At 44.4% G+C, this 144,179-nt stretch overlaps 1 protein-coding gene across 1 annotated transcript; it reads left to right on the top strand.

The window, feature by feature from the left end:
- The first annotated feature begins 23,654 nt into the window (after positions 1–23,654).
- LOC141273770 (protein ELYS-like) lies at positions 23,655–135,823 on the top strand. The gene is made up of 34 exons (XM_073686107.1): positions 23,655–23,816; positions 29,580–29,709; positions 30,196–30,449; positions 30,531–30,711; positions 35,175–35,382; positions 39,576–39,689; positions 39,832–39,913; positions 41,074–41,224; positions 52,707–52,839; positions 52,920–53,098; positions 54,263–54,324; positions 61,886–62,014; positions 62,091–62,181; positions 62,284–62,373; positions 66,262–66,402; positions 67,041–67,145; positions 68,898–68,991; positions 69,919–70,036; positions 73,587–73,643; positions 73,912–74,058; positions 80,241–80,428; positions 80,565–80,709; positions 90,435–90,566; positions 91,756–91,885; positions 94,219–94,366; positions 108,070–108,171; positions 108,360–108,561; positions 108,754–108,954; positions 109,165–109,546; positions 116,728–116,897; positions 119,462–120,908; positions 128,850–128,989; positions 129,083–129,189; positions 135,406–135,823. Exons 1-34 carry the CDS (start codon positions 23,805–23,807, stop codon positions 135,584–135,586), a joined length of 6,153 nt encoding a protein of 2,050 aa, XP_073542208.1. The 5' UTR covers positions 23,655–23,804; the 3' UTR covers positions 135,587–135,823.
- Positions 135,824–144,179: the final 8,356 nt, after the last annotated feature.

Genomic DNA, 144,179 nt, shown 5'->3' with positions numbered 1-144,179 from the left:
GCATGGGGCATTATATAGGGGGGATGTGACTTCCTGCATGGGGCATTATATGCGGGGGATGTGACATCCTGCATTGGGTATTATATGGGGGAGAGGTGACATCCTGCATGGGACATTATATGGGGGGAGAGGTGACATCCTGCATGGGGCATTATATGGGGGGAGAGGTCACATCCTGCATGGGGCATTATATGGGGGGAGAGGTCACATCCTACATGGGGCATTATATGGGGGAGAGGTGACATCCTGCATGGGGCATTATATATGGGGGATGTGACTTCCTGCATGGGGTATTATATACGGGGGATGTGACTTCCTGCATGGGGCATTATATGCGGGGGATGTGACATCCTGCATTGGGAATTATATAGGGGGGATGTGACTTCCTGCATTGGGCATTATAAAGGAGGGTCGGGAGACATATGCTAGAATACCTGATGCGTTAGAATCGGGCCACCATCTAGTTTATAAATACTGAGCAAGAGTCTTGGCATTTGGAAGTACCGGTAATGCAACAAAGTGAACCATTTTACTGAACCTATCTACAACCACCAAAACCACAGTCTTGCCTGCAGATACCGGTAGGTCAGTAATAAAATCCATGGACAAGTGTGTCCATGACCTGCTAGTAATAGGTAGTGGAAGAGTACCAGACGGACGGGTATGCAATACTTTAGAAGGCACGCAAATACTACAAGCAGACACAAGTTCAACCACATCCTGATGAAACCCCAGCCATGAAAAACGACGAGAAAGGAGGTCCCCAGTTGCCTTACCACCTGGATAACCAGCAAGCACAGAGTTGTGATGTTTCCTAATTATTTTACGGTGCAGATTAGATGATACAAATAACCTCCCCAAGGGGCAGGAGGCAGGGGCGTCCCCCTGAGCCTCCAACACCTCACCCTCCAGTTCAGGGTACAATGCCGAAATGATTACCCCCTTCTGCAAAATCAGGGCAGGGTTATCAGGGTCACCACCACCAGGGAAGCTCCGAGACAAAGCATCAGCCTTGACGTTTTTGACCCCTGGACGGAAAGTGACAACAAAATTGAACCTAGTAAAAAACAGGGACCATCTGGCTTGCCCAGGGTTGAGACGTTTAGCCGATTGAAGATATGACAGGTTCTTATGGTTTATGATAACAGTAATACGATGGACAGCCCCCTCCAACTAATGTCGCCATTCTTCGAAAATCAATTTGATCGTCAAAATCTCCCTATTACCCACGTCATAATTTCTCTCAGCCAAAGATAATTTCTTGGAAAAGAAAGCGCATGGATGCCATTTACCAGGGGACGGACCCTGAGACAATACAGCCCCAACCACCGACCTCCAACGCATCAACTTCCACGATAAAAGACTGAGAAACATCAGGTTGACTGAGTATAGGTGCAGTGGTAAAACAACTCTTTAAGGAGAAAAAAGCCTGCAGGGCGGTATCCAACTATTTCGGAAAAACAGACCCTTCCTTATCATATCAGTGAGGGGTTTCACAATTACCAAATAATTTTGGATACATTTCCAGTAAAAATTAGTAAAGCCCAGAAAACGCTGTAAAGACTTCAGGTTCTCGGGCCGGTACCAATCAAGGACTGCACGGATCTTCTCCGGATCTATCCGAAAACCCGAACATGACAACAGGTACCCCAAAAACACATTTTTCTAGTTTGGAATATAGTTTGTTATCCCTTAATATCTGAAACACCTGTTTAGCATGCTCCTGATGTGTCTCAAAATCAGGTGAGTAAACCAAAATATCATCCAGATAGACGACCACAAACCTGCCCACCAAATGATGGAAAATATAATTTATGATATGTTGGAACACTGCAGGTACATTGGTCAAACCGAAAGGCATAACCAGATTCTCGAAATGCCCCTCAGGGGTATTGAAAAATGTTTTTAATTCATCCCCTTCTCTGATTCTAACCCGATTGTAGGCTCCCCTTAAATCTAACTTGGAGAACACCTTAGCTCCCACAACCTGGCTGAACAAATCTGGAATCAGAGCAAGAGGGTATGGATCTAGGATGGTAATTTGATTCAATTCCCGGAAATCTAAACAGGGACGTAGACCCCCATCTTTCTTCTTCACGAAGAAGAACCCTGCCGCCACGGGCAAAGATGAGGGTCTGATATGTCCCTTCTTCAAACTTTGCAAAATGAAATCCTTCACGGCTTGTCTCTTAGAACCAGAAAGATTATACAGTCTGGACTTTGGTAGTTTAGCTCCAGGGGTCAGGTTAATAGGACAGTTATATGCACATTGAAGAGGCAAATCCTGACATCCCTTCTCAGAAAAGATGTCCTCAAAACCAGACAAAAATGCAGGTAACGTCTCTGTAGAGACTGTAGAAAGGGAAATGTTTAACCCCTTTACCCCAGAGGGTTGTTTGCACGTTAATGACTAGGCCAATTTTTACAATTCTGACCACTGTCACTTTATGAGGTAATAACTAGAGATGAGCGGTGTTCAACTCGAACTGTTCGCCAATCTCAAATTCGAGCTGTTTTGGGCGGTGTTCGAGCCGGTCGGCGAACACGAACGATTTGAAAAAAATTCGGCTGTTCGAGGTTATGTTCGATAACTGTTCGTGCACCAAAATCTTAACTGGATTTTTTCTCAGTAATGCTGAAAATTAATGTTAATACGCAGTTTGAGTGTACAGCGGGGCGGGGGGAGGGGCAGGGGATGGATCTCTGCAGGAATAATGAAGATCTCTATTTTTTTTTCTCTTTCCCGCATTTACAGTGGGGAGGTGCAGTCTGTCAGCCTATCAGCAGCGCACACACGGAGCGAACTGCTTTTTTTTACACAAGCAAGGGCATGTGTCATTGGCAGTGTATGTCACATGTCCTTGCCCTATAAGACCCAGCCATTTTCCCTGTCGCCACCTTTTTCTCACTGCTGCAGCTGCGTGTTAGACGTCACCGCTGTTGCTGTGTGCGCTATACTTTGTTAATTTCAAGCCAATTTTCGCACAAATCTACAGATAGCTTGGGAGTAGGGAAGAGTTGTGATTGCAGTCCTTTTAAGGACTAGGTTACATCATTTCCTATGACTTTTATCAGGCAGGTCTGTGCTCTTAAATAGATAGGTTGGGAGTAAAGACTAATTGTAATTGCAGTCCTTTTCAGGGCTAGGTTACATCAGTTCCTATCACTTTTTGCCAGGCAGGTCTGTGCCAGTGCTGTGCAAGTTTTTTTCACAGCATTTGGCTAAATCTAGCAAAGCAAATCCTTTTTGGCCTATAGCAGAGTGTGTTAGTCAGTGGAGTAGCCTATCTGTGTTGCAAGCTACACCACCTGTGTATAGAATACAAATTTTTTTACTGCACCTAGTGAAGTAAAACCTTTTGGGCATAGCATCATTCTATTACTCCATCTATACTAACCTCCATCAGGTTGGAAATTCAATATAATTTTTTCCTGCATCGAGCTCTGAAAAAATATTTAGGCTTCTAGCAGTGTGTGGGACTTATTCTATTAGTGCATCTATACTGACCTCCATCAGGTTGCAAATTCAATATAATTTTTTTCTGCACCTAGCTCTGAAAAAAATATTTCAGCTTGTAGCAGTGTGTGGGACTTGTTCTATTAGTCCATCTATACTGACCTCCATCAGGTTGCAAATTCAATATAATTTTTTCTGCACTTAGCTCTGAAAAAAATATTTCAGCTTGTAGCAGTGTGTGGGACTTGTTCTATTAGTCCATCTATACTGACCTCCATCAGGTTGCAAATTCAATATAATTTTTTTCTGCATCTAGCTCTGAAAAAATATTTCAGCTTGTAGCAGTGTGTGGGACTTGTTCTATTAGTCCATCTATACTAACCTCCATCAGGTTGCAAATTCAATATAATATTTTTCTGCATCTAGCTCTGAAAAAATATTTGGGCTTCTAGCAGTGTGTGGGACTTGTTCTATTAGTCCTTCTATACTGACCTCCATCAGGTTGCAAATTCAATGTAATTTTTTTCTACATCTAGCTCTGAAAAAATATTTCGGCTTCTAGCAGTGTGTGGGACTTGTTCTATTAGTCCATCTATATTGACCTCCATCAGGTTGCAAATTCAATATAATTTTTTTCTGCATCTAGCTCTGAAAAAATATTTCGGCTTCTAGCAGTGTGTGGGACTTGTTCTATTAGTCCATCTATACTGACCTCCATCAGGTTGCAAATTCAATATAATTTTTTTCTGCATCTAGCTCTAAAAAAATATTTCAGCTTGTGTAACGGGTCTGGGAGGCGGAACCTCTGAGCTACTATACAAGGGGGCGGTCCTTGTAAGGGAGTGGGTGGCGACCAGGGAAGACGGGCAGGCAGTCACAGCAGGTGACCGGGACAGTCTCTGGGTGAACGGGCTGGAGGTCACGGCAAGTGACCGGGGTAGTCTCTGGATGAACGGGCAGGGGGTCACGGCAAGTGACCGGGGCAGTCTCTGGATGAACGGGCAGGAGGACACGGCAAGTGACCGGGGCAGTCTCTGGGTAAAGGGTAGGTACGACCTGTGATAGCTGAGCCTCCAGGTAGGCTAGCAGGCAGATGGTAGATGTGTGCTCCCAGGTGAGCAAGCGAGAGTCACTGGATAAACGGGTGGTCACAGCATGTGACGGCGGAGCCTCCAGGTAGGTCAACAGACAGGCAGCAGATGAGCGCTCCCAGGTGAGCGGGCAGGAGTCTCTGGAATGGCAGGTGGTCACAGCACGTGACGGCGGAGCCTCCAGGTAGGCCAACAGACAGGCAGCAGATGAGCGCTCCCAGGTGAGCGGGCAGGAGTCTCTGGAATGGCAGGTGGTCACAGCACGTGACGGCGGAGCCTCCAGGTAGGCTAGCAGGCAGGTAGCAGATGTGCGCTCCCAGGTGAGCGGGCAGGAGTCTCTGGAATGGCAGGTGGTCACAGCACGTGACGGCGGAGCCTCCAGGTAGGCTAGCAGGCAGGTAGCAGATGTGCGCTCCCAGGTGAGCGGGCAAGCTGGTCCATAGACAGACTGACAGGAGTAGGAAGGCAGACCGTCGGACCTCAGGCTAGCAAGCAGGTAGGAGGAATGTCAGGCAGGAAACAGACAGCAAACTGGCAGGTTTCTGGCAGGTAACTGGCAGGTAACTGGCAACGGGACCTGAGGGCTGAAGCAGAGTAGTGAACAGTGCAACAACATTGCTCGGGCACCTCCATTTTGGAGGAGGTGCCTTATATATGGTGAAGTCCTCCGGCCATTGGCCGGGGACTCCTTAGGACGGCGCGCGCGGCCCCTTTAAGAGGGAGGGAGCGTGCGCACCCTAAGCACAGTGGCCGGGAAGGAGCGCGCGCTGCCAGCAGAGCGGGAGGAGGACGCCGGGCTCGGAGCAGAGGGGTGAGGGGAACAGCGTCCCTGCCTAGCAGAGGGCAGGGACGCCGGCGCTACAGCTTGTAGCAGTGTGTGGGACTTGTTCTATTAGTCCATCTATACTAACCTCCATCAGGTTGCAAATTCAATCTAATTTTTTTCTGCATCTAGCTCTGAAAAAATATTTAGGCTTCTAGCAGTGTGTGGGACTTGTTCTATTAGTCCATCTATACTAACCTCCATCAGGTTGCAAATTCAATCTAATTTTTTTCTGCATCTAGCTCTGAAAAAATATTTAGGCTTCTAGCAGTGTGCGGGACTTGTTCTATTAGTCCATCTATACTGACCTCCATCAGGTTGCAAATTCAATATAATTTTTTTCTGCATCTAGCTCTGAAAAAATATTTAGGCTTCTAGCAGTGTGTGGGACTTATTCTATTAGTCCATCTATACTAACCTTTATCAGGCTGCAAATTCAATATAATTTCTTTCTGCATCTAGGTCTGAAAAAATATTTAGGCTTCTAGCAGTGTGTGGGACTTGTTCTATTAGTCCATCTATACTGACCTCCATCAGGTTGCAAATTCAATATAATTTTTATCTGCATCTAACCCAGCCAATACTTTTGGGCTAATACCACAGTTTGGCCACTCAGCTCTGCTCGGTTCCCATCCATTGCTTTTTGTGCAAACAACTCCAGAGTTGTGAATTAGTTAACCACCAAAATGAGTGGAAAAAGGCCTGCTGCTGGTGGAAAGGGGAATAGGCGTGTTGGGAAAGGAAAAAAAGGTTGTGTCCGTGGGGTAGGTGTTAAAGCAACAGTAACATCTGCAGATGAAAGACCAATGCGGCCTAGCCGGCCGGGCTAACCACCGTCTGCCACATCTTGTGCATCCGCGGCCTCTTCATCCTCTGTGACTGGGGGGACAGCGGTCACATCTGTTTTGGGACGCAGACCTGCCACCTGTTTACCCGCAACAGCCAGCGTGATTGGCAGGTCATCATTTTCTTTGGAGGTGGAAACACCAGCTGGTGTTGAGCGCTGTCCGACATCGATAGCACCACCTTTGGATCAAGGCAACCTAACATGTCCGCCTGCATCTTCCTCACAGACCGGCAGTTTGCCGGGGACACCCTTCTCAACCCCGTCTAAGCACAACAGCCAGCCCTCGGTCCCTCAGATATGGACAAGTAAAAGACCATTTCCTCCTAGCCATGAGAAAGCTAAGAGGTTGAATTTCACCATCTGCAAGCTCTTGGCTACAGAAATGCTGCCTTTCCGCCTGGTAGAGACAGAGGATTTTCGAGACCTTATGTCCTTCGCAGTGCCCCAGTACCAGATGCCCAGTCGGCACTACTTCTCAAAGAATGGTGTGCCTGCGCTCCACCAGCATGTCGCACACAACATCACCGCTTCTTTGAGAAACTCTGTGTGACAGGGTGCATTTCACCACAGACACTTGGACGAGTAGGCATGGGCAGGGGCGTTACATGTCGCTGACTGGGCACTGGGTATCTATGGTGACAGCAGGACAAGGGGCTGCTGTCCTAGTCTTGCCGTCCCCACGAGTTGTGCGTCAATCCTATTTATCTCAAAGTTCCTCCACTGCTTCTGCCTCCTCAACCTCCTCTCGGTCCTCCACCTGCACCCAAAGCCTGTCTGGTCATGCCACAAGCTTTCTAACTGCGCAGAAGGGCTCAACGTCATCAGGCGGTTTTTACTTTGAAATGTCTGGCAAATGTGAGTCACACAGCTGAGGAGTTGTGGTCAGCTCTGGAGAACCAGTTTCATGAATGGTTGTCTCCACTGGACCTGAAACCAGGGAAGGCCGTGTGCGACAATGCTGCAAACCTGGGTGCGGCCCTTCGCCGGGGCAATGTCACACACGTGCCTTGTATGGCTCACGTGTTGAACCTGGTTGTCCAGCAATTTTTAGCCCACTATCCCGGACTAGATGGCCTTCTGCAGAGGGCACGGTCGCTGTGTGCTCACTTCCCCCGTTCGCATCCCGCAGCTCAGCGACTTACATCTCTACAGAAGTCGTTGGGCCTGCCACTTCACCGGCTAAAATGCGATGTGCCTACCCGGTGGAATTCAACTCTGCACATGTTGCAGCGACTGTGGCAGCACCGACAAGCCCTGGTGCAATACGTTCTGACGTATAGCCTGGGCCAACGAGATCCAGAGGTGGGGCAAATCACGCTGGAGGAGTGGTCTCAGATCAGGGACCTATGCACTCTTCTGCACAGTTTTGAAATGGCGACGAAGATGTTTAGTGCTGACGATGCCATTATCAGCATGACTATTCCGGTGATTTACATGCTGGAGCACATGTTAAACAGAATTCGGAGTCAGGTGGTGCGACAAGAGGAGGTGGAGGAAGTAGAGGAGGAGGAGTTGTATGCGGAAGGGCTAACATCTGCAAGGTCCAGACGGTCGGCAGCACCAAGGCGGCAGGCATGTGAGGGTAAGGGAGATGGTTTTATCAGGGCGCATGGTAGCAGCCAAACTAGTGAGGAAGGTGCAGGAGCCCAGGAAGGAGTGGAGGACGAACTGGCGATGGGCATGGAAGACTCATCAGATGAGGGAGACCTTGATCACATTTCTGTTGTGCGAGGGTGGGACGAGAGGACAGAGGATGGAAGCATGATTGTTACCTCGCCACCAACACAACAGGGACTTGGTGCTCCTGGATGCGCAAGACACATGAGTGCCTTCTTGCTGCACTATCTGCAACATGACCCTCGAATTGTGAGAATTAGAAATAATCCTGACTACTGGGTTGCCACACTGTTAGATCCCCGGTACAAAAGTAAATTTGCAGAAATTATTCCTGCCATAGAAAGGGATGCACGCATGCAGGAGTATCAGCAGAGACTGTTGCAGAATCTTACATGTGCTTTTCCACAAAACACCAGTGGTGCACATAGTGAATCTCACAGTTCCAACTTGCCAACCGTGGGACCGTCAAGTGTTCAGCACTCAAACCGTAACAGAAACACAGTATCTGCTGGTAAAATCAATTTTGCGGAATCATTTCACCACTTTTTTAGCCCATCCTTTGCAAGGCCACAGGAGACAAGAAGTCTGACACATAGTCAATGCCTAGAGACGATGGTACAGGAAAATCTCCAAGTAAACATTGAAGCCATGACTGTGTCACTGGACCCTTGCTCTTTTTAGGCTTCCAATCTGGATAAATGGCCGGAGCTCGCCACTTACGCCTTGGAGATCTTGTCATGCCCTGCAGCCAGCCCTCTGTCTGAACGTGTGTTCAGCGCTGCTGGTGGTGTGCTGACAGATAAGCGCACGCGGCTCTCCACTGATAATGTAAACAGACTCACGTTCATAAAGATGAACAAATCATGGATCCGAAATGACTTTTCTACCCCTGTGTCATCCTGGGGAGAGTAAAAGCTTGATGATTTGTTAAAATCACCTCACCAACCGTTTTAAGCTTTAAAATTACTAATCACGTTTATCTGTATCTTGGCTGGAAAATAATTTGAGCCTTGTAGCAGTGTGCAGTACTGATTCTATTAGGCCATCTATACTAAACTCTACCAGATTTAAAATTACTAATCATGTTTATCTGTATCTTGGCTGGAAAATAATTTGGGCTTTGTAGCAGTTTGCAGTACTCATTCTATTAGGCCATCTATACTAAGCTCCACCAGCTTTCAAATTAATAATAATTTTTAGCTGCATCTAGCCCGGAAAATTATTTTGAGTCTCCTAGATGCGCAAGACACCTGAGTGCCTTCTTGCTGCACTACCTGCAACATGACCCTCAGATTGTCAGAATTCGAAGTAATCCTGACTACTGGGTTGCCACACTCTTAGATCCACCACACTCTTCGATCAACCTTTTCATTTTAATAAAGAACAAAAAAATGGTAATTTTTGAAATTATAAGCATTAGCAGGTTATTAGAAACTGAAATCAAACAGTTTTCAACTCAAAACTTTATTCTAGGTGATGTTACATTTGCACATAGGACCCCTTGTTCGAAAGGAGCTTCTGAACTCTCTCGTCCATTGAATTTGTCAGGTTTTGGATGGTTTCTGCTTCAATTGTTTTGCATGAGGACAGAATACCCTCCCAGAGCTGTTGCTTAGATGTGAACTGCCTCCTGCCATCATAGACACTCCTTTTGATGATGCTCCAGAGGTTCTGAATGGGGTTGAGGTCAGGGAGCATGGGGGTCACACCATAAGTTTGTCCCCTTTTATGCCCATATCAGCCAGAGATGCAGATGTGTTATGTGCAGCATGAGACGGTGCATTATCATGCATGAAAATGATCTTGCTGCGGAATACACGGTTCTTCTTCTTGAACCATGGCAGGAAGTGCTGTTTGAGAAACTCCACATACATTATGGAGTTCATCTTTACCCCTTCAGGGATCCTAAAGGGGCCGACAATCTCTCTCCCCATAATTCCAGCCCAAAACATTACTCCACCTCCTCCTTGTTGGCGCTGTAGCCGTGCTTGCGTGGGGTGTCCATCAACCAGCCATCCTCCACTCCATCCATCTGGACCATCAAGCGTTGCACGGCACTCATCGGTGAACAAAACAGTTTTGAAGTCAGTCTTCATGTATTGTTTGGCCCACTGGAGCCATTTCTGCTTGTGTGCAGTGGATAGAGGAGGTCGACAGGATGGCTTACGCAGAGCTGCAAACCTCTGAAGGACTCTGCATTTTGTTGTTCGGGGGACGTTGGAGGCACCAGCAGCTTCAAAAACTTGTCTGCTGCTATGACAAGGCTTTTTTGCCGATGCTCTTTTAACCTGACGTAATTGCCTGGAGGAAAGAGTCCTCAATTTTCCCTTATCAGCACGCACACGTGTGTACTGTGAATCAGCTACATACTTCTTGATTGTGTGATGATCAGGATGAAGTGTCTTGGCAATGTTGATTGTAGTCATGCCTTGACCTAAACACTCCACAATTTGTTGCTTCTCAGCAGCCGACACATCCTTTTTCTTTCCCATTTTGGCAGAAAATGTAGGCTGCTTAATAATGTGGGACAGCCTTCTTAAGTAGTCTTGCCTTTCATTGGACACACCTGCCAAACTAATTAGCACAGGTGTCTGCAATTGCTTACAGTGATATAAAGAGCCCTGACACACATCACCATCAATTAGCTTAACTGACAAACAAATTCTTCCCTTATCACTCCTAAACACTTTTTGCATAATAATTTGGAACACAGTGTACATGTGCTTTTCCACAAAACACCAGTGGTTCACGTAGTGAATCTTACAGGTCTAACTTGCCAACCATGGTCTGTATGGAGTTGTACAATGAAGGGCCCAAAATTAAGATAACATAGACGGGAGAGGTCTCTATGAATAGGAATTCCTAAGTATTTGATACCCTGTGAGGGCCAGGCAAAGGGAAAGTTGGACTGGATGGAATCCTGAATGGATTTGGGGAGGGAGACATCGAGGGCCTCAGACTTCGCTGCATTGATTTTAAAATTTGACCATGTAACAAAGTGATCTATTTCAGCCATAACAGCAGGGATGGATATATGTGATTGAGTGATATATACTAGGACATCATCAGCAAATGCAGAGCACTTGTACTCTGTGCCTCCCACCTCAATCCACCTAATATTGGGGTTATGGCGAATTGATGAGAGCAGGTGCTCCGTCACTAGGATGTATAAGAGAGGGGACAGAGGACATCCCTGCCTTGTCCCATTGGTGATTATGAAAGGTGATGAAAATGTTCCATTTATATTCAGCCTAGGTGACGTATTGCGATACAGGGCCGTGATTTCGCCTAGAAAAGGGTCCCCTAGACCCCTACCCCAAGCTTTTTAAGGGAATAATATATGGCGTGCCAGGAGACTCCATGAAGTGCTTTGTCAGCATCCAACAAAAGTGTCTAATTACAAATTTTTAACTGCATCTAGCCCAGGAAATACTTTGTGCCTAGTAGCAGTGTCTGCTAGTCAGCGGATTATCCCAGCTGTTAAGCAAGCTACACCACCTGTAGTTTGGACACTTAATTTTTTCAAAGGAAATGGTTCGAGCCCCAGGGACACTCAGTGAAGAGCATCGGGGAGACACCCCAAGGCACAGGGGCTGGGACTGGCGGTAGGACGCCTTGTGGTGGACCGCCGAGCTCGATCCTTATAAAAGCTTTTTAACTGCAGCAGCTTTAGTGGACGCTACTGGAGCTTGAATTACGCGGCTGCTGGCATGAGACTTGCCCTTCAATAGATCCTTGTAAAAGGATTTAAAGTGTATTCATTCAAATTAGAGAGACAATTTAAATTAAAAAGCTTAGACCTGCCTCCACCACAGGGGGACTCGCTCGACCCACCAGCGGACAGGCACCAGTATTGGGAGAGGCGGGCTGTCTGTCAGGGTCCACCGCAGCTCTGGCACAAACCCGGCGACACGGAGGTCGCACGGGCAGGAACGGACTGGCCATGTCGGCTTCGCACTTTTTTGGTTTTAGAAGGGCATGACATGCCTATATGTGTCTCCCCCTCCTTTTACTCCTCCACCTCTTTTCTTTTCGCATGACTATATGTACTTGTCACTTTTCCATGTGTTAGTTGTGTCTTCTGAGCAGTTTGTCAGCTTTTGGACACCTTTGAAGGTGTTTTCTATGTATTTCTATTTGCTTTTGTTTGCCTGCCATTGGTTTTAACGGTGTTCGAAGGTGTTCGATGAACAGTTCGGCGAACATACGGGTGTTCGATGAACCGAACCGAACTCGAACACTACGGGGTGGCTGAACACTAGTAATAACTCTGGAACGCATCAACGGATCCCCCTGATTCTGACATTGTTTTTTCGTGACATATTGTACTTCATGATAGTGGTAAAATTTATTCGATATGACTTGCGTTTATTTGTGAAAAAAACGGAAATTTGGCAAAAATTTTGAAAATTTTGCTATTTTCAAAATTTTTATTTTCATGCCCTTAAAGGGGTTGTCCAGTGCTTTTAAAATATGCCAATGTGTTTTAATGATAAATAGAAGCTTCTTTCTAATTACCTCCTGGCCGCTCACAGGCAGCATGTGACCCACCGCTAATGTCACGTCAAGTGAGGCGTGACTCAGCGCTGGGGTCACCGCGGTGGCTGCTGGGTTGTGGGCGGGGTTATTCCCCGCATCACATCCAGCATCCACAGCGCGCTTTCCCAATGAATGGGCATAGGGAGAGCATGCAGTGGATGCAGGGTGTGACGCGCAGGGTAACCCCGCCCACAACTGAGCAGCCACCGGTGGTGCACGGAAGAGGGACCCTCAGCTGCAGCCTGTACTTGTCGTGACGTCAGAGAATGTTAGAGCCGGCTGCAGCCGGGGGTCACGTGCTGCCTGTGAGCGGCCACCAATAGCGCTGCTCACCGGCAGAAACAGCACCAGGAGGTAATTGCAAAGAAGCTTCTATTTATCATTAAAACACATTGACATTTTTTTAAAAGTACTGGACAACCTCTTTAAATCAGAGAGATATGTCACACAAAATAGTTAATAAATAACATTAACCACATGTCTACTTTACATCAGCACAATTTTTGGAACCAAAATGTCTTTTTGTTTGGGAGTTATAAAGGTTAAAAATTGACCAGCGATTTCTCATTTTTACAACAAAATTTATAAAACCATTTTTTTTAGGGATCACACCACATTTAAAGTCACTTTGAGGGGTCTATGTGACAGAAAATAAACACCATTATAAAAACTGCACCCCTCAAGGTGCTCAAAACCACATTCAAGAAGTCTATTAACCCTTCACGTGCTTCACAGCAATTGAACAAATGAACATTTAACTTTTTTTCACTAAAATTTTAATTTAGACCCCAATTTTTTTATTTTCACAAGGGTAGAGAAACTGAACTCCAAAATTGGGCAATTTCTCCTCAGTACGCGGATACCCCATATGTGGGGGAAAGCCATTGTTTGGGCAACGGCAGGGCTCGCAATGGAAGGAGGGAGCACCCTTTGACGTTTTCAACGCAAAGCTCGCTGGAATTGACAGCGGATGCCATGTCGCGTTTGGAGAGCCCCTGATGTGCCTAAACAGTGGAAACCCCCCACGAGTGACCCCATTTTAGAAACTAGACCCCTTAAGGAACAAATTTAGATGTGTGGTGAGCACTTTGTACCCCCAAGTGTTTCGTAAAAGTTCATGACGTTGAGACGTGAAAAAAAAAACATTTTTTTCCACAAAAACAATCTTTTAGCCACAATTTTTTGGGTAACAGAAGAAATTGGACCCCAAAAGTTGTTTTGTAATTTCTCCTGAGTACGCTGATACCTCATATGTGGGGGAAAGCCATGGTTTGGGCACACGGAAGGGCTCGGAAGGGAAGGAGTGACAATTTGGAATGAAGACTTTGATGGAATGGTCTGTGGGTGTCATGTCGCATTTGCAGAGTCCCTGAACTGCCTAAACAGTGCAAATGCCCAAAGAGTGCCCCCTTTTTGGAAACTAGAACCCCAATGAATTTATCTAGATGTGTGGTGAGCACCTTGAACCCCCAGGTGTTCACAGAAAATTATAACGTTGACTTGTGAAAATAAAAAAATAAAACATTTTTTCCACAAAAATGTTAAAAAAATATGTTCACAAGGGTAACAGGAGAAACTGGACCTCAAAATCTGTTGTGCAATTTCTCCTGAGTACGCTGATATCCTATGTATTGGAGAAAACGACTGTTTGGGCACATGTCAGAGCTCGGAAGGGAAGGAATGACGCTTTGGAATGCAGACTTCGATGGAATGGGCTGCGACATGTCACATTTTCAGAGCCCCTGATGTGCCTAAACAGTGGAAATGCCCAACAAGTGCCCCCTTTTTGGAACCGATACTTGATTTGTGAATTATATAATGTAGTGTCATACGTCAGTTGTGTAGGACAACCTGACAAACACTACACAACTGATGTAGGACAACCTGACAAACACTACGTCAGTTGTGTAGTGCTCGACAAATTGTCATACATCAGAAATTAATTTAGTAGTGCATGGAAGTATGGCACCTTCTGAAGCATTCTTTCATGCACAGGCCAGGTTTGTCGGGGCAGGTGTCACATTGATAAATGGCATCCTTGCATATTCCCCTTTTGTAACACACTCGGCACTTCTTTTGTGACTTACCTTTTTTTCCGCTGTGAGGGACCTCCCCCGAGAAATGCTGGCCTGGTACAATTCGAGGTCCTTCAGTTCTGGAAGTACTGGGGCCCGCTCCGTCACCACTGCCAAATATCAGGGCCTTGATTACTACCTCCTGGAAGTAAAGGTACGACGTAGAAGTTTGGCCTGCATATCGTGTACGATTGCACAGCCAACTTCTTGTACCACACCTTGGTCTTTCTCAAAGCACTGTACGGCTGGAGGACTTGATCAGAGAGATCAACTCCCCCCATGTACTTATTGTACCCCACTACACAGTCTGGTTTTACGACCTGTGTAGTGGAACCTTGTACAGTGCTGAGGGTGCTGCCATCACCATGTATGGTGGTCAAGAGAAGGACATCCCTCATGTCTTTGTACTTGACCACAAGCAGGTGGTAGCTACATTGGGCTCTGCTCTCACCCCTTCTGAGCAGCTGCCCAATTAGCGTCTTTGGGAGGCCTCTCTGATTTTTGCGGACAGTACCGCAGGCTGCGGTACGTCGCGCATAGAGGGACTTGAAGAGAGGGACACTGGTATAAAAATTATCCACGTACAGGTGATAACCTTTATCCAGCAGTGGGTGCACCAAATCCCACACAATTTTCCCACTCACTCCCAGAACAGGGGAGCATTCAGGGAGTTCAATCCGGGAGTCCTTCCCTTGGTAACAGTTGGGGTGGGAAGACTATCCAGGACATAGCAAGGGATTATTTCACAATGAACCGACCCCACCCTCAGTTTTACATTATGTACAATCTGAGTTAATGCTTTCTGTGCAAATGGCGCTGAGTCGATGGTGAAGATGGGAATAGGTTTAGCTAAAGTACAGCAAACAAACCCATGAGTTCTCACAAACTCAGCATCAACCATGCTGACTCCAGGTCCATTGTCTACAAACACAGAAATGTTCTCAGTCTTGCTCTCTAGCACTACCTTTGCTGTCAGGACAAACCGGGAACTGCAGGTTGACGATAAATGCACCCCTTGATTATCCAACTCCAGACTACCAAGGGTTAATCGAGTTTTATTTTGCTTAGGAATCGAGGGACAGGCCCCAATAAAATGTCTATTTTTTCCACACAAAAAAAAGCACGCCCTTTGTTTTCCGGATCTCAGGGGAAACGTACGATGTAGAGGCACTCCCTAACTGCATGGGTTCTTTCACCTCCACCAGTACTGGTTCACCCCCAGACCGCTCCCCCGACAAAGGGGCATTACCCCGAAAAGAGGGCTCCGGAGAAGGTGGTCTCACCCACCTATCCTGAAGGCGTCTATCAACTAGTATAGCCAAAGACATGGCAGCCTCCAAGGACTCTGGGGTTTCATACACTGCCAAGGCATCTTTCAACCTTTCAGTGAGGCCCTGACAGAATTGGCTTCTAAGAGCTGGGTCATTCCATCAGTTGCCCATCTGTGGAATTCGGGGCTATACGTCTCCACTGTCCGATTTCCCTGCTGAAGGCAACGAAGCATGGACTCAGCCAAGAGATTCGGTCAGGATCATTATAGATGAGGGCTAGAGCCCCCCCAAAAAAACATCCACTGACTGGAGACAAAAGAACCCTGCGGCAAAGAGAAAGCCCAGGATTGAGGATCTCCTAGCAACAGTGAGATCACAATCCCCACTCGCTGCTCCTCTTCTCCAGAGGAGTAAGGACGAAGTTTAAAATACAATTTGCAAGCTTCCTTCCACAAAAAATTGTCCCTACCTCCTGAAAACCCGTCCGGGAGGGAAACCTTGGGTTCAAGCTGGACCGGCCTACCCGCATAGACCCCAACATTAGGGACCCGCAGCCGCTGTTGCTGCTGCTGAACTTGAAAGCAGAGGTCAGTCACCTCCAGAGACCGCCTGTGCAGCTGCTCTGCCAGCATTGCAACTGGATCCATGAACCAAGGGAGAGAAAAAAAAACACACCCAAAGAAAAGAGAGGCAGGAGAGGTATTGGTTAAAAAGAAAAACTTTTATTGATACGAACAAGTGAAGTACTTAAAATATTATTATTTTAGGAAGCAGTCTAAAATAGTGATATATAGTGATATCACGGGATTGGAAACGTAAATAACATTAGATAAAATTCAGTATTAAAATGAATAAATAAATAAATATATGCTTTATAGTTCCTCAGCGTCTTGGAGTGCTCGATTGGACTAGATGGTTTTGGGGGGCGGAGGTTCGAATATCTGGTGGGAAAAATAAGAGGTGTATTGGTTAGATATTTTGGTAGTTAATGGGGTATTGGTTCGTTTCTATTTTTTTTTTTACCTACTGTGCTTGGTTGGTAGGTCCTTTTAGTAGGTAAGGTCACTTGTTGGCTGTGAGCTGTAGTGAGATGCCTAGGGTAGAGAACAGAAAAAATGCTAGAATCGTAGGGGTAGGTTTATTCAGTTATCAGTGGTTGACCTGTCTGTGAGTTAGCGGTGAATTACCTGCTATTGATGCGGCAATCAGCAGGCTGTAGGAGCGGTTGTGCGGCTGGCTTTCCTGGACTATGATCCTGTTGAATGGGGTTCTTCCCGAGGTTTGTCTAGGAGAGACGAATGGGATAATACCCAATGAGTAGAGAGAATGAGAGATACTTGGTTACCTGGTAGGTGGACTATATGAGGTACCAGAGAGAGTCCAGTCGTTGTGTAGAGGTGGGGTCCATTGAGGTTGGTTGGGACCAGGTTATCCTTGTTATATGGATACAGCAGGGGGTTCTGGCTGCTTGTTCGAAGTATGTCTAGGGGAGAAAATAGGATATTTTACTGATTAGGTTCTCTGATACAGTATACAGTCGGTTTAGTAGGGTCCCTTCAATTACCTGTTAGGATGATTAAGGGGGTGTCCAGAGATATCTCAGAGTAGAAGGGGGATATTGGTAGTGGTCCCCGTTGGGTGGATGCAGCAGGAGGCTCTGGCTGTATGGTCTTCATGATGCTCTCTGCACTTGAAACAGAACCCTGAGACTATCACAGAGCAGGTGCATTTATACGGAGACTGGATTACACACATGTGGATTCTATTTATCATTACCAGTCATTTAGGACAACAATGGATCATTCAGAAATCCTCACTGAACTTCTGGAGTGAGTTTGCTGCACTGAAAGTAAAGGGGCCGAATAATATTGCACGCCCCACTTTTCAGTTTATAATTTTTTAAAAAAATGTTAAATATCCAATAAATTTCATTCCACTTCACGATTGTGTCCCACTTGTTGTTGATTCTTCCCCAAATAAATAGAATTTGATATCTTTATGTTTGAAGCCAGAAATGTGGCAAAAGGTAGAAAAGTCAAAAGGCCAAATACTTTCACAATGCACTGTAGGTTCCACACCTATCGCCGAGCAGGAACCTAAGCCCTGAATGTCCGTAGAGCTTGGCCCTAGATAGGGAGGGGACATGGTGAGAACTAGTCAAGCCCCACTACAAACTAAAGACAACAAGGTAAACAAATGGGATACACTTAGCTTAAGCAGACACTAGAGAGATAACGCCAACTGTTCTCCAAGGGCACCGGAGAAGAAACTAGCCGACTGCTAGTGCTCCAAGACTACACAGAGGTTCAGAGAACTATCACCGGTGACTCTCTGGAAAAACTGAGACTTTTTATCTACCCAGCAAGGGTGTGTCAATCAGCAGCAGAAGGTGGAGGTCGATGCTGGGTCCTAAAGGAAGAAGGTTATAACCATATAACAGAGATGAGGAAATCAAGAAGGCGTCTGCAATGCCAAGCGCAGTAACCTTCTACAGCCGGCTCCAGAGTAACTGTCTGTCACATCTGACACACCCGTGACATAATCAAAGTTTTATCTCCTGTTGATTATCATTGCTGTGACTAGCTGGCGCCCGGGCTCTCGTCCACCCTCTTCTGTGATAATCAGCTGCCTATAGAATTAGTACATATAGAGCCTGGTGTGGGTGGGGTTAGCCTTCTCAGCTTTGCTGTACTGCTAAATCTAAAAGCTCTGATTGAGTCAGAATGGCTGCACCCAGTAATCTAAGTGGTACATTGTTGGATTCAGGGTTTCCTTCTCTACACTACGCTGCTCTCAGATGAGGTAGAAAAAACCTGCTGACAGATTCCCTTTAAAAACAAAATAAAAATGTAGCAATCAGGAGAGCTGTGAATTTTTTTTTGCATCTTTTTTTTGTGATATATGGGGCATCGTTTTTATGCATATTTGTATGAATACTTTCCAAACATAAAATATAGGTGGATGACATTGGTGGGAAAATAATGGATAATGTCTGCTTTTCACATTTTTGTTATATGACTGCAAATATATAAATTAAAATTTAATATCAGACACGGGTTTTTTTTCAACAAGGGTGGGGCTAAAACAGCAATTTGGATTCTCAGCGTCTTTTTTTATTTACCATGCTATACAATATACTATCTTATTGCAGTATATTGTTATTTATTATATTATTCGGCATTCAGTGTAATATTATTCATCAGGCATTAGAGGTTAGACATCTACTCTTCATGAGTATGTCGGGCATTGTATACATCTGGCTGTTTAATCACGTGGTCTTGTGATTATTCGTAGGCAATCCCTTCTTTCTTTTTATTTCTATCTTTCCTGAGGACAGGCCATATAATGTTAGAGGGGCTTCCACACAGGGAGCACAAGCCACCACACAACCTATGTCAGCTCCCGTACATACCAGGCTCCTCACGGCATGTCACTGTCCGCAAAGAGAAATGTTACCCCTTGGATTCCAGTCACACACCCCTCACTCAGCCAAACCAGATCTCACACTTTGCACTGATGAGGGGCAGTAGCCCGAAACACAGTGTCTGCAAACTAAGGTTCTGGTTTGGCTTTTATCCTAAGTCATGTGACAAGGCTTGTTAAAGGTCGATATTGACTTTTAGGATTGCTGCTTCCTGTAGGTGGCGCTAGAGTTCTAGGCCTCTTCCAGCTGATCTGACAGGCGCAGCTCACTTCGTTTCATTTCTCTATTTTCAGTGGTTTGTCTGGGAAACACCCTCCTCCCAGTACCTTCCTAACTTTAAAGGCTGTGTGAAGCCTGAGACGCCTCTTGTGCTGCAGAGCTTCAGGAGATCAGATATCAGTGTTTTGGCTTCTCAGGCTCATTGCCCCTGAATGCGTCACACCTTTGACGGTTAGTATTTGCTGTTTTTATTCATCTCAATTGTTTTTTTAGCTTGTTTTATGAATAGCTGGTGCTAAATTTGTGGATTTGCCATAGAAGGTTTTGTTAGAAATAAGCGTGTGCTTCTCAGGCACATTGCGCCCTAACACATATTTTCTCTCTTGCTTCAGCTTTTCTTCTGAAATGACGAGGAGAATATTTGACTTGTCAAATGCCCTTCATGTTGAGCAAGTGCAAAATATACTGCTTGATGATGATGATGAGACAGACCCCTTACAGCTAGAAGATTTAGGGGAAGAAAGTGACATTGATTCAGAAGATGATGTGGAAGAATGTCCAGATGTGTCTGATGCAGATCAAGATGGAGAGAGTGAGGAGGATGCTCAAGACATAGAAACATATTATTTGGGCAAAGATAAAACAACTAAATGGATAAAAAAGCCCCCCCTAAACGTTCTCGCACACGCTCGCATAACATTTTGAGCCACCTTCCTGCTGTCATAGGAACTGCAAGGAATGCTAAAAATGAAATGGAATGCTGGAACTGTTTATTCACTGATGACATTCTGGTCACAATTGTGACATATACAAATCAGTACATGGACACCATAGGGGACAGTTTCATTAGAAAGCGAGATGTCAGCCCTATTGATGTAATTGAACTGAGGGCGTTTATTGGTTTGCTATATCTTGCAGGCGCCTATAGGGCAAACAGACAGAGTTTGGAGGAGCTCTGGGGTAGAGATGGGGATGGCATTGAGAAATTTTCCTTGGTAATGAACATAAAGAGATTAAAAATTATAATGAGGTGTCTTCGTTTTGACGACAGAAGTACCAGAACTGAGCGAAAAAAATATGACCGGCTTGCTGCGATTCGTGAGATATTTGAAAAATTTGTGCAAACCTGTCAAAAAAGTTATTGTCTAGGTGAAAATGTCACTATTGATGAAATGCTCCCGGGATTTTGTGGTAGATGTGGCTTTCGGCAATATATCCCATCTAAACCAAACAAATATGGGCTACATTTTTTTTCCCTTGCTGACTCCAGGATTACTTCTACCTACAATATGGAAGTTTATGCGGGGAAACAGCCAGCAGGTCCATATTGTGTAAGCAACACACCGAGTGAGGTGGTAAAGCGAATGGCTGAGCCTTTGTAGGGTTCGGGGAGAAATATAACTGCACATAACTGGTTTACTGATGTGGATTTGATTGATTTTTGAAATCCAAAAAAATATCATATGTGGGTACTGTGCGAAAAAATAAAACACAATTGCCGCCACAGTTTATCAATGTGAAAGGGAGAGAACAAAACCACAGTATGTCTGGATTTAGTGATGGCAAAGTTTTAGTGTCTTATGTCCCACGCAAGAACAAAAATGTTATTCTTGTATCCTCGCTTCATGATGATGTTGCTGCGATCGATCCTCGGTCTGAAGCACAAAATAAGCCGGAAATGATAACGTTTTACAACGAAACCAAGGGTGGTGTAGCCCCTGCAGATCAGATGTGTGCTACTTTCAGCGTGTGCAGAAATGTCAGGCTGGCCAATGGTCATTTATTTCACTATGCGAAATGTGGCAGGAATAAATTCTCAAGTTATTTACATAGGAAACCAGCTGGGATCACAGCGTAGAAGACTCTATCTAAAAACATTGGCTCATGAACTGGTCATTGCAGAGCTTCACAGAAGAAGGGTGACAACAATTGGAATACCCTCTAGCATGCAAATGCGGCAGAGAAGACTTCCCACAGAACAGGAACGCGAAGAATCACCAGCTCCCCCAGCACCCAAAAGACCGAGATGCAACACCTGCACTGTAGAGACAGGACTCCGGAGACCCTCAAATTCTGCATGGAAAAAGTGCCAAAATGCTATTAGCCTGTCTGATGCAGAAATGCTCTGCAAATCCCGCGCAATGCTCTGCCAGTGCACTGCTACAGGTGACCCGCTAACACCTGACAGGGACTGACTTTCAGGACTGGACTATTTCACCAACCTTACAATTTATTTTCCTTCTCTACATTTTAGGTTTACTAATAGATTTTGAAGAAAACTGTCGGGTTTTTTGCAAGTAGCATAATGTGAGCACTTTGAAGCATATGACTTTTCACGTTAGTAAACATTTATTTCCAGCTGATTATGTGACATTTTAAAAAGAGGAAAATAGAGCCAAGTTCCTAGCCTGTGCCTGACAGGGGCAATGCCCCTAAACTCGTTATGACACCTATTGCCCCTGACGGAGGGTTAAAGGGCAATGTGCACCTATGTCGTTCAAAACACAAAATCCCACTATGGCTGGGTGCCCACGTAGCGTCTTTCAAGCGTTTATGCTGCGGAATTTCCGCAGTGGAAACGCTTGTTAAACGCTAGGTAATCCGCACCCCATGGTCCCCAAGGGGATTCCGCATGTTCTATGCACATTCTGTGGATTTTTCCGCAGCGTTTATGCTGCGTACAAAAATCCGCAGCATGTCATTTAATTTTGCCGAAGCGCAGCGGAACTCCCGCCATTGACTTGCATTGAGACGCATAGAAACCGCGACTGTACATTTTTACAAGCGGCTTCTATGCGTTTCTATGTGCGGATGGTACCCAGTTCTGGAGGAGAGAAGACTCTCATCCAGACCTGGGTACCATTGTACCTGTAAAAAAAGAATAAAATAACAAATAAAGTTTATATTCACCTTTCCGAAGGTTTCTCTCTGAAAGCCGGCATCGCTTGAGGACCTGCGGTGACGTCACAGTCATGTGACCGCAGGCCCTTCACCGCTCTGTCTCGCGATATGCCGGCATCCAGGAGCCAGACAGGAAGCAGCGCTGCAGCACACGCCGGGGCATCGGGGGTGAGTATAGCTTTATTTGTTTTAATTTTTACGGTCACACTGTATAAGGCTATGTGCCCACGATGCAGAAATGAAGCAGAAAATTTCTGCAGCATTTCTGCATGTCCCTGGCAGAAAAAAATGCATGCAGATTGTGCATGCGTTTTTCCTGCAGAATACATGCGGATTCACATGCGTTTCCGCATGCAGATTGACAAGCACTTTCCAGGCGATAGCATCACTTGGAAAGTGCTTGACAACTAGGTCACACTATATAAATCCATGCAAACAGCATGGATTTATACAGTGTGAACCGTAAAAATTAAAACAAATAAAGCTATACTCACCCCCGATGCCCCGGCGTGGCTGCAGCGCTGCTTCCTGTCTGGTTCCCGGCTGCCGGCATATCGCGAGACAGAGCGGTGAAGGGCCTGCGGTCACATGACTGTGACATCACCGCAGGTCCTCAAGCGATGCCGGCATTCAGAGAGAAGACGCCGGACAGGTGAGTATAACTTTATTTGTTATTTTATTCTTTTTTTACAGGTACAATGGTACCCAGGTCTGGATGAGAGTCTCCTCTCCTCCAGAACTGGGTACCATAGAGATGCATAGAGACGCATAGAATCCGCTTGTAAAAATGTACAGTCGCGGTTTCTGTGCGTCTCAATGCAAGTCAATGGCGGGAGTTCCGCTGCGCTTCCGCAAAATTAATTGACATGCTGCGGATTTTTGTACGCAGCATAAACGCTGCGGAAAAATCCGCAGCATGTGCATAGAACATGCGGAATCCCCTTGGGGACCATGGGGTGCGGATTACCTAGCGTTTAACAAGCGTTTCCACTGCGGAAATTCCGCAGCATAAACGCTTGAAAAACGCTATGTGGGCACGCAGCCTTAATCCATGCCGTTTGCATGGATTTATATAGTGTGACCTAGTTGTCAAGCACTTTCCAAGTGATGCTATCGCCTGGAAAGTGCTTGTCAATCTGCATGCGGAAACGCATGTGGATCCGCATGTATTCTGCAGGGAAAACGCATGCACAATCTGCATGCGTTTTTTCTGCCAGGGAGATGCAGAAATGCTGCAGAAATTTTCTGCTTCATTTCTGCATCGTGGGCACATAGCCTATAACTGAGAAGTGTGACGTAACGTGACGGGAACACGCAATCTGTGACGTCCGCAAAAGGGAACCGCCCCTAAACACAAACCAACCAATGACAGAACAGAACTCACGCCCCTTTGTTACGGCGCACGCACGGCTCTGTGACGTACTCAGTGGGAAGGAAGAGGAACCGGTGGCGCTTGGTGATCAGAGATGGTGGCCGTGATGATCCCGCAGGCCTGCTCGCAGTGTGACGCTGGGGAGAGAAGCTGAGCCCGGCGACTGCGATGGTCTTCACGGTGAGCAGACGGAACATCGTGCCCGCTTTATCGTGCGTGTCACTGCCTGGAAAAAGAGCGGAGCCTGACTGGCCGTGTAGGCAGCGTGCGCGCTGCTGGCCGGGGCCGTGCACTGGCTCAGTCATGGCAGGCTGCTCACTGCGAGGTCTGCTCTCCAGACGGGAAAGACCACAGTGAAAGCTGTCACATCTCCCCGGCCACGGGGGTCCCGGACTCTGCATTCTATATCCGCCCTGTAGGGGGAGTGCCAGACACCACCGCTATGAGTGCAGAGCTGGCATCACCCGCTGCTGACTGTCCTGTACATGGGGCCATTGCCCTGACTGACAGCACCGCGTACTCTACTGACTGACAGCACCGCGTACTCTACTGACTGACAGCACCGCGTACTCTACTGACTGACAGCACCGCGTACTCTACTGACTGACAGCACCGCGTACTCTACTGACTGACAGCACCGCGTACCCTACTGACTGACAGCACCGCGTACCCTACTGACTGACAGCACCGCGTACCCTACTGACTGACAGCACCGCGTACCCTACTGACTGACAGCACCGCGTACCCTACTGACTGACAGCACCGCGTACCCTACTGACTGACAGCACCGCGTACCCTACTGACTGACAGCACCGCGTCCCCTACTGACTGACGGCACCGCGTACCCTACTGACTGACGGCACCGCGTACTCTACTGACTGACGGCACCGCGTACCCTACTGACTGACAGCACCGCGTACCCTACTGACTGACAGCACCGCGTACCCTACTGACTGACAGCACCGCGTACCCTACTGACTGACAGCACCGCGTACCCTACTGACTGACAGCACCGCGTCCCCTACTGACTGACGGCACCGCGTACCCTACTGACTGACGGCACCGCGTCCCCTACTGACTGACGGCACCGCGTCCCCTACTGACTGACAGCACCGCGTACCCTACTGACTGACAGCACCGCGTACCCTACTGACTGACAGCACCGCGTACCCTACTGACTGACAGCACCGCGTACCCTACTGACTGACAGCACCGCGTACCCTACTGACTGACAGCACCGCGTACCCTACTGACTGACAGCGCCGCGTACCCTACTGACTGACAGCGCCGCGTACCCTACTGACTGACAGCGCCGCGTACCCTACTGACTGACAGCGCCGCGTACCCTACTGACTGACAGCGCCGCGTACCCTACTGACTGACAGCGCCGCGTACCCTACTGACTGACAGCGCCGCGTACCCTACTGACTGACAGCGCCGCGTACCCTACTGACTGACAGCGCCGCGTACTCTACTGACTGACAGCGCCGCGTCCTCTACTGACTGACAGCGCCGCGTCCTCTACTGACTGACAGCGCCGCGTACCCTACTGACTGACAGCGCCGCGTCCCCTACTGACTGACAGCGCCGCGTCCCCTACTGACTGACAGCGCCGCGTCCCCTACTGACTGACAGCGCCGCGTCCCCTACTGACTGACAGCGCCGCGTCCCCTACTGACTGACAGCGCCGCGTCCCCTACTGACTGACAGCGCCGCGTCCCCTACTGACTGACAGCGCCGCGTCCCCTACTGACTGACAGCGCCGCGTCCCCTACTGACTGACAGCGCCGCGTCCCCTACTGACTGACAGCGCCGCGTCCCCTACTGACTGACAGCGCCGCGTCCCCTACCGACTGACAGCGCCGCGTCCCCTACCGACTGACAGCGCCGCGTCCCCTACCGACTGACAGCGCCGCGTCCCCTACCGACTGACAGCGCCGCGTCCCCTACCGACTGACAGCGCCGCGTCCCCTACCGACTGACAGCGCCGCGTCCCCTACCGACTGACAGCGCCGCGTCCCCTACCGACTGACAGCGCCGCGTCCCCTACCGACTGACAGCGCCGCGTCCCCTACCGACTGACAGCGCCGCGTCCCCTACCGACTGACAGCACCGCTATGAGTGCAGGGCTGGCATCACCCGCTGCTGACTGTCCTGTACATGGGGCCATTGCCCTGACTGACGGCACCGCGTCCCCTGCCGACTGACGGCACCGCGTCCCCTGCCGACTGACGGCACCGCGTCCCCTGCCGACTGACGGCACCGCGTCCCCTGCCGACTGACGGCACCGCGTCCCCTGCCGACTGACGGCACCGCGTCCCCTGCCGACTGACGGCACCGCGTCCCCTGCCGACTGACGGCACCGCGTCCCCTGCCGACTGACGGCACCGCGTGCTCATCATTGTGGCAGGTAGTGATGGCTGTAGTAGCCTCCTGCCTGGACATTACTGCCATCATTTATTTGACTGTGATTGACAGCGATTATTTCACTGCCTGACTGACCTTAGTCGGTGCGGATCCATGAGGTTTTGCACATACTGCGGACACTAGCCAGACCTACCTGTGGGGCGATTGAATTCATAAGTTTGCAGTAACATATGAGGTATTACTGATAAACCCGTTCACAGTGGCCCCCGAGGTGGGTATGGGTTTTTGTCACATGTGGCAGCACATCGTGGGACTTTACCCTTAGGAACAGACTTGCATGTACCGAATTCTAAAACTCGGCATCTTCTCTGAAGAATTACTGTAGTTGTTTTTCTTTATAAATTCACCAACACCTGATTATTTCATTGTCTGCGCTACATGTAAAGAATTCCATTCTTTAAGGAAGAATTTGGAGCAGATCTGTTTCAAAATCCTCCAGAAATAAACTTTGTAAACCTAGCCATTCATTCTGTGCATCATGTAATCAGCTAGAACTAGTACCACTTCTGCCTTCTGTAATAACTTATCATCTCATACACTATTCTCATCAGTGACCAAATAGATTATCAGTTTACAGAGTCTGAATGGTCATCATCTTTATTGTAGCTGGCTAACTGGAGCTGTGTAGCCATCATCATTACTATGATAGGAGTTTGTTTCTACCTTTTGGAAAAGGTTACATTAGACTCATTATGCAGCATGGTCTGGTGACTGAAATGGTGACCTCCATTAGATAACATGGTACTTCTCAGCAATGGTCATAAGATCACATAACTTAACTGAGGAGAAAATAGCCTTCATTTTATAGATTTTTTAAGTAGTCTGGGACCCTTGCCATTGGAATGGTCATGTCTGTGGAGCTGAAAGAAATGGCCAGAGTGCTGTACTCTAGTCCGTGAATGGAGAAGCAATGGGCATGCTCTTCCTTCTAACTCCTCCTCCCTGACATTGTGTAGTGAGAAGGAATGGTGGATTCCCCATCATCTCTAGATTGTTAGTAGTAGCTGTGCTGTGACTCCAAAAGCTGTAATCCTTACAGGTGGCTGAATATCTGTCATACGTGTCAAACTCTGTCCTGTGGGCGAAATCTGGCCCTCAGGGTGATTTTATTTGGCCCGTGACATCAGAACCACCACCCCTATGTGGGCCCCATTATACTGTGTGGAGGACTATGTGGGCCCCATTATACTGTGTGGAGGACTATGTGGGCCCCATTATACTGTGTGGAGGACTATGTGGGCCCCATTATACTGTACGGAGGACTGTGTGGGCCCCATTATACTGTACGGAGGACTGTGTGGGCCCCATTATACTGTACGGAGGACTGTGTGGGCCCCATTATACTGTACGGAGGACTGTGTGGGCCCCATTATACTGTACGGAGGACTGTGTGGGCCCCATTATACTGTACGGAGGACTGTGTGGGCCCCATTATACTGTACGGAGGACTGTGTGGGCCCCATTATACTGTACGGAGGACTGTGTGGGCCCCATTATACTGTACGGAGGACTGTGTGGGCCCCATTATACTGTACGGAGGACTGTGTGGGCCCCATTATACTGTACGGAGGACTGTGTGGGCCCCATTATACTGTACGGAGGACTGTGTGGGCCCCATTATACTGTACGGAGGACTGTGTGGGCCCCATTATACTGTACGGAGGACTGTGTGGGCCCCATTATACTGTACGGAGGACTGTGTGGGCCCCATTATACTGTACGGAGGACTGTGTGGGCCCCATTATACTGTACGGAGGACTGTGTGGGCCCCATTATACTGTACGGAGGACTGTGTGGGCCCCATTATACTGTACGGAGGACTGTGTGGGCCCCATTATACTGTACGGAGGACTGTGTGGGCCCCATTATACTGTACGGAGGACTGTGTGGGCCCCATTATACTGTACGGAGGACTGTGTGGGCCCCATTATACTGTACGGAGGACTGTGTGGGCCCCATTATACTGTACGGAGGACTGTGTGGGCCCCATTATACTGTACGGAGGACTGTGTGGGCCCCATTATACTGTACGGAGGACTGTGTGGGCCCCATTATACTGTACGGAGGACTGTGTGGGCCCCATTATACTGTACGGAGGACTGTGTGGGCCCCATTATACTGTACGGAGGACTGTGTGGGCCCCATATTGTATACTGGTTGGCCTGCGACATTGTCCACGTTTTTCATTTTGGCCCTCTGTGTGTTTGACGTCTCTGATCTATGTTGTAATGTACAGGATCTCCATAAATTGATGAAATAGCACATTACTGATGGGAGACACGGTCCAGTATTCTGAGTTCAGCTGCTGCACCTGGCAGAAGAATGTGGCTTGTGCCCCCCCCGCAGCGCTGCAGGGAGTTTCAGATTTGCATTTTCTTTCTCCCTTTTAAAAGAAATGTTGTACCTAGTAATGGAAAGTAAGACCGCCGGATTCAGAGATGACAGAGATTTAGGAAAACTGGTGCAATGGAATAATTGCTATAGCAATTAGTTTGCTTCCTTAATTATCATATGGGCTTCTGAGAAATTGAGAGAAACCAAGAACAAGAAAAATACCCAAATAACTGAAAGTAGATGTATAAATCGCACAGTGCAAGAATAATAATAAATAATAAAGGGTATTTAGTTAACATAATTTTGATCAAAATAATGTGAAAGCCATCCCGCCACTTCACGGCAACCCTTATGGGACAGTCCTAACTCTAATATTAAAAACCTTACCATTTGTCATTTCTGAGAAATTGAGTCTGATTGCTAAGATCAAGTGCGCAGGTTTTCAGAATTCGCCCTTTATGCCTATTCGGCAAAGATTTTTGTAAAATCAAAATTGTATCCAGTTATAATCATGGCTAAAGGTCAACGAAGCCTTGAATAGGTGGCATATGTAAAGACTTTTCCTTAAGTTTGTAACACTGTATATTTTGCATGTACTGCAAATACACCAAGCGTATGGACAAAATAAATCCATAGGTTGTTACCAAGTTTGTTGTCTTGGCCTCAGGGCTGTGGAGTTGCAGTTGGTATAAAATGGACCGATTCCTAAAATATATAATAAATTGGGTACAGTAGTACAATGCAGGATGTGCTGTAAATGTTTTCATAAGAATTTGGGAAAGTTGTGAAATGTCCTATAAATGTCTGTTCTGTTCCTGATGTAAAGGTCTCTGCTTAGGTGAGATAAATCTGTGCTGCACTTTATGTACACGCTCAGCAGTGAGGCCGTGCTGTGAAGACGGACATCAAGGGGGCGAAGGTTTGGCTTACTGACTCCACAGCCCTGCTTGGCATACGTTCAGTGGGTATATGGTGACTATACCTTTCAGTGCAAAGTGGCCCATTATGGGAAATAATCTAGCATTTTTCTATTGGCCATGTAAGCACCTGTATTGTGTATGGGTGCATATGACTGGAGTGTCCTTTCTGTGCTTATATATATATATATATATATACTGGTGTAATATTACTGTGTTTTCATTTACTTTGTTTAATTTCAAATTCTTGTTTTTCCTCTGAAAGAAAAATAAGATGCCGAATCTTGAGGCCCAAGTAACTAGCAGCTTGCTGCAATTTCCGGAGATCACAATAGAAGCTCTCCAGGAGGATGAAATTAACCTGGAATCTGTCTTGCGTGCAAAGTTTACCCCAGGTAAGAGATATGTAACATCTAATAGAACGATGGTCTGTTTGCTCATTATTTTACCAAATGAATGGTAAAGGTTTTTTTTTCCAGTCTTCTTTAATCTTTTCTGATAAGTGATGATTGTTAGATTGGTGGGGTAAAAGTAGGACTAAAGTGGAGTTCATACAAGCGTATCTTGTGGTCGTATACGGGCTGCATCGCCTGACCTCGTGGCCGGCTTCCCAACCTTAGCTTACAGCCTCGGGTCTGAAGCGGTACGTTTTGGACCTTGTGCTTCATATACGGACTGTGAAATACAGTTGTGCGAGCCCTGCCTTACACCGATCTAACAGTTATCCCCTATACTATGCAGCTAACTCTCTGTTGTGGGGGCATATGCCCAGTGTTTCTTGTAAAAACTGATATCTTTAATCTGTTTTTACAAATATGAAGTTATAGGCTCAGAAAAGGTTGGCAGTGCATGTGTGTAATTTATTTCTCTTTTCTGTAAAGGGAGAGCTGGGCTTGCTTGGCTCGCATGTGGACCCCAGCTTGAAGTTACCAATTCAGTAACGGGTGAAAGACTTTCTGCATACTGTTTTAGCTCAGTGACTGAGAGACCTCCCACTGTTGTCGCTGTCAAAGAGTTTTCATGGCAGAAGAAGACAGGACTTCTTGTGGGTCTGCTTGAAGCAGAAGGCAGTGTTCTTTGCTTGTATGATGTCGGCATTTCAAAAGTTGTTAAAGCAGTGGCGCTCCCTGGCTCGGTAAGCACTTCTAAACTTGATTGATTTGCTCGATCCTTTTTGGGAAACTGTTATAATTTATATATTTTCTTGTGCTTTCAGGTAACGGCTGTTGAACCCTTAGTGAATGATGGCGGAGCCAATGCAAGTACTCAGCATTTACACCAGAGTCTAAGATGGTTCTTTGGCGTGGCAGCTGTGGTTACAGATGTTGGGCATGTTCTTCTTATTGATCTATGTTTAGATGATATCTCTTGCAATCAAGATGAGTTGGAAGCGTCAGGTATTTTTCTTAATAAATCAGGATTTTTAAAATGTATTTTAACAAAACTAAATCAAGTTGTGTTAAAGGGGTGACCACATTTTAGTAATTGATGGCATATTACTAGGATTTGTCAGCACACAATAAACACAAGGGGTCTGACCTCTAGAGCACCCAACAATCCTAGGAATAACATTTCCCTTCTGAACATTGGTGTGAGGCCACCTGCTGCGGCACTTCTTCATTCAAGTGGATGGGGCTCTTTGCCTTTCCCAGCACAGTTCAGATATCACGACCACCTTTGTGCAGAAAAAAAATTAAGAGCCTGAAATGCGCCCCCCCCCCACCCAAATTGGTTTGGGGCCCCAGAGATGAAGTGATGGCATATCACATATCAGCATTATGCTATTTACTTGATTTGGAATTCCCTTTATGATTTCACAAAACAACATAATGCCATTAACCTCTTTAGTGCCTTTGCGATATACTGTCTGTATTCATTCCTCGTGGTTTTTAAGATGTCTGCTTGCTGTCCTTTATTAGTAATATTCATTGTTTGCTTCTGGTGGATAAACATTTTGCACTGGTCATGTGATGGGCACATAGCTACAGCGCTGTGTACACACGTGCTTCTCACTAAATTACAATATCATCAAAAATTGTATTTCAGTTCTTCAATACAAAAAGTGAAACTCATATATTATATAGAGTCATTACAAACAGTGATCTATTTCAAGTGTTTATTTCTGTTAATGTTGATGATTATGGCCTCCAGCCAATGAAAGCACAAAAGTCATTATCTCAGTAAATTAGAATTAAAAAACACCTGCAAAGGCTTCCTAAGCATTTAAAAAGGTCCCTTTAGTCTGTTTCAGTAGGCTCCACAATCATGGGGAAGACTGCTGACTTGACAGATGTCCAGAAGGCAGTCATTGACACACTCCACAAGGAGGGTAAGCCACATAAGGTCATTGCTAAGGAAGCTGGCTGTTCAGAGTGCTGTATCAAAGCATATTAATGGAAAGTTGAGCAGAAGGAAAAAGTGTGGTAGGAAAAGGTGCACAAGCAACCGAGATAACCACAGCCTTGAAAGGATTGCTAAGAAAAGGCCGTTCAAAAAAATAGGGGGAGATTCACATGGAGTGGACTGCTGCTGGAGTCATTGCTTCAAGAGCTGCCACCGCACGGACGTATCCAGGACATGGGCTACAAGTGTCACATTCCTTGTGTCAAGCCACTTATGACCAATAGACAATGCCAGAAGAGTCTTACCTGGGCAAGGAGAAAAAGACCTGGACTGATGCTCAGTGGTCCAAGGTGGTGTTTTCAGATGAAAGTAAATTTTGCATTTCATTTGGAAATCAAGGTCTGAGAGTCTGTAGGAAGAGTGGAGAGGCCACAATCCAAGCTGCTGGAGGTCTAGTGTGAGGTTTCCACAATCAGTGATGGTTTGGGGAGCCATGTCATCTGCTGGTGTAGGTCCACTGTGTTTTATCAAGACCAAAGTCAGCGCAGCCGTCTACCAGGACATTTTACAGCACTTCATGCTTCCCTCTGCGGACAAGTTTTTTGGAGATGGAAATTTCATTCTTCAGCAGGACTTGGCACCTGTCCACACTGCCAAAAGTACCAATACCTGGTTTAAAAGCCATAGTATGACTGTGCTTGATTGGCCAGCAAACTCGCCCGACCTTAACCCCATAGAGAATTTATGGGGTATTGTCAAGAGGAAGATGAGAGACACCAGACCCAACAATGCAGACGAGCTGAAGGCTGCTATCAAAGCAACCTGGACTTCCATAACACCTCAGCAGTGCCACAGGCTGATCGCCTCCATGCCACGCCACATTGATGCAGTAATTGATGCAAAAGGAGCCCTGACCAAGTACTGAGTGCATTTACTGAACATGCATTTCAATAGGCCAACATTTCGGATTTTATTTCATTTTTCAAGCTGTTATAAAGTATTCTAATATACTGAGATACTGACTTTTGTGTTTTCATTGGCTGTAAGTCATAATCATCAACATTAACAGAAATAAACACTTGAAATAGATCACTCTGTGTGTAATGACTCTATATAATAGATCACTCTGTCTGTAATGACTCTATATAATAGATCCCTCTGTCTGTAATGACTCTATATAATAGATCACTCTGTTTGTAATGACTCTATATAATCACTCTGTTTGTAATGACTCTATATAATAGATCACTCTGTTTGTAATGACTCTATATAATAGATCACTCTGTTTGTAATGACTCTATATAATCACTCTGTTTGTAATGACTCTATATAATAGATCACTCTGTTTGTAATGACTCTATATAATAGATCACTCTGTGTGTAATGACTCTAATAGATCACTCTGTGTGTAATGACTCTATATAATAGATCACTCTGTGTGTAATGACTCTAATAGATCACTCTGTGTGTAATGACTCTATATAATAGATCACTCTGTGTGTAATGACTCTATATAATCACTCTGTGTGTAATGACTCTATATAATAGATCACTCTGTGTGTAATGACTCTAATAGATCACTCTGTGTGTAATGACTCTATATAATAGATCCCTCTGTGTGTAATGACTCTATATAATAGATCACTCTGTGTGTAATGACTCTATATAATAGATCACTCTGTGTGTAATGACTCTATATAATAGATCCCTCTGTGTGTAATGACTCTATATAATATATAAGTTTCACTTTCTGTATTGAAGAACTGAAATAAATTAACTTTTTGATGATATTCTAATTTTGTGAGAAGCACCTGTAGTTATGAGCTATGCCCGTATGTGTCTTGTATTACAAAGACTGACTTTCACTAGGCAAATTAAAGGTTTCTATTCAATTACATCAAATGGAGGTATTGAAAACTGTAGAGAATTAATGTAGAAAGTCTATTAAAATATTGTATAACTTGTATTTAAAGAAACCGTAATATATTTAAGGGAAGAAGTAAATTTAATCTAGTGTAAAACAGTAAAGAGAGGCGAGGGATTTGCTGCAGTGGTATCTTTCATTTACACATTATAGCACTTGCTCACTTAGTTTGGGAATTAGTCAGACATCAGCATAGAGAAGACCCAAAATGGATAGGACAGACTGCACGATGTAAAATGTGTCAAATATTCCTATTGTTTTTCTACCCTCCGCTCCTCCCTCCTGTCCTTATATTTGTTGCAGGATCTGTCTTTTGGTAGGACATAATGAGACTTGGTGTAAGGAGAAGCACAAATCAAGATGGTGCAGGGAGGTGGCGAGGGTGGACTTCGGTTTTGCTTCAGTTTGGGCATTTTAAAACGTCCAGAACAAAATGGGTATCTAGGAGCGGGCTTTACTCCAATGTTCTTAATACGGACAGACCTTTTTCAGATTCCCAATTGTTATTCAAAACTCCTTTTAAGTGGTCACTGATTCTATAACCAACGCTGAAATCAATACTACAAACCGCTCATCGCTTTTTGCATGTTTAACTTGCTGCCTCCTGATAAAGTGGCTGAAGAGCTGACTAAAATGTAGTTTTTTTTATTTTCCCTTTTAACAAACGTTCTGCGGCTGTTGGTATTATTCCCCTGTACCTGGGATAGGTTGTGTTGGATGTAATGACATGACAGCGTAGCTCTTCTCCTAGGGGTTTTCCAGGGGGTTCCTGGCCCTTGTAATGACTGTAAATGCTGGAAGTGAGATCTGAGAGTGATGAGATTTTTTTTTCCAAAACTCGCCATTCCCTCTGAAAAAAAAAAAACAGCTAAAATGTGTTTTATATCACCTTACTGCTGGTTGTACTGCTGTATTATAGCCATGCTACTTTTCTCTGTGTTCTGCATAGGGGCAGGAGAGCAGGAGCCCCTCATGTCTGTATAGGAGACATCATAGCTAGTCTTTACTTAACAACTTATTCCACTGAAAATCAGAGAGGAAATGTAACAAATGTTTGTTTCTCATGTACAAACACAACAGCTTATGTAATTACAGGCAAATAGACTTAAAGGGGTTGTCCACTACTGGGACAACCCCTTAAACGAAATGTTCGGCCCCCCAATAAAAAAACCCCTATATTCACATCCCGTGCCGGCTCCGTTCCAGCGGTGTCAGCACTCGCGGTCCCGGGTCTGTGATGCGGTGGAATGACCTGTGATGCCCGGCGCCCAATCAGTGCTGGTGTCAGTCTGCGCCTTCGTACAAACTGAACATGGAGGATCCCAGATTTCTTCTTCATGTTTAGTTTGTCTGAAGGCCGGGACTCTGACGCCAGCAGTGATTGGGCGCCGGGCATCACAGGTCATTCCACCGCATCACAGACCCGGGACCGCGAGTGCTGACACCGCTGGAATGGAGCCGGCATGGGAGGCGAGTACAAGTTGTTTTTTTTTGTTTGTTTTTTTTATCAGGGCTGAACGTTTAGTTTTAAGAAGGTGTTAGTGACAACCCCTTTTAATGTTGAAATGCTTGTTTCTGTCAATTTATTTATAGACCTTGAAGTCATTAGTGGGATACCTGCAGAAATCCCTAAACTCCGAAAAGCGGCTAATCGAGAGAGACGACACATAGGTCTTCAGCTGCTTGCACCTTCTGGAGCCATGGTCACCACAGTCAGCTATATAGCTAGAACTAATCACCTGGCTGTAGGATTCTCTGATGGATACCTCTCTTTATGGAACATGAAAACTTTAAGACGAGAGTAAGTAAAGTTTTGTTTATTTTTCTATATTCAAATGCATTACTTCATTCTTAGATACATTTCAAGATTTTCCCTCACGTGGCTGTATTAAGCTTGTTTTATTAGGGAAAATTGGTATTTTTTCTGGCCACACATTATTGTACATAGTAATTTAATATATAACTTTGATTAAAATGTGTGTATATAATGATTTTTTTCAAAGCTACTGCATATACTCGTGTATAAGCTGACTTTTTCAGCACATTTTTTTTTATGCTGAAAAAAAAAAAACCCTCGGCTTATACTCGAGTATATACTTACATTCTGGCTGTGGGGTGGGAGAGGTTGCGGCGGAAGAGCGGTGCACAGGCAGTAGCCGGCTGCTGCAGCTACCATGTGTGCCTGCTGCTAAAGAAAATTAATATTCACTCTTCTCCACGCCCATGGGGGTGGAGAGGAGTGAATACTCATTTTCTTTAATAGCGCACACTGTCAGTCGCAGCCACTGGCTCCGTTATCCTCTGTGCATGCTATTGGAGCACACCGTATCGCTGAGCTGCTGCGACTGACACTGCGCTATTAAAGAAAATGAATATTCACTCCACTCCACGCCCATAGTCCCGGCGTGGAGAGAAGTGAATATCCCGGCAGCTCACCTCAGCGTCTGAGGGCGCATGGCAGTGGCGTCATGCGCTCATCAGCTGCTGGAAGAACAGGACGCAGCACTGGAGCAGAGGGAAGGTGAGTAGAAGTGTTATTTTTTTTCATGTGTGCATTGATGGGGGGCCATGCATACCAGGATTGGGGATGAGGATGATATGCACACCAGGATGGGGAAATTTACCAGTAGCTGCTGCATTTCCCACCCTAGGCTTATATCCAAGTAAATACATTTTCCCAGTTTTTTGTGGTAAACTTCAAGACTTATATATATATATATATATATATTTTTTTTTATTCTGTCCAAGTTGCATTGAAAGCCAATGGGAGGTGGGAAATGCTTAACCCCTTTACCCCCGAAGCTTGTTTGAACGTTAATCACCAGCGCAATTTTTACAACTCTGACCAGTCTCCCTTTCATGCAATAACTCTGGAACGCTTCAACGGATCCCACTGATTCTGAGATTTGTTTTTTTTCATGACATATTGCAATTTGTGATAGTGGTAACATTTATTTGATATGATTTACGTTTATTTGTGAAAAAATTCGAAATTTGGCGATAACTTAGAAAATTTTGCAATTTTCAAACTTTGAATTTTTATGCCCTTAAATCAGAGAGATGTGTCACACAAAATAGTTAATACATAACATTTCCCACATGTCTACTTTACATCAGCACAATTTTAAAACCAACATTTTTCTTTGTTAGAAGGGTTAAAAGTTGACCAGTGTTTTCTCATTTTTACAACAAAATTTACAAAACTATTTGTTTAGGGACCACATCACATTTGAAGTGACCTTGAGGGGCCTTTATGACAGAAAATACCCAAAAGGGACACCATTCTAAACATTGTACCCCTCAAGGTGCTCAAAACCACATTCAATAGATTTATTAACCCTTCAGGTGCTTCACAGGAATTGTTGGAATGTGGAAGAAAACACTGAACATTCTACTTTAGACCCAATTTTTTTTTTTTCATTTTTGCAAGCGTAACAGGATAAAATGGATCCCAAAGTTTGTTGTGCACTTTCTCCTGAGCACGCAGATACCCCAAATGTGAGGGAAAACCACTGTTTAGGGGCATGGTGGGGCTCGGAAGGGAAGGGGCCCTGACTTGGCTATTTGAATGTAAAATTTTATTTTTACACCAGGACACACCGGAAGCAGAATACTACTGTCAACATTGTTCCTTGCTCGTGCTGATGCATCGGCATGGGATAATGATGAGGGCAGCATTGATCACCCAACGCTTGGGAACAGCGTTAACTTTACCACTGATTCCCAGGTGCCAGTTCGTGTGCTCCTGATGCGGCACACAGTTGCCACACGTATGTCACACAGGTACACACGGACACGGTTATCTCCGGTACCAGTATTTCCTTTACCGGAAATATCAAGACGCGTGAAACCGGCCTTACTCTGGACTCAGTCTGGCCTCTGTTTAGCTGTGTCCTGTTTTTCAGTCGTTAACAAAACTGTGCCCGACGGCACTTTTATGCACGCCTAATAAAAAGACTGACAATGTTGGATCACAGGCCAGACGGCGTCCACGGTGCCTCCATCTGCCTCATTACAGGGAATCTTCCGCTGGGGGTTCCTTCTGAATCGTATACTTACATGGAAGCCCTAGCGTAAGCGCTCAGCACAGAGCGCAGGATAAATGTGAGCCGAGCCATACTGCGATCTTTGGGAGGCAGAATGAACAAAGCAGCAGATGAAGAATTGTTTTAATTTTTTACGCCGTTCCTCATGCGGTGTGAGTGATTAGATCGGGTTTTTATGTTTGGTAGCTGTCACACACTAAAAAACATTTTTGTTTTTTTGCATCACTATATTTTGAGAGCTATAAGTTTTCCATATTTTAGCCGACAGTCATGTGACCCCTGACGAAGCTGCTAGTGGGCAGCGATACGCGTGGGTGACCACAACAGGTATACTAACTTTGACCTCTTAATAGCGCATACAGTTATTATATTACACTCTGTATACTTTTGAACTCTATGAGTGCCTGCATAGTAGATGGTTTATGATTAACATTATGATCAGGATGTTTAGGCGATATTATTAGATGTCCTCCTCTCTTTTGATTGATCCTATTTATGCATCTTGTATTGTATCAATATTCTATATACTACTGCACTTTATAGTCATTCACTATTGAACCTTATGATCATGTACTTTTCTATCTTGGGCTATTTATGACTTTCTTTATGGTCACTATGACACATGTCTTGAATGATGACTGATTTTTCTATTCTAGTTAACCTGTTGGTGCATGTGTGGGATATTACGCCCTCACATGGTTTTGCTTTCCTTTTTTAAATGCTTTTAATGTTTTTTGTGTGGTCTAATGTCTTTTTGTCAAACTTCTGTTCAATAAAATGTTATATATTTTTGTAATACAAATATTTGGGTGCCTGGCTCTTTGTACCTGTGGCTCTTTCTCCTTCTTTCCACACCATGGCAATGATGTCACTGGGTCTCCGATTCAAGAGCAGAGCGGCATTTGTTTTTCTGCTCGCTCGCTAAATGTTGCGATCGCAGCATTTAAGGGGTTAAAGTGCTGGGAGCGGTGCGGACACTGCTCCTGGCTCTGGGTTCCAGGTATCAGCTGGCACCCGCCGGCAACCGCGGCTGCACAACTTGTGTGGGCGCGATCGCCGAGAAGTAATAATACTTACCTGGTCCATAAGGTCCAGGGCACAGGGACGTATTATTACGCACAATGTTAGAAAGGGGTTAAAAAATCTGAACATTTTAATGTAATGATTTTGAGAATTTGGAAAAACCAGAATGAGCACCAAAAATGATTTTCACTGCAGGCGCTATGTAGAGCACTTTGATATTTTGCTACAGACTCAATCAAACATCGGACCACAATGATTAAAGCGAACCTGTCAGCAGGATTTAGCCCTTTAAATTAAAGGCATGGCGATAATAGCACTGTGGTGCTGATTACTGATACCTGATGTGAAGGGATCCGCTCAGTGGCTGTTGAATACTCACCTTTATGACGTTTTCAGAGAATGACGTCTTGTGTGCGTCAGAGGCGGTGCATATGCAGTGATGGCTGCGTTGTGGAATTTTATAAAGTATGCGAGTCCCTGAATAATCTGTTACCTGCTCCAGAAATAGAGGAGTCTGGTGTGGAGGGGTGGAGAACCAGAAGACGACCCAGCCCCCACGCCCTGTCCTGAAGCACAAGACACCATTTTATGAAAACTTTATAAGATGAGTAATCAGCAGCCACTGAGCGCATCCCTTCACACCAGGTATCATATTAATCAGCATCGCCGTGCTATTATGGCCATGCCTTTAGTTTATAGGACTAAAATCTGCTGGCAGGTTCTCTTTAACCGGTGTGAAACGTGCTTGCCGGCGCTTAGTGTGGTGGGCTGCATCATGTTTGTACAGGCCGGATATCCAGAAGCCGTGATGTGTTATTATAGCAGCTCTGCATGCAGTTATCATCTGGGATAAATCATAATTGTATGTCGCTTTGTGTAGGACATTTTAATGACTTAATGTGTATATATATATATTTTTTTTCAGATACCATGTTCAAATTGAAGGGGGCAGAGTTCCTGTTTTCTCCGTCACTTTTCAAGAACCTGAGAATGACCCCCGAAACTGCTGTTACCTTTGGGCTGTTCAAACAAGTCAAAGGTAATTGTTAAAATCCAATTACTAACATTGCATCCTTTCCCCAAATTATTTTACATTTCAAAATTAAGAGTTCTGTATTTTGTCATTTCTTTAGCTCTCCAGTTATGTTCTCATCATAACCTTTTAATCTTTTCTACTATAGTGGTAGAGATTTAAGCTTTCATTTGCTGCAGTTGGCTTTTGGGGACAGAAAACGTTTATCATCAGGACAAATTATGTATGAGGTAAGATGTCTGTATATTTTTATTCTGTATGGTTTGTAATGTAAAGGGGGCATTCTCAAGTTGTCTGTAGAGCACCTCACAGCTCTGAACCCTCCTTACTTCCTTGGTGAGTGCTCCTCCTCGAGTGACACTTCTGGTCAGGAGCTTTGTTTTATTACAACATTCACACTGTCATTGTTTGTTCTGTTACCACTTTATTTACATTATGGATGTATACACATTTGACTGCTTTAGGATCTTCACCCACCTCCAGCTGGTGGTCACTGTTCACTTTCCACTACATCTCTCCTGTGTCCCTTGCTGTCTTTGGTTATGTTTAAGTCCTTGCATATATTGTGTAGGGATTCATGCTCGGCAGTAGACTGCTTTTACACAGGCACTGGATTTTATTTTTTAAAGAAAACAAAACCATAAACACAAAATCCCTAGCCTTGTCCAGGCACTAACTGAACAAAATAGACCTTGGCTACTCATACACGACTCAGCTAGTCCAAGTTTGGTCAAACAAAACTGCTATTGTCCAAAGCAACCACTCATATTTGCAGTTTGGCGCACATGGCCTGTGCAGTCTCTTCTCAGAGTGGAATTCTGGCTTGTCTCTCTCTAACATCTCCAACACAACCCACTCTGCTTAGTCTTCCCCAGCTGACTGACTAAGGTGAACACCTAGCCTGGCTATATGCAGAGAAATCCAGGTGCACTTAATCAGAATCTGTAGGGCTAAGTTTTAACCCTTTGCACCATCTGCCAAAACAGAGCCTATAGGGCTTCAAATTGATTCAAATGTGAGGCTTGATGAGCTGCCACTAGATTCACACTGCCTGAATTACAGACGGCATGAAACATCGTGGTTGTACGATTACAGCCGTGTACACTTTTCACTGGAACCCCGCAGCATTTCAGAGAAAAATTTGTTTGAAAAGCCAGCCATGGACTATAGAAATAGACCTGACAAATCCGGCATGGTCCTTGGCTCACTTGTTCCTGCCCGCTCCAGTTGATTGATTTTGACAGGTCTCCTCCTATGTACACACACATGGTACAGACCTGTCAACCACCTGGAGTGGGGCAGGGAGAGGCTAGACTAGGTATATCTATTCCTATAATATAAATCTATCTATCTATATGTCAATTATTCTTTCTTTATTTTTTTTTTACAGAACTTGGAATACTGTGAGGAAAGGTATAACCTGGATCTTTCAGCAAATACCCTATTTTTAAGAGGTCAAACAAACAGCATGAAGTTACTGGGCTGTCAGACTATAGAAAAATTCCATGCTCATAGCGAAAGAGAAGACTGTCTCCATGATGGTTTGTTTTTCTGTATTTTTCTCTTTCATGTCTTTTATTATGTTTGCAAGGCATATACAGAAACTGATCTGAAATGTGACTATGTAGAGTACAACAAAGTCTTATCTCATACATCATTGTTAATCAGAAGCCGACTAGATTAAGTTTCTTCAAATGTAAAATATTTGGACCATCCTTGGAAAATCCCTTTAACCCCTTAATTTTGGGGTCTTTAGGACAAATATATATTTTATTCATCACATTTTTTGAAGATATAGCTGAATGAGGGCTTGTCTTTTGTGGAATGAATTGTATTTATAGGTGGAAATAGAAAAAATTACAAATGTATGTATATATGTGTATGTATGTGTGTATATAAAACACACATATATACATACACTTTGCATTGTTCACCATGCAGCTTCGCATAAATGTTGATATCATTATAGTAATCAGAGATATGGAATGTTTTTCAAAGGATATATATATATTTTTTACACTACAATATTAGTACCCTAAGGGAACTTGAACATAAAATCTCATGATCATATTGTTAACGCACATCGCTACAGTGGATTACCTAATTTATCCCCGTCAACCTATCAAACCCCGACTCTGGCAGTATCTGTTAAACTGTACTGTATGGCAGACCAAAAGGCCATTTTCGGGCTCTTGGTTGCCATAGTCCATTGGCACCGCTGCGCACATTAGAGGTGCTGATGATGGTCTGACAAAGGGAGCGCTCTTTTTTTTTTTGGTCAGATTCTTTGTGTGCTGTTGTCACTATCGGCATATCAGATTGAACTGCTAAACCTGGTGAGAACACATCAGAATCCTGGCTGTGTATATCAATTGAGCTCCTGCTGCTCCGATGCAGAGGCTGTACCGTACAGATCCCTCAAGCAGTGCACAAAGTGACCTGATCATGACGGTTTTATACATCAGTTTGCGTTAAGGAGAGAATGTTTTCAATCCCCAGAAGTACTTTTTTCTACATAATTGAATCTACAGTTAGGTCCATATATATTTGGACAGAGACGACATTTTTCTAATTTTGGTTCTAGACATTACCACAATGAATTTTAAACAAAACAATTCTGATGCAGTTGAAGTTCAGACTTTCAGCTTTCATTTGAGGGTATCCACATTAAAATTGGATGAAGGGTTTAGGAGTTTCAGCTCCTTAACATGTGCCACCCTGTTTTTAAAGGGACCAAAAGTAATTGGACAATTGACTCCAAGGCTATTTCATGGACAGGTGTGGGCAATCCCTTCGTTATGTCATTCTCAATTAAGCAGATAAAAGGCCTGGAGTTGATTTGAGGTGTAGTGCTTGCATTTGGAAGGTTTTGCTGTGAAGTAAACATGCGGTCAAAGGTGCTCTCCATGCCATCCTTAAGCTGCAAAAACAGGAAAAAGAAACATCCAAGAAATTGCTACAATATTAGGAGTGGCAAAATCGACAGTTTGGTACATCCTGAGAAAGAAAGAAAGCACTGGTGAACTCATCAATGCAAAAAGACCTGGGCGCCCACGGAAGACAACAGTGGTGGATGATCTTAGAATAATCTCCATGGTGAAGAGAAACCCCTTCACAACAGCCAACCAAGTGAACAACACTCTCCAGGAGGTAGGCGTATCAATATCCAAATCTACCATAAAGAGAAGACTGCATGAAAGTAAATACAGAGGGTTCACTGCACGGTGCAAGCCACTCATAAGCATCAAGAATAAAAAGGCTAGACTGGACTTTGCTAAAAACATCTAAAAAAGCCAGCACAGTTCTGGAAGAACATTCTTTGGACAGATGAAACCAAGATCAACCTCTACCAGAATGATGGAAAGAGAAAAGTATGGTGAAGGCGTGGTACAGCTCATGATCCAAAGCATACCGCATCATCTGTAAAACACGGCGGAGGCAGTGTGATGGCTTGGGCATGCATGGCTGCCAGTGGCACTTTGTCACTAGTGTTTATTGATGATGTGACACAGGACAGAAGTAGCCGAATGAATTCTGATGTATTCAGAGCCATACTGTGTGCTCAGATCCAGCCAAATGCAGCCGAACTGATTGGTCGTCGTTTCATACTACAGATGGACAATGACCCAAAACATAAAGCCAAAGCAACCAAGGAGTTTATTAAAGCAAAGAAGTGGAATATTCTTGAATGGCCAAGTCAGTCACCTGAACTCAACCCAATTGAGCATGCATTTCACTGGTTAAAGACTAAACTTCAGATAGAAAGGCCCACAAACAAACAGCAACTGAAAACCACCGGAGTGAAGGCCTGGCAGAGCATCAAAAAGGAGGAAACACAGCGTCTGGTGATGTCCATGAGTTCAAGACTTCAGGCAGTCATTGCCAACAAAGGGTTTTCAACCAAGTACTAGAAATGAACATTTTATTTACAATTATTTAATCTGTCCAATTACTTTTGGTCCCTTTAAAAACAGGGTGGCACATGTTAAGGAGCTGAAACTCCTAAACCCTTCATCCAATTTTAATGTGGACACCCTCAAATGAAAGCTGAAAGTCTGAACTTCAACTGCATCTGAATTGTTTTGTTTAAAATTCATTGTGGTAATGTCTAGAACCAAAATTAGAAAAAATGTTGTCTCTGTCCAAATATATATATGGACCTAACTGTAAGTAACTATATTCCGCAAAAGCATGAAAAAAAAATCTAAATGTTTAAACCTTTTCTGCTGTTTAGTAGATTTACTCTTTCAGAGCACTAGATGCTGTGCATTAGATGAAATTAAAGGGGGTGACCACTGCTGGACAACCTCTTAAAGGGAAACTGTCACCCCCTGGGACTTTTCAGACCTCTAATATGGGCATACAGGTGATAGAAATGTAAATCTATACATACCTGTATGCCTCATATTAGAGGTCTGGTTGGTTTGAAATGTCTTTTTATTCAATCTGTTTACTGATCCTTGGGGGACGGGAAGAAATCCCCGCCTACTTTATGAATTACAATGTCCCCCACACCCACTCCCTTGCCCTGTGACATGCAGTCTCGTCTTCCAAGTCCCGCTCATGCTCACATCACCTTTAACACAAGGCGCACTTTTTTTTTCTCCTAGCTATGTGACTCCCTGGCGTCTGCTCACAAGATCACTGCTGGAAACATAACCGGGAGAAAAAAGTGTGACTCGTGTTAAAGGGAATCTGTGGCCCCCCCGGGTGATATCATACCACTACTATGGCCATACAGGTTATAGAAAAGTAAGGCTATGTGCCCACGATGCAGAAATGCATGCGGATTTTACATGCGTTTTTCCCGCCAGGTAGAAGCATTGTCAAGCGTTTTTGCATGCATTTCTACATGCGGGTTATTAAGCGCTTTTCAAAGCGATTTTAGCATCACTTGGAAAGTGCTTGACAACTTGGTCACACTATATAAATCCATGCAACCAGCATATATAGTGTGACCAAGTAATAGTTAAAAAGGAAAATAAAAATAAATGAATAAAATAAGAATGGTGAAAAGTAAAAAATAAAGATTGTACTTGCCTTCCGATGGCCCGTGGTCTTCTTCTCTGATGTGTCCAGTTTCCCCTGTGTCTCGTGGTGGTGTGAAGGACCTGCGATGACGTCATTGAGTCATGTGACAGGTCACGCGACCGCCGACGTCAGTGGTCGCGTGACCTGTCTCATGACTCAATTACGTCATGTCAGGTCCTCACACCACCGCGAGCCGCCCAACACACCGCACGCATCGCTGAGGAGACCGGGAGGACATCAGAAGGTAAGTATAATCTTTATTTTTTTATTTTAAATTCTTTTTTTTTACAGGTACCATTTTACTATTACGCTGCGTGTCCGCAAAATTAATGGACATGCTGCGTATTTTTCCGCATTGATAATCCGCAGCGGAAATTTCCGCACAGCACATGCGGATTATCATTGGGGATCATGGGGCACATATTACCAAGCGTTTTTTAAGCGTTTTCGCTGCGGAAATTCCACGGCAAAAGCTCTTGAAAAACGCATAGTGGGCACGCAGCCTTAATCTATACATACCTGCATGGCCCATAGCTGAGGTCTGATTGCAGAGAAAAGCACTTTAATTAATTATTTTTTCCACAGGCTTGAAGCAAACCCCGCTTATGTGCTTATTATTCCCCTAAATCCCCGCCTCTCTGCTTAATTATCATATCCCCCCACTCCCCTGCATGTCACAGGACCCTGTGTGGTGCACTGTGCTCCCCGACTTCCGGGCATGCGCAGAGGGCCGCTCACATAGAGCGCGCTTTGCTTCATCCCGGCCTCGACTCTCCGTGCACTGTGCTGCAGGGCTCTATTGCGCAGGCGCCGGGAGTCACCGTCACTTTCCGGCACCTGCGCAATAGAAACCTGCAGCGCAGAGCACAGGTAGACGGGCCTGGATGAAGCAAAGCGCGCTCTATGTGAGCGGCCCTCTGCGCATGCCCGGAAGTCAGGGAGCACAGTGCACGTCACAGGGTCTGTCACAGGGCCCTGTGACGTGCAGGGGAGGGGGGATATGATAATTAAGCAGAGAGGCGGGGATTTGAAGGAATAATAAGCACACAGGCGGGGATTGCTAGGCGTCTCCCGGACACCAAGCCTATGGAAAAAAGAAATGATTAAAGTCCTTTATGCCCAGAGGTCTGATATCGCCCAGGGGGGTGACACATTCCCTTTAAAGGTGAGGTGAGCGTGCGCGGGACCTGGAAGATGAGACTGCACGTCACATGCAGGGGAGTGGGGTTGGGTAACATTGTAATTCACAAAGTAGGCAGGGATTTCTTCACCCCAAGCATCAGTATACGGATTGAATAAAAAGACATTTTAAATCAACTAGACCTCTACTCTGGGCCATAGCGGTAGGTATTCATTTACATTTCTATCACCTGTATGCCAATATTAGAGGTCAGATAAGGGCCAGGGGGTGACAGATTCCCTTTAATAATGGACCAAGTTGCTATCTAAATTAATAATGGTGAAAAAAAGCAATATGATGTTGCTCTTCTGTTTTTAGCCTTCTGTTCCCCGCTTGTCTCTTAACATACAAATATCCCATAATTGCTGCCGTGGTCATGTGACATTTGTTCATGCCAGGAGATCGGCAGAGTACACAGGGCTGAGGGCAAAGGTGCAACGCCGACAGATTGGTAAATCCAACATGGTAAGCTAAACCTCCGACTCCACAGCACGGCCTCACTACTGAGCGTGTACATAAAGTGCAGCACAGATTTATCTCAACTAAAAGCCCAGATCCTTAGATCAGGAATAGAAAAGACATTTATAGGACATTTCATAACTTTCCCAAATTCTTAGGAAAACATTTACAGCACATCCTGCATTATACTACTGTACCCAATTTATTATATATTTTCAGAGTCGGTCCATTTTATACCGACTCCACCTAATTGGAGACAGACTCCACAGCCCTGGTTACATTTATTAAATCAGTAAGGTGACTGAGGTTGAGACGTCAGTGGAGTAGCTGTATAGAGCTACTATATATGCATATGTGCTAATCAAACTGCCCTGCAGTTACGCAATGTGGCACTTAGCAGTGGTATTTTTGTGCCAGACATCCATATAACTGATTTGTGAGCTACAGTGTATAGTTTGATGGATAGATATATTTGTGTGTGTATGTATATAAATTAACACATGTGGAATTATATACTTAACAAAAAAGTGTGAAACAACTGAAAATATGTCTTATATTCTAGGTTCTTCAAAGTAGCCACCTTTTGCTTTGATGACTGCTTTGCACACTCTTGGCATTCTCTTGATGAGCTTCAAGAGGTAGTCACCGGAAATGGTCTTCCAACAATCTTGAAGGAGTTCCCAGAGATGCTTAGCACTTGTTGGCCCTTTTGCCTTCACTCTGCGGTCCAGCTCACCCCAAACCATCTCGATTGGGTTCAGGTCTGGTGAATGTGGAGGCCAGGTCATCTGGCGTAGCACCCCATCACTCTCCCTTCTTGGTCAAATAGCCCTTACACAGCCTGGAGGTGTGTTTGGGGTCATTGTCCTGTTGACAAAATAAATGATTGTCCAACTAAATGCAAACCGGATGGAATAGCATGCCGCTGCAAGATGCTGTGGTAGCCATGCTGGTTCAGTATGCCTTCAATTTTGAATAAATCCCCAACAGTGTCACCAGCAAATCACCCCCACACCGTCACACCACCTCCATGCTTCACGGTGGGAACCAGGCATGTAGAGTCCATTCGTTCACCTTTTCTGCGTCGCACAAAGACACGGTGGTTGGAACCAAAGATCTCAAATTTGGACTCCTCAGACCAAGCACAGATTTCCACTGGTCTAATGTCCATTCCTTGTGTTCTTTAGCCCAAACAAGTCTCTTCTGCTTGTTGCCTGTCCTTAGCAGTGGTTTCCTAGCAGCTATTTTACTATGAAGGCCTGCTGCACAAAGTCTCCTCTTAACAGTTGTTGAAGAGATGTATCTGCTGCTAGAACTCTGTGTGGCATTGACCTGGTCTCTAATCTGAGCTGCTGTTAACATGCGATTTCTGAGGCTGGTGACTCAGATAAACTGATCCTCAGAAGCAGAGGTGACTCTTGGTCTTCCTTTACTGGGGCAGTCCTCATGTGAGCCAGTTTCTTTGTAGCGCTTGATGGTTTTTGCAACTGCACTTGGGGACACTTTCAAAGTTTTCCCAATTTTTCGCACTGACTGACCTTCATTTCTTAAAGTAATGATGGCCACTCGTTTTTCTTCGCTGCTTTTTTCTTGCCATAATACAAATTCTAATAGTCTATTCAGTAGGACTATCAGCTGTGTATCCACCAGACTTCTGCACAACACAACTGATGGTCCCAACCCCATTAATAAGGCAAGAAATCCCACTTATTAAACCTGACAGGGCACACCTGTGAATTGAAAACCATTTCCGGTGACTACCTCTTGAAGCTCATCAAGAGAATGCCAAGAGTGTGCAAAGCAGTCATCAAAGCAAAAGGTGGCTACTTTGAAGAACCTAGAATATAAGACATATTTTCAGTTGTTTCACACTTTTTTGTTAAGTATATAATTCCACATGTGTTAATTCATAGTTTTGATGCCTTCAGTGTGAATGTACAATTTTCATAGTCATGAAAATACATAAAAATCATTAAATGAGAAGGTGTGTCCAAACGTTTGGTCTGTACTGTATATATAATATATGTATGTGTGTATGTATATATATATCAATATCTCTATCCATATGTATATTTGTCACAGGGCCCTGTGATGTGCAGGGGAGGGGGGGATATGATAACTAAACAGAGGCGGGGATTTAGGGGAATAATAAGCACATAGGCAGGGATTTCTTGACATTCTACAGGAACGGGGAAGGAGACAGTAGGTTGGGGGTGGTTGCAGTAGCTTTGGTGTTGAGGTTGCAGCAAGCAAGGTCATGGCAGGCTGTAAGCTTGTTTGAAGAGATGGGTTTTCAGGTTCCGTCTGAAGGATCCAAATGTGGAGGCTAATCAGACGTGTTGAGGCACAGAATTCCATAGGATGGGGAGAAATCTTGGAGGCGATTGGGTGAGGAACGAATTAGTATGTAGGAGAGGAGGTGGCCTTTGGAGGACTGGAGATTACGTGAGGAAATATATCGGGAGATTAGTTCAGAGATGTACAGAGAGGAAAGGTTATGGATGGCTTTGTAGGTCAGTGTTTGTAGTTTGAACTGGATATTCTGCGCAATTGGGGGCCAGTGAAGAGATTTGCAAAGGGGGGTAGCGGAGGAGTAACGATGCGAGAGATGAACCAGTCACGCAGCAGAGTTGAGGATGGACTGGAGGGGTGTGAGAGTGGTAGCAGGTAGGCCACAGAGGAGCATGCTGTTGTTGTCGAGGCGGGATATGATGAGGGCATGCACAACCAGTTTAGTAGATGGAGGGATTCTGGAAATTTTTGAGCTGCAGGCAACAAGAGGTGGCGAGAGCTTGGATATGGGGTTTGAAGGACAGGGAAGATTCAAGGGTTACTCCGAGGCAGCGGATTGCCGGTACTGGGGAAAGTGTGGCGTCATTTATTGTGATAGAAATATCAGGTGGGGAAGATACGCAAGATGGGGGAAAGATGAGTTCAGTTTTGTCCACATTGAGCTTTAGGAAGCAAGAGGAGAAAAGGAGGATATGGCTGATAGACATGCTGGAATTCTGGACAGCAGAGCGGTGACATCTGTGCCAGAGAGGTAGATCTGGGTGTCATCAGCGTACAAATGGTATTGGAAGCAGTGAGATTTTGAGCTGTCCCAGGCCAAGGGTATAGATTGAGAAGCGTAGTGGTCCTAGGACAGAGCCTTGAGAGACTCCCAGAGTGGGGGCGGGATGAGGAGGTAGCGTGGGAGATGCTAAATGTGCGGTTAAAAAGGTATGAGGAGATCCAAGATAGGGCAAGTTTTTGATGCCAAAGGAAGAGAGGATCTGTAGTAGGACTGGCAGTGGTCTACTGTGTCAAAGGCTGAGGACAGGTCAAGAAGGAGAACAGAATTGTCAGATTTGGCTGTAAGTAATTAGTAATTTTGGTAAGGGCAGTTTCGGTGGAATGGTGTGGGTGGAAGCCAGATTGTTAGTTGTCGAAGAGGGTTAGATGAGAAGTGAGAGGAAAGTTCAGCGTGAACGTGTTGCACAAGGCTTTTGGAGGCAAATGGGAGCAACGATATAGGGCGGTAGCTAGACAAGGCGGTTGGGTCGAGGGATGGCTTTTTGAGGATGGGCATGATTGTGGAATGCATGAAGGCAGCGGGGAAGGTACCAGAAGTTAGTGATTGGCTGAAGAGATGGGTAAGGGATGGGATGAGTGTGGGGAATGAGTGTCGAGGGCGACCGAGTCAATAGCTGATGTGAGAATGGCATTGTAGAAAGCAGTGGCGTTGACGGTGTCGTGCAGTGAGGATATGGATATCAGTGGTAGAATAGTCAGAGAGTGTACGAGTGTCTAGATGTGCAAGGTTTCTGCGGGGGTGTGCTAGTTGCTGGGCATGGGTGGCAGGTGAGGAGAACTGGGATGAGAGAGTATATGGTGGTCAGATAAAGGTAAGGGGGAGGTTTTGAGGTTAGATCGGGAGCAGAGTCGGATGAAGGTGAGGTCTAGTGTGTGTCCGTCTGTGTGGGTAGCTCAGGAGGACGAAGTCCAAAGGATGAAGTAAGCGACAGGAGTTTAGATGCTGTTGACTGGCGAATGTCAGTGGGGATGTTGAAATCACCCATGTTGATTGTGGGAATGTCAGCAGAGAGAAAGTAAAGAAGCCAAGAGGAGAATTGGTCAATAAAGGCAGTGACCGGGCTCTCAGGTCGGTATGACAGCCACTTGGAGGGAGAGTAGATGCGGACAGAGTGGACTTCAAAAGAAGGGAGGGTAGAGGTGGGATAGGGATAAAGGTGTAGTTGGTAGAAAGGAAAAGACCTACTCCTCCACCATGTCTGTTACCAGGGCGAGGAGTGTGGGTGAAGTGGAGCCCACTATAACACAGCGCAGCAGGGGAGACAGTGTTGGCGTGTGTCAACCATGTCTCTGTGATGCCCAGGAAGGAGAGATGGGCCTCTCTGAGAGGTAAAGAGGTCGTGGACAAAATAGAGCTTGTTGCAGACAGAGTGGGCGTTCCAAAGTGCTCCAGAGAGAGGGAGCAGGGGGGTGGGCGTTAGGGGCGCGGGTTTTATTTGGGAGAGGTTGCGGTAGTTTGCAGTTGGTTGGAAGCGATAGGAGGAGGAATTGGTGGGAGTTGGGAATTATGGGGCTCCAGGATTGGGAGAAGGAGAGTGTCCGGCTTGTTTTATGTTTATAGATAGATCTGATGTTGAGGAGCAGGTGTGCAGATGAGGTCAGGTGAGGGGGTAAGCGGGAAGGAGAGATTATTATTTGGTTAGAGAGTGCTGGGGTTTGGGGGATAGCGAAGGAGAGTAAGGATTAGTGGTGCAAAGACAGCAAGGGCGTATGTAAGCATAATGAAGGTTTAAGTGTGAATGAGAGAGAGAAACTAAGCACAATTAGTAAATAGTTACTCCTACCTTCTGGCCTATTTCCGGCTTATTTCAGATTAAGACCCTTAAGCACGACCCTTCAGAGCCAGACCCATCTTTATCTAGAAGTTTCATCTCTACCCAATGTGGGTTTGTGTTTTTTTTTTTATTTATTGGGATTCGCCCTTTTATGATTCAGAATAAGATGTTTAGATTTTTTCCAACCGCTTCAATTAAGTGCTTATGACCTGCTATTAAAGGGAATCTGACATCTGATACTTGCTGCCCAATCTGAGGGTGGCATGATTCAGGCAGTGGCTGAGATCAGTTAGTGGATTGGGCATGAAGTGTCAGATGTCAGGTTCACTGTAAAGCGCTTGCACGTACTGTGTGTGTTCGGCTACTGCTGCTAGACTGCATTTGTGGCCGGTTCCTTTGGCAATAAGCTGTAAACAATAAAAAAAGAAAATTTTTAAGTAACCTGTCGCCATGAAAATGCAGTCCTATCTGCAGGCATCATGTTATTGAGGAGGAGGAGGAACAGATTAGATTGATATATAGTTTTGTGGAAAAAAAAAAATTCAGTATAAGCTGTTTTCATCACCTAAATCTGTTCTTTCTGAGACTTTCAGTCCAGTGGGCAGTCCTGTCAATGATTGACATCTATCACTGTAAGTACACTTGTACAGAGAAAGTTGTCAATCACTGATAGGACCGCCAACTGGACAGAAAATCTCAAAAGGCAGAGGTTTGTGATGAAAATACGGGTTATACGGACCTTTTTTTCAGTAAACTATAGATCAATCTAATTTGATTTTCCTTCTCAATAACATGATGCCTGCAGATAGGACTGCATTTTCATGGTGACAGGTTCCCTTTAATATCAGGAGAACAGATGCAAATTTTAATGAAAAGTAACTGCAACAGTGATTATGTATTTTATCAAATGCAACATATGTAATATTTTATGTAAGATTCACTTCTACGTCATTAAAAACACATGCAATAGAACATCTAAATAGGTTTTGTGATACTAACACACAAGGTTTCCAATCCAGTTAAAATGTATTACTTTTATACTGCAGTTAAAAGGATTGTTCACCACTCGGGGAAACCCCCTCCTCAATCCCTATGTTTTCCCCTTGTAAAATAATACATATACTCACCTCTGTTGCCGGTGCTGTTCCCGAGGTGTCGACATGGGGTCTCCCAGGGCTCGCATAACATTGTCATACGATCCTTGCGGCCAATCAGCGCTTGCTTCACTCTGCCCTATGGGTGTTATTTTACTGTGCCAAACAAGGATTGAGATGGGGTTGTCCAAGTAGTGGACAACCCATTTAAAGACGGTGTCTGTCTGAAAATGCAGTACCTTATATGCATGTACTTTGTGGAGTTTTAAAATCTTCTAATAAAAATTGTGACCTGCAGGTTAAAACTTATTTCAAGATTTGTCAATGAAATGGAAAGCCCTCTAGGGTATTATTATAGACTGCAAATAATGTTTTTGTACATATTTCTAGCAATATGATTTCTTTTCAGTTACATCGCCTGATACCAGCGTGTCAATATTTAGCTGGCAAGTTAATACGTATGGACAAAATAAGCCTTCAATTTACATGGGAGTGTTTGATATAAATCGTTGGTATCAAGCACAGATGCCGGATTCGTTAAGGTAAGATTTTTTTTTTGTGGGAGAGGAGAGTAATGGCATTCCTTTCATTGTATACTCCAATTATTTTCTTTCTCTCACAGGCCTGGTCAGTTTCTTAGAAACTGTTCATATGTTGCATTTTGGTCTCTTGAAGCCTTGACAAACATGACTGATGACACCATCTTTGATGTTCTTGTACATGAACGTAGTTTGAGTAGAGGTGTTCCGCCTGCATATCCACCACCAGAACAGTTCTACTTTCCAAGCACCTATAATTTTGGTAATGATTATTTTTAATTATTATTGATGGCCTTGAATAGTAAATTAATTTATATATATTTTTTCCTATATAAATTAGACCTATTTTAATATAATAATGTTTATGTACCCCTCCTGCTACAGTTTGACCCTGTGATAGTACTTGCTCTGGCATTATTTCGGCACCCTGATTTTGTGCCATTATTAGTCATTGTTCGCTTCTGGGATTTGAACTGAAAGCTGTCTAGAAGCCAGTGCAGTAGCCATTGAGCTATACACTGAATAAATCTAGGCGTTCTATTAGGTTATATGATTTTCAGTGCAAACCAGTCTGCAACTCATTGGGACTTTCGCACATACCTCCTCCAAGCCAAATATAAATGATGTGTGACTTTGATATGTGATTCTGATATCTGACTTTCTTCAAACATCAGAATCACAGTGACTTTTAGACACCTCGGGTATTTTCATGGTTGATCTCATAAGCCAAGAAAAACTTCTTTCATCAATTGAGTGAATAGCTCAATGGTAAGTGCACTGGCTTCTGGACAAAGTTTTGGGTTCAAGTCCCAGCGAATAGTGACTTTTTTTTTATCACATGTCAGTCAGTTCTCAGACAAGGTATTTAGCCTCAAACTGGCATAATTCTGATGTTTGACTTTGATGTCTGATCATGTCCTAAAATGGACACTGTAAGTTGATTCCCTGTCATAAACAGGTACAGTGTTCCACCTCACCCATCTCCTCCTCACCCTTTCAGCAGCAATAATGTGCCATCTGTCCATTCCACATCTCATCCCTATATATCACCAAGAACAAATGCCACTTCTCCATCCCACCTGTCATCAGGAATGATGCACCCCTTGTCTGTCCCTCTCCCGTCCTCACCTGTGATCAGTAGGAATGATGTGCCATCTCTCCATCCCACGCCTTATTAGCAGGACACACAGTGCATTGTGAAAGTATTTGGCCCCCTTGAACTTTTCTACCTTTTGCCACATTTCTGGCTTCAAACATGAAGATATAAAATTCTAATTTTTTGGGGAAGAACCAACAACCAGTGGAACACAATCATGAAGTGGAACGAAATTTCTTGGATATTTTAAACTTTTTAAAAAAATTAAAAACTAATTTAGGTTTAATGAGTTTTCTGACGATATTTTTTTTGTTTTCTGTCATATTGAAGATGCTACTTGCTTGTTGAATTCCGGAGTTATCCACATCACATGCACTGGCTTTCATAAAGAGGTAAAAGAACAATTAAATCTTTCCTATCTAAAATTGACAAATTTGCTTGAGATTTTTATTTATTGAAAATTATAATTTTTTTCTTTAAAAGGAATCTGTCAGCATGTTTTTGCTATGTAAATTAAGGACAGCATGACGGAGATAAAGCACTAAACTCAATGGTGTCATATGTCCACGCTGTGTGGTGGTGTTACACTTTAATCACCTTGATTAACATTGCTGTGAGGATCCGGCAGGCCGGCAATCGTCCAACTCAGCCCCCTTCTGTGATAAGCACCTCACTGTCTGTAGAGAGCCTGGTGTGGGCAGGGGCAGCTTTCTCATCTCTGCTGCATTGCTAAACCTAAAAATTGTGTCCCTACTACTGCGCCCAGTAATCAAAGTGGTACATCGTTGGATTCAGGGTCTCTTTGCCTACATCATGCTGCTTAGAGGAGGTAGCAATAATCTGCTGAGAGATTCCCTTTGATCATTAAATCTTCTTAGAACAGTTTATATACAGTAGATGCACTTTGTTTTTGCAACACTTTTCACCTACTCAAATGAATGGGAAAAATAATGTTTTACATACATACGTACATACACCATACATACGTACGTACGTACGTACGTACGTACATACATACACCATACATACATACATACACCATACATACATACATACACCATGCATGCATACATACATACATACATACATACATACAACAAAATGCACGGTTGTACGCAGTGTTTTTTTTTCCAACGCTTTGTTTTGGGGCAGAAGCATTTGCAGCAAAAATGCAATGTCTGAACATTTGTTTCTGCTTGTCAATGGAAATCATTAAAGTGAACCTGTCACAAGGTTTGTCCCATATAAGATATGGCCACCACCGTTCAGCCCTGATATACAGCATTCTATAATGCAGGGTATATGCCCCCAAGCCGGCCTGCAAGACAATAAAAAGATGTTTTATTATACTTCCCTGCGTGGCGGTCGAGTCTGGTCCGAGGGGTGTCGCCCGTCCTTGTCCAGCGTCGTTGTCCTCCTTGCTTTGTGTGGATGACTCGTCCTGTACGTCATCCACAGATTCTCCCGGCATCGTGCTCCTACACAGGCATACTTCTCTGTCCTGATGAGGGCAGAGTACAGTAGTGCAGTGCGCATGCGCCTGGGCTCTTTGACCTGTTCTGGCACATGCACTGCAGTACTTTGCTCTGCCCTCGACAGGGCAGAGAAGTAGGCGTGCACAGGAGCGCAATGGCAGGGGACTGTATAGATGACATACGGGACGCGTCATCCACGCAAAGCAAGGAGGAGGATGACATCGCAAGAAGGGAGGCACCGAACCAAGACGAGCGACACCCCTCCACAAATTTTCCAGTGATCAGGACCTCCTGATGTCAGGCTCGAGAGGATCGGGATTCTTCGCATTCCTCTTTCCTTTTGCCGTGGTCCGGAGGCCGACATCTTGCTGATCAAGGGGTCCCTCAGCCTGTCCGGTTGAGCCAATGCTCCCGAGGAAAACTGCTTCCCCCTCGGGGGGCTCTCAGTTCACGCTGCTCAAGCCCTGCGTGCAACTCCTATGCGTCCTGAAGATTGAATTTGCAGCACTTCCGGTTATAAAGGTAGCGACATGCAGACCTCTAGTGCCCGGTGAGCGTTCCACCGTGGAACGCACTGCTTCTTTTTTTTTTTTTTTTTTTAAATGGTGCCAAATCCTAAATTTAAGGTGAAATGCCTTTTTGATGATTCTGATGGAAAACAGGTGTGATAATACTATTTAAGTATTGTTAGAGGGGAGCTGAGGTTACCAGTGCATCCAGAATGACCGCTATGGAAGGACAAACCACTGGTCGCTCTGATACACCTGCTGAACCACCAGTACAAGTTAGTTATCTGGGGATTACTCCCTTTCTGTTTCACTCACTGATTCCATCTGTCTTCGTTAGTATTTTTATTCTATGATCCCTTGTTCTTATAGGACAAGGTGATCCCTGAAATATCTGTGATGCCTTTGGCCACTAAGAAAAGAGGGAAATGATTTTCCATCTGTAACACAAAGCTACCGGATACATATGGGAAACAATTATGCACTGACTGTATTGCCAAGGTGGTTAAGGAGGAACATTCCTCTTTTATGACTGATATAAGCACCATAATGTGGGAAGAATCTAGTTCTGAGGAGGAAGAATTGTCAGGTTACTCTGATCCTGAACAAGAGGAAAGAGAAGGATCTATCTCCGTTTCCCCAAAGGATAAAAATAAATCTTTTTTCCTGGGAAGATACTGATGTACTTCTATCAGCCGTGAGAAACACCATGAAAGTCGAGGACACTCACCAGCCCTCCCCGGTACAGGATAAAACGATCGAGGTTTGAGAAGCCGTATGAACAGAGTATTCCCCGTTAATAATCATATTAAAGCCATGATACTAGAGGAGTGGAAAGACATGAAAAATGCACTAATTTATTCCCAGAAGTTTCAAATCACGTCTACCGTTTGAACCAGAGGCAATTAAAATTATGGAAACAAATCACTAAAATTGATATCCCGATAGCCAGAGTAGAGAAGAAAGCATCCACCCTATTTGAGAACTCATCATGTTTGAAAGACCCTATGGACAGGAAAGCAGACTGTCTTCTCAAAAAGACCTGGGAGACCTCTGCTACAATAATAAAAGCTTAAATAGCAGCTACCTCGGTAGCAAGGTACATGAATATATAGTTAAAGCAATCAGAAGGTCATCTGAGGAAGAAGACTTCCAGAGATGAGGTCCTAGAATCCATTTCATTACTAAAAATGGCAATGGGATTTATGGCTGACTCCTCAGCCGAGTCAATTAGATTTGCCGCAAGGAATGGGGCACTTTCCACCATGGCTAGGCGAGCAATATGGCTAAAAACTTGGTCAGGTGATAGCCATTCAAAGAACAAACTGTGTTCCATCCCCTTTTCTGGCCTTTGAGTATTCGGTCCAGTTCTGGACGATATGGTATAAAAAGCCTCAGAGGAAAAAAAGGGGTTTCCAGAAGAAAAACCTAAAGTATCATCCTTTCTGAGGCCTCGTTCCTATCAAAGACCAGAATATACTGGGAAGATGGAGCTACCCGAAGGGAGGTAATAGAAGGAATATCTTTGCCAGTGCAGGAAATGGCACGTGTAGACAATGATGCGAAGAGAGTAGTTGGGAGACTCCAATACTTAAAGCATGGACAGAAGTATCCAACAATCCATGGATACTCCAATCAATTGCAGAGGGATGCAGAAGAGCTTTCGTAGGGAAGATTCCACCTATCTACGCAGTCCCCGCAGGTCTCCAGAAAGCTAATGACGGATGTGGAAAAATTGGTGGATTCAGAGTAGTAATACCAGTGCCAGAAGCAGAATGGCTTGTGGAATACTATTCAAACCTATTTTCAATAAAAAAAAAAAAACGGGGGGGGCGATTTATAAATATAAATTCTCTAAACATGTCAGTGGCATACAATAAATTCAAGATGGAGTCGATAAGATCATCTATTCCACTAATAAAACATGATGATGTGTACGATAGATCTATTATCATGTACCCATTCACCCTCACAGTCAAAAATATCTAAGATTTGCACTGAAAAAGGGGGAGAACATTCTGCATTATCAGTTCAGATGCCTCCTATTTGGTCTATCCTCAGCCCCACGTATCTTCACCAAACTAGTGGCAGAAGTTATGGCTTTCCTGAGAGAGCAGGGAGTATTAATTGTCCAGTATTTGGACGATTTCCTATTAATTGCAGAGTCACCCCAGCGACTAAAAGCCAGTATAAGGGTATGTGCACACGATGCAGAAATGCTCAGGATTTTTTCCTGAGCGTTTCTGCATCTCTCTGGCAGGAAAAAACGCATGCGGATTGTACATGCGGTTTCCTGCCAGGGACATGCGGAAATGAAGCGGTCTTCACTTTCATTTCCGCATGCGGGTTGACAAGCGCTTCCCAAGCGATTTTAGCATCACTTGGAAAGTGCTTGTCAACTTTCCACTATATAAATCCATGCAACCGGCATGGATTTATATAGTGTGTGAATGTCAAAAAATAAAAAATAAATCTATACTTTACCCTCTGATGGCCCCCGGTGTCCTGCTTCATCGGTCCCGGCTGCCGGCAGTGAAGACTTTAGGACCTTCCGACGTCAGCGTCACGTGACCCGTCACATGACTCTGACGTCAGCGAAGGTCCTTCATTCAACTGCGAAGTGCCCGGGAAGCCAGCAGGACGCAGCACGGGCCGTCAGAAGGTGAGAATATATATATTTTTTATTTTATTCTTTTTTTTTTAATGGTACCTGGGTCTGGATGAGAGTCCTCTCATCCACACCCGGGTACCATCCGCACATTAGACCGCATGAAAAGCGCATCAACATATACAGTGATGCGGATTCCATGCGGTCTAATGCAAGTCAATGGCGGCAAAAGAGCAGCGTTTCCGCAAAATTAATTGACATGCTGCGGATTTTTGACCGCAGCGTTTACGCTGCGGAAAAATCCGCATCATGGGCACAGCACATGCGGATTTCCATTGGGGAAGATTGCTGCCCTTCTACCATGCGTTTTTCATGCGTTTCCGCAACTGCAAAAACGCCGCGGAAACGCATGAAAAACGCATCGTGTGAACTCAGCCTAACTTCAACCGTCTTGATTATAAAAAAAAAATCTGGGATGGATTGTAAACTGGAAGAAATCAGATCTTATACCAGGAAGAAGAAGAAACATCTTCCTAGGAATCCTCCTAGACTCAAAACTAAAAATATCCCTTTTACCAGTCATAAAAACAAACTTAGAGACAGAGTCCTCGCTTTCGGAAGGAAATCACAAATCTCCATCTGGGAAAGCATGAAAATTTTAGGATTAATGACAGCTTCTATACCCAGAGTTCAGTGGAGCCAATTCCACTCGAGACAACTACATCAGATTCTAACAACCTGAAACAGGAAGATGGACGGTCTAGACAAGAAAATAAGCTTGTCTGTGATAACCAGGAAGTCATTAACATGGTGGACTTCCAGGGCCAACCTACGGAAGGGGATTATGTGGAAGTTGTCTCCATTTGTAACAGTCACCACCGACGCAAGCAACAGTGGCTGGTGGGGTCCATATAAACGATCAGTACCTACAAGGTACCTGGTAGGGGCGAAACCTTCCCAGATCATCAAACCTCAACTCCAGGCAGTCTGGGAAACATTAAAAAGATGTCGGGCAGACCTAAAGAACCAATACATCAGAATCCTGTCAGACAATATCACAACAGTGGCCTTTCTCAGACATTAAGGGGAATCAAGACATCACCATCTGCAAGATTTAGCAGGAAAGATTTTTTAGTGGGTAGAAGAAACAGTACTATCAGTAAGTGCAATACACCTGAAGGGGTCTCAGAACTCCGTGACAGATTTCCTGTCGGGAAACAGCGCAACAGTCAGAATGGGAACTAAAGTGGGAAGAATTCCATCGCATAATACATCGATGGGATACTCAGTGGTATCTGTTCATCACAAGGAAAAACGCACAAACAGCCAAATTCTTCTTCCTCGATCCAAAAGACAGGCCAACAGGGGTAGATGCTTTGTCCCAGAAATGGGACATGGACTTGGCATATGCCTTTCCTCACTTGCTCTTAATTCCAGCAGTGCTAAGGAAGATACTGGAAGACCAAGCCAAGGTAATAGTAATATTACCCTTTTTGGCCCAGGAGAAGCTGGTTTCCTTTACTGAAAAAATGTCCCTAAAAGATCCAATCGTTCTTCCAGAGAGACTGGATCTGCTGATCCAGGGGCTGATATACCATCCCAACGTAAAGTTCCTCCAACCTGCATCCTGAGAGGCAGATCTTGAGATCTAAAGATCGTTCAGATTCCGTCAAATCAACTATGCAAAATAGTAGAAAGCCAGTAACATCAGCAATATACACGAAAATCTGTGGAAAAAATTGTGCACAGTATCAAGAAACTGACAGATTTCTAGTCCTAACATTCTAAATATACTAGAGATTCTACAGACTGGATTTCATAAAGGCCTAAGAGCTAGCACCCTAAAAGTGCAAATTGCAGCCTGTGGAGACACTGGGTCTTTCATGGGCATAATACTACTCAGACAACACAGGGTGAGAGTAAAACAGTGTGGCAATACTTTATTAAACCACCAATAACACCAAGGCGGATGGGAGAAATACAAGCATCGTCAACGATCCATACCTAAGGCTCTAGACGACTGCATTACCGTCAGGCTAGATCCAGCTTTTTTTTTACCAAAAGTAGTAACTTTTCATATGAGCAAGGAAATAGTCTTACCCTCTTTTTGCCAAGGCCATAAAAATAATCAAGAACTGACTTCACTCCCTGGATGTCAGGAGAGTAGTCCTCCATTACTTGGAGACAACAAAGGACTGGCGAGTAGACCCTAACCTGTTCGTACAGTTTGCAGGCAAAAACCAGGGGAAAAAGACATCAAAAACAGTGCTGGCAAGGTGGGTTAGGTCAGTGAGAAGTCTGACCTGTTCGTCTGAAGGAAGATCCTCTCCGGATAACATCAGGGCCCATTTGGCTAAAGCAGTAGCCACATCACGGGCAGAACGAGCAGGGGCCTCGGTGGACCAGATTTGCAGAGCTGCAACATGGACAAGCCTGAACATCTTTTGCAGACACTATAAACTGGACATTCTATCAGGCCAAAAAATGGCCTTCAGAAGAAAGTCCTCAAAGTAGTTGTCCCACCCTGAATGTATACTCTGGTATTCTCCTGATGGTGATGTCAGGAGGGACATTCTGGAAAGTAGGCATTAGTCCACCGGTAATAGGTTTTCCAGGAGTCCATCATGACAGCACCTATTACATTCCCTCCCTAACATTCCAGTCTGCGTCTGTGAAGGTAACATAGATAGAAGGAAACTAAATAAAATAGAGTGCGTCCGTCATGGTGTGGTACTTGGAAATTACTGGGGTTTGGGTGGAGGGAGAGCCTTTTATCCTCTTGTGTGTTCCTGTCCCTATCAAGGATACGAAGGACGACCTCCTGATAGGTTTTCCAGGAGTCCATCATGACAACACTATTACCGGTAGGACTAATGCCTACTTGTCTTGCAGGCTGAGTTAGGGGCATGTATACAGCATTGTTATACTGCTGTATATCAGGGCTGGAAGGTGGTGGTCTTACCTCATATGGTAAAAACCTGTTGACAGGGTCCCTATAATGAGTAACTAAACCTTCACTCTAAGTCTGGTGTAAAAAGCCTTGAAAAGTCGCAACATTTTTGTACAACACGAGGCTGCTCAAAAATTTAGCAACTTTTGTCATTTTCACACCCAAATCTACCAGCTACAAAAGGTTGGAGAGACGGAGTTTGGCAACCCCCCCCCCGTTTGTAAAATTTATGATGAGCTTATGGTGTTCCATCAAGACAAGCGTGAAAAACGCCCGTCTTAATGAATTGGTGCTTTTAATGCTTCATGTAGATTCATTTCCAATATAAAGTGATGGTGAACTCTAGGTATATACTTAGTTACAATGTTGGTTGTCCTAGCGGTGAAGATATCATACTGCATTATTTGTTTTAAGACTCTGCACTACTTAAAGAATATTGGATCATCTTTGAATGAAGAGATTGCAGATGGTTATACCAGATGCTTAGTAGCTGGTCTCCTGTCTCCAAGCCTTGCTGATGTTCAGCCTTCCAGCCTGACTCGGGTAAGCTCCCCTTACTGCCATGTTGTATTTCACTTCCTATAAAATTCAGCCTTTACAGCTTTTATCTGATATCTAGGAAGAACAGCTACAAGCTGTGTTATCAGCTGCCATTGAAACTAGCTCTATCAGTCTTTTAACTCGTTGTATCAAGCAATGGATTGTAGAAGGTAAGTGTAAACAACAAAAAATGTATTCACATTTCTATTTGTGCAAAATACACTATTTTGACTTTTCTCACCTGGTTCTGACTTGTGTAATTCACTTTGAAGAGAAACCCAGGTCAGCTCCAAACCTTCGCTTTGTGCTTGAATGGACGTGGGATAAAGTGGTCCTTACGAAAACCAATTTTGACAGAATTGGTAAGTTTTTGTATTGTTTTTTTGTAAGTATATACTGTACATGAGGTAATGGCTCTTATATATATGTCAATGGTAGTGTCCCTGCCTTTAATGTGAGATCGCATGCTGAGCTCTCATCTTTCCCTGCACTTGATGGCTGATTTAATCAGCCATCAAGTGCCTCCGCAGATGCAGCGGTTCTCCACCCGCGGCTGTTAACCTGTTAAATCCCGCCGACAATCGCTGATAGTGGGATTTAACACTTGCCCACCACAAGCATGTCATGTGATCGCGAGGTGCCAATGGGTTGCCATGACAGCCAGGGGTCTGCTGACCCACGTGCCTGACAGTGTGAATATCCTGTGACCATTGTCTCGTGGCCATCACTCATAGGAGAATCATCATTTCCGCAATACATGCTGGAGCACTGCAAAAAAATGCAATAAGAGGCAATCAAAGCATCGCGTCTAACCCAAAATGGTATCAATGAAAACATCAGCCCAGAGCGCAAAAATAAGCCAACACCCAGCCCCAGATCCCGAAAAATGAAGAAAACATTACAAGTCTCTGAAAATGGCGACAAGTGATATTATTTTTGTTTTTTTTAAAAAAAAATTTCCAGTTTAGGAAAAAAAAAAAACCTGCATGTTTGGTAGCTGCGTACTTGTATTGATCTGGGGAATCATATTGCTAGGTCAGTTTTACAATATATAGGGAACATGGTAAATAAAAAAAACAATTGTGGAATTGTACTTTTTTTTTGCAGTTTCTCCGTATTTGCAATTTTTGACTCGTTTTCCAGTACACTTTGTGGTAGAATGGTGTCATTAAAAAGTACAAGGATGCATGATGGGATTAGATACACCAGTCTGGGGCGTATTGCGCATGATTGAATTGGATACACAGGTCTGGGGTGTACTGTGCATGATAGGATTAGATACACCGGAGTGGGATGTATTGTGCATGATGGGATTGGATGCATGACTGTGGGGCGTATTGCGCGTGATGGGATTGGATACACCGGTCTGGGGTGTATTGTGCATGATTAGATTAGATACACCGGTCTGGAGCGTATCTCACATTTTGTTGCTCACTGTCAGTGATACTGACAAGTAGACTGTCACCGAGGATGGCCGGCAGCTCCGATTCTGTTAGTTGGTGCTGCTCGCTGTATCATAAGCTGGAGATAGATATGTGACCCTTTTGCCATAGAAGTGGACGGAGCGGGGTCACGCTTGCCACCACTGCTGCCATAGAAGTGGACGGAGCGGGGTCTTGTATTACACCACTGCTCCCTTAGAAATGTGTGAACCTGCTCCATCCACTTCTATATGAGCAATGGTGTAATGTGTGACCCTGCTCTATTTACTTGTATGGGAGCAGTAATATAGTGAATGGAGCAGGGTCACACATTAAACCACTGCTCCTATAGAAGCGGACGGAGCACGGTCACACATTACACCTCTACTCCCTTAGAAATGTGTACCCCTGCTCTGTCCACATCTATGGGAGCAGTGGTGTAATAGAATGGATAAATGTCCTGTAAATATATAATTTCACAAGCTCTCTACATATAATAAACTTACACCCTTTAGTGCCTTTCGTTTGGCACTAAAGGGTGTTTACCCTAATAAATGAAGAAAACGACGTGGGGTTCCTCTTATTATTGGTAACCAGCCAAGGTAAAGCAGGCAGCTGCGTGCTGATATTATCAGCCTGGGAAGGTTCCTGGTTATTGGGCCCTTCCCAGCCTAAAAATACCAGCCCACAGCCGCCCTAAAAGTGTTGCATCACATTAGATGCGCCAATTATAGTGGTTTGCCCAGCTCTTCCCGACTGCCCTGGTGCGGTGGCAATCAGGGTTATGGTAGTTGAGTTTGACAGCTGTGATTTGTCAAAAATCACATCTGGCATCAAGCCCTGGTGTTAGTAATGGAGACGTGTCTATCAGACACCCCCACTACTAACCCAGAAAGACAAAAACACAGACAGAGAAGTACATTTAAATTGAAAAAAACATTCCCCGGCACTTTCTCTGGTTCACCAATCTATTTTGGGGTGGTGGGGGGGGACTCCATGCTGGTCCGCTGTAGTCCAGGGAATCCTCCGTAGTCCACAAATGGAAACCTGAAGAAAATAAAGAGAGAAATAGACAAGACATTGGCCCTCGTTCACCAATTTATTTAAAAAAAAAGTTCCCATGCAGGTCCGACGTAGTCCATGGCAACGCTCCATAGGCTGTAGCAGCAGCCACTCCAGGTCCCCATGTGCTCCACGAGACCCGGCGGCTGTGATGAGCGGTGATGTAACTACACCGCTCATCAGTGACATAGTGCTCCATACAGTATAATGGCCCCATATAATAATAATAAGCTTTATATAGCGCCAACATATTCCGCAGCGCTTTACAATTCAGAGGGACATATACAACAGTCATAAGTAACATGGTTAAAGATAATACAATAATTAAAGCAAAAATAATGACGACCCTGCTCGTAAGAGCTTACAATCTACAATGAGGTGTGGGTAACACAAAGTACAGGGGCTTATTTACAATAATGGTCCATTTAGTGCTCCATACAGTATAATGGCCCCACATAGTGCCCCTCCCTACGGGGTGATGTCCCCACATAGTGCCCCTCCATCCTGGTGTAAATGGCCCCCATCTATACAATGCATATAGAAAAAAAACACGTGTTTACCTTCCCTGTGCGCCCATGCAGCACGGCTTCCTGTTCTGTGTGTTTTGATCAGAGCACAACAGCTTGATGATCTCCCTGCTGTGCTCTGAGCAGGTTGACAGGAAGCACAGCATGTGTATGTGTGTATGTACACACATACACACACACACTCTCACTCTCACACACACTCTCACTCTCACACACACTCTCACTCTCACACACACTCTCACTCTCACACACACTCTCACTCTCACACACACTCTCACTCACGCACACACACACACACACGCACACACACACACACACACACACACACACACACTTCTCAAAAAAATAAAGGGAACACTTAAAGAACAGAATATAACGCCAAGTAAATCAAACTTCTGTGAAATCAAACTGTCCACTTATGAAGCCACACTGATTGACAATCAATTTCACATGCTGTTGTGCAAATGGAATAGACAATAGATGGAAATTATTGCCAATTATCAAGACACACTCAATAAAGGAGTGGTTCTGCAGGTGGGGACCACAGACCACATCTCAGTACCAATGCTTTCTGGCTGATGTTTTGGTCACTTTTGAATGTTGGTTGTGCTTTCACACTCATTGTAGCATGAGACGTACTCTATAACCCACAGAAGTTGCTCAGGTAGTGCAGCTCATCCAGGATGGCACATCAATACGAGCTGTGGCAAGAAGGTTTGCTGTGTCTGTCAGTGTAGTGGCCAGAGGCTGGAGGCGCTACCAGGAGACAGGCCAGTACACCAGGAGACGTGGAGGGAGCCGTAGGAGGGCAACAACCCAGCAGCAAGACCGCTACCTCCGCCTTTGTGCAAGAAGGGACAGGAGGAGCACTGCCAGAGCCCTGCAAAATGACCTCCAGCAGGCCACAAATGTGCATGTGTCTGCACAAACGGTCAGAAACCAACTCCATGAGGGTGGTATGAGGGCCCGACATGCACAGATGGGGGTTGTGCTCACAGCCCAACACCGTGCAGGACGCTTGGCATTTGCCACAGAACACCAGGATTAGCAAAGTGGCCACTGGCGCCCTGTGCTCTTCACAGATGAAAGCAGGTTCACACTGAGCACATATGACAAAGCTGTGATATTTCTATTGTATCAAACTAAGCCCGTGTGTGATCGTAGTGCAGAACTGGAATAAGCCTTCTATGGTAAACATTCATAAGGCCGATCATCAGCTAACGTGTTCTCTCTCCCGCAGGTGCTCAGCTTTTTGATGGTTCATGCCATTTCATTGATTCTCAGACACTCCAGTCTCTACACCACTGTCAGCTCCGCCTCAGTAACCTTACAATTGTCTTGAACTGTTTTAGGAAAGAGGCCAAAGAGCTTACAAAACAAGGTACACAAAGGTCTACCTAACGCATCTGTGTTTTGTTTTTCTTTGTTTTTTCATAACAACTCTAATTATAATAATATAAACAAGCTAGAATTTTAAGTTTGCCTATCATTACGAAATCTAAAACTTATAAAAACTATCGACGGATGAAACAAATGGGAATTTGTTCGGTTTTGAGAGCAGTGACCACTCAGCAGTGAGTGTCTGTTGCTGGATTTGCAAGTGGAGTCAGAGGCCGGGCAGTCACAGCTGAAGTGCTACAAGTGCTGAGCTGCCACCATCCTTTCAGATCCAAACTTCTTACATGTCAGCAGGTTTCTCAATCAGTATCAACATTTGAATTAGTTTGTGATTAGGACAAAATGCTAAGAACCCTACAAAAACGTAACTTTTTCTACATAGACCCTTTCCCTCACCATGGGGTGCATTTCATTGAGTTTTTCTAGTACCCAGAAGTTAAGGAAATCAAGTTGACAATTATTCTTCTTGGCTTCTACCCAGTCTAATGCAGTTTTCATTTGTCAGCGGATTTTTGCCCTAGGCAGTATCATCAAATAAGTAATGTGTATCAAATACAGCAAAATATTTTAACGTGTTTCCTACATTATTTGACTTAAACATTTCCTATTTTCCTTCATTAGGATTAGTTAACTTAACCAATAAGCTTTCAGTGACCAAGCTCTTAAGTCACTATGCCTCTGTAGTCCTTTGGTTTTGTCGTTGTGGTCTTCTGCCAGATAACCCAGGTAAGGGCTTGCTCCCACTTGCTGTTCAATCCAATAAAAAAATCAGATTGCACTCACCCCAATGTTACCCTATGGTGTAGCTCACATCTGCGATTATTTTCTCATGCGAAAACGATTGTACCCGAGAATTGGATTGTACACGCCCATTTAAGTCTATGGGTGCGTGTGAAACATCACACTGCACTTGGATATCACCCGAGTGCAGTGCGATTCCCGCCGGCAACAGGAGATGGAGAAATGACTTTCTCCGTCCCCTCTCCAGCTGTGCTGCGATCCCCTCATGCGAGAGAATCCGGGCACTGACACTCAGCTCACGCTCCCAGCAGAGCAGGAGCCCACACTCATTAGCATTTCTGATGCCATAAGCTAGTGGGACCCCGGCATAAACCTTCAGGGCAGAAAACATCTCCAATGCACAGCCTTTTTGGGTCCGAGAACAACATGGTCTGATCGAACCAACTCCATGGCCTGCAATAGTACTAAAGACTTACCTTCTGAGACATTTACTTTATATTGAAAGTATGTGCCATAAATAACAACTAGTTGCTGGATCAATTTATAGAGCTCCCACTCGTGAGGAAAATAGAGGTACCATTCTAATTGGTTTGCTGACCAGAAAGTAAGAGACCATGCATTCAGCTCTATACATTGTAGTATACAGTACAGACCAAAAGTTTGGACACACCTTCTCATTTAAAGATTTTTCCGTATTTTCATGACTATGAAAATTGTACATTCACACTGAAGGCATCAAAACTATGAATTAACACATGTGGAATTATATACTTAACAAAAAAGTGTGAAACAACTGAAAATATGTCTTATATTCTAGGTTCTTCAAAGTAGCCACCTTTTGCTTTGATGACTGCTTTGCACACTCTTGACATTCTCTTGATGAGCTTCAAGAGGTAGTCACCGGAAATGGTCTTCCAACAATCTTGAAGGAGTTCCCAGAGATGCTTAGCACTTGTTGGTCCTTTTGCCTTCACTCTGCAGTCCAGCTCACCCCAAACCATCTCGATTGGGTTCAGGTCTGGTGACTGTGGAGGCCAGGTCATCTGGCGTAGCACCCCATCACTCTCCTTCTTGGTCAAATAACCCTTACACAGCCTGGAGATGTGTTTGGGGTCATTGTCCTGTTGATGCCTTCAGTGTGAATGGACAATTTTCATAGTCATGAAAATACAGAAAAATCTTTCAATGAGAAGGTGTGTCCAAACTTTTTGTCTGTACTGTGTGTAGGACACTGAAACAGTCGAGTGTTTCCCTTCTCCCATCATCTACAATGCATATAAGGGCCATTCACGCATGTGACATTTCTTCATCTGATCTTCTCCTTTCTGTGCTACAGGAATCAGGATTCGCACATTCTGCCACAATACGGCTCCCCCAGAAATGACCCCACAGCACACCATAATTACCTTCCCTTTCAGTGCTATGCCTCGCTGGTCTTCTCCATGACATATAAAATACATATGACCAAGCACATGGTTGAGGGCACACTGAAGGGTATCCTGGGCCACAGATTATGCACTTTTGATCTAGAGCAAGAATTTTTTTTTTAATTAGCCAATGGCCTTGTTGGATAGGTCATCAAATTTGTTGTGACCGAACAACCCCCTTAACTAATAAATGTTTTGCTGCAATTGTCACGATTTTCTTGACCAAAACAAAATGAATGTACTTTTTGTTTTTCATTTTGCTATATACTTGTGTTTATTCTCCCTTTTTTTTCCTTGTTCATTCGGTCAGATGGAGCCGTGCAGTTGACCAGGCCATACTACAATTATCAACTGGTTCAGCACTACTATGCTGAGCGTCGGAAAAAGTTGGAGCATTTGTCTAGGTAGTGAAAATGTTGCTCTGTTTTCTGTAATACGGACTTCAGTTCCCTACCACTTTTTCTAGTCAGTTTGTCAGAAATCCCTATTGGAGCTCATTCAGACGTCCATAAAAACTGTCTGAGATGGAACTGCAATGCACATTCTGGCCACTGCTCTCCAGACTCGAGAGTGACCGGCTCATAGAAATACATGAAGCTGTCACGCTTGGGTCTGGAGACCCGCAGCCAGTCTGTGCATTAGCGTCTGTGCTTAGACGTCTGAATAAGCCCTTTGCTGATGGTGGTTTTTTTTTTTTTTCCCTTGACACAAAATTGAAAAATCTAAAGGAAAGAGTCTTGCTCCTTTTATTGGATTTATTCCCCAAAAATTGCATGCTAGGTAACACATTCATCCTTCTCCATCACCCCATTTCTGCTGCATGAAAGTGCACACATTTTAGTTGGAGCAAAGAGCTTTTGGTGTAAATGCCATCATTGGGACCGGATTGGATTAGGTTCTTCTGTATAGATCAGAGGCTGTTAATTGCTGTCCGACCTACATGTTACTTTGTGCTGCTGGAAAGCCACAATTACAAGGTTTTAGAAGCGCTGGAGTGTCCAGGTCTGACCGTATATAAATGACTCTGGGCTGAATACTTATTGACAACATCCAAATCTGAGACTGTTAAGGGGGAGAAAAAAAGTAACATTTAATTAAATATAAGAAAGCATTTTAAATTTGTAAATGTATATGGCCATGATAACAGATGAATAAAACTTCTCAGACATTTTCGGAAGGCAGAGATTACAAAATTAAAAAATTGTTCTGAAGGCCAAACGTGACCCTTACCTTTAAGGAGTTATACAAACTGATTAATAATATTGCGCAACATTTTTTTTATTGCTTTTAGGGGTATAAAGGTAACACTTTTTATGTTTCCTATGTTACAGAGGTAAATGGAATTCTACCTTGATGATCGATAACCTGATTTCTCGGCTTGGAGAAAGAGTTGAGCATTTATGGAAGAGAGACGGTGGCTCAGGCAAATATCCACCTGCTACCTTGCATGTAAGAAAAACCAATAAGGCAATCTTATGTTTATGCCATAACTGTTTAGTACTGTTTCCAATCACTTCAAACCCATTTAACTATACATCACAGGCCAAGTTCTTTCTCTTCCAAAGTGTTAATGCTAATTGGGTGCTGAAGTGGAACTTACAACTGAACCTCATTGAAATGCATGTTCAGTGTAAAACAGCATGGAAAGTATCTGATCTGTTTCTGCTGTGGACTCTTCATTATGATCAGTAAAGGTTCTGGTGTGTGGTCCTCTTTAAGCGTTTGAAAACATTTTCATACCATCTTTTTATCGATTACTTCAATAAATTCTTGGATGTTAGAAGCTGGAACATTTTTCCCTCCTTTTTTCCATTGCAGTTTTAGACCTTTATACTTTATCCGGTAGCTTTAACAAAAGTTATTGGATATATCGCTACTATTTCAAATGTCTGCCTCTGAAGTTGATGTAAAGTTCCTAATGCTTAGCGGGCAACAGAAGGTTGTCCAGCAACTCAATGAAATAACTTTTATTCCTCATCCATCTCCGCCGGTCATCGATCCACCAAGGCTGATGCTGCAGTGGAGTGCTATTGAGCCCCTAATCCGTAGAGGTTCCTGAAGGGTTTAGCCTGTGGACTTCCAAAAAAAATTGGAAGGATGAGTATTATAACCCACCCTCCCCCAAATCGCACTGTTGCCTACTGAATTGCTCCTCCAAACCTCTGCCTTAGGGGCTTCCTCCTGGGTTTGTTTGGGGATTGTCTCCTTTTTATTTCCTAATTTTCAAAATCTAATTTGTAGTGCTATATCATAAAACTATTTTATCTCGCTCTCCCTGCTCGGGATAATCTGAGGCTTGACTTTTTGTTGTCAATGGGCACTTTTCACGCTGTTTGTGGGACGGTCACTTTTTTTTTTTACTGGCTTTCAGTCCTGGGCTTCTCCTTTGCCTCCATCTGTTCTTCCTGTTCGTCTACACCTCCTTTCTACAGCTCCAGCCACCTTTCTGCTGCCAACATAATTTTGGGACGCAGTTCTGTGATTTTACAGCTCTTGAACCTCTCCCTGGTACTTTTAGGCGTCGTCCTGGTCCTTTTTAATTTTTTTCTATGTGCCATGTCCTTTTCCAAGGGAGAACTTATTTTAGGAAGCTTTCCCCCTGTTGCACTGGTCACCTATTTTGTTTGTTTGCTCTGTGACAAATGTTTATCATGTGGTCAGTGAGGCTGCCTTAACGCTTCGCCTACTCACAACCCCTTAGATTCCCCTAAAGAACTGAGCAGCATGTGCCAGATCTTTGACTTTGGCTCAAAGTAACCTGGCCACCCTCTCCCAGTCCACAGTTGATTTCTCTAGATCGCTTGCTAGCCCAACTTGCGTGTCAATGTTTTCTTTCCTAAGTCGAGTAATTCTGCCCTGTCTCACATAGAAATTGAGGCGCATACTTCCCTATGCACAGATGCTTTCACAAGACATAGGATTTCTTCCCACACATCCTCTGGCATTCCTCGGACAGTGCCACCGCGGATGAGATTGCGTCTGCCCCTGCCCAGTCTGATTCTCCAGGGGTTACCTCTGAGTGATTCTGAGTCTGAGCAGAATACTAAGCTAGCCTCTGCATTGCATGACCTTTGCTGGGCAATGAGGGCCACCCTCGAAGGCAAGTAAGTAGTGTCCTCCTCTCCTTCCCAAAAAGTAGTTTCCTTCCGTCAAGTCCGGCAACCATTCTCTTATCCAACCATGAAGAATTGGTGATTCTCTTACCAAAGAATGGCCGTACGGACTGACTCGTGCCTTTCCCCAGGAGGTTTGAGGTAATTTTCTCCTTGCAGAGTAATTAGTTGTCAAATTTTCTATACCTCCCTCTGTTGAAGCCCAGGTAGCTAGTGTCTAGAGCCACTACCTTGCTCTTCTCTCATTCAGTATCCCTCAGATAAAAGTTCAGGACTCTAAAAAGTGGCAGCAAGTTGATGTCATGCTTCTGTGGCGTGTCTCGTATTTCTTTACAAAAGGTGTGATTTCTTGTGGCAATAACCTCCATTGATAGCGTGCCTGAGCACACTTCCCTTTCCTGCGGGGCTCTCTTATTTTGTTCCCTATGAGGACAAGCTGTTCTTGTTCTCTGTGCTACATTGTTTTCCAAAAGTTGATCAAGTCATTCCCCATTAATGATAACATTGTTCTCCCCTCCTTGTGCCTATCCTCCTGCTGGTCCCTGTGAGTGTTTTCTCTCTGTCTAGGTATGGTCAGAGCCATTAGGGCCTATCTTTCTTATGGAAATCTTCCAGAGATCCAATTCTCTTTTTGTGATCCCTGATGGGTCACACTAGGCTTGTCAACCTCCAAGACAACCATTCCCATATTGATCAGTTTCACTATTATGCAAGCTAACAAGACCAAGGGTAAATCTCCACTGTTCAAGATTACTGCTGATTCCACAAGGTTGGTCGGAGCCTCCTGGGCAGTCTGGTTGGCTGCTATCTGGCCTCTGTCCACACTTTTTGTAAAATTTTACAAGATTTACACTATGGCTTCTGCCAACTTGTGATATATGGTGCTGCAGTCTGGTATGCGGTTTGTTATTTGTTGTTTTTCCCCAACCATTGGGCGTTCTCTGGGATGCTCACGGTCCTGTAACTCGCAATTATAGAATTGTGAAAATTGCATTTTTCTTACTGTAAAATCCCTTTCTCATTGAATATACTGGGTCACATTGCTGTTGTCTTCCCATTTTTCAGTACTTTATATGATATGTTGAACATCTTTTTTGATTTTTTTTCTTATTCTTTCAATATAGTAGTATGAAAAATTAAAAAAAAAAAGTAAAGCTGAAACTTACAAATGTTTAATTTCTTCATAATAGTCCTATGCTACTTTTATCTCCCTAAAGCATCTCTCTCAACTAGTTTTAACCGGACAGCCCCTTTATCACTTATTTGCAGTATGGGTGATGACTTGCTAATCGGTTGGTGTCTGGGTGTTGGGACCCACACCAACGTGGAACTTTCATTCCCAAAGAGGAACATTTATCCCCGATTAGAAATGGAGCATCATATCGGATGTCTGAACCCCTCCCGAGATGGCTGCCCCTATAATCATGCACAGAAAATATGATAGTCATACAACTTAACTCGGAAGAAGAATGATATACGATATGGTATTATTTACCCCTTCACAACATCTGCCATATATGTACGGCACTTAGGGTAGTGCATTCCCGCAAACTGCTGTTCATGTACGCCGCTGCGAGGTCCTGTCACTGCGCTGAATCACGATGGCTGCTGTCTCTTACAGCTGACCATCCCTGCACGTTGTCAGTTGTCATTCCAGTAACTTGGGTATCTATGGTTATGATAAATCATATAGTGAGTTAGTTGCTAGTGGTATTATCCATGGATGCACATGAGGTAAGCGACATAGTGAATCTGAAGAACTATACTTAATTTTTAATTGGAGGTATTTGCTAATATTATAACTACTGCTTGATCTTTGAGATGGGAATACCCCTTTTTAACTTTTTTCGTTCTTGCTAACTGATCTTTAACACTGTGTGTTGCAGGCACTTCTAGACGTGTATCTACTAGAAGATACAGATGAAATAAACAAACACACAATTGTATCCTTTTTCCGTTTACCAGATGACCTAAAACAAAAAGGTCTCATGATTTCCACCATATTTGTGATTTATGCCAGACAAAGGCGTATGGTTTAGTGGAAAAGGCCTGGCTTAAAGTGCAACACTGTGGGCCAAAAGTTCACCAATTTCTTTCACAAATTAAGCTAGAGTTCTCTTGTCTAAACCAAAACATATAGTTTTGTGCAAAACATTTATAATTATTTACAAGACTATGTATTGCAAATAACCTTAACCACTTGTATACCAGATGGTCTATTTTTTGTTGGATGTCATGTACTCGTTCTCAGATAAGCCGGATTCTTCCATAGAATCATTTCCCGCAGCTTTTTCCATCCCTTGTGGTCTAATAAAACTTACTCAAGGCTTTTGGCTTCTGGATCACAATGATTATCAGGTATTGTTTTTACTGTTTACTTGTATTTTTAATTATTATAGTACCCTTAAGGTTGTGTAGATATCTGGGCTGGTAATATCATCCTGGTAATTCTACTGAACTCAACCGGTTCAGTAAAAATACCTTTTCACTTTGCTTTATAAAGAAGAAACCCCTTCAGAAATGCTGACATGTAGCTGATCTGGCTCTAATAGAAAACGGGGAATTTAGAGTTTTGTCCTTCCACACAATCCATACCATTTTACTTCAGATACACACTTCATTTACAGGGGTTGTCCACTACCGACAAACCCTTAACTCCATTCCCCCTAGAAATGAAAAGTAATGTATATTAGTCTTCCGCAACGGTTGGCAGTCAAGCGAGATAGGCGCTGCTATTCCTGGCAGGTGACATTGTTGTTTCACATGACTGCCGCAGCAAATCCGCAGCGTATTGACTGCAGCCTTTACTATTTTGTCAGAGCAGACGTCTGCGATTCTTGTCTTGTGTCCACATCAACCTGTCACCCGCTGGGAACTACAGCATCGTCATTGCTCAAGGCGCTGCGGCAATTGAATATACAGTGTGTGTCTATGTATATATAGTCTATAATTGATATTATGTATGTTAAAGGGTTTGGGACTTTAATATTGATTCACAATCTTTAGGATAGGTCACCAGTTTCCAATCAGTGGGGGTGAGACTCTCCACACCCCCACTTATCAGCTCTTCCAGTTGCCACTGGCAGCCAGACGTACTCAGTTGTGAAGCGGAATTACACAGTCCGACAACTGCACAGTAGTCTCTTCCGTGTACTGTACAGGCGGCAAATGTGTAGTACCAGGTTGTGGCCACTTTACAGTTGATGGCGCTGTGCAGCTCCACAGCTGACACTTAAAGCATCTGATTGGTGGGGGGGGGTTAAATGTCACACCCCCAGCATTCAGATATTGATGACCTATCGTAACGATAATCCGTCACTAGCAAAGTCCCAGACAACTGCTTTTAAGGATTTTATTACTCATTTCTCTGAGCTGCCGGCTTCTGCACATCTTTAAGGTAACCTGTCACCTCCAAAAAAATATGCTATTTATCTGCATATATAGTGGTAATCTGCAGGTAAGTGGCTATGGAATCATGTCTGGAAAGCTTACTGGAGAAAGGGATGAAAAAAAGTTAATTTTCCAGAATTGGGACATGAATTCACATCCTAGGAAGGGGTCCGCATGTGTGGAGGGGATTTAGGAGCTGAGCGTCTTCCACACTTGGCTAATGCTGGCTGTAAGACATAGCTGACATCAGTCTCTAACAGCCGCTGCCGGAGCGAAGTTTCCGTTGCGATGGTTACCAATTTAAACACTGCTGCCAATCTGGTGGGGACCGATTAGTTACTATGACAGCCGGTGGTATGCTGAAGATTCTGTCATTGTCCTCTTAATACCACGATCTCAACTACAGTGGGGAAAAAAAGTATTTAGTCAGCCACCAATTGTGCAAGTTCTCCCACTTAAAAAGATGCGAGAGGCCTGTAATTGTCATCATAGGTAGACCTCAACTATGAGAGACAAAATGAGAAAACAAATCCTGAAAATCACATTCTGATTTGGAAAGAATTTTTTTTTTAAATATTGGTGGAAAATAAATATTTGGTCAATAACAAAAGTTCATCTCAATACTTTGTTATATATCCTTTGTTGGCAATGACAGAGGTCAAACATTTTCTGTAAGTCTTCACAAGGTTGGCACACACTGTTGCTGGTATGTTGGCCCATTCCTCCATGCAGATCTCCTCTAGAGCAGTGATGTTTTGGGGATGTCGCTGGGCAACACGGACATTCAACTCCCTCCAAAGCTTTTCTATAGGGTTTAGATCTGGAGACTGGCTAGGCCACTCCAGGACCTTGAAATGCTTCTTACGAAGAAACTTCTTCGTTGCCCTGGCGGTGTGCTTAGTATCATTGTCATGCTGAAAGACCCAGCCACGTTTCATCTTCAATGCCTTTGCTGATGGAAAAGGTTTGCACTCAAAATCTCATGATACTTGGCCCCATTCATTCTTTCATGTACACGGAACAGTCGTCCTGGTCCCTTGGCAGAGAAACAGCCCCAAAGCATGACTTTGCCACCCCCATGCTTCACAGTAGGTATGGTGTTCTTTGGATGCAACTCCACATTCTTTCTCCTCCAAACACGCTGAGTTGTGCTTCTACCAAACAGTTCTACTTTGGTTTCATATGACCATATGACATTCTCCCAATACTCTTCTGGATCATCCAAATGCTCTCTAGCAAACTTCAGACGGGCCCGGACATGTAATGGCTTATGCAGGGGGACACGTCTGGCACTTCAGGATCTGAGTCCCTGGTGGCGTAGTGTGTTACTGATGGTAGCCTGTAAAGTTGGTCCCAGCTATCTGCAGGTCATTCACTAGGTCCCCCCGTGTGGTTCTGGGATTTTTGCTCACCATTCTGGAGATCATTTTAACCCCACGGGGTGAGATCTTGTGTGGAGCCCCAGATGGAGGGAGAATATCCGTGGTCTTTGTATGTGTTCCATTTTCTGATTATTGCTCCCACAGTTGATTTCTTCACACCAAGCTGCTTGCCTATTGCAGATTAAGTCTTGCCAGCCTAGTGCAGGGCTACAATTTTGTTTCTGGTGTCCTTCGCCAGCTCTTTAGTCTTCACCGTAGTGAAGTTTGGAGTGTGACTGTTTGAGGTTATGGACAGGTGTCTTTTATAATGATAACAAGTTCAAACAGGAGCCAGTACTACAGGTAATGAGTGGAGGACAGAGGAGCCTCTTAAAGAAGAAGTTACAGGTCTGTGAGAGCCAGAAATCTTGCTTGTTTGTAATTGACAAATACTTATTTTCCACCAAAATTTTTTAAAAAACTTCTTTCCGAATCAGACAATGTGATTTTCAGGATTTGTTTTGTCATTTTGTCTCTCATAGTTGAGGTCGACCTATGATGTCAATTACAGGCCTCTCATCTTATTAAGTGGGAGAACTTGCACAATTGGTGACTAAATACTTTTTCCCCACTGTATATACTGCATTACTGTATGTGCTATAAACGATCACCGGTTTCACAAAAATGTGAATAAAAAGTTTTTAGAAGTTGAATAAATTAAAATCGCCCCCTTTTCCTCAGTTTAAAAATAAAGGAACAAAAACATTTGTTGTTGCTGCATTCATAAAAGTACAGTCCATTAAAATACGTAACGAATTAACCCATTAGTGAACTCCATAAAAAAAAAAAAGCTAGAATTTCATTTTTTTGGGTCACCTCACCAACCTGGAAAAAAGTAATTAATAAGCAAACCGTGCATTATATGTACACAAAATTGGTTTCAATAAAAATGTCAGGATAGCACACAAGAGTCTAGGAAAATGGCAACACAAAATAATGTTTTGCTTTCTAAGACCACTTAGAGGACCGGTCACCAAATTTTCCATGTTCAACTGGATATAATAATGGTTGCAGAGCAGTATAAAATGGTTTTTTTTTTGTGTGTTTTTTCCTTTTTTTTTCTTAAATTTTACCCCTAATGAGTTATCACAGAGATGTCACTGGTGACGTATGGTTCTTACACCTGTATGATGCTGACCAATCCATAAGCCGGCAGCAACATAGCAAACACGCCCCACCATAGCGTAGAGCAGGTTTGTCAGTGAGTAGGATGTAATCCCGTTTATATCTGCAGTGCGATCAGTGATTAGAAAAGAGCTGACAGAAGGGTTTATGGGACACATTTAAAGGGAACCGGTCACCCCCCCCCCCCCCGGTGATATCAGACCTCTACTATGGGCATGCAGGTGATAGAAAAGTAACTCTATACTACCTGTATGGCCCATAGTAGAGGTCTGATGGGAACCTGTCACCCCCCCCCGGTGATATGAGACCTCTACTATGGGCATGCAGGTGATAGAAAAGTAACTCTATACTACCTGTATGGCCATAGTAGAGGTCTGATGGGAATCTGTCCCCCCCCGGTGATATCAGACCTCTACTATGGGCATGCAGGTGATAGAAAAGTAACTCTATACTACCTGTATGGCCCATAGTAGAGGTCTGATGGGAACCTGTCACCCCCCCGGTGATATGAGACCTCTACTATGGCCATACAGGGTATAGAAAAGTAACTCCATACTACCTGTATGGCCCATAGTAGAGGTCTGATGGGAACCTGTCACCCCCCCCCCCGGTGATATGAGACCTCTACTATGGGCATGCAGGTGATAGAAAAGTAACTCCATACTACCTGTATGGCCCATAGTAGAGGTCTGATGGGAACCTCTCACCCCCCCCCCCCCCCCCGGTGATATGAGACCTCTACTATGGGCATGCAGGTTATAGAAAAGTAACTCTATACTACCTGTATGGCCCATAGTAGAGGTCTGATGGGAATCTGTCACCCCCTGGGAGATATCAGACCTCTACTATGGGCATGCAGGTTATGGAAAAGTAACTCTATACTACCTGTATGGCCCATAGTAGAGGTCTGATGGGAATCTGTCACCCCCCCGGTGATATCAGACCTCTACTATGGGCATGCAGGTGATAGAAAAGTAACTCTATACTACCTGTATGGCCCATAGTAGAGGTCTGATAGGAATCTGTCACCCCCGCGGTGATATCAGACCTCTACTATGGGCATGCAGGTTATAGAAAAGTAACTCTATACTACCTGTATGGCCCATAGTAGAGGTCTGATGGGAATCTGTCCCCCCTGGGAGATATCAGACCTCTACTATGGGCATGCAGGTTATAGAAAAGTAACTCTATACTACCTGTATGGCCCATAGTAGAGGTCTGATGGGAATCTGTCCCCCCTGGGAGATATCAGACCTCTACTATGGGCATGCAGGTTATAGAAAAGTAACTCTATACTACCTGTATGGCCCATAGTAGAGGTCTGATGGGAATCTGTCACCCCTTGGGAGATATGAGACCTCTACTATGGGCATGCAGGTTATAGAAAAGTAACTCTATACTACCTGTATGGCCCATAGTAGAGGTCTGATGGGAATCTGTCACCCCCTGGGTGATATCAGACCTCTACTATGGGCATGCAGGGTATAGAAAAATAAATCTATACTACCTGTATGGCCCATAGTAGAGGTCTGATGGGAATCTGTCACCCCCTGGGAGATATCAGACCTCTACTATGGGCATGCAGGGTATAGAAAAGTAACTCTATACTACCTGTATGGCCCATAGTAGAGGTCTGATTGCAGAGATATGTGTTTTTATAAAAGCACGTTTTCTATCCCCTGTATGGCCATATTAGAGGTCTGCTATCTCCCAGGGGGTGGCAGATTCCCTTTAAACTCCGCTGTACTGCCCCTCCCTGCACACTGCCACTCATGCAGGAGGTTAGGCTAGAAGAGGTACATCGCACACGGAGAAACCTGCTCTAAGCTATGGTGGGGGGTGTTCTTTATATGCTTTGTTGCTGCCTGCTTATGATTGGAGGAAAAGTGCACAACCCCCTGTGGAAACAAGAACACCCCCTTGCACTTAACAATTGTTAACTTGTTAGGTGCAAAATACATTGCTAATATCTTCGCAACAGAGCCAAAATGAGAAAAAAAAACATATTTATTCCTCACTGCAACCATTGTGTCCAGTTACACATGAAACATGTTCTCAAAGTCTCTATTTAAATATAGAGAAATTGCTGCATGTTTGGTATCACTGTAATCGGACTGCCGTCAACCGCCAAATGAACACCCTCAAAAAAAATAAAATCCAATAATGGAGGATTGGGATGCATTTTTTTTCCTCCATTTGAACCCACTTGAAGCTTGTTTTACCATTATTCAGTATATTGTGTGGTAAAATGATTGGCACTATTCAAAATTAAAATTTGTCCTGTAAAAAATAAGCCCTCATACATTTTTTGATGGCGAAATGTAAAAAAAATGACTGCAAAAATAAAAAAATCACCATGTCCTGAAAGGGTTAAGTTTTATTCTAGCTTTTTTTCCTTTGCTCTCTTCCATAGGATGGTGCAGGGAGCTGCTAGTCCATACAGTGAGCGTGACTGGAATCACTGTCCCTGCAGTTGACGCTCTGCAGAGCAGCCAGTCAGTCTGCAGAGGGCCATTATTACCACTCATTTTGCAGAGAAATATGTTTTTTGGAGGTGATAGGTTCCCTTTAAGAAAGAATAACAGATCTTTTTTCCACTTCTAGAATTCAGTGGACTGTCTGCTCCATCCTGCCACAAGTAAGGTAATGCCATGGCAGCACAATCTGATTATAGAGACCTTAATGTGCCATGGAGACCACAGACTGGCCCTACGCTATATTCTAGCTATGAAGCCTCCAATATTCAACAGTGCAGAGGTCAAACGTCACATGACTGTATTTTTAGAAAACAGGTAAGTTTTGTTGCCTTTGTCACATGTTAATTTCTAGTTGTCTTTAGACAATTAAAGAATCATGATGAATTGGGACACAGCGATAGGTTTATGGTATCCACTGGCTGTATATTTAATGACCTATCACAATTTGTAGGCACATTTTTGAGGCCTGGAATCTGCAAAAGCTCCACTCCAGCCGATTGAATGTTGAAGAGCTGCTGAAACATATGTATGAAACATGTCAAGAAATGGGGCTTGTGGAAGATTTGCTGAAGCTTGCCTTCACAGATTCTGAACAAGTAAGAGGCCATAAAGCCAGCATAACCATGACTGTAGAAAGTTTCTTTACTCTGTCTGTCTCGTTCTCGCTATCGCAGCTTTTAGAAGCCCTCTCCCACCCAATCAGCACCCCTGCGACACAAACACGGGCTCCTGATGGCAGTCATGGCAATCTGAGGTCAAATAATGACCTCCGTCTGCCAGCTACAGTGGCCTGTTAGACCATGCATGAAGGATGGCCTAAAAGTCTTTTGTTTGTGTAACACTGACAGGTGTAATGCATTATCCCAGTGATCAGAGTAATAAAAGGTAAAATCCCATAAAGGAATGAAGTAAAGTAAAAAAACTAAAAAATTTAAAAAATATTTTTAAATAAGAACAAAAAATTAAAAATAATTCAATAAATATGTATATGTCTGTAAAGAGAAACGAAAAAGTACTCATTTTGTATTACCACATCCAAAACGGCCCGAACTATAAAACTCACTATTTAACCCCTTCAGTGAACACCATAAAATGGCAAACTATGCCTTTTCATCATACCATTGAAAAAAGTGGAACAAAATGCAATAAAAAAGACGTATTTAAATAGCTGGTAACGTCGTCATCTTCTCCCTCAAAAAAAAGACGCCATACAGCTTCATCAGTGGAGAAATAAAAAAAAAAAAAAAAAAAAAAAGCTATAGTCCTCACATGACTGTCAGCAGAAATATACAAACATTATAGTTCTCAAAATATGGGGATGCAAAAACTGTTGTGTTTTTTTTTAATAAAAGGGGGGGGGTTTAGGGCGCAAAAGTGGCCAAACACAAAAAAAGTAATAAACCTGGTGTCTCTGTAATCATGCTGACCCACAGTGAAGGCGTTAAAAATAAAACCAATTCTGTTGATTTGTTCACTTTGCCTCCTAAAGATTTAAGTAAGGCTCAGCTCACATTTATCCTGCTCTCTATGATGAGAGACCAGACCGAGTACAGAGGAACTCTGTTGCATCATCATAGAGGAGAATGGATCCCTCAGGGGTTTCATCTGAATCACATCATTCGGAGATTTCGATGGAAACCCCAATGTAAGTGCTCAACGTAGAGCACAGTATAGATGTGATCCCAAATGTTATGTAAAATGTTCCCAATAAAAGCTTTGATTTAATTCACAAAAAAACAAGTCCCCACTCAGGTCCGTCACCTGTCAGTGGAAATATAGAGGGTTTCCACCTTACTGGTTGCACAAAGGCTCTGGAAAAGTGAAATTGCTCACCGCAAAAGAAATCCAGCAAATTCTGCACTCCCAGATCCAAATGCCCCCCTCCGTCTAAGCTGCACAATGTGCCTAAACCACGTTTAGCGTCCACAAATTTGGCACTTCTGTAGCGTTGAGGGCCCGCTTAAATTACGGGGTACATGTTTCCGGAAGCACAGGTTGGGCATAATGTATGGGCACTACAATGGCAGGTTTGCATTTTTAACTCTGCATCATCCATTAAAATTGTCACTACACCTGTAAATAAATTCCCAATTGGGTGTAATTTCCAAAATAGGGTTACTCGAGGGGGAGGTTCTGCCCTTCTGGTACGTTGGGCTCTGTATGTGGAGTCCACAAACTATTCTACAATAATTTATTCTCAAAGAGTCCTAGCGCTTCCTCCCCCCGAGTCTCACCATGTGGGTAAGCAGTACTGTATAGCCACATATGAGGTATTGCTTGGTCAGCAGAAATTGTGTGATAAACTTTGGTACCATTTCTACCCATTTTCCCTCGTAAAACAACATTTTTGTGGTATGAATACAGGATAAAAAATATCTTTTTACTGTGTTAGACAGTAGATAGAAAAATATTCAAATTTAAGAGTCCTCAGTGGTTGATGCCTTTTAATTGCTAACTGAAAAGATGGTAACAAATAGCAATCTTTTGAGACTGCTCGGGTGTCTTCATCAGGTACTATTCTGTGACACATTCTACTATAACTTGTTCACAGAGAGACAAATAATGCTCCTTCCATCCTGAGTCTCGCTGTATGGCTAAGCAGTGCTGTACTGCCACATTCAGAAGAAATTGTGTGGCAAATTTTGGTACCATTTTTACCCATTTTCCTGTGTGAAAATGGAAAATTAAATTATTTTTCTTCACTGCTCAATGGTATAAAATTCTGTGACACACCCGTGGTGTAGGGTGAATTCACTGAAGTGTAGTTTGTAAAATGTGGGTCACTATTGGTAAGGTTCTGCTGTTCTGGCACCTCAGGGGCTCTTCCAGTGGGTCATGGCACCCGTAAATCATAACAGTAAAATCTGTACTACAATATGGTGCTCCTTCCCTTCTGAGCTTCCCACTGTGCCTGAAATGTAGTTCCTGCTACATGTTGGGTATTGGTGCTCTGGGGGAAAAATGGACCTCACAGGTAGTTGCGCAATTTTTCCTATTAATTCTTATAAAAATGTAAAACTTAAGGCTAAAACAACATTATAGTGTTAAAAATGTGATAATTGTTTCTTCACCACCCAATGGTATAAAATGCTGTGAGACACATGTGATGTCCACATGTTAACTGCACCCTTGCATGAATTTATTGAGGGGTGTAGTTTGTAATGTGTGGAAATTTATTGGTGGTGTCTGTTTAACTGGCAATGTAAGGGACACTGCCAATGAAACATGGCACCCTCAAACCATTCCAGCAAATCTGCACTCCTATGGTGCTCCTTCCCTTCTGAGCCTTGCACTCTGCCTTAAAACTAGCTTTCAACCACATATGGGGTATTGGCAAACTCGAAAAATTTATCCAATTTGTTAATCAATTTCTTCAATTTACTCAGTCCAATATTATACAATTCTGTGAGTCACCTGAGGGTTAAAAATGTTCATTTCACCCCTAGATGAATTTCTCAAGTGGTGTAGTTTCCAAAATGGGGTCACTTGTGGGGGGTTTCTCCAATAAATTCCAGTCAAAATGGCACACCAAAATTCAAATATGTCTCCTTTACTTCCGAGCACTGCCTGTAGTTTTCCCCTAAATATGGGTTATCGACGTACTCGGGAGAAATTGCACAACAAATTTTGTTGCCCAATTACTCCTGCTTCTCTTGTGAAAATGAAAAGTTTGGGGCAAAACCAACATATTTGATGGAAAAATGTGATCTTTCATTTTCACGGGTTAGCGTTATAAAATTCTGTGAAGCACTTCTGGGTTCAAGGTGCTCACCAAACCTCTAGAAATATTCATTGAGGTGTGTAATTTCCAAACTTGGGTCACTTGTCAGGGGGATTCCACTGTTTAGGCACATAGGGGCTCTGCAAACACGACATGGAGTTAACTATCTATTGAAGGCAATTTTGTAGTCAAATGGTGCTCTATCCCTTCCAAGCCCTGCCGTGCGCCCAAATAGTAGTTTTCCTCCACATATGGAGTATCTGTGTACTTGGGAGAAATTGCAACAAATTTTGGGGTACATTCTTTCCTTTTTCTCGATTTAAATGAAACATTTGGGACCACAGCAACATTTTTGTGGGAAAAATGTAAAATTGTATTTATTCTTTCTTCCATATTGCTTTAATTCCGACGAAGCACCTAAAGAGTTAATAAACTTCTTGAATGTGGCTTTGAAGACTTTGAGGGGTGCAGTTTTTAAAAGGTGTTACTTTTGGGTATTTTCTGTCACATAGGCACCTCAAAGTCACTTAATTTACAAAACCAACATTTTTTATTTTGTTGGAAAAATGAAAAATTGCTGATAAACTTTTAACAATTGTAACGTAACAAAAAAATTGTTTTAAAAAAAAATTGCTTATGTAAAGTAGACATGTGGCAAATATTAGTTTATTTATTTTTAGTGGTATGACCATCTTTTTTTAAAGGCATAAAAATGAAAAGTTTGACTTTTTTTTTAATTTGTCAAATTTCCAATCTTTTCATAAACACAAAGCATATTGACCTAAATTTACCACTAATATGTGTCATAATTACTGAGATATGATGTCGCATTCCAGAATTATTGCCACACATCGGTCAGAATTTAAAAATTTTGCCTGGTCAGGAAGGGGACACCTGGCTTTGGTGGTGAATGGGTTAAGCACCTGAAAGATTAAGAAAGTTCCTGCAGTTTTGAACACTTGGAGTCATGCAGTTTTTACAATGGTATCACTTTTTGAGGGTTTCCAATATAAATGCCCCTCAGTCACTTCAAAAATAGATTTAGTAAATGTCTATAAAAAATTGCTGCTTAACTTTTAAGCCTTCTAACAGCCAAGCAAAATAAAGAAATGTTGGAAAAATTATGTTAACGTCTTAAGTGCGTAACTATTTTTTTGTGACCTAGCTATCTGGCTCCATGGCAGTAAATTCTGAGTTTCAAAATTTCTAATTTTCCAAATTCTAAATCATGCTGCTCTCAGATTACATAGCAAAAATTTGGTGACAGATTCTTTAACCCCCCGAGGGTGGTCGGCTCATTAATGACCAGGCCAGTTTTTACAATTCTGGCCACTGGCACTTTTATGAGGTAATAACTCTGGAACGCTTCAACGGATCCCACTGATTCTGAGAATGTTTTTTCATGACATATTGTACTTCATGATTGTGGTAAAATTTCTTCACTATGACTTGCATTTATTTGTAAAAAAAAAAAAAGACATTTTCAAACTTTGAATTTTCATGCCCTTAAATCAGAACGATATGTAGCACAATATAGTTAATAAATAACATTTCCCACGTTTCTACTTTTACATCAGCACAATTTTAGAACAAATTTTTTTTTTTTGTTAGGAAGTTATAAGGGTTAAAAGTTGACCAGCGATTTCTCGTTTTTCCAAAAAAATTACAGAACCATTTTTTTAGGGACCACATCACATTGAAGTGACTTTGAGGGGCCCTTATGACCGAAAATACCCCAAAGGGAACCATTCTAAAAACTGCACCCCTCAACGTGCTCAAAACCACATTCAAGAAGTTTATTAACCCTTCAGGTGCTTCACACGAATTTTTGGAATGTGGAAGAAAAAAATGAACATTTTAATTTTTTTCCACAAAAATTATCTTTTAGCCCCAAATTTTTCATTTTCACAAAGGTAAGAGGTGAAAATTGACCCCAGAAAGTGTTGTGCAATTTCTCCTGAGTGCACCGATACCCCATATGTGGGGAAAATAGACTGTTTTGGCGCACGGCATGGTTCAGAAAGGAAGGAACACAAAATTGGCTGGAATTGAGAGTGGAAGCCATGTCGCGTTTGGAGAGCCCCTGATGTGCCTAAATAGTGGAAACCCCCCACAAGTGACCCCATTTTAAAAACTAGACCCCTCAAGGATTTTATCAAGGGGTATAGTGAACATTTTGAACTTAGAGGTACGACACAGAATTTGATAACATTAGGTCATCAAGTTGTCATTAGTCTTGAGTGCAAGTGCTCGCTACTTGAGTACTCGGGTATGCACCATGTATCGCGGGTGCTCGAGTGACATGTTCGAGTCTCCACTCGCATGTTTCATGGTTGTTAGACACCCAAAAAAAAAAAAACATGCTTGGACCACTCGTGCATGGCAGGCAATCCACGCAACTTTTTTTTTTTGGCAACGAATCATATGGGGCGGAGACTTGAGCATGTCACTCGAGCATCCGCGATACTCAGCGCATACCTGAGCACCCGATGCAGACTCAAGTAGTGAGCACTTCCGCTCAACACTAGTCACCATATCATCTTTTTTTTTTTTTTCACTTTTAAAAAAATCCCAACCCTAACCCTAGCGTTTATTTTTTACACCGTTCCTCGTGCGGTATAAGTGATTAGACGACCTTATTCTTCGGGTCGGTGCGATTTCAGCGATACCAGATCCATATCAGATTTTTATGATTGACAGCTGTCACACACGAAAAGGTGCTTTTTTTTTTTTTTTTTTTGCATAGACTAGTTTTAGCATCGCCATATTTTGAGAGCTATTATTTTTCCATATTTTGGCCGACAATCATGTGATGGCTTGTTTTTTATGGGACAAGTGAATGTTTTTATTGGTACCATTTTTGGGCACGTGACATTTTGTGATCGCTTTTTTCTTCCGATTTTTAGGAGGCAGAATAAACAAAAACCAACAATTCAGGAATTGGTTTTTTTTTTTTTTGTTTGTTTGTTTTTTTTAATGCATTTCCGCATGTGGTAAAATTGATAAGGCAGCGTTATTCTTTGGGTCAGTACGTTTACATCAGTGCCACATTTATATATTTTTTTTATGTTTTGGCGCTTTTACACAATAAAGAGTGTTTTATTGAAAAAAAAATTTTGTATCGCTTTTTTCTGTGACCTATAACTTTTTTTTATTTTTTGGCTGATGGAGTCTTCTACATCTCCCTTCTCCACTGGTAGAATCTCCTAGCAGGTTATCCAGTATGCATTCAATCAGACAACGCCACAGCCGTGGCATACATACACCGACAGGGCTTAACAAGCCGCAAATCCGTTATCACGGCGGTCTCATGGATTCTGGTCTGGGCCGAGTGACACGTGCCAGCAATATCGTCAGTACACATTCTGGGGGTGGACAATTGGGCCGCCGACTTCCTTAGTCATCAGACTCTCCTCGGGCGAGTGGACACTCAACCCCATCGTGTTCGATAAGATCTGTCACAGATGGGGCACCACCGACGTCTATCTAATGGTGCCTCACTTCGTAGCCAGGTCTCGCTACCCCTCTGGCAGTCGGTTATGACACCCTCCTCATTCCATGATTTCATTTTCATCTTCCTTACCTCTTTCCGCCTCTGCCACTGATCCCGAGAGTCATCAAGAAGACCAAGGCAGAGGGAGTCCCAGTAATCATGGTGGCTGTAGACTGGCCCAGAAGGGACCTACTCTCTCTCTCTCAGGGTCCCCTCTTCCACCAGAATTCTCTGTCTCTGAATTTAATGGCATTGGTTTTGAGAGAAGCATGTTTTTCATCCCAGGTCATACAGACCATGGTCAGAGCAAGAAAGCCCGCGTCCTCACGCATTTAACATCGGACTTGGAAGGCCTTTTTTTTTTCTTTTTTTTTTTTTGATGGTGTGAAAACAACCTTTTCTGCTCACATGTCTTTTTCTCTTCCATCCATCTTGGCTTTTCTCCAGTTGGGACTCGACTCCGGGCTTTCTATCAGTACTCTCAAGGTTCAGATCTCTGCACTCTCAATTCTTTTTCAACGGAATTTGGCTTCTCGTCCCAAGCTCAAGACCTTCCTCCATGGAGTTGCTCGCCTGGCTTTGCCATATTGCCCTCCTGTAGGCTCTTGGGACCTTAATCTGGTCTAAGCATCCTTCAGCAAGCCCCCTTCGAACCTATCCATGACATCTTGTCGTCATTCCTTTCCTGGAAGGTTGCCTTTTTGGTAGCCATCACGTCCTTCAGAAGAGTTTGAGCTGGCAGCTCTCTAGTCGCTCTCCTTTTCTAATTCTCCATCAGGACAAGGTAGTTTTCAGACCAGTTCCTCCTTTCTTAAGGTAGTCTCCTCATTCCACATCAACGAGGACATTGTTCTGCCTTCTTTCTGGTCATCTCTGGTTCATCCCCTTGAAAGATCCCTTCACAAGCTGGACCTGAGCAGAGCTCTGTGTCTACCTATCAAGGACCGCTTCATTCAGATGTTCTGACACCTTGTTTGTCATCTGAGGGTCATCGCAAGGATCTCCCTGCTACAAAATCTAACCATTGCTGAATTCGCTCGGCTATACTGGAGGCATATCGCGCTACACACAGGCTACCCCTTCCGGGAGTAAGAGCGCTCTCCACCCAAGCGTTGGGGGCTTCTTGGACTGTTTGCCAACAGGCCTCTGCAACCCAGATTTGCAAAGCTGATACCTGGTCATCTCGTTACACTTTCACAAGGTTCTACAGAGTAGATATCTACGCCTCGGTCTATGCTGGCCTAGGTATGAAGATTCTGCAAGCGGTGGTCGCCTGCCGTCCAAGCTGATTTGGCAGTTATTCTATTCCCTCCTTGGGACTGATTTAGGACATCCCATGGTTACCTGTGTCCCCCAATGAAGCAATAACGAAAGAAGGATTTTTTGTACTCACTGTAAAATCTTTCTTAGAGCCTTCACTGGGGGACACGGCATCCTCCCTGGTTTATGCCTATGTTGGGCCTATGTGCCTCTGTTGGGCCTGTATATAGTTCGGTTGTTTGTTGCTTCTCTTACTGCTTGTTCACTAACTGACGAGCTTTGTGCCAGTCGATGGGTGTATACTGCTGAGGAGGAGCTAATTCTTTTTTTGCCTAGCGGCCTCCCAGCGACAGATGCATACACTCATGGCTACCTGTGTCCACCAATAAAGGCTCAAAGAAAGAGCTTTTACGGTGAGTACCAAAAATCCCTCTTTTGCGGGACGAGTTACAGATTTTTTTGTTGCCATTTTGGGGCACATAATGTTTTATGATTGCTTTTTATTCAGATATTCAGACACAATGAACAAAAAACAGTAATTTAGTTATTTATGTTGTTTATTTTTTGCGCCGTTCACTGTGTGGTAAGTGATAAGACTGATTTGTCCATTGGGTCGGTACGATTACAGAGATACCAGATTTATATTGTTTTTTTTATGCTTTGCTATTTTTACACACTAAAAACAATGTTTTACAAAAATGAATTAGTTTTTACATTGCCATATTCTGAGAACTGTAACTTTTTTTTTTTTTTGCTGAATGAGCCATATTGCAGTTTTTGTTTTGCGGGACGGTTTGGCGATTTTAATTTATACCATTCTTTTTTTCTTCATATGACTTTTTGAAAGCTTTTTATTAAAAATTTTTGTGAGTCAGTCTGATGAAAAAGTGACATTTTTGGTGTTTTTTTTTATTTTCTTAACGCCGTTAGCCGTAAGGAATAAATAACGGACCAGTTTTATAAAGTGGGTCGTTCTGGATACGGTGTTAACAATTGTGGGGGTTTTTGGGTTGTTTTTTTTCACAAACACTGCTTTTTGAGTGGCAAAATGACTTTTTGTGATTTGGGTGTGCTTTTTTGGGTGTGTTTTTTACATATTTTATTTTACTTTTTCACTTTTCTTTGTACTTCGTCCCACTGTGGGACATTTTTCGTGTACTGCAGTGCATGAGACGGTCAGTGAGTCACGGAGTGTGCTTGTGAGACCAGGCTTATAGCTAGATCTTACGGACCATCGTACCCTGGGGTCATCAGATGACCTCTAGGTACCGTGATAACAATCGGTACCCGCAGTTTTCATTTTGTGGGTCCCATGGTTACAAAGGGGATCTTGCAACCCCCTTACAACCATTTAAATAGCTCTGTTGCGATTGACAGCAGTATTTGAGGGGTTAATTTGCCCGATCAGTTACAAAAGCGGCCAGGGCCGATTATAGCAGGGTGTCAGCTGTCGCATACAGCCGACGGGCAGCGCTACAATCTTATTCCCAATCGCCGTTTTAAAACAAATCAGGAATAAGGCCCCTTTACAACTGCCGTTCTAATACGTATCGGCAGTCGTTAAGGGGTTAAAGTTCCAGCTGTTTTCAAGACATATCCACCTAAATTTACCCCTGAAATAAAGCACAGTGTCACGAAAAACCCTTTATATGGCCTATTCAGAAATGCTAAAACTGGCAGTGACAGGAAAAGGTTAACTGCCACAAATTGTAGGACATTTTCCCTGTGCGATTATACGACGTTTCTTTTAGAATTGTCACTTTTGTTCCGGTAGGAACAGTGATTCAGACAGAACGTGAAGGTTTCCTTTTGCCTTATGCTTTAATAAATCTTTATTTTTATTATAGGATTACTTGCATACATATTTGCGCACAAACGGAGGTATTCAAAATCAAGAGATCTTGTTGGTACATCATTTACAGAGAGCAAATTACATACCAGCTTTGCGGCTAAACCAGTCACTGAACAATTATCACCTAGTAAGTCCTCTGTTTCATTTTAAAGAGTATCATGAATATATATGTAAGTAATAACAATAAGTGAAAGTGATTCCATAGTTCTGTCTTTTAAGGACTGGAAGGGCTATCTCTCCTTTTCAAAAATAGTTTCTCTGACTGTTCTGTCTGAACACGGAGATGGTGAGGTGCCAGCGCCGAATACATGCCTTATAATGCCCCTTTTAAATACAGTATATAGATGCTTGCAGCTTCACCCCCAGTTGGAGGTGTCTGTTTTCAGGAAACATAGGAAAGGGTTCTTTACAGTCAGAGCAGTCAGACTGTGGAATGCCCGACCACAAGAGGTAGTAATGGCAGACACTATAACAGCTTTTATACAAGGCTGGATGATTTCCTTGATACACGTAACTGTGGGTTATAGTTAATTTAGTGACAAAATGTACAATTGGTGGAAGAAGGTTGATGGACCTAGGTCTTTTTTGCAACCTATGTAATTATGTAAAATATCTTTTTATTTTGTGTTTCACACATTTTTTTAACATCATTAAAAAAGATTTTCTTTTTTTAATTGTTGGCTTGGCATATTATCCCCCATTACAGAGCAAATCTATCGCATCAATGCATTGTAAAGCTCATCTCGATCTGGTCTGGCTCCTTCCTGACACTAATTGGTCATATAATCGCTGGGATCAAAGTGTAATGGGAGATTACGGCTTCCTAAATGGCATACATCCCTGACTTGAGTAAGAAATCAGTCCAATGTTGAAACATGTAGCCTTGTATTCCTTTAATAATTTCTGTTGATGACTTTACCTGCCTGTCATACTCTGCAACGCTCGTATCACCCCTTTTTTTCATTTAATTTATAAACTTTTTGTTTGATCTGTATACATTGCTTTTTTCAGCAATGTATACAGCGATCGTGTAATTTCTGCCTTCTTTACGGGGAGTTCTCCATTCCTGCTGCTGCACATCTCCATGCAGCTGCTGATTCTGCAAGGATGTTCCAAAACTAAATTGCAGAGTCATATGCAGACCTCACAGACAATTTTGGCAATCAGCAGGTTATTAATTATGTAATAATTGTTGGCTAAAGCAATCCCCCATAGTCATTTTGCTATGTAAAGATTACGTTGCATTTCGTGAGGAGAGTATCTGAAAAATGTGTTCAGCTATGGATGTATTTTTATACTTTTTCTTTTCTGTGCAGAATGATTTTGACAGATGCCAGCTGGAAAGAGGAGCTGCCAGAAACTCTATAGTGGATCACTATGTCAAAATACTCCCAAGTGTGCAGCAAACTCTGGCCAGATCCTATCCTTCTATTGTTTGGAAGAAAGGTAACTGAAAGTTGTAGCTTTCGGCTGTATGTAATATCTTATTAACTTCACCTTCATTAATTTTGAGGGGACAGATATTGGAATTGCTTTGGCATTTGCTGGAAATTCATAGTTTTCAAGTCAGATGAACTTGAGGTTACTTTGCTTACTTTCTATTACAGCTGTTTAAAAAACATTTAAAGGGATACTGTCACGTTTAATAATGGTACAAACCTGGCAATATAGCGTTAATCTGCAAGTTAGGCTGGGCAGGACCTAAAGGAGTTGCCCACTGCTTTAACATTGATGCCCTATCCATAGGATAGGGCATGAATGTATGATCGGCCAGGGTCCCGCCCGCGGCATCCCCACCGACCAGCTGTTATCGGTGCAGCGGCCGCCGGCCGGAAGTCCTTGCCTGCGGTGCTTGGCTGTCTGTCTGTAGTGGCCGCCGCTTGTAACTGCACATCCTCCTCCCATTCATCGGGAGGCCGATGTTCAGTTACAAGCGGCGGGCACTGCAGGTAGAGACTTCCGGCTGGCGACACCTGACACCGATAACAGCCGATCGGCAGGGGTGCCGCGTGTGGGACCCCAGCCAATCATACATTGATGCTCTATCCTACGGATAGGGCATCAATGTAAAGTAGTGGATAACCCCTTTAAAGCTACTTTGTTCTGAAAGTGCAGCTTCTTAGAGAAAATGAAGTATATTACTCCAGGGAGTCGCTGACTTTAAGCCATACAGACAGGTGTGCCCGGCCAGTCACCGCTCACAGCACTTTGACTGACATCTGGCTCTGCACTGATGCACATAAGTAATATAAAGCCTCAAATCTTCCACCCCTCACTCCAGGTCTGATCTGAGCTCTGTAAGAAATAACCGATCAATACACCACATGGGTCTGTTAGGGGCACCGACGTGTGACGTACAAATAAAAACAATATGCATGTGTCAGAGATGACTAATGGAAGTACCAAATGTAAATGTATAATGTACAGGTAAGAGCAATGCGTATTCAGTGAAAAGAAAGCGATATATAGTGGGACTGCGCGTATGACCTTGATCTCCAGCTTGATAAATAGTGTTCAATTCTTATGTGCAAAAGTTCTGCCCATAGACCAATGTGTAAATGCCAAGACAGGAACATTATGGATTGTCGTCTGCCTATTAATACTAAAATAAATGCATAAAATAAACAGAAATGTAGTATCAACATATACTAGCGCCAAAGGAGATGGTAAGGAAGAAATACTAGGCTGCAGCCAGAAGCACGGGTCCTGTGTGACGGCCCGTAAATAGTCATAAATAGATGGTACTGTCGCACTGATTGGAGGTAGCAGAAAATAGAAAAGAGGAGCACGCAAAACAGAAAGTAATATCTAGAATTTATATTAAACAAATTTCACAATGGAAATTAACTTGGACAATAAAATAATATTCCTAAGGAGACAAGCTATATATGATATTTAGGCAAAGCGTTAATAAATATAATGTTTCTCTGTTTAACGTCCATTTGCATGGTAAGAAATGCTGCTGCTATTGGAAACGTGCCTGCTATGCCGCTAAATAGCTCATAGTCTGTAAGAATGAATACACGGTGCTTAGTAAAAGCATACAGTTAGTGGGGCTGGTCCCTTGATTAGAGGCGTGAATTCCTGGTGAGTAAAGAGTGCGGGGTGTCTACTCCCCTGTACGTACTCCGAAGCCCACAATTACCTGCTGTCAGGTCCTGGGCCATACAGTAAAGCAGGGAGCTGTAATCTCCTAAGTGGTATGTAGAGCCAGGGCACTCCGTCCGGTAGCATCCCTGGTAACCACACGGGCGGAAGGAGCTGGTGACGTCATAGCTGCTGACTATGGTGTCCTATGAAGGCCAGAAAAGAGGCTTCATTATTCATCATTCTTCAGATGATTTGTCAGTGTAGATGAAATAGTATTAAAGGAGTTTTCCAGGCTAAAAAGAATTCTGCAGTCTGTGACTGCACACTGCCGAATTGTGATAAGTTTACAATGCGCACACTGCCACAATTTCCCTTTCAATTGGGTATTTATACAATTTGCATAGTTGCAGCCGGTTTGACTCTCTCGGCCACTACTCTCAATGAAGTTGGCACATGACCACCCACTCTTGTTTAGAATATAGGAGAATTGTTAATTTGTGCTGATTGCACTCAGTCATGATTCGGCAGTCTTCAGTTACATGGTGACGGCAGACAGTTCTAGCGGGCAGCAGAGTTGTCACCGGATAGCGGCCTGTAATGTCTGTAGGTTTGACTACTCTACCATTGTTAAAATACAAATACATATCCAAAATATTCAACACTAAGCAACAGTTTCTTGTTTATTCTAGTGACAAGACCCAAACCTTTATCTACTGTTGCAAAACCGGCTCCCTCAGGGAGTGTGATTACCGAAGCTGACTTTATCCGTAACGTGCTGCTGAAAATAAAGGAAGTGTCTGCAGCTAGTGAGAGTAGAGACTTCTCTCCTTATAAAAGGTAAGAAATGTGCCTGGGCTTTCATCTGAGAATCCATTTATGGTACTCCCATTCCTACACAGTACTTAAGCTCTTCTATGTTTGAACCAATGTATCTTTTGTGGCACAGTGACATTAAAATGCTTTTGGTAGGAGACCATTTCTGTAGAGTTCTGTAGCTGTAGTCAAGAGACTTGTCTTGTTCTGCTTAGTCATGTAAAACTCAAATGGTATAAATTAATAGAATAGTGAGACATTAAAGGGTTGTCTGATATAGAAATATCATTTAAGTATGTTTCTCTTATGAAGTGCTCTTGGTCCCCTGACTGCAGCAGTCAGCCTGGACATGTAATGTGCTGGAAAGTGAGTATGCCTTTTTTTTTTAAATACATATTTTAAGTGCATACATGCATTGCAAATATATATTTTTCCAATACCGGACAACCCCTTTAACTGACTTGTTTAAAACAAAAGTTTTTTTTTTTTTTTTTTTTTAAAGTGGTTGCCCATTAAAAGACTCCTTTATTGCTGGCCCCATAAATTAAAAAATTCTCTACTTCCTGGATCTGCATTGCTCATAGATTGTGTACTCCGCCAGTGTCTTGATGAACAATAATGTCTCATGACTCATGTAAGCCACTGATTGACTACAATCTTCATAATTACATCTTTGCAAAAAGTTTATTCGCCTCAGGATAGAAATGTGAAGGCTGCTGTCAGTCTGCAGCCACCGATTGACTGCGGCAGTCATGTGACCTCAGGAGACATGAAGATGAGTGTCCGTCCTGCTTCGTGTGTGCTCAAGTAGGATTCTACCCTAAATATTTATATAGCAACATTGATTCCATGGTGCTGTACATGAGAAGGGGTTACATGCAAAATACATATCACTTACAGTAAAGAAGCTAACAATGATAGACTGGTACAGGAGGAAGAGGGCCCTGCCCTTGCGGCTTACATTCTACAGGATGATGGGGAAGAAGACAGTAGGTTGAGGGGTTGCAGTAGCTCTGGTGTTGGTGAGGTGGCAGCAAGGTCATGGCAGCCTGTAAGCTTTCTTGAAAAGATGGGTTTTCAGGTTCTGTCTGAAGGATCCGAATGTGATGGCTAATCAAACGTGTTGGGGCCAGATTTCCAGAGGATGGGGAATATTGGGGACAAGTCTTTTAGGCGATTGGGTGAAAAACTAATGAGTGTGGAGGAGAGAAGGTGGTCTTGGGAGGACTGGAGTTTACGTGAGGGAAGATATCGGGATATTAGTTTGGAGATGTACGGAGGAGAAAGGTTATGGATGCCTTTGTAGGTCAGTGTTAGTAGAAGTTTGAACTGGATATGCTGGGGAATTGGGAGCCAGTAAAGGGACTTGCAAAGAGGGGAAGCAGAAGAGTAGCGAGGAGAGAGATAAACTAGTCAGGCAGCAGAGTTAAGAATGGACTGGAGAGGTACAAGAGTGTTAGCAGGTAGGCCACAGAGGAGGATGTTGCAGTAGTTGAGGCGGGCGATGATGGGGTATGCACAAGCATGTAGTAGATTGAGGGTTTAGGAAAGGACGGATTCTGGAAATATTTTTAAGCTGGAGGCGACAGGAGGTGGCGAGAGCTTGGATGTGCTGTTTGAAGGATAGGGCAGATTCAAGGGTTACTCTGAGGCAGCGGATTTCCGGTACGGGGGGAAGCTTGATGTAGTTTATTACTACAGATAGATCAGGTGGGGAAGATATGTGAGATGGAGGAAAGATAATGAGTTCAGATTTATCCACATTAAGCTTGAAGTGAGAGGAGGAGGATATGGCAAATAGATACTCAGGGATTCTGGACAGCAGAGGTGGATCTGAGTGTCGTCAGCATGCAGATGCTACTGGAAGCCATGGAAATTTGAGTGGTCTCCAGCCAAGGGTATAGATGGAGAAGAGTAGGGGTCCTAGGACAGAGCCTTGAGGGACTTCAACAGAGTGAGGGCCGGATGAGGAGGTAGAGTGGGAGATTCTAAATGTGTGGTTGGAAAGGTATGAGGTGAAGGCAAGGTCTTTGATGCCAAAGGAAGAGAGGATTTGTAGTAGATGGCAGTGGTCAACTGTGTCGAAGGCAGATGACAAATCAAGGAGGAGTATTGATAATTGTCTGTTAGCTTTGGCTATAAGTAAGTTAGTGATTTTGGTCAGGGCCGTTTCAGTAGAAAGGTGAGGACAGAAGCCAGATTGTAGGTCGTCGAAGAGAGTTAGATGAGAGGAAAGTTCAGCGTGAACTGCTGTTCAAGGAGTTTGGAGGCGAATGGGAGCAGCAATATGGAGCGATAGCTGGACTTAGCAGTTGGGTCGAGCAATGTTTATTTGAGGATAGACGTGATTGTGGCATGTTTGAAAGCAGAGGGGAAGGTAGCAGATGTTAGTGATAGGTTGAAGAGATGGGTTAGGGATGGAATAAGTGTGGTGGTGAGATTGGGGAGGAGGTGGAATGCGATGGGGTAAAGTGCACAAGTAGTGAGGTGTGATTTGGAGAGGAGATGAGGAAGTTCACCTTCATTGATGATCGAGAGGGTGGTTATGGCATAAGGGCATTAGTCTGGTATGCAAAGGAGTTTGTGGTGGTCGAACAATAAAGACTTGCCTTGTTTGGTCAATCTTATTTTTGCAGTGTGTGGCAAAGTCCTCAGCAGCGATTAGGGAGGTCGGAGGGGACAGTGCTGGGCGGAGGAGGGGAGTTAAGTGTTGAATAACTGTTTGGGTTTGTAGAATAAGGAAGATACAAGGGATGTAAAGTGGGCCTGTTTAGCAGAGGTGAGGGCTGATTTGAGTGCGAGTGTTGCGTGTTTGAATGCAGTGAAGTCCTCTTTCGAATGTGTTTTCCTCCAACACCGCTCCGCAACCTTGGACACTTGCCGAATCTTTTTAGTGAGGTTATTGTGTCAGGGTTTTCTTTTGATTTGTCGCACTCTGCCATGCACGAGTAGGGCGACCGCGACAATAGCTGATGTGAGAGTGGCATTGTAGAAAGCAGTGGCGCTGACTGTGTCGTGGAGTGAAGATATGGATGCTAGTGGTAGAATAGAGTCAGAGTGTGTGAGTGTCTAGATGTGCGAGGTTTCTGCGGGGGGTGTTATGGTTGCTGGACATGGCTGACAGGTGAAGAGGACAGGGATGAGAACGTGAGTAGATGGTGGCCAGATAAGGGGAGAGGGGAGGTTGTGAGGTTAGATAGGGAGCAGAGTCGAGTGAAGATGAGGTCTAGTGTGTGTCCGTCTGTGTGGGTGGCTCAGGAGGACCAAGTCCAAAAGATGAAGTAAGCGACAGGAGTTTGGAGACTGCTGACTGGCGGGTGTCGGTGGGGATGTTGAAGTTACCCATGATGATGGTGGGAATGTCAGCAGAGAAAAAGTGAAGAAGCCAGGTGGAGAATTGTTCAATAAAGGCAGTGGCAGGGCCGGGAGGTCGGTATATGACGGCCACTTGGAGGTTGGAAAGAGAGTAGATGCGGACAGTGTGGACTTTAAAAGAAGGGAGGTTTAGGGACTGTAGAGGTGATATTGGGTTGAAGGTCCAGTTGGTAGAAAGAAGACCCACTCCTCCACCATGCCTGTTACCAGGGTGAGGAGTATGGGTGAAGTGGAGGCTGCTGTAGCACAGCGCAGCAGGGGAGGCAGTGTCGGAGGATGTCAGCCCAGGAAGGATAGATTGCGAGAGTTAAAGAGGTCATGAATCACATGGAGCTTATTGTAGACAGAGCAGGCATTCCAGAGTGCTCCAGAGAGGGGGAGCAGGGGGGTGGACGTCGAGACGTGTTTAATGTAGGAGAGATTGCGGAAGTTCATATTAGGTAGGCAGCGATATGAGGGGGCATAAGAGGGAGGTAGCAGCTGTGTGGGGGTCCAGGATTGGGAGATATGTCGCCAGCAGTGAGGACAAGCAGAGTGCAAGAAAGCAGGTGAAAGGAAAGAGGCCGGCTTGTTTTATGTTTTAGTAGGCGAGATCTGAGGTTGAGGAGCAGGTCTGCAGATGAGGTCAGGTGGGAGGTAAGAGGGATTGAGAGATTATTATTTGGATAGAGGATGCTGGGGTTTGGGGATAGCAAAGGAGTGAGGATTAGTGGAACAAAAACTGTAAGGGTATATACAAGCATAGTGGTAGAGTAAGTGTGGGGGAAAAAGAAAAGCGAAGTAAATTTAGTGAACAGTGTTACAAAGAACTTGGCACTCCAGGGTAAATGCTGATGAACAATACTTTTTATTTAGAAAAGCTATCCACTGTAAAAAAAAATAAAATTGACACTTCAGTCTAAAATTAGACATTTATCAATACTGAAAGATACAAAAGAAAACAAAATAATCAAAAATTTAACAATTTAGGCATAACAAGTATAAGTATAAACCTGGTATGCATGAGATACAAAGGAATGTAAGAACATAATTCCCAATTGGCTTTGGGATGCGGTAGAATAATAATTAAAAAGTACATTACTATTACATACTATCGCCCAGTGGTAGCTCAGTAGACTATTAAATAGGGAGGCAGAGTATTTTAATAGCATGGTAGGGTATAAATCCCATAAATTATAGTGTATCATGTACAGTGGGTACAGAAAGTATTCAGACCCCTTTAAATTTTTCACTGTGTTTCATTGCAGCCATTTGGTAAATTCTAAAAAGTAAATTTTTTTTCTCATTAAAGTACTCTGCACAACATCTTGACTGAAAAAAATAGAAATGTAGAATTTTTTGCAAATTTATTAAAGAAAAATTGAAATATCACATGGTGATAAGTATTCAGACACTTTGCTCATTTAAGTCGCATGCTGTCCATTTCCTTGTGATCCTCCTTGAGATGGTTCTACTCCTTAATTGGAGTCCAGCTGTGTTTAATTAAACTGATAGGACTTGATTTGGAAAGGCACACGCCTGTCTATATAAGACCTCACAGCTCACAGTGCATGTCAGACCAAATGAGAATCATGAGCTCAAAGGAACTACCCAAGGAGCTCAAAAACAGAATTGTGGCAAGTCACAGATCTGGCCAAGGTTACAAAAGAATTTCTGCATTACTCAAGGTTCCTTAGAGTACAGTGGTTTCCATAATCCTTAAATGGAAGAAGTTTGGGACCACCAGAAGTCTTCCTAGACCTGGCCGTCCAGCCATACTGAGCAATCATGGGAGAAGAGCCATGGTGAGAGAGGTAAAGAATAACCCCAAGATCACTGTGGCTGAGTTCCAGAGATGCAGTAGGAAGATGGGAGAAAGTTCCACAAAGTCAACTATCACTGCAGCCCTCCACCAGTCGGACCTTTATGGCAGAGTGGCCCGACGGAAGCCTCTCCTCAGTGCAAGACATAGGAAAGCCTGCATAGAGTTTGCTCGAAAACCCATGAAAGACTCCCAGGCTATGAGAAATAAGATTCTCTGGACTGATGAGATGAAGATAGCACTTTTTGGTGATAATTCTAAGCGGTACGTGTGGAGAAAACCAGACATTGCTCATCACCTGCCCAATACAATCCCAACAGTGAAACATGGTGGTGGCAGCATCATGCTTTGGGGGTGTTTTTCAGCTGCAGGGACAGGACGACTGGTTGCAATTAAAGGAAACATGAATGCGGCCAAGTACAGAGAGATCCTGGATGAAAACCTCTTCCATAGTGCTCTGGACCTCAGACTTGGCCGAAGGTTCACCTTCCAACAAGACAATGACCGTAAGAACACAGCTAAAATAACAAAGGAGTGGCTTCAGAACAACTCTGTGACCATTCTTGACTGGCCCAGCCAGAGCCCTGACCTAAACCCAATTGAGCATCTCTGGGGAGACCTGAAAATGGTTGTCCACCAACGTTCACCATCCAAGCTGACGGAACTGGAGAGGATCTGCAAGGAAGAATGGCAGAGGATCCCCAAATCCAGGTGTGAAAACTTGTTGCATCATTCCCAAGAAGACTTATGGCTGTACTAGCTCAAAAGGGTGCTTCTACTGAATACTGAGCAAAGGGTCTGAATACTTATGACCATGAGATATTTCAGTTTTTCTTGTAGAAATTTTTGCAAATTTATTAATTTCAGATTTTTTTTTCCGTGCAGAGAGTACTTTTAACCCCTTAATAACATCTGACGTACTAATACGCGTCTGTGCCCTGCGACTTAAGAGCCAGACCCGTATTAGTACGTCATGGCGATCGCGCGCGCACACAGGTTGTGCGGGCGCGATCGCCGCCGGGTGTCAGCTGATTGTCACAGCTGACACCCGGTACTATGTGCACCGCTCCCAGCACATTAACCCCCGCGATGCTGCGATCGAAGTCGATCGCGGCATTGCGGGGGCAAGGGGAGGTGATCGGCGATACTCACCTCCTCTTCCGGCTTCCAGCGCAGTCTGCAAAGGCTTCCCGGGTGTTGCCATGACGACCCAATGTCGTCATGACAACATCCGGGTTACCAGAGAGCAGGAAGATTGCTTGGGCATGCGCAGTGCATCTCCAAGCAATCTTCACACTGTGCACTTCTGACAGCCTTCATGGCATAGGGATGGTGCTTCATTCCTGTGCCATGCAGGCGATCAGAAAAAAAAAAGTGAAAGTCCCAGAGTGGGACAAAGTAATAAAGTGTATAATCTGTGTGAAAGTGGAAAAAAAAAAAAAAAAATGTGCAAAAATATTATAAAAAAAAATAAAATAATACACCAAAAATAAAAATATAATAAATATTATTATAAAAAAAAAACAAAAAACAATAAAAGTACACATATTTGGTATCGCCACGTCCGGAACAACCTGACCTATAAAACTGTCCCACTAGTTAACCCCTTCAGTGAACACGGTAAAAAAAAAAAAACGAAGCAAAAAACAATGCTTTATCACCATACCGCCAAACAAAAAGTGGAATAACACGCGATCAAAAAGACGCATATAAATAAAAATGATACCGCTGAAAACGTCATCTCGTCCCGCAAAAAACAAGCCGCCATACAGCTCCATCAGCCGAAAAATAAAAAAGTTATAGCTCTCAGAATAAAGCTATGCTAAAAAATATTTTTTTCTATAAAATAGCTTTTATTGTGTATAAGCGCCAAAACATAGAAAAATGATACAAATGTGGTACCGCTGTAAACGTACTGACCCGAAGAATAAAGCTACCTCATCAATTTTACCACACGCGGAACAGAATAAAAAAAAAAATAAAAAAAAAACAATTCCTGAATTGTTGGTTTTTGTTTATTCTGCCTCCCAAAAATCGGAATAGAAAGCGATCAAAAAATGTCACGTGCCTGAAAATGGCACCAATAACAACGTCAAGTCATCCCGCAAAAAACGAGCCGTCACATGACTGTCTGCCAAAATCTGGAAAAATTATAGCTCTCAAAATATGGCGATGCAAAAACTAGATTTTACAAAAAATGCGTCTTTTAGTGTGTGACAGCTGTCAGTCATAAAAACCCCATATGATTCTGGCATTGCTGTAATCACACCGACCCGAAGAATAAAGTCGTCTAATCACTTATACCGCACAAGGAACGGCGTCAAAAATAAACTCTTGGATTAGGATTGGGCTAGGGTTAGGGCTGGGTTTGGGGCTAGGGTTGTGCTGGGGCTAGGGTTGTGCTGGGGCTGGGATTTTTTTCAAAAGTAAGAAAAAAAGATGACGATATGGCGACTAGTGTTGAGAGCAAGTGCTCGCTACTTGAGTTTGCATCGGGTGCTCTGGTATGCATTGAGTATCGTGGGTATTTGAGTGACATGCTCGAGTCTCTGCCCCATATGCTTCGCTGCCAAAAAACTTTACGGGGATTGCCTGCCATGCACGAGCGATCCCCGCATGTTTTTTTTGGGTGTCTAATAACCGTGAAACATGCGGAGCAGGGACTCGAGCATGTCACTCGAGCACACGCTGTACATGGTGCATACCTGAGTACCGATGCAAACTCAAGTAGCGAGCACTTGCGCTCAAGAATAATGACAACTTATTCGATATGATGACCTAATGTAAACAAATTCTGTGCCGTACCTCTGGGTTCAAAATGTTCACTATACACCTTAATAAAATCCTTGAGGGGTATAGTTTCCAAAATGGGGACACTTGTGGGGGAGCTCCACTGTTTAGGCACATCACGGGCTCTCCAAACGCGACATGGTGTCCGGTAACAAATTGAATGGAAAATCGGCTCAAATTGTTAGCGGACGCCATGTTGCGTTTGGAGAGCCACTGTGTGCCCAAACATTGGAGCTCCCCCACAAGTGACCCCATTTTGGAAACTAGACCCCCCCAAGGCACCTATCTAGATGCATAGTGAGCACTTGGAACCCCTAGGTGCTTCACAAATTGATTCGTAAAAATGAAAAAGTGAAAAAAAAAAACACTTTTTCATTTTTATGAATCAATTTGTGAAGCACCTGGGGTTCCAAGTGCTCACTATGAATCTAGATAGGTGCCTTGGGGGGTCTAGTTTCCAAAATGGGGTCACTTGTGGGGGAGCTCCAAAGTTTGGGCACACAGGGGCTCTCCAAACACAACATGGCGTCCGCTAATTATTCAAGCAAATTTTACAATCAAAAAGTCAAATGGCGCTCCTTCCCTTCCGAGCCCTGCCGTGCGCCCAAACAGTGTTTTTTCCCCAAATATTGGGTATCTGCGTGCCCAGGGGAAATTGCACAACAAATTTTGGGGTCCATTTTTTCTTGTTACCCCTGTGAAAATAAAAAAAATTGGGTCTAAAGTAACATTTTTGTGAAAAAAGTTAAATGTTCATTTTTTTCTTCCACATTCAAAAAATTCCTGTGAAGCACCTGAAGGGTTAATAAAGTTCTTGAATGTGGTTTTGAGCACCTTGAGGGGTGCAGTTTTTAGAATGGCGTCACTTTTGGGTATTTTCTGTCATAAAGACCTCTCCAAGTGACTTCAAATGTGATGTGGTCCCTAAAAAAAATGGTTTTGTAAATTTTGTTGGAAAAATGAGAAATCGCTGGTCAACTTTTAACCCTTATAGCTCCCTAACAAAAAAAAATTTTGGTTCCAAAATTGTGCTGATGTAAAGTAGACATGTGGGAAATGTTATTTATTAACTCTTTTGTGTGACATATCGCTCTGATTTCAGGGCTTAAAAATTCAAATTTTGAAAATTGCAAAATTTTCGCCAAATTTCTGTTTTTTTCACAAATAAACGCAAGTGATGTCGAAGAAATTTTTCCACAATCATGAAGTACAATATGTCACAAAAAAACAATCTCAGAATCAGGGGGATCCGTTGAAGCATTCCAGAGTAATTACCTCATAAAGTGACAGTGGTCAGAATTGTAAAAATTGGCCCGGTCATTAACGTGCAAACCACCCGCGGGGCTTAAGGGGTTAATGAGAGAAAAAAAAAATTACTTTTTAGAATTTACCAAATGGCTGCAATGAAACAGAGTGAAAAATGTAAAGGGGTCTGAATACTTTCCGTACCCACTGTAGATTAATGTTTTTGTAGCTTGCTATGAGCTATGCCAGTCACATCATCCAGAAACAGAGCATATATAGAACAACCAGAATTGCCAGAAACACATGAATCAAAGAATAAGTTGGAATCGCATCTGAATATCATCCTCTGAGAAACAAAACAACGGAAACTCCCTTGATCTGGTCTTTGTACGGCTTTGTTCAATCCCCTACCTAGATAACTCCCCTCTTCCCCTCTCTGATCATAACAGTCTCTCCTTCACGCTCACAAATCCTTGCCCACCCCAGCACACTCCTACCTATCACACATTCAGAAATTTACAAGCCATTAACCCTCATAGACTCCCTTCACTCATCACTGTCCCCAATCTCCTCTTTTTCCTGTCCTTATCTGGCTGTAAATCACTACAATGACACTCTCAGAAGCACCCTGGACCAACAAGCGCCCCTCACCCTCAGAACCTCTAAACACAAAGTAAAACAGCCCTGGCTGACACCGCAAACCCGATTTCTCCAGCGATGCTCTGTAACGGGTCTGGGAGGCGGAACCTCTGAGCTACTATACAAGGGGGCGGTCCTTGTAAAGGAGCGGGTGGCGACCAGGGAAGACGGGCTGGAAGTCTCAGCAGGTGAACGGGACAGTCTCTGAGTGAACGGGACAGTCTGAGTGAACGGGCTGGAGGTCACGGCAAGTGACCGGGGCAGTCTCTAGGTATAGGGTTGGTACGACCTGTGGCGGCTGAAGATAGACGTGAGCTCCCAGGTGAGCAGGCAAGAGTCTCTGGATGAACGGGTGGTCACAGCATGTGACGGCGGAGCCTCCAGGAAGACCAGCGGACAGGCGACAGATGAGCGCTCCCAGGTGAGCGGGCAGAAGTCTCTGGACAGGCGGGTGGTCACAGCACGTGACGGCAGAGCCTCCGGGTAGGCAAGCAGACTGGTAGCAGATGAGCGCTCCCAGGTGAGCGGGCAGGAGTCACTGGACAGGCAGGTGGTCACAGCACGTGACGGCGGAGCCTCCAGGTAGGCTAGCAGGCAGGTAGCAGATGTGCGCTCCCAGGTGAGCGGGCAAGCTGGTCCATAGACAGACTGACAGGAGTTGGAAGGCAGACCGTCGGACCACAGGCAAGCAGGCAGGTAGCAAGTAATCAGGCAGGAATCTGGCAGGTAACTGGCAGGTAACTGGCAACGGGACCTGAGGGCTGAAGCACAGGTGAGACACAGGTGCAAACAACATTGCTTGGGCACCTCCATTTTGGAGGAGGTGCCTTATATATGGTAAAGTCCTCCGGCCATTGGCCGGGGACTCCTTAGGACGGCGCGCGCGGCCCCTTTAAGAGGGAGGGAGGGCGCACGCGCGCGCCCTAAGCACAGTGGCCGGGAAGGAGCGCGCGCTGCCAGCAGAGCGGGAGAGGGACGCCGGGCACGGAGCAGAGCGGTGAGGGGAACAGCGTCCCTGCCTAGCAGAGGGCAGGGACGCCGGCACTACATGCTCTAGGAATGCTGAACGCCTATGGAGGAAAACTCGCACACTAGAAAACTTTATCCACTATGAATTTGTTAAAAACCTATAACTCTTCATGTTGCCAAACAGACATACTTCACCACCCTGATCTCTTCACTATCCAACAACCCAAAAAAACTCTTCGACACCTTTCACTCCCTCCTCAGTCCTAAAGTGCTGGCCCCTATCACAGACATTTGTGCTGACGACCTGGCCTCCTACTTCGCAGAGAACATTTATCAGGAAATCAGCTCCCAGCCACCATGTTCCGTGACTCCCATCCCTCCCCACATCTCCTCTGGATCACTCTCCACATTTGACCCAGTCACAGAAGAAGTAGTCTCCAGGCTCCTCTCTTCTTCTCATGCCAGTCCATGCACCCTATTCTCTCTCGCCTACTCCAGTCTCTCTCTTCAGTCATCACTACTCGCCTAACTAAAATCTTCAACCTCTCCCTCTCATCTGGTAATTTCCCCTTCTCCTTCAAACATGTCATCATTACTCCATTATTAAAAGAGCCCTCTCTTGACCCTTCCTGCACAAACTACTACAGACCAGTCTCCAATCTCCCCTTTATCTCTAAACTCTTGGAGCGCCTGGTCTACTCCCGCCTTACCCTTTACCTCTCCATTCACTCTCTTCTAGACCCATCACAGACCGGCTTCTGCCCTCTACATTCTACAGAAACTGCACTCCTCAAAGTAACCAATGAACCTTCTGACAGCAAAACGTAACGGTGACTACTCTCTGCTCATTCTTCTTGACTTTTCTGCAGCTTTCGACACCGTTGACCACCACCTCCTCTCTATGCTCCACTGAATTGGCTTAAAAAAACACTGCTTTCTCCTGGTTCTCCTCTTATCTATCTGACCGCTCTTTGTGTATCATTCGCTGGCTCCACTTCTTCCCCCCCCTTCCTCTTGCTTTTTGGGTTCCTCAGGGTTCAGTCCTTGGCCCACTTCTCTTCTCTCTCTACACTGCCCCAATTGGAAAGACCTTCAGCAAATTTGGCTTTCAGTAACATCTTTATCCTGATGACACACAACTATACACCTCATCCTGTCTGTCCACAGTTTCCAACATCATGTTCGCTCTTTATCTGAAACTCAACCTTTCTAAAACTGAACAACTTCTGCTCCCACTTTTTACTCACCTCCCTAAATCTGACATATCCCTCTCCGTGTGTGGCACCACAATGACGCTGAGCCAGCAGACGCGCTGTCTGGGCGTTGTGTTTGACACCAATCTTTCCTTCACCTTCCATATACAATTTCTTGCCCGGTCTTGTCGCTTGCACCTGAAGAACATCTTTAGAATCCGCCCCTTTCTCTCCTTGGAAACCACAAAAACCCTCACTTTTGCCCTGATCCACTCCCGCCTTGACTTCTGTAATTCTCTATTAATTGGCCCCCCCCTCACTCAACTTTCCCCTCTCCAGTCCATCCTTAATGCTGCAGCCAGGGTCATCTATCTGGCTAATCGTTACTCAGATTCTTCCGCTCTATGCCAGTCATTGCACTGGCTGCCTATACATTATAGGATCCAATTTAAATTGCTTATTCTCACCCGCAAAGCTCTACACAGTGCAGCACCCCCCTACATCTCCTCCCTCATTTCTGTTTATCAGCTTACTCGTTCTCTACGCTCCGCAAGCGACCATCGACTAACATCCGCACTAATCCATACGTCCCACTCCCGGCTCCAAGACTTCTCCCAAGCTGCACCTATTCTTTGGAATGCTCTACCCCAAGAAATTAGGACGAGCCACAACTTACACGGTTTTAGGTGCTTCCTAAAAACACACCTGTTTAGGGTGGCCTATCTCGTTCCCTTATCGAAGTGTTTTTATATTTTTATAGCCCATTCATTATTTCTCCAAACATAAGTCTCCACCGAACCCAAAAGCTCTACAGATTCTGGCTGGTGACGAGCTCATGCAGCCTTTATCTATCGCTCATCCCCTCAAGATGGCTGGACGATTATTGTGAATAGGCCCCTGCACTTTGTGTCACCCCCCACCTCATTGTAGATTGTAAGCTCTTACGAGCAGGGTCATTATTATTTTTGCTTTAATTATTGTATTATCTTTAGCTATGTTACTTATGACTGTTGTGTGTGAACCTCTGAATTGTAAAGCGCTGCAGAATAGGTTGGCGCTATATAAGTAAAGATTATTATTATTTACTAGATTGCAGGACTGAGAGAAAAGACATAGCACAAGGTCTGTGGCAACAGCGCTGAGGAATGGCATAACTTTCAGTGCGTAGAGCGCAAAGTGTTATCTGCTGCTTTATCTAGAAAGCTGATAATGTGGGCCGCGCCATGTTTAAGGCGTGTGACCTCTAATGACATGTGACGTTGCGCTCCAGCACAACACGTGTCGCCTTAATGGAGCATTAGGTGGAGATCATGTGACCAGAGGTGACATATCACTATGTCTCAAGTGGTCACTTAAGAAGATGCCCCCTGCAGTGAGATCCTCCCACAGGAGAGAATGGAGAATATTTTCCTGGCATGTGTATGTGGATATGGATATGTGGAATGAGTTGTGTAGGGGAAGCAATGAAAAGATAGAATGCCAAGGTAAAATAAAGCCGAGAAAATACCAGAAGGTAAAAGAAAGGGAGTAGAAAAATAAGCGGAAATAATAATAAAATAGAAATAGAAAAAAAAGATTTTTTCCTTTTGTGCAGCACCATTCTGGGACCATTTAATAGTGGGTTGTCCATTCATGAAAAAACTCTTTAATTACTTTTCCATTCCATAACCCTATTAGAGATGGAAATATCTGAATGTGATTTTTCTGCTCTTCAGTTTGACAGATGAAAGCCCAAGTCCAGTTTCTCAAGATGCCAAAATGGAAATATCTGATGCTTTTGTTGGTAAACCAATATTGAAAACTAGAAGAGACTCCAGGTTAGTGGTACATTTTTTTTCCATGCTGCTGCCTACTGTGCTTTTGGATTGGTTTGTACACACAGAAGGGCTCCCCGTCCGTAATCAGTTATGTCCTGTGTGGACCAACCTTGTTAATTGTTATAGCATTTTTTTTATCATGTGTAATTGTGATGCCTTTTATAAACCTAGTTGTTTGTATGTTACAGGCTGTTGGACTCTCCCGTCCACCCTGTCCTGGCAGAACCCTCCTTTGGCACAGATTTTGCAAATGTCCGTTACAAAACACCTTGCAGATCTTTCCTGCTGACTTCCAGCCCTGTCCAATCAAGTCTTCTCAAATCTACACCGATAAAAAACCTTTCCAAAGCATCGGAGTTTAGCTTGCTGCAGACACCTCTGGTGGTAAAGGTAAGGGTTCAGCATCATACATTTTTACTTTGTTTAGCAAAGGATTGAGATGCATCGCATAATAGCTTTATGCTCTACTCCATTAATTACTCGGGCTTTGAGTCCTAACATTTGTTCTACGGTCTGTTCATTTGTTGATGCTGCTCATCAAATCTTATTGTAGTAACGTTTTTTTTGTGCGTTTCTCTCTAGAAGACAAAAGCCTTGATGGCAAGCACAAGGGCTTCTGACTATATTGCACGCACTCGCCAATCTGTTCTGAGGTCCAGTACACACACAACTCCTTTGGCCTCGCCTTCAGTTTCCCCTGGAAGATCAATTGCACCTCCTTTACGGTCCAGACAACTAAAAATCTCTTTTATGGAGCAAATTAGCAAGAAATTTAGTAAAGGGGTAAGTCTCGCATTATGCATAGTGGTCTGATTTGATGTGGGCATGCTTAACGTAAGTATATTACACTGTTTTTAACATTTATGAATTGAGCACCTTTTTATGTCATGTTAAAAAAAAAATTGTGTTCGTTAACACCTTAAATAGTTTTCCTCTAGTTCTTTTTTTGTCGCATCATTTTTTTTTTAATACTAAGCAATATTTTACTAACAGATTTTGTCAACTGAGCAAGAAGAGCCCAGAATTTCTCCTGTTCTGAAGTCTGGTCGAGACACTATGTGGGCAGAAAGAGTGGCTATGCTTACCGAAAATGATGCCAATACAGACAATGATGAAATGGATGAATCTTCATCTGGAATTCAAGATGGAAGCCCAAGCAAAATGGAGGCTAGCAAAGACGCAAGCCATGTGTCTGCAAGGTCTAACCAGACAACACTAGAGTATCATGATGCTCCAACACCTGAGGACAAGGTGGTTTCAACAACTGTGAATTCTTCAGGTAGTGAACAGCAGCCACATGCTGAGCTGGACCGTGTGCTAGTAACTGGAGATGTCCACCACCCAATTGTGGAAGCCCTGGAGACACCAGAGAAAGGTATGTCACATCCATGATGTCCTGTGTGTGCTCATGTTTGATTGCAGGTAGAGCAGCGCATAAAATACTCACACACCATTGTATAGAGGCGGCAGAGATTGACATGTGGCTTTGGAGGAAATCTTTACCATAATTAGCAATGTAATTATATCTCCTCTGCCACATTTATGCCTATGAGGTTGTTCATATCAAGGTGTGAGACCCGCAGATAACTTGTGCATTATGGTCTGCGCTCAGACCAAGTTTCAAGAACCTCTGCATGAGCATTAAATAAGACTAAGAATTAATTTAGAGTCCCCCTCTTTTTTTTTGTGCACAAAAAAAGCCAGACTACATCAGTTTGTTTCAATTCTCATCCATTTAGAGCACATGGATCCGAGGGTTCGCTTTTATTTTGTATGGATCCATTTAGGGGACGAATTTGATGTACAAATTAGATCAGAAGCAGACATGTTTCTATTCGTATATTTGTCTTCAATTTTTTTTTTGCAGGCAATCGGTCCACAAAAAAATTGATGTCAGCATGCTCATCGACTACAATGGGTGTTATGCTTACTCACGGTCAGAGCGGCTGCATCACTAGATGAGGCGCGGCCTCGCTGCATACAAGTGTATGAAGCAAGGCTGCGCCCACTGGACAGCTGCGTCACTAGACGAGGCCTCGCTCCATACAAGTGTATGAAGCAAGGCTGCACCCACTGGACAGCTGCGTCACTAGACGAGGCGCGGCTTCGCTCCATACAAGTGTATGAAGCAAGGCTGCGCCCACTGGACAGCTGCGTCACTAGACGAGGCGCGGCTTCGCTCCATACAAGTGTATGAAGCAAGGCTGCACCCACTGGAAGACTGCGTCACTAGACGAGGCGCGGCTTCGCTCCATACAAGTGTATGAAGCAAGGCTGCGCCCACTGAACGGCTGCGTCACTAGACGAGGCGCGGCCTCGCTCCATACAAGTGTATGAAGCAAGGCTGCGCCCACTGGACGGCTGCGTCACTAGACGAGGCGCGGCCTCGCTCCATACAAGTGTATGAAGCAAGGCTGCGCCCACTGGACAGCTGCGTCACTAGACGAGGAGCGGCTTCGCTCCATACAAGTGTATGAAGCAAGGCTGCGCCCACTGGACAGCTGCGTCACTAGACGAGGCGCGGCTTCGCTCCATACAAGTGTATGAAGCAAGGCTGCACCCACTGGAAGACTGCGTCACTAGACGAGGCGCGGCTTCGCTCCATACAAGTGTATGAAGCAAGGCTGCGCCCACTGGACAGCTGCGTCACTAGACGAGGCACAGCCTCACTCCATATAAGTGTATGAAGCAAGGCTGCGCCCACTGAACGGCTGCGTCACTAGACGAGGCACAGCCTCACTCCATATAAGTGTATGAAGCAAGGCTGCGTCCACTGGACAGCTGCGTCACTAGATGAGGCGCGGCCTCACTCCATATAAGTGTATGAAGCAAGGCTGCGTCCACTGGACAGCTGCGTCACTAGATGAGGCGCGGCCTCACTCCATATAAGTGTATGAAGCAAGGCTGCGCCCACTGAACGGCTGCGTCACTAGACGAGGCACAGCCTCACTCCATATAAGTGTATGAAGCAAGGCTGCGTCCACTGGACAGCTGCGTCACTAGATGAGGCGCGGCCTCGCTGCATACAAGTGTATGAAGTAAGGCTGCGCCCACTGGACTGCTGCGTCACGAGATGAGGCGCGGCCTCGCTCCATACAAGTGTATGAAGCAAGGCTGCGCCCACTGGACGGCTGCGTCACTACACGAGGCGCGGCCTCGCTCCATACAAGTGTATGAAGCAAGGCTGCGCCCACTGGACAGCTGCGTCACTACACGAGGCGCAGCTTCGCTCCATACAAGTGTATGAAGCAAGGCTGCGCCCACTGGAAGACTGCGTCACTAGATGAGGCGCGGCTTCGCTCCATACAAGTGTATGAAGCAAGGCTGCGCCCACTGGACGGCTGCGTCACTAGACGAGGCGCGGCTTCGCTCCATACAAGTGTATGAAGCAAGGCTGCGCCCACTGGACAGCTGCGTCACTAGACGAGGCACAGCCTCACTCCATATAAGTGTATGAAGCAAGGCTGCGCCCACTGAACGGCTGCGTCACTAGACGAGGCACAGCCTCACTCCATATAAGTGTATGAAGCAAGGCTGCGCCCACTGGACGGCTGCGTCACTACACGAGGCGCAGCTTCGCTCCATACAAGTGTATGAAGCAAGGCTGCGTCCACTGGACGGCTGCGTCACTAGACGAGGCGCGGCTTCGCTCCATACAAGTGTATGAAGCAAGGCTGCGTCCACTGGACTGCTGCGTCACGAGATGAGGCGCGGCCTCGCTCCATACAAGTGTATGAAGCAAGGCTGCGCCCACTGGACGGCTGCGTCACTACACGAGGCGCGGCCTCGCTCCATACAAGTGTATGAAGCAAGGCTGCGCCCACTGGACGGCTGCGTCACTACACGAGGCGCGGCCTCGCTCCATACAAGTGTATGAAGCAAGGCTGCGCCCACTGGACAGCTGCGTCACTACACGAGGCGCAGCTTCGCTCCATACAAGTGTATGAAGCAAGGCTGCGCTCACTGGACGGCTGCGTCACTAGATGTATGGAGCTGAATAAATATGGAGTAAGTATGGAGCTGAAGAATAAAGCTGCCTTATCAATTTTACCACACCCGGAGTAGAATAAAAAAAAATTAAAAAAAAAAACAATTCCTGAATTGTTGGTTTTTGTTTATTCTGCCTCCCAAAAGCTGGAATAGAAAGCGATCAAAAAATGGCACGTGCCTGAAAATGGTACCAATAAAAAACGTCAACTCATCCCGCAAACAGCAAGCAGTCACATGACTGCCGACCAAAATATGGAAAAATTATAGCTCTCAAAATATGGCGATGCAAAAACTAGATTTTACAAAATGTGTCTTTTAGTGTGTGACAGCTGTCAATCATAAAAACCCGATATGATTCTGGTATCTCTGTAGTCGCACCGACCCAAAGAATAAAGTCGTCTAATCACTTATACCGCACTAGGAACGGCGTGAAAAATAAACGCTGGGGTTGGGGTTGAGGTTAGGGTTGTGCTAATGTTAGGGTTGTTTTTTTTTTTTTATTTCAAAAGAAAAAAAAAATGACGATATGGCAACTAGTGTTGAACGCAAGTGGTCGCTACTTGAGTTTGCATTGGGTGCTCGGGTATGCATTGAGTATCGCGGGTGCTCGAGTCTCCGCCCCACATACTTCGTGGCCAAAAAAACCTTGTGGGGATTGCCTGCCATGCACGAGCGATCCCAGCATGTTTTTTTGGGGGTGTCTAATAACCGTGAAACATGCGGGCAGGGACTCGAGCATTTCACTTGAGCACCCGTGATACATGGTGCATACCCGAGTACCCGATGCAAACTCAAGCAGCGAGCCCTTGCGCTCAAGACTAATGACAACTTATTCAATATGATGACCTAATGTCATCAAATTCTGTCTCGTACCTCTGGGTTCAAAATGTTCACTATACCCCTTGATAAAATCCTTGAGGAGTGTAGTTTCCCAAATGGTGTCACTTGTGGGGGTTTCCACTATTTAGGCACATCAGGGGCTCTCCAAACGCGACATGGGGTCCGCTCTCGATTCCAGCCGATTTTGCGTTCAAAAAGTCACACAGTGCTCCTTCCCTTCTGAACTCTGCCGTGCGCCCAAACACTGTATTTTCCCCACATATGGGGTATTGGTGTACTCAGGAGAAATTGCACAAAAGTTTTTGGGCTCCATTTTCTCCTCCTACCCTTGTGAAAATAAAAAAATTGGGGCTAAAACATCCTTTTTGTGGAAAAAGTTTGATTTTTTTTATTTTCATGGCTCCATGTTATAAACTTCTGTAAAGGACTTGGGGATTCAAGGTGCTCACCACACATCTAGATAAGTTCCCTGAGGGGTCTAGTTTCCAAAATGGTGTCACTTGTGGGGGGTTTCCACTATTTAGGCACATCAGGGGCACATCCGCTAATTATTCAAGCTAATTTTACAATCAAAAAGTCAAATGGCGCTCCTTCCCTTCCGAACCCTGCCGCGCGCCCAAACGGTGGTTTTCCCCCACATATGGGGTATCTGCTAACTCAGGAGAAATTGCACAACAAACTGCATAGTGCAATTTCTTCTGTTACCCTTATGAAAATGCAAAAATTGGGGCTGAAAAACATTTTTGTGGGAAAAATGTGAAAATTTTATTTTTACGGCTCAATGTTATAAACTTCTGTGAAGCACCTGGGGGTTCAAGGTGCTCACCACACATCTAGATAAGTTCCCTGAGGGGTCTAGTTTCCAAAATGGTGTCACTTGTGGGGGGTTTCCACTGTTTAGGCACATCAGGGGCTCTCCAAATGCAACATGGCATCCACTAATTATTCAAGCAAATTTTACATTCAAAAAGTCAAATGGCGCTCCTTCCCTTCCGAACCCTGCCGTGCGCCCAAACAGTGGTTTTCCCCCACATATGGGGTATCTGCTTACTCAGGAGAAACTGCACAACAAATTTTGGGGTCCATTTTTTCCTGTTACCCCTGCGAAAATAAAAAAAAATTGGGTCTAAAGTAACATTTTTGTGAAAAAAGTTAAATGTTAATTTTTTTTCAACCACATTCCAAAAATTCCTGTGAAGCACCTGAAGGGTTAATAAAGTTCTTGAATGTGGTTTTGAGCACCTTGAGGGGTGCAGTTTTTAGAATGGTGTCACTTTTGGGTATTTTCTGTCATAAAGACCCCTCAAAGTGACTTTAAATATGATGTGGTCCCTAAAAAAATGATTTTGTCAATTTTGTTGGAAAAATGAGAAATCGCTGGTCAACTTTTAACCCTTATAGCTCCCCAATAAAAAAAAATTTGGGTTCCAAAATTGTGCTGATGTAAAGTAGACATGTGGGAAATGTTATTTATTAACTATTTTGTGTGACATATCGCTCTGATTTAAGGGCATAAAAATTCAAATTTTGAAAACTGCTAAATTTTCAAAATTTTTGCCAAATTTCCATTTTTTTCACAAATAAACGCAAGTGATATCGAAGAATTTTTACCACTATCATGAAGTACAATATGTCACGAAAAAACAGTCTCAGAATCAGTGGGATCCGTTGAAGCGTTCCAGAGTAATTACCTCATAACGTGACAGTGGTCAGAATTGTAAAAATTGGCCTGGTGATTAATGTGCAAACCACCTTGGGTTGTAAAGGGGTTAAAGCCCTATTCACACTTTGCAGAGGAATGGTGTTGATTTGAGGACAGTCTTTGAGTAATGAAATGCACAGCATGTCCATTTTGTTGCCGATACTAAGCAGATATGCTGGGTCCTCTGTAAAATCAGCCTGTCAATACAATGTGCAAAGTGTGGCTGTGCATGATAAGACCATGTCATTTCCCCTTACACTTGCCATTTCTTGAATGCATGTGATCATATGCGAGCTGACCCTCAAAGAACACTAAAGCAAACCATTAGGGATATCCTGAATGGCTCGTCTGTCATGGTTGCACTGTAAAGATGGTCGTTTTAGAAGATTGATCAGCAATTTGTATTTATAAAATATGATGCATTCTCTGCTGTTATCTGTGGCCTAGTGTCAGCATAAATTTATGCGATGCAGATCTGCCATCGAAACACTTTTCAACTACAGCCAGCACCCAACAACATCCCCTCAAAAAATCCAAAACTTACTTGCATTTTTCTTAAGATATCTGCATTCAATCTTCAGCTGTCATAAAAAGGCATCAAAATGGAGTTTAATCTTAATGGGCTTTTCCAGCCATCTAGAACCTGAAGCGTATGGCCTATTTTATCTACAACTATCTATGCAGTGCAAACTCGATTCAGGGTTTATGTTCTACAACAGTCTTCCCCAAACTGAAGTGCTCAAGGCCCACCAACAGGTCACGTTTTCAGGATTTCATTAGTATTGCTCAGGTGATAATTACATTACCTGCACAGGCAGTAATTCCATCACCTGTGTAAGGGTATTTGCGCACGATGCGGATTTGAAGCTGAAATTTCCTGAGCGTTTTTGTCTCTCCTTGGCAGATAAATCGCATGCGGATTTTACATGCAGATTTTACATGCGTTTTTTCCCCTCACCCATGACAGCACACCTTGAGAGGGATCCGCCCCACCAAGGACAGGAAACTGTCTGAAATAAAAGGGCGGTACCTCTCCATCGCTTCAGTTGGTCTCCTGTCCTTGAAGGGAACCTGTCTGTGGAAGAAAAGAATGCTGTACCTGGGTCTGTTCCAGTGTGAAAGAGCGGGCACCGGCCTGTGCATCGGGTTCCAGGCTCCAGAAGCGCCGTCCATGGTTCCCTGGGGCCGTGTCCGAGCGTGCGCAGGCGGTGAGCAGGGCTCCGGTTCCCCGCAGACCACTGCGCCTTGGACGGCGCTTCTGAAGCCTGGAACCCGGTGCACAGGCCGGTGCCCACTCTTTTACGCCGGAACAGATCCAGGTACAGCATTCTTTTCTTCCACAGACTGGTTCCCATCAAGAACAGGAAACCAACTGAAGCGAGAGAGAGGTACCTCCCTTTTATTTCAGACCGTTTCCTGTCCTTGGTGGGGCGGAACCCTCTCAAGGTGTGCTGTCATGGGTTCAGGAAAAACCGGCTACCGATAAGTAACCTTGGTGTTTTACATGCGTTTTTTACAACGTTTTTGTACTTCAAAAGCTAGTCACATTCACCCAGTCTTAATTAGCATTTCTATTCATGTAAATTATGCGGCTGCTGTGAGCTGGTATTTTTAGCCTGGGAAGGTGCCTGGTCCCTGGCCATTAAATAACAGCTCACTGCTGGTTCATTAGCCGCTACGTCCCTCCGATCAGCACTCAGCAGCACTTTGAATGCAGCATATTTTTGTTGCGTCCAAAACGCTGTGTTCTAATACCGCATTTTTGTTGTCTGTACATGTGAAACCACCGCATATAATGACACTACAATCGGTCAAAATAATAGTAAGGAAATCCTGAAAACATGATCTGCTGGTGGGCCTTAAGGACTGGAGTTGGGGAACCCTGTTCTACCAGATTGGAAATGAAAATGGTAAAATGGACAGGGGTATCTGCACTTCTCAGTATTAACAGCTTGTATGTATTTGAATGGCGGCCCTTTTTTTGAAAAAAAAAAATAAAAATTATATATATTTCTTTTCTTCAGCTGTGATTAGTATTCATGATAGTGAAGAAATTGAGAGTACCCATTCTGAAAATCTTGGTCAAGAAAAGAAAGCGCATGAATCTGAGCTGCAAATTATGGAGGAGAATGTTCTAATTGTTAAGGAAATTCCTTCTATCGCACCCCTATTTTCTCACTTTGCGGAGATTCAGGTAATGATAATGGTTACCACAGTTTGCTTCTAAGCTTACTGTAGAAGTGTGAGAAAAAGTTAGGCTTTGATGCATTGTCTATCTTTTTTTTTGTTGTTTTTTTTTATGTAAAATTTGTTTCTAACAGGGTTTTTTTGTTCATTTTTTATTAAACAAAACCATTTTACCTAGAGCTTTCCGTTTGTATTACAGCCAGGTATGTCATTCTTTTAAACACAATGGTGTTTGAGAGAACAATTAGTTTGAAGAGCCAGTCAGGGACCATAAGGAGAGACCTGACTAGTACGACGCCATGCCCCAGCCGACTTCTCCTTGCGCTGCTCTCGTCGATTGAACTTTCCCATCTGTGTGCCTTTCAATCAACTAAACCAGTAGGAGGAGAAGCCGGCTCTGAAATGTCAGAGCAGTTACTGGAAGAACATACCTGACTGCAATCATAGAGCCCGATTCACTGGTGACCGCTTCCCTTTAAACACTATAATATTTAAATAAAATCAAACCTTACCGCTGTGGTTTAACCTACAACGACCTTGTATTCATATAATGCTAGCTTTCTGGTGTGCAGTGCTGGTTGTCATAAGTGTATCTACAAGAGTTTCCATTATTATAGTGTTCTTATGTTGTATTGTGTTACTGATATTAGCTGCTATTTTCTGTTACCTAGCACCACACCTTTATTCCTTTACTCTGATTGCAGACCATTATTTTTCTCTTGCTTGCCTCTGTTCTTCTGCTGCAGCCCCATTTGTTTGCAGATCTAATGACATAATTTTGATTGAATTGGCAACAGGACAGTTTTCACCCGTCAGTATGGGGACTGTCCAACTGGCCTCAGTAGTGTCATCCCGTGAAATCGTTATCGTAAGATTATTTTATCTGTACCTGGAGCTTTTGATTCTCCTTGGTGGCATCCAAATCTTCTATGTCTTCTGCTAAATTGCTTTGTTCTGATGTCCTAAGAGGACACAAAATAGTCTAAATGTCAAAATATTACTCTGCTGGCGCTGCTATGATGATTGTCAGCGTCTTTTTCATGCTTCTTTGACACTCTGCACTACATTCATCAGACAAATGAATGAGTAATGTTAACAGAGGTGCAAACAAAAAAATGCTTTGCAATCAGGGGACATAAAGGTATGGTTTTACTTTTTTTGTGGCCAAGACCAATATTCTGTTACGCCTCTGTATTGCATGAATAATTTCATATACTTGTTGACTTTGAATTATATTTCCACTTATAAGGAAGAACAAGTAGTCATCTAGACCAGAGGTCCCCAACCGCCGGTCCGCGGACCAGGACCGGGCCGTTGGGGTTTTTCAGCCGGTCCACGGGGAGAGGGGGCCCCTCCAGCCTCCAGCAGGGCCGCCATCAGGGCATGACTGCCCTGACTCCAGTATGGGGCCCGGCCGGTAGGAGCCCCCTTTTGTGCGTCTCTCTCCTCATGGGGCCCCCGGCCGCATGCTAAGCGCCGGGTCCGGGACATCTTAGCGCTGCGCTGCTGCGGCAGCACCTTCATGATTCCCCTGACTTACGGTCATGTGACGGCGCCGTCACATGGCCGGAAGTCAGGAGAACCTGGTGTCAGCGATTTGGACGAGCGCCAGGATTCTGCAGGGATCGCATGGGGGTAAGTATAACAAGTTTTATTTTTTTTTAAATACAATTAACTAGGAGTGGGGGGAATGGGAGATGCACATGGGGGGAGGGGAGAGATGAGAGATGCACATGGGGGAGGGGAGAGATGAGAGATCCACATGGGGGGGAGGGGAGAGATGCACATGGGGGGAGGGGAGAGATGAGAGATGCACATGGGGGGAGGGGAGAGATGAGAGATGCACATGGGAGGGAGGGGAGGGGTGAGATGCACGGGGGGGATGAGAGATGCACGGGGGGGATGAGAGATGCACGGGGGGGATGAGAGATGCACGGGGGTGGATGAGAGATGCACGGGGGGTGGATGAGAGATGCACGGGGGATGGATGAGAGATGCACGGGGGTGAGCTGCACATGGGGGGGTGAGAGATGCACATGGGGGGGTTATGTTTACATAATTTTGTTGCCTTATGAAGGGCGGGGGGGGCCCCCAAAAATTTCTTGCACAGGGGCCCACTACAGTCTGTGTCCGCCCCTGGGATGAAGTAAATGCAGCTGAACAGCAGCTGTCAGGACAGCTGCCCTGTCCTGCTGCAGGGCGTGATGGGGCCTCAGTGATGCGGCTCCTGGCACAGCACATTATGTGGGGCTCCTGGCATAGCTCCTGGCGGGGACCTGGTCTACACTATATGATAAGTATGCACTAAACTCCAAATCCCTCCATTACCCCGCCCCCATATGACCAAAGCCCCGCCCACCCCACCCCCTCCTTGCTGGGCCATGGAAAAATGATCTTGCTTCAAGCCGGTCCCTGGTGCAAAAAAGGTTGGGGACCACTGATCTAGACAACCGGATGACACCAAGTTCCTCTCCTGCAGACAGCAAAGCAAAATGACTGCTAACTTGTCTTTTCTTTTACTTCTCAACGGTCACTATGTGTTATAAACACTATAAGTTGTTTTTTTCTCAGGATTTGGATTACACCGTGAATATTAAAGACCCTGAACCAGAGGTGATATATCAACAAATAAGTTCAGCCGTTGAGGACCCTAATGGGGAGAATAATGCTGACCGTTATTATTGCAACAATTATGAATCTGCCTTAAAAACCTTAAAAGCACCGTCAATGGATCCATGTGATCTCAGTGATGAAAAGGTCAATTTGACAGCTACAGTTAGCAGTGATGAAACTTGTGATAATGCCTTGGCTCTTGGCACTGAGGAAGGGACTAAGGTTACTGAAACACTGCCTTTTATGCCTGAACCTATCAATGCAGCCATTGCAGAAAACGTGCTCGATGCTCTTAAAGAAAATAGGGATAAGGATTTTACGGAAGAAGTTAATAGTGATTCAGTTTCTGAAAATGAAACTGAAAGGAAACTCAGAAATGCACACGATATCGCTAGGACACCTGTAAACAAGGTTAAGCAAACAAACTCTAACACAGTTCTAAGGATAACACCCCCTGAAAAAGTAGATGAGCAGAAGCTTAATCTGGATGAATTTCAGACTTCTCCAACTGAAGGCAAATCTACTATACTAATAAAGCCTCCAACCCCTCGCAGAAGTATCAGGAGAACTACTAAGGTATCTGACAATACCAACAATACCCTTCCACTTCCTACAACCCCTAAAAGAGGCAGTAGAAAAACCAAGGATAATCCTGAAAACTTAAGTACAACATTATCAATCCAACAAGAGGACCAACCATCCATTACTACCACAAGAATTTCTAGAAGAACTAAAAATTCTGCTTCTGATCAAACTCAGTCCACAGAAAGGGAAACCACTGTTACAGAAGAAATTGTAACAAAGATGCCAGCCTCTCCTGCTAGAACCCGCAGAGGAAAAGCTGCAGCATTGGATAACCACATAAATACAGGAGATATTGTGGATGTAAAAACTGTAATGCCGACAACACCTACTAGAATTACTAGATCGTCCAAAGTACTACAAGAGAGGGAAAGTGAATCAAACATTGAGAATGTTGAGACTGAAGCACTTGTTTCTACACGTACAAGGGGACTAAGGAACAAACAAGTTGTGAATGAGTTGGTCAAACACTTTGAGCTTGGTGCCTCACAGGCTTCCAACAAACCTGACTCCAGCCCTCCTCATTCTCCTAAAAGGCTACTCTTAAGATGGTCTAGAGTCAAATCAGAAAATCAGATTGATAAAAAAGATACAGATGACAATATTGTCACAGCACAAGAGGTGATCACAGTCAATTCTAGAAAAACTGCAAAAAAGTCTATTGGTAAAACAGATATAGAGGCTTCTGCTGATGTCGATGAAGAGCAGAAGAGAACAACCCGTTCAACAAGGACTAAAGCTAACATTGTTACAATGCCAGATGCCACTCCTGTTGAATTTGCATTCTCATCACTTACACCAAGACGTGGAAGAAAACCAAAAGGTTTGTTTAGACCTCCGTTTCCTGTTAAAATAATGGTTCCATGCTAAGAAACTTTAATGTTGACGCAACATGTGGATTATGGTACTACTGGGTAAAACTCTGATCCCCATAGAAACATCATGGTTTAGTAGACTCATACTATGTATAGGTGCTGAACCTGTGACATAGTCCCTAACGTGCAGGAGTATTTCAGCCATCTGATATTCTCCATGATATCCGGCTTCTAGACAAATACATTTTTTCTTTAAAATTCTTTTTATTAGGAAATTTTTACAGTATAGCGAACAAGGGGTCTGGAAAGGGATGAAGGGAAAGGAAAGGCAACCAAATAAAGGGAAAGAGAAAATGGGGTAGGGAGGAAGAGTAAAGAAAAAGAGAGGGGGAAAAAAAGGAAATGAGGAAGATCGTCTTAACATAATTGCACCACAGTGTTCACATAGCAAGTGCAAAAACAACATAGAATGAAGTATAGATTAAAAGAATTCTGGCAAAGTAATAAAACATCATATAAAGAGTCTTCTCTTGCTTGGAGGAAAAATTGCGTTCCAAAAGGACCATTTGGAAAATACATTGATTTTTAAAACCACTTATTTGTTTCATGAATCAAAAGTAAAAATGGAGATCAGAAACTTTTTGTAATATATCTTATTAGAGAAAAATGATTCTTTCTCCACTTATCAGCCACTTTGTTTCCCAGCACTGATGTATTCTCAATACTGATCTGTCTGTGGTGAGATAACAAATTACACTTGCTGTTATAAAAGGGCAGGCAAGGGAAACTGTAGGGAAATAAAAGCCGAAAAGCACATGGGAAATTGCTGCATCTTCTAGTTCAGAGGTAAAAACTGCTGAAAATGCCTGTGCAAGTCATAATGGCTAGAAATAGTGTTCCTAATGTACTGTACCCTCATCAGTTTGTTCTGAAAGGTCACCTGAAAATGCAGTGAAACCATTAGTGTTTCACTTCTTTCTTTTGGGTGTCTGAAACATGTATGGTTTACAAAGCATTGGATGTAAAGTTTACTGTTAATTTGTAGGGGAAAGCTTGTCTACTTGTATATATACTAAAGTATGGCCTGTTAAATTGTATCCTTCAGTTGAGGTTTTAAAACTGTGTATTTGCAGCTAATAGCAATTCCTAACTGTTACAGCAGTTCTGTGCATGTGGGAACTACCTGTAGCACAACACATGGGTGCAGAAATCCCACACATATATTGTTTCATAGACACGCTGCATTCATTTAATCATTTAAAGCTTTGCTAGAGGAACATTTGCGATATTGGTGGGCTCCTACTCTTCATCCATGGCTGTAGTTACGAAACGAGACACAAGATGCAACTTGACCACAGAAGATGTATTGCGTTTTAGAGTTGCTAGAGAAGTATAAGGCCTTAAAGGGAACCTGTCACCCCCTGGGCGATATCAGACCTCTACTATGGGCATACAGGTTATAGAAAAGTGAATCTATAAATACCTGTATGGCCCATAGCAGAGGTCTGATTGCAGAGAAAAGCACTTTAATAAATTCTTTTTTCCACAGGCTTGGTGTCCGGGGGACACCAAGCAATCCCCGCCTATCTGCTTATTATTCCCCCAAATCCCCACCTCTCTGCTTAATTATCAAATCCCCCCTCCCCTGCACGTCACAGGGCCCTGTGACAGACCCTGTGACGTGCACTGTGCTCCCTGACTTCCGGGCACGCGCAGAGGGCCGCTCACATAGAGCACGCTTTGCTTCATCCCGGCCCCGTCTACCTGTGCTCTGCGCCGCAGGTTTATATTGCGCAGGTGCCGGAAAGTGACCGTGACCCCCGGCGCCTGCGCAATAGAACCCTGCAGCACAGTGCACGGAGAGTCGAGGCCGGGATGAAGCAAAGCGTGCTCTATGTGAGCGGCCCTCTGCGCGTGCCCGGAAGTCAGGGAGCACAGTGCACCACACAGAGTCCTGTGACGTGCAGGGGAGTGGGGGGATATGATAATTAAGCAGAGAGGCGGGGATTTTGGGGAATAATAAGCAGATCGGTGGGGATTGCTTGGCGTTCCCCGGACACCAAGCCTGTACAAAATAGAATTGATTAAAGTGGTTTTCTTTGCAATCAGACCTCTGCTATGGGCCATACAGGTATGCATAGATTTATTTTTCTATACCCTGTATGCCCATAGTTGAGGTCTGATATCGCCCAGGGGGTGACAGGTTCCCATCAGACCTCTACTATGGGCCATACAGGTAGTATAGAGTTACTTTTCTATCACCTGCATGCCCATAGTAGAGGTCTGATATCACCGGGGGGGGGGGGGGGGGGGGGACAGATTCCCATCAGACCTCTACTATGGGCCATACAGGTAGTATAGAGTTACTTTTCTATCACCTGCATGCCCATAGTAGAGGTCTGATATCACCGGGGGGGGGTGAGAGGTTCCCATCAGACCTCTACTATGGGCCATACAGGTAGTATAGAGTTACTTTTCTATCACCTGCATGCCCATAGTAGAGGTCTCATATCTCCCAGGGGGGACAGATTCCCATCAGACCTCTACTATGGCCATACAGGTAGTATAGAGTTACTTTTCTATAACCTGCATGCCCATAGTAGAGGTCTGATATCTCCCAGGGGGGGACAGATTCCCATCAGACCTCTACTATGGCCATACAGGTATGTATAGAGTTACTTTTCTATCACCTGCATGCCCATAGTAGAGGTCTGATATCACCGGGGGGGGGGGTGACAGACTCCCATCAGACCTCTACTATGGGCCATACAGGTATGTATAGATTTATTTTTCTATACCCGGTATGCCCATAGTTGAGAGCTGATATCGCCCAGGGGGTGACAGGTTCCCTTTAAATGTCTGTTTTATTTCATCAGCATTTTGAATCTGACATTCCTCAGTTTTTGGTCATTATGTCCCTTTTTACAGTCAGTGTTTCAGCAGTAATTTTCTTGTATGCATTAAAAAAATCACAGCCTTTTCTACCTTCCAAATGTTAAAAACTGCATATTGATAGCATTTTCAGATCCATATATTTGTATTGATTGGATTTTATCCGTGATTTTAAACAAAATCAGACACACAAAAACGTGATCCTCACCATAGACTATTAGGCTATGTGCATATGTTGCCATTTTTGCTGCGTTTTTCAGTGCAGATTTGTCACAACCTGAAGGATTTCCTGAAGCCAGCAAAGTGAATGAGAATCCTGAAGTCTCATGCAGACATTGCTTATTTGTGACTTGCAGATTTGGTGCAGCTTTAAATCTGCAGCATGTCAATTATTTCAGTGTAAGGGTACGTGCGCACAATCAGTAATCGCTGCGGATTGGAAGCAGCGCACTAGCGCTGCGTGCAATCCGGAGTGGCCAGATGTTACAGTATAGTGGATGGGATTTCAAGATATCCCATTCCCACTATGCGTCTCTGTGCACCTGCGGATCACCCTCGGACATGCGGTGCGTCTTTCCAGACCACAGCATGTTAATTTCTCTTGCAGAGCAGGCTAGTCTCCGCAACAGAAATTAGATCACTACAATTTATTGATTGCGGTGAATCCGCATGGTTCAATTTACACATGCGGATTCACCTGCGTGCAGCGATTTGGACGCAGCATAAAGTATGCTGCTTTCAAAGTGTTGCCAGTCCCAACCGTGTGCACATACCCCTAGGCTGTGTGCACATGTTGCAGATTTAGTGCTTTTTTTTTGTTGCGGGTTTTTTTGTGTGCAAATTTGTGATAAAACCTGGTGCTAGCAAAGTGAATGAGAAACCTGAACTGTCATGCACATGTTGAGTATAGAAAATAATCTGCAGCATGTCAATTCTCTGTGCTTTTTTGCCTGCGTTTTTCAACCATTGAATGCACTGAAAAAACTAGGCAAAATCGCAACATTTTTGATGCTGCGTTTTCCTGCCAAGAGATACAGAATTTTCTGCACCAAATACCCTTAGGCTGTGTGCACACTGTTCGTTTTAGCAACATTTTTTCCGCTAAGAATTGGGCAAAAAACGCTAGTCAGGATTTGCAATGCGTTTAAAACTGCTGCATGTCAACTTTGTGTGGTTTTGCCTAATTCCCTTTGCCCATGTCACTTGTAAACAATAATAAACCACTATATACTCACATATCTGCCATAATCCCGAGTGTCCCACGGCAATCAGATCATCCAGCAGCCAGCGATACACTGACAGGAGTGTGATCGCTCCCGGCAGTGTATAGCGCTGATCTGCCGGGAGAGAGGTCACCAGAGTTCAATCAGCTGATGAGCTCCAGTGACCTCACTTACTGCACCGTTGCTGTGTCAGAAAATTCTCATGCAGCAGTGGTGCCGTGAGGTCACCAGAGCTTATCAGCTGATTGAACTCCGGTGACTTCTCTCCCTGCAGCTCAGTGCTGTGCACTGTCACAGGAGCGATTTTATACTCCTGTGTCCATGTATAGCCTGCTGTGACTGCTCTAGAACTGACCCAAATCTTCGTGGGACACTGTGGATAATGTCATCACCTCGAACAGATGAGGGATATGGTTGTGGTTTTATTTTATTTTTTTCAGGTGACTGGCTTCAGCGGATTGGACGTTAGGTGAGTATTTTTATTTTCTGTTTCTTTTACAGATGACAATGGCTTCAGGGGATTAGGCGTTAGGTAAATATAACTGTTTATTTTTAAATAAATGATTAAAACCGTGTGGACTTTTATTTCAAATAAAGGATTTTTTTCAGTCCGTGTGTTTTTCAAAACCATCCTATGTGGTTAGTAATGGGGGTGTCTTATAGACGCCCGGTATTACTAACCTGGGCTTCATGCCAGCTGCTAATGCAAGGCTGACATGAACCCCAACATTATTACCCCACTTGCCACCGCCACAGGGCAAGTGGGAAGAGCGGAGACTAAGCACCAGATTTGGCGCATCTTACGGATGCGCAATTTCTAGGGCCGCTGAGGGCTGATACTATTAGCCTCGGAGGGAGCCAGTATCCATGGCCCCTTCCTTGGCTATTAATATCTGCTCACAGCTGTCGGTTTAGCCTTTGCTGGTCAGATTTTATATGGGGACCCTACGTCAATTTTTTTCATTGGTCCCTCTTGTATCTAGCCAGTAAACGCGAAGGTAACAGCTGTGGGCTGTTAATAGGCAGGGAACATTTTTGGCTAATTGCCCTTTCCCTGGCTAGTAATATCAGCCCCCAGGTTTCCCTCTGCTGGATATGAAAATAACGCGGGTGCCCACACCATTTATTTTACTTAATTCATTTTATTTCATAAGAAATCCCATGCCCACTGCTTGTTTTTGACGCTGTGTAAACTCACCCGCAGCATGTCAATTTGCAGATTTTGACCGATTGAAATGTCATTACATGCAGTGGATCCACATGTACTGACAAAACAAGTGCAGCATTAGAATGCAGCATTTTGGGCGTAGTCCAAGCGCGCTGCTGGTTCCTGATCGTGGGGACGTGCCCTAAAGGCTTAACCAAACAGCTGTGAGCTGTTAATAGCCAGGGGACATATTGGCCTAATAGCTCTTTCTAAGCTAAAAAATACCAGCCCTCCGCTGCCCCAGAAATGACACTTCATATTTAATGTTCCAATTCTGGCACTTAGCCCAGATTCTTCCTGATGCATCAGGGTAATGGGATTAGGTGTCGCTGACATAAAGCCCAAGGTTTAGTAATGAAGAGGTGTCAGCCAGACACCCTTATTACTAAACTTGTAAGTAAACAGTGAAATAAACACACACGCCAAGAATAAAACACTTTCTTTAACCCCTTCACGACATGCTCCGTACATGTACAGCGCATGTCGTGTCTCCCCTTTTGGTGCGGGCTCCGGTGCTGAGCCTGCACCTTTCCGGGCAAATGACCGCTGATCTGGACATGCCCCTAACAGCCGCAGGTGGAATCGCGATCTACCCGCAGCTGTTAACATGATAAATGCTGCTGTCAAATTCTGACAAAAGCATTTAACATGATCATGCCGGAAGCGTGTCACATGATCGGGGGTCTCCGATGGGTTGTCATGACAACCCGGAGTCTACAGGCGACCTCTGTGGTTGTCATAGCCAATCTGCTATGAGCGGCGGTCGGCGTTCACAGCCGATGAGCAGTTTTGTTACACATAGCGGGACTAATGCCCTGCTATGTGTAACACAGGTGATCGGAAGATGGAGACTATTGAAGCAAGTAAAAAGTAGAAAAAAAATGTTTTTAAAAGTTTAAATCACTCCCACCCCCACTTTTGCCCTATTCAAAATAAAACCATAAAAAAATCAAATATACACATATTTGGTATCCCGCTTTCAGAAGCGCCCGATCTATCAATATAAAAAAAGTGTTCATCAGATCGGTAAATGGCGTAACGAGAACAAAAATCCAAATGCCACAATGAAATTTTTTTTAGTCGCCGCAACATTGCAATAAAATGCAATAACAGGTTATCAAAAGATCGTATCTACACCAAAGTGGTATGAATAAAAACATCAGCTCGATGCACAAAAAATAAGCCCTCACCCGGCCCAGACCACGAAAAATAAAGTCTCGACTGGTCTCGGAAAATGGCGCCTTTTTTTTTTTTTTTTTTTTTTTATAACAAAGTTTGGATTTTTTTTTTCCACTCAAATAAGAGAACATATACATATTTGGTATCTACGAACTCGTATTGACCTGTAGAATCATAATGGCAAGTGAGTTTTAGCTTTGAGTGAACATGGTAAAAAAAAAAGGCGGAATTGCACTTTTTTGCAATTTCGCCGCACTTGGAATTTTTTTCCTGTTTTTCAGTACACAATATGGTAAAACCAATGGTGTCGTTCAAAAGTGCAACTCGTCTTGCAAAACACAAGCCCTCACATGGACATGTTGAAAAAAAATAAAAGTTATGGCTCATGGAATAAGGTGCGCAAAACCAGAGAAGGGTTAAAGCGATGTCCCACGTATCTTTTTTCAAATATCTTTAGCTCCAAAAGGCATTCCTTGCTGTAAAAAAAAGCGCATGCAAAAACCGTGCTTTTTTTCTGCCAAGAGATGCAGAAATATCTGCACCCAAATACTGAACGTGTGCACATACACTTATGGCTGCATGATCTATTTGTGATTATGGAGACCATGTTAAACAGATGTCTGAATGAGACTTTACTGGTTCATCTAAGGCACCAAGTTTTAGGTTTAGCATAGTTTTGTTTAAACATTATCTTACAGTTAGAATGATAAATGTTACATTTGTGTGCTGATTCCCAGTTACTCTGCATCATCACCCAGAGCCGCACTAACGGCTCAGCTAGTTCTGTGCTGTCATTTTTTCACTGAATTTTATGTACATGCATAAGAGACAAAAGGACAGTGAAAAAAGCGCACCAAAAAACAAGCAAAAAAGCAAGAAAATCCTGAACAAACCTCCTGGCAAGAGATCAGGTTTTGCTGCAGAAAAAAAAACCACGCAGCAAAAAACGCAATGTGTGAACATAGCCTCATCTAAATTGTGTGTAAAACTCCATGTTCACACTGGAGAAGCCGCCCCAGGAAGCTTTATGGAGCAGATTTGATGCCTCCGACACCTACTACATATCTGCTGCATGTGAGCAGAACTCTAGCTATTTGAGTGCCGCTCATTTATGTAGAATGTAACTCTGGATCAATAATCGGGATAATTAAGTGGCATTTACAAACCAAACTTTTCTTATGTTATCAATTATGGGTGAACCTACACTTCTGGCTACATTAATTTGTGAAACCTGATGGGGAAGAAACCAGTTTGTTCCAATCTTGTGTCTTCAGGTCCAACAAATAAACTAGAAAAAAAGCCGCTGTGTTGCTGTTTTCATAAATTTCAATCTTTGTGCTCCATGGGCACATTTTTAGCTTTCCAGTACTTTAAAAAACATGGACATACTTGTAACAATAACTGAACAGCTATTTCTCACGTAATGAACTTGTTTGTTCCCTCTGCAGCTCAGCAAACAGCTCTCCTTATTTCTCCCACTAAGACGCCAGCACCAATAGCTTCAGAGTACCTGTTTTCTCCACCATCTCGAAGTACAAGGAGGACAACAAGGACAAAACTCTTTACCAGTGTAATGCTGGAAGAAAAGGTCAGACATCATTGTTTTATGTTGCTGGGCTTTCCTTTCCTTTTACATTGCAGAAAATCTTAAGCCCTAATTATGCGTTTCCCTAATTTTTAGGATGTAACTGTTAAGGAGTCGCATGAAATAGCTCATGTTCCTGACACACCAGAACTAAAGCGACCAAGAGGCAGACCTTCAAAATGCCGAGTAAAGGAAGACGACCAGTAAGTATTTGTTGTAGTGTTTTCCTTCCTTCTTAATTTCGGTAAAATCATCTAACCTGTTACATATATACACACTTTTGGGCCTGATTCATCAATGTGTAACCACCAGAATTCAGCCTTAAAATACCTTAGATGTTGCAGTTTTCACAGCAGTTTTGGCCGCTACACCAAATTACTTGGAACTGGGGCGAGACAGAATATTGCAACACCTGCTTGACAAATTTATTACAAATTGCTCATACCTTACAGCAGAAATGTTACTTCAGTTTGTCTGGATTCACGATCTAATCCAATTGGAGTCATATTATTAAAATCTAACTATTATTAGTTCTATTAAGAAATAAGGTGATTCTGAATCACAAATATCTAGAAATGTTGGACCAAATGTAGTCTGTGAATGCTGTATTAAATATTAGTCTCAATTATGAAAGTCTTCTCCCATGACCGACTAACATTAACTCCCTTTTTTAAAAGTTTGTTCCCATTAATAGTTAGTGGGTCCTATATTATTTGATTCTATACGTTATCTAATCAACCAGTCTCAGTTGTGAGACCATCTATTCCCATATCGCACTCTCATCAGTGGATCATTATTGGTTGGCTAGTAAATATGTAGCATTGAGAGTGATCCAGTTATGAACTCCCTGATCACTTCCTATGTAAGAACAGACTAGCACATTCAAACATTGGCACTGGAGATAAAGCCCTACGCTTTTCTTCAATGATTGATTACTGCTTTGAGTATATAAACAGTATAAAATGCGCAGTAATCCATGAGAACGTATTGGCATGATTGCTGGCTGGAGTAGCATATTTGGCAAGATGCATGTCCGTGATGAGGTGTACCGAATTCATAAGGGGTTTGCACATTTTAATTCTGCACACCCATCATTAAGACTGGTGTACAAAATTCCAGTTTTAATGAATCTGGCCCTTTATTCTGACAGGGTAAGTATGCTTAACAGCAGATGCTAAAATATATTTGTGCCACCTCCATGGGATGGCTTCAATAAGGCACATTGGTGATTGACAGCAGTCTTGCGTGTTAGTCTACTTTTCCACTCCTCATCTTTTTTTATAGTCAGTGGCTTTAGGAGCAATGTCCATTACCTTATACTGTTGGGCGCCGTCAGTGTTCATGTCTGGCATTTCAAACATCACCCTTCACCAAGTTATATAGAGAAGTCTATAGAAAGTTATAATAAAATTATTAAACAGATTATGGACTTAAAGCAACTAAACCACTGCTAAGAAAAAAGGACTATTAGGATATCACCTAGGGATCTGCTTTACCAGTAGAATCTGGCATTACTGATTGACGTCTATTTAATAGGAGCAAAATATCTAGGTGGTCTGACCTGATTGCTGAAAATTTACGGATTATAGAATAAAGGGGAAGAGGGAAAAAATACAAGGAATAGGTTTACAGAAAATAAATGTTTCAATTTTGACAGTTTTTTCTGAACACCTATTTATTAATTCCATTAAAGGGATTGTCTGGTTTAAAATGAAAAGTGTGCAGTCACTCTGTGCGACTGCAGACTTGTGAATCCTCCCAGGGCACGCACTGTGTGTTGTGAGGATTCGTCGTTTCCTGCCCCAGAAACGGCGGTAAGGTACTCTACATGCATTCTCCATGGCAAAACCCATCTAGTGGGCGCGACCTCGCTCAATACAGTTGTATTGAGCGAGGTCGCGCCCACTAGACTGGTTCAGCCTGGAAGCATGCATATTACATACCTGACCGCTGTTCCCGGAGCAGAGAACGGCGAATCTTCGCAGCACACAGTGCGTGCCCTGGGAGGATTCACAAGTCTGCAGTCTCAGTCATACCTGACCACTTCGGCACCCACCATCCGATTCACTTTTCTGCATCGCTGCGTGCTGTTTCTCCGGTCTCTTCACCATAGACCAGTAATTCCATACAAGACCTTATGACATGCAGTGACCTGCGGTCTGGATGTGTCATGAAGTCCTAATCCATAGTGAAAAGGCCTTAGAAGCAACGCGCAATGGCAAAAAGAGGAGGATCAGACAATAGCCGGAGAGGTCAGCTTTAATCATGTGTGTTTTTGTTTAACAGGCATACGTAATTAGGGGTCATACGTAAGTTGGATGTTTGGAAGTCGGGGACTTCCTCTATACTACTTAAACTTATTTTGTTGTTCAAAGTCTGGATATAGTATATCATTAATACTGTAATATATTCACTCATGCTTCTTATACAGATTTCTCCATATAATACACTGTATCAAAGTTCCTGAACATTTCAATTTGTAGGAAATAAAGTGCAACATTGTTCTCTATTGGGTGGCACTTCAATAACTGTCTCAATCATATTGCTATCCTTTAAAGGATCAATACACACTAGCTATTGAACCCGTTCTACGCCCTGGTGGCGAGCATTTTTATTGGTATATGGTCTCCCATGCTGGTATGTCCTGCCCCCTCCTGTCCCCACCATCCTACCCTTGTATGCATGGCACTCCTCACCCCCAATCCTGGTATGCATGGCACCCCTCACCCCCCCAATCCTGGTATGCATGGCACCCCTCACTCCTATCCTGGTATGTATGTATGGTACCCCTCACCCCCCCCCCCCCCAAATCTTTGTATGCATGGCACCCCTCATCCCCCAGTCCTGGTATGCATGGCACCTCTCATCCCCCAGTCCTGGTATGCATGGCACCCCTCATCCCCCAGTCCTGGCATGCATGGCACCCCTCATCCCCCAGTCCTGGTATGCATGGCACCCCTCATCCCCCAGTCCTGGTATGCATGGCACCCCTCATCCCCCAGTCCTGGTATGCATGGCACCCCTCATCCCCCAGTCCTGGTATGCATGGCACCCCTCATCCCCCAGTCCTGGTATGCATGACACCCCTCATCCCCCAGTCCTGGTATCCATGGCACCCCTCATCCCCCAGTCCTGGTATGCATGGCACCCCTCATCCCCCAGTCCTGGTATCCATGGCACCCCTCATCCCCCAGTCCTGGTATGCATGGCACCCCTCATCCCCCAGTCCTGGTATGCATGGCACCCCTCATCCCCCAGTCCTGGTATGCATGGCACCCCTCATCCCCCAGTCCTGGTATGCATGGCACCCCTCATCCCCCAGTCCTGGTATGCATGGCACCCCTCATCCCCCAGTCCTGGTATGCATGGCACCCCTCATCCCCCAGTCCTGGTATGCATGGCACCCCTCATCCCCCAGTCCTGGTATGCATGGCACCCCTCATCCCCCAGTCCTGGTATGCATGGCACCCCTCATCCCCCAGTCCTGGTATGCATGGCACCCCTCATCCCCCAGTCCTGGTATGCATGGCACCCCTCATCCCCCAGTCCTGGTATGCATGGCACCCCTCATCCCCCAGTCCTGGTATGCATGGCACCCCTCATCCCCCAGTCCTGGTATGCATGGCACCCCTCATCCCCCAATCCTGGTATATATGTATGGTACCCCTCACCCCCCCAATCCTGGTATGCATGGTCCCCTCGCCCCCAATCCTGGTATGCATGGTCCCCTCGCCCCCAATCCTGGTATGCATGGTCCCCTCGCCCCCCAATCCTGGTATGCATGGTCCCCTCGCCCCCCAATCCTGGTATGCATGGCACCCCTCGCCCCCCAGTCCTGGTATGCATGGCACCCCTCGCCCCCCAGTCCTGGTATGCATGGCACCCCTCATCCCCCAGTCCCGTTATGCATGGCACCCCTCGCCCCCCAGTCCCGTTATGCATGGCACCCCTCACCCCCCCAATCCTGGTATGCATGGTCCCCTCGCCCCCCAATCCTGGTATGCATGGTCCCCTCGCCCCCCAATCCTGGTATGCATGGTCCCCTCGCCCCCCAATCCTGGTATGCATGGTCCCCTCGCCCCCCAATCCTGGTATGCATGGTCCCCTCGCCCCCCAATCCTGGTATGCATGGTCCCTTCGCCCCCCAATCCTGGTATGCATGGTCCCTTCGCCCCCCAATCCTGGTATGCATGGTCCCCTCGCCCCCCAATCCTGGTATGCATGGTCCCCTCGCCCCCCAATCCTGGTATGCATGGTCCCCTCGCCCCCCAATCCTGGTATGCATGGTCCCCTCGCCCCCCAATCCTGGTATGCATGGTCCCCTCACCCCCCCCCCAATCTTTGTATGCATGGTACCCCTCAGCCCCCCCCCCCCAATCTTTGTATGCATGGTACCCCTCAGCCCCCCAATCTTTGTATGTGTTCTACCCCTCACCCCCCCCCAATCTTTGTATGCATGGTACCCCTCACCCCCCCAATCTTTGTATGCATGGTACCCCTCACCCCCCCCCCCCCAATCTTTGTATTCGTGTTACCCCTCATCAGTTTCACGCTGTACGCATACAAAAAAATAAACACTTATACTCGCCTTTCTTCCTTGTGCTCCAGCGCTGCTGTGTCCTGTTCTGCCGGAGGCCGGTGGAGGAGTGCGGCGCGTGCCCATACCGCGCTGTCCGGCGCCGTTTTGCTGTAGACACACTGTAAATGTGTCTTCAGTAAAATGCTGCCGGATAGCTCTATGCGCATGTGCCGATTCCGATGCCTCACTCCTGCCCCGATCTCTGGGTCAAGAGAGGCGCCGCAGCAGCGCTCCTCCCGGTCAGGTAAATATGGCGCTGAAGATCGTGGTATGTGCTCAGTGTCTACGCATACCGTGATCTCCGGTGCCATACCCTCCTCTTACCTGTAACGGCTGGATGCGTTCTTCTGTCTGGAGCCAGACTGCACAGGCGTGTCGCGCTTGCACAGTCTATCGAGGCTTCAGACAGAGGGACACTTGTAGTGTTATATTATAGATATCAAGTGATGCTTAAAATCGCTTGGAAAAGCGCATGTAAAAACGCTTAAACGCTTCTCCCTGGCAGAAAAACCGCATGTAAAATCTGTATGCCTTTTTCTGCCAGGGAGAGGAAAAAACGCTCAGGAAATTTCTGCTTAAAGTCTGCATCATGGGCACATACCCTTATAGTCCGAAAAATACCGTATTTTAATATTTTATTTAATTAACAAAATAACTTTCATTTTATTCACTTTCTTTACTACCAGACCCTTTTCTCCCCCTTTTTTTCTCATTTATTCTATATTTATTCTAAGTGGTATATGCTAATGTGAATAGTTTAATAACAAAGGTGGGATTTCTGCTCTGAGACTCTCACGGTATGCATACACTAACATTTTACAGTTTTGGGAACACTTATGTACTAAGTGAACTAACATCTGGATGTAAATTTGGTAGTTTGACGCAGTATTGAGAGATGGTGCTCACCAATATGACAAAGGGGATACGGGATTCGAAAAAAAAAAAGTGCCTAACCACGGACAGGCAGGTAGTTGCGATGTACCTTTCTGTTGTGCCCAAAGCAGTCACAGGCTTCTACTGAGGTCACCGCAGCAGAGCAGCAGTTTCTCCTCCTGTTGACTGGACGGGACCACTGGTGTCATGCTGATTGACAGCTGGCGCTCTGCTGCCTATTTGGGGGAAGCCGGCCGTCAATCAGCATGACACCAGTGGTCCCGTCCTGTCAACAGGAGGAGAAACTGCTGCTCTGCTGACAGGGGGAAGCAGACTCTCCAGCAGGAGCGGTCAATGACCGGCGCCGGGTACAACAGGCAGGTAGTAGCCTGATTCAGCAACTTCATTCCTATTTTTAATGTCCCAGATATCCCCTTTAATGAACTTAATGAAATGGTTTGCTCTCTGTCCTCCACACTACTTTCTCCAAATGTATGAGCTATATGGACCTACTCTGCTGTCTTTACCAGAAACGTCAAAGGGCTCGTTTGATATGATTCTGTATATATTTGCATTTTAGACACATTGAACATAGTAAGTTTTGGCTAATAAGTTTTAGAAGGGGCACAGTAAAGGATATTCAGATGTGACTTTTTTCACATCTGTGGTGCAGTTTCCATAAGTAACTGCAACCACTACCCAGTGTCAGATTATTTATTTGACCTCAATAGCACCCCCCACTGGCCTTGTTGATTTCTAATGGGCACTGTTGTGGTGTTCCTCACTTTTGATAGTGCTGCATGCAGAGTTATTCGTCCTGCGTCTACTATGTGTCTGCTATGGCAATCCGTGATGCAGAGCCATACCTGTATACATAGAAAATGTTAACACATCGTTGTTCACTATAGGCATGTAATGTACTTACTACTCCTGTGCACTTCAACTTGTTACTTCTGGAATATTATAGGGCAGAAGATCACCCTCCTATAAAGATTCAGCTGCTGTCACCCCCAGAAAAGGCAACTGGTGATTCAGAAAGTACAAAGCCTTCATCTTTAAAATCTAAAGCTTCTGATCGAAAGCAGTCCAGGAAAACCAGGAGAAGGAAAATTATATCAAAACCAGTCAATCGCAGGAACATCAGATGATTGATGAACGTTGTTGATTTTAATGTGCTGTGTAAAATAAAATAAACTGTGTAAAATATTAAAATCGGCTCACTGGGAAGAATAATTTATATAAATTATTGTAAATGGTCTTAAAAGCTTGAAGTTTAATATTTCATTAGAATTTTCTTCCCAGACATTTTTTCTATTTTGTATCGTTTTGTAAAAAATGTATCTATAGCTTCTTAATATGTTAAATAAATGAGAGAATTAACAATATTTTACTTTTATTATAAAACTCAGTTTCATTTTCTTAACTTAATCATTGTTTTCCATAATGACTCTCTGAAATTTACTGCATCCTTGACCTTTTTAAGGCAAAGGCCATAAATCCACTTAATGTAAATGTTGCATTTTTTCTGATGTGTTATTTTGTGCACAGAAAGTCTGCTACATTTTAAAGGAACATTCACACGGTTTTTGAAAGTTGGTCCATTAAAAAAAACCTGCAATATCACTTAAATGCTTGAGACTCTTCCTATTCATTTCTATTGTAGAACCTGTTTACTGTTTCTATATGCAGTTTTTTTCCGCTTCAGGTTTTAAAAAATGTTTGGTGGAATAAAAGTGCATGACACTACTTTTGAAGTGGCTTCTGATGACATCCGATCCAAACTACTGGACACTGTGAAATCAAATAGCTGCAACAAAGAAAAAGTTTTCAAAACACTTCAATAACTCTTCAAAAATACTTACAAGATTGTCCCATAAACAAAGTGTATTTTAATCAATGTCTATTGGTATAATAATAAGTTCCACAATTTGATTTGTTAAAATGTTCCTGTGCTGAGATAATCTTATAAATGTGCACCTGCTACATACTATTAAATGGCTGTGTCTGATCATACCACAGCACCTTGCTAGGGAAGGATACAAAAAAGTATACGGACAGGACAGCATGGGATTGCAGCGGATTCTTTTTGTGAGGCAAAACATTTCCTTACCTGTTTTATTACAGGAATCAGTTCTTTTGCTGCGTCTCTAGCACTCTGCTCATATTGGAAATCAAGTCAGTGACACCTAATGTCAGCTTACTTGATTTATGATGAACTCCACACCCACGCACAAAGACGGCCACACACTGGACCTCATCTTCACCCGCCTCTGTTCCCTATCTAACCTCTCTAGCTCACCTCTCCCTCTTTCTGACCACAACCTACTCACATTCTCTTCTCTCTCCTCTCCAGGGCAACAATCCCCACTCCACAAAGTTGCATACCCTCGCAGACATCTCAAACACCTTGACCTACACTCACTCTCTGAATCCCTCCTCCCTCTTACAGACATTAGTTCCTTACATGATGCAGATGTTGCTGCCACTTTATACAACACCACAACCGCTGCAGCTCTCGATTCGGTCGCCCCCCCTCACACATACCAAGGCTCGCACAATCAACAGACAACCGTGGCACACCAGCCTAACTGAAGAACTGCGACGGGCCTCCAGGGTTGCTGAACGTAGATGGAAAAGGTCCCAGTCCAATGAGCACTTCATCGCATTCAAACAGTCCCTCACTACCTTCAAGTCCACATTCACTGCAGCAAAACAAACATACTTCTCATATCTTCCCTGTCTCACAACCCTAAACAACTATTCAACACCTTCAACTCTCTCCTCCCCCAGTGCCTCCTCCCTCTCCTCTTATTTCAGCCAAAGACTTTGCCTCATTCTTTAAGTAGAAGATTGACACCATCAGACAAAGCTCTTGCCTAAAGCCCCGACAGCCCCTCCCCACACCTACTCAACCCTCTTCCTCCAAAACCACCTTCTCCACCATTTCTGAAGATAAACTTTCCTCTTTACTCTCCAAATCACACCTCACCACCTGTGAACTTGACCCAATCCCATCCCACCTCATCCCAAACCTTACCACTATCTTCATCCCAACCCTAGCCCACCTCTTCAACCTGTCACTAACAACTGGTGTCTTCCCCTCATGCTTCAAACATGCCTCAATCTCACCCATCCTCAAAAAACCCTCCCTTGACCCATCCTCTGTGTCTAGCTATCGCCCCATATCACTTCTCCCCTATGCCTCAAAACTACTGGAACAACATGTCCACTCTGAGCTGTCCTCCCACCTCTCCTCCTGCTCCCTGTTCGACCGCCTACAATCTGGTTTCCGACCGCACCATTCTACTGAAACTGCACTGACTAAAGTCACCAATGACCTACTAACCGCCAAAGCTAAGCGACACTACTCTGTCCTCCTCCTCCTAGACCTGTCATCTGCCTTTGACACAGTGGACCATTCCATATTACTACACTCTCTCATCTCTCGGCATCACAGACTTGGCCCTATCCTGGATCTCCTCATACCTAACAGACAGGACATTCAGTGTCTCCCACTCACACACCACCTCCTTATCTCGCCCCCTATCTGTCGGTGTCCCCCAAGGTTCAGTTCTAGGACCGCTGCTCTTCTCCATCTACACCTTAGGCCTGGGACAGCTCATAGAATCTCATGGCTTTCATTATCACCTCTATGCTGATGACACACAGATCTACCTCTCTGGACCCGATATCACCTCCTTACTAACCAAAATCCCACAATGTCTGTCTGCTATCTCATCCTTCTTCTCTGCCAGATTTCTAAAACTTAACATGGACAAAATGGAATTCATCATCTTTCCGCCATCTCATTCAACCCCCCCAACTGACCTATCTATCAACGTCAATGGCTGCCCACTCTCCCCAGTCCCTCAAGCTCACTGCCTTGGGGTAACCCTGGACTCAACTCTCCTTCAAACCACATATCCAAGCCCTTTCCACTTCCTGCCGATTCCAACTCCAAAATATCTCCCGGATCCGCACATTGATAAACCATGCATCTGCAAAAAAACTAGTGCACGCCCTCCTCATCTCCCGCCTTGACTACTGCAACCTCTTACTCTGTGACCTCCCCTCTAACACTCTCGCACCCCTCCAATCTATCCTAAGCTCTGCTGCCCGACTAATCCACCTGTCGTCTCCCCCCCACCGCGCTATTCCCCGGCCTTTCCTCTCTGTCAATCTCTCCACTGGCTCCCCATTGCTCAGAGACTCCAGTTCAAAACCATAACCATGACATACAAAGCCATTCACAACCTGTCTCCTCCATATATCTCTGACCTAGTCTCCTGATACATACCCGCACGCAACCTCCGATCCTCACAAGATGTCCTTCTCTACTCCCCTCTGATCTCCTCCTCCCACAACCGTATACAAGATTTCTCCTGTGCATCCCCCCCTACTCTGGAACTCTCTACCCCAACGTATCAGACTCTCGCCTACCGTGGAAACCTTCAAAAGGAACCTGAAGACCCACCTCTTCCGACAAGCCTACAACCTGCAGTAACCACCGCTGCACGACCAGCTCTACCGTCACCTACTGTATACTCGCCCATCCCTTGTAGATTGTGAGCCCTTGCGGGCAGGGTCCTCGCTCCACCATACCGCTGCACGACCAGCTCTACCCTCACCTACTGTATCCTCACCCATCCCTTGTAGATTGTGAGCCCTCGCGGTCAGGGTCCTCGCTCCACCATACCACTGCACGACCAGCTCTACCCTCACCTACTGTATACTCACCCATCCCTTGTAGATTGTGAGCCCTTGCGGGCAGGGTCCTCGCTTCTCCTGTACCAGTCGCTGTCACATTGTGTTCAAGTTTATTGTAATTGTTCTTGTATTATACTGCTTTTTCACATGTAAAGCGCCATGGAATAAATGGCGCTATAATAATAAATAACTCTGGAGACTAGTGATTTGGGCAAAAACACTCACTTCTATGATAAAACATAGGGGCAATGTTTTACCTCGCAGAAAGCAGCAGCTGCAAACCATAGTTATGTCATCTGTATAATCGCTTATTCTTCCTTCCTTGGCCAGGAATTGTAATATGTGCTGACCATCTTCCTACTTGGTCAGACACATCAAATGCTGCTACGTACTATATAATGGCTGTAAGTTTACGTCATGGTCTGGAAGGGGTTCTTGACTTGAGCTATGCCTGCACGATCGCCGCCGCAAGTTCAGCTTAATGGGGTTGTCCACTACTAGGACAACCCCTTCTTAATGTTCAGCCCCGATAAAATAAACCTTTACTCGCCTCCCATGCTGGCTCTGTTCCAGTGGTATCTGTACTCTGTCCCAGTGCTGTGATGTGGTGGAATGACACGTGATGCCTGGTGTCACTGTCCCCACCTCCTGTCGAAATGAACATGAAGAGGAAGTCCAGGATCAGCTGCAGCCGGACTTCCGCTTCATGTTCAGTTTGTACGAAGGCGGGGACAGAGATACCAGCGCTGATTGGGCGTCACGTGTCATTACACCGCATCATAGCCCTGGGACCGCGAGGTTTGTTTGTTTATCTGGGCCATACATTTAGTTTAAGAAGGGGTTGTCCTAGTAGCGGATAACCCCTTTGAAGAAGTGCTCCCATCAACTTTTATCCTCTTAATATATTGGAATCATATTGTATAGCACTGTGTACTTACAATTGCTCATTTTACCCAGCTAATTATTCTCTTTTCCATTAGTTCTTCGACATCACGTGATTAAAAACTGACTTAGTGAATCGTTCAAAGTAGTGATGAGCACAAGAGCTCATTAATCAAGTTTGGCCAGGGTGCTCGGGTATGCTCCGAGTATCGTGGGTGCTCGATTGACACGTTTGTGTCCCCACGGCCGCATGTTTGGTGATTGTCCAACAGCCGCGAAACATGCAGCTGCGAGGACTCAAACATGTAACTCGAGCACCCGCGATACTCTGTGCATACCCGAGCACCCTAGGCAAACTCGAGTAACGCTCAGTGGCGCTCATCGTTGCTTAAAAGGATTTAGTAAGTCAGTTTTTAAGTCCTGTGTGTAATGCTGTGGTTGAAATATAGAAATTTACATGCAGCAAAATGGCCCCGCTGTATACGCAGTAGCATTTCTTGTTTGCCGATAGATGCTACTGCGCAAGCGCGGCCGGCGGAGCCATATTGATACAAGCAAAAAAAAATTTCCTCCAGCAAAACGGCTCCCATGTGTGTGCAGTAGCATCTATCGCTTGCCGGCGCCATTTTGTTGGAGGAAAAAAAAGTTGCAGCATTATGGTGCTGCACTTGCGCAGTAGCATCTATCGGCAAGCGAGATATGCTACTGCACATGCGCGGGCAGCAGGGCCATCTTGCTTCATGTCAATTTATACATTTCAACCACAGAATTACACATGCAGTATTAAAAATAGGAGGCAGGTTACTGAGGGCATAATGACCTGTCAGAAGGCATACAGTGGAATACATAAGCAGAGCACCAGATAAAGCACCTCCCCAAAGGCTGCCCCAAAGCCCGAGAATATAATTTTACCAGGTCCTCTAGGGACAGGAAACACATGAGAGGTTAAAAGCCCCCCTTCACCTCACCCTCAGTGTTTTTCCAGTCCCTAGCAGGACAGGACGGTAGAAGACCATTGAAAAGGGTACCTGTGAGCTAGGGAGTTTGGGGGGGATCCATTTCTCCCCTTCCCCCTGTCAAGATGCTCCATGCTGATACCCCACTGGGCGGGGGTCTCTCAGCCAAGTTAGTGGAAGCAGGGGGGCTCCCAACTGCGCCTTTCCCTCTCATAGAGGGCTCTCGGCTGTACGCCAGCAGACTTCTAGGTCTTGCCTGATTGTATTCCAGGGGTGGAGCGCATGCCATGCCTGCCGGCAGTCTTCCGGCCTGCGCGTGCGTTCCGGTAAGGAGGTCATGCGATATCCACCAGACGAACTTCTCGATTCCGGCATGCGCTCCGGGGGCGTAACGCGCTTCCGGGACGCACTTTCATGAGTCGTGGGTTCCAGACTGGAACGCACTCTGGATTTACACAAATGTCGCTTGATTCTGGACAGTAGGGCATACATCCCTGCAAGGTATTGTGGGGGATAACGAGTTGGAATGTGCCACAACCACCTTGACCAGGTAATACTCTATAAAAGGGTATTCTTACAAGTGTGCACATTCTGATACGATGGATTCCAATCCTGCACGTTCAGAAACCAGCAGAGTCCCCGGGTAGTGTGAGTATAGGCCCTGTTTATTGTGCCTCAATCTACTGAAACACACAGAACAAATTTTAAATAAAGTTCCCGTGTCTCCTTCTAAAAAAAACAAGATAGAGGAACCCAGAGGTCCGGATCTTCCTCACGGAAGAAACCCCGAAAATGCTTATGTGGCTCTAAGCGCCAAGATTGCTACAAAAATCAGCTGTGTAAAGAATGCATTGCCAAGATTCTCAAGGAAGAGAAAGCAAACGTTCCTAACTGACATGCGTCCTATAATTAGAGAGGAGGTCCAGAATACAGTCTCCAGCCCCAGACGCCTCAATTGCCCCAGGCAGTGCAGCCCCTCTCCCGCCACAAGAGACCTAGGTGGGAGACGGAGGAGTCATCTGGGGAAGAAGAATATCCAGATTCGGTCTCAGACCAGGATCTAGAGAGGGGGGTGGAGGAACCTTTTTACCATCAGAAGAAATGATAAAATGTATCTGTTCCCGGCTGAGCATACTGATGATTTGCTTAAATCAGTGAGGCATACTATGAAATTAGAGGACGCTCATATAACCCATTCCATACAGGATGAAATGTTTGAGGACATGGAGAAATAGGGTGTTTCCTGTTAATGAGTACATCAGGGCCATTTTGGAAAATTGGGCAGACACAGAAAAAAGGCTGATTATTCCGAGAGATTTTAAAGCCCGTCTTCCATTCGATCCGGAGGAAATTAAATTATGGGAGGAAATTCCCAAAGTAGACATTCCCATTGCAAAGGTTGCAAAGTAAACGTCCATTCCCTTTGAAGACTCCTGCATTAAAGATGCAATGAACAGGAAAGCCAAGAGTCTGCTAAAAAGGTGCTGGGAATCCTCCACAGCAACCATTTAAAAAAAAACTAAGGCTGCGTGCACACGATGCGTTTTTCATGCGTTTATGCTGCGGAATTTCCGCAGCGGAAACGCATCAAAAACGCATGGTAATCCGCACCCCATGGTCCCCAATGGCATTCCGCAATGTCAATGCACATGCTGCGGATTCTTCCGCAGCGTTTCTGCAGGGCTCATAAATCCGCAGCATGTTCATTAATTTTGCGGAAGCGCCGCCATTGACTTGCATTGAGACGCATAGAATGCGCGTCTGTACATTTGTACAAGCGGATTCTATGCATCTCTATGGTACCCAGTTCTGGAGGAGAGAAGACTCTCATCCAGACCTGGGTACCATTGTACCTGTGAAAAAAAGAATAAAATAAAAAATAAAGTTTATATTCACCTGTCCAACGGCTTCTCTCGGCATGCCAGCAGCGCTGAAGGACCTTCGGTGACGTCACAGTCATGTGACCGCAGGCCCTTCACCTCTGTGTCTCGCGATATGCCGGCAGCCGGGAACCAGACAGTAACGAGCGCTGCAGCACACGCCGGGGAATCGGGGGTGAGCATAGCTTTATTTTAAGCATTGTTTTACGGTCACACTATATAAATCCATGCTGGATTTATATAGTGTGACCTAGTTGTCAAGCACTTTCCAAGTGATGCTAATCGCCTGGAAAGCGCTTGTCAATCTGCATGCGGAAACGCATGTGAATCCGTATGTATTCTGCAGGAAAAACGCATGCACAATCTTTTGTAAATCCCATCGTTCCCCTAGGCGAGAGTATACGGGTAAGGGTAAGTTGGTTAGATGGTCTTACCAAAAGGGGGGAAAGGGTAGAGCAGCCCAATTTTCGTCTGGTCCATCAGGCAGACCCTGCTGCCATAAAGATTGGGGTGCTGCTCCGTTTTTTTTCTAGAAAGTTGGCAGTCCATAACGGACAACTGTGACAATACAACTTAAAATCTTAATTAGCCAGACGATTCGATTTGTTAATCCAAGAGAAATACCTTATTGTGTTTGATTAGAGATTGCTGGCTGTGTTTTATTAATGTTCTGCTTGCTCGTCAGTTTATGTACACTAATTTATCTTATAAAGTGTCCAGCATTCCACTAATCTCATTAGTATCTCAGGAGCCTCTAACCATTGTTCAAAAATCGTCTAGGCAACTGGTTGAGTTAGTCGGCCCTGGAAGTCTCCAAAGTCGCAGCAGTTCTATCCCAGGCGGTAGGAGAAGGAAGGGTGAGACTGTGTAATGTTGTACCATCTTGGGTGTTTGCTTTGACTCTTCTGTGTGTTTATTGTCTGCTTTGTGGTTCAATAAAGTATTGCCACGCTGTTTTACTCTCACCCTGTGTTGTCTGAGTAGCGTTACGCCCATGGAAGACCCCGGGTCTTCACAACAACCAATGGATTTTATGGACAATAAAGGAAGGGAACAAAATAGACTTTTCCCATCCTCCCCCGCACCATTTTCAGCTTACCCGACAATATTCCGTTCCGGCCTCAGAAAGCCTCTGGCAAGACATAATAAACCTGGGGACACTAGGTGCAGTCAAACCAGTGCATCCCTCAGAACTAGGCCTGGGACACTATTCTTCCCTCTTTTCGGTAATAAAGCCCTCAGGCAAACGCCGTACAGTCATAAACCTCAAACCCCTAAATCAATGGGTGGAATACATGAGATTCAAAATGGAGACA

This window comes from Phyllobates terribilis, unplaced genomic scaffold (assembly GCF_046119375.1).
Source record: "Phyllobates terribilis strain yellow unplaced genomic scaffold, ASM4611937v1 Scaffold_5__5_contigs__length_657084704, whole genome shotgun sequence".
NCBI lineage: Eukaryota > Metazoa > Chordata > Amphibia > Anura > Dendrobatidae > Phyllobates > Phyllobates terribilis.
Note: the sequence above shows the minus strand (reverse complement) of the source record. Positions and strands in the feature narration are given on the sequence as shown.

Excerpts from the sequence above, each read along its gene's own strand:
- LOC141273770 (XM_073686107.1), top strand. Across the intron at positions 62,015-62,090 it reads AGCCTTCCAGCCTGACTCGG|GAAGAACAGCTACAAGCTGT; the intron begins GTAAGCTCCCCT and ends TCTGATATCTAG. Across the intron at positions 62,182-62,283 it reads CAAGCAATGGATTGTAGAAG|AGAAACCCAGGTCAGCTCCA; the intron begins GTAAGTGTAAAC and ends TTCACTTTGAAG.